This window comes from Megascapheus bottae, chromosome 14, assembly GCF_031878675.1.
Source record: "Megascapheus bottae isolate mThoBot1 chromosome 14, mThoBot2.hap1, whole genome shotgun sequence".
In the NCBI taxonomy this organism is placed as follows: Eukaryota; Metazoa; Chordata; class Mammalia; order Rodentia; family Geomyidae; genus Megascapheus; species Megascapheus bottae.
In genome coordinates, this window is record NC_143522.1 from 12,062,891 (window position 1) to 12,189,485 (window position 126,595).

General features: G+C 47.1%; 1 protein-coding gene and 1 non-coding gene across 3 annotated transcripts; one reads left to right on the forward strand and one right to left on the reverse strand.

Moving 5' to 3' along the window:
- Positions 1–769: 769 nt before the first annotated feature.
- Positions 770–93,647, reverse strand: Ltbp2 (latent transforming growth factor beta binding protein 2). Of its 2 annotated transcripts, none has more exons than XM_090344478.1 (36): positions 92,868–93,647; positions 86,687–86,757; positions 75,478–75,724; positions 52,977–53,167; positions 50,722–50,892; positions 50,000–50,206; positions 48,923–49,209; positions 47,873–47,975; positions 36,088–36,162; positions 33,931–34,053; positions 30,423–30,587; positions 29,964–30,167; positions 28,729–28,748; positions 27,955–27,994; positions 27,080–27,193; positions 25,360–25,488; positions 24,546–24,674; positions 19,560–19,679; positions 15,255–15,374; positions 14,192–14,314; positions 13,832–13,957; positions 13,290–13,415; positions 11,973–12,095; positions 11,769–11,894; positions 11,202–11,324; positions 10,318–10,449; positions 9,907–10,032; positions 9,241–9,384; positions 8,219–8,410; positions 7,669–7,752; positions 6,886–7,014; positions 6,439–6,576; positions 6,193–6,360; positions 5,661–5,933; positions 1,815–1,964; positions 770–1,537 (listed from the first exon to the last, which is right to left on the reverse strand). In XM_090344478.1, the coding sequence occupies exons 1-36, from the start codon at positions 93,638–93,640 to the stop codon at positions 1,392–1,394; spliced, it is 5,718 nt and encodes a 1,905-aa protein (XP_090200604.1). In that variant the 5' UTR covers positions 93,641–93,647; the 3' UTR covers positions 770–1,391. The 2 variants fall into 2 exon arrangements, with proteins under 2 accessions (XP_090200604.1, XP_090200603.1); XM_090344477.1 differs by having other exon boundaries at positions 1,815–1,967.
- On the forward strand, positions 51,346–51,447 carry LOC150054696 (U6 spliceosomal RNA). The gene has a single exon (XR_016537757.1). It is a non-coding gene; the product is annotated as a U6 spliceosomal RNA (small nuclear RNA).
- Positions 93,648–126,595: the final 32,948 nt, after the last annotated feature.

Below are 126,595 nucleotides of genomic sequence, written 5' to 3' on the forward strand. Positions count from 1 at the left end.
TTCCTGGTATGTAGGAAGTATTTAATAGTTATTTGATGGCTGACAACCAGAGCAGCAGGTAGGACAAATCAGATTAAATTAAGAAAGTAGTGTTCATCTCCATATCTTCAGTCACTTGTGGCCTTCTTTTACATTGCCATGCAACAAAGAAATGAGGTCAAAGTTTGCCTTTTATTAAATAACTTTTTCCCAACTGAGCATAGTCATAGGTTACTGACGGAGCTGGACACGGGCTAGGTACAGTCTCATCTGTAATGTTAAGGCTTAGCCAACATTGCAAAGAAATTTGGTCTAATTGGAAATAAAAGCCAGAAGAGCCACAATGTACATTTCTCTATTCCATTGTGATTCTGAACTCCAAGTTAGCATGAGTTGAAGTGAGTCTCGGCTTGGATACTCAGAGGGGTTCTAGACTGCCATTTTCTAGAGGGGAAGAGGTAGGGGGTTCTGAGTACAGAGAATCACATTGGAAATCTGCCTTTGAGTAAGACCACACTAGAAAGTAGATCGTTTTATTGTTAGCATACCAGTTTAGCTTTCATAGAGGGAGCCTGGGAGAGATTTGATTGTTGTAAGCACACATTTAACAGAGGGCTTCGGAGACAGGCTCTTCTCTTGTAGCAGCCCTTGCTGTTGGTGCTGCACAGGGGCCATAACTGCATGGATGGATTTTGATTATTTACTTACCCACAAGTACTAAATGCTTTCTTTGAACTTGTCACCCCCTTTCATACTAACTGCTCATAATTTTAGATTGCCCTCTTGTGCTTTACATTCAGCAAGCCAGTATCAGTCTTGCTTCTCTGAGATGAGGGGCTCTTCTGTCCCTCATGTGGGACCACCGAAGAGGCTACAGGACAGAGACTTAACAAAATCAGCACCCATGCCAGATAGATTGGGCAGCAGTGATAGTTCTGAGAGGTGATATGGAAATCACCCCCCCCCCCAATCCTCCCAAACTCTTCCTTGCTCCATAGTCTGAAGGATCCCCCCCAGGGGATGTAGCCTCTGCCTGGGTTGTGGAATCATCCTGGATCAAGGTTGGAAAGGGGTTTCTGCAGTGTGAGGCCACAGCACCTTGCATATTGGAACAGCCTGAGGGATGGGTGATGGCTGTCTTTGGTAAGCATCTCATGGGAAGACCAGGACAGGTGGTGGGCTGGGCCTCATGGCCAGTGGCTGAAGCATTAAAGCATGTGATCATGTCTGAGCCAAGCAAGGGCATGGAGGCAGTGAGGAAGCTCACAGCCAGAGGTGAAAGCACATAAAGCTTGACTGCAGTGTCCCGGCCTGATGTCATCATGGTGTTTTCCCTGCGAGGAAAGCATTCTCCAGGCCCCTGCCTGTGATGAAGGCTGTTTCCAGGTAACTGGCCACACCAACCTCTCACACTAGTCCTGGGCAGCACAGTGTGGGGGGCCTGCCTCAGCCACATAACCTGGGGAGCAGTGGCAGCGGTAGGAGCCCTCTGTGTTCTCGCAATGACCATTGGCACAGAGTGCAGCAGGCCCGTTCAGGTCATCACATTCATTCACATCTAAAAGAAAAGAGAGGGGAAAGTTGAAGGGTGCCCTGGCCTCTGTCCTGCAAGTGGAACCCCGAGTGTGACAGCCACTTCCCCAAGCTATTGCAACTCAATGACGGAAAGCAAGGGCAGCGACCTCATAGTATGCCCAAGACCATGCACTCAGCCTTTCCTAGCCCAGTGTTAGACCTTGCTTTGGCTTGCTCATCACCTGGATTCACACAGACATGCCCACTAGGGGGCAGCAGCACATTTCCCATTTCCCTGCCCTACCATGTTCTAAGCTTACCAACACATGCCATGTGGGCTGTGTCCAGCTGGAAGCCCTCAAAGCAGTCGCAGGTGTAGCCTTCTTGTACGCGTACACAGCGGCCATTCTCGCAACCATTCAAGATGCCACACTCCTCTGCCTGAAGTCCTTCAAATGCAACGGGCAGCTCTGCTAGGAGAGAAGTTAGAAAGAGGATGAAACTTGTGCTCAGATCTCAGCCTCCCCAGAACTCTTTGGTGGATTGTGTACCTTCATGGACAAGGGAAAGTAATAAAATTTGCACAGAAAGATGCTAAAATAATCTATACTCTTATGTTGTTTTAGGTGAAAAGTTTAAGGTGGAAGATGTGCCATATTTATTGAGTATTTTGTTTTGATTTTTTGGTTTTCACTACTGAGGTTTGAACTCAGGGCTTGCTAGGCAGGCACTTTTATTTTTTTCTTTATTTTTAAGGTACATATACTTTTGCCCAGTGTTTCTCTATAGCCTCCAGTGGGATCTATAGATCCATGTAGCTGGGATCACAAGTATATACAACGACTCCTGGTTTATGCACTGAAATGGGGGTTGTCTTATTAACTTTTTGTCCAGGCTTGACTTGAACTTTAACCTTCCCAAATTGCCTTTCTAGTTGCTGGGTTATCTCAGATTGTTTTTTTGTTTGTTTGTTTGGTGTGTGTATGTTGCATGCAGGTCCTGGGACTTGAACTCAGGGCCTGAAAAATGTTCCTTAGCTTTTTCCACTCAACGCTGATACTCATCACTTGAACTACCCTTCTATTTCCAGGTTTTTGGGGTTAATTGGAGATAAGAGTTTCAAGGATTTTTCCTGCTCAGGCTGGCTTTGAGCTGCTATCCTTGGATCTCAGATTCCTGAGTAGCTAGGATTATAAGTGTGAGCCACCAGTGCCCAACTTATTTCATGATTTATTTTTCTTGCAGTTCTGGGGCTTGAACTTAGGGCCTGAGCCTCATCACTGTCTCTGAGCTGTTTTGCTCAAAGCTAGAACTCCACCACTTGAGTCATAGTTCCATTTCCAGCTACTTATTTATTTATTAAAGATATCAGCAATCTTTTATTTAACTAAGTGCTGCCCTTCATTCTGAAGGAAATGATACAATTTCAAATTGGAACATCCTTATCAAGAAGCAGTATTAAGAACATACTGTTGATTAAACATACAACCTTCAACAAAAATAAAGTTCATCTACTTCATTGGGAAACAAAATGAACATGGATTTGTCCTTTGAGTCAATGTAATTCTCTGTGGGTCACAAGTTCATAGATAAGAACAAAAACAATGAAAGGTGAAATAAACTAGTCAAGTTTATGGTTATCCTGATTTAAAAAAAGAAATTCACAAACTCTTAACTTTCCAGACAAATCTATTTGATGTCCGTGATCATATTAGATTTCATTTATCTATTTCTTTTTGGTGCTTAATTACAGATAAGAGTCTCATGGACTTTCCTGGCTGGCCTGGCTTTGAACCTCAATACCCAAATCTCAGTCTCCTGAGTAGCTGGAATTATAGGCATGAGCCACTAGTGTCTGGCTTTGAGTTGCTTTTTCCTGGGGCTTGAACTCTGGGCCTAGTACCCTACCGCTTGAACCACAGTGCCCAGAGTAGCTAGGATTATAGGCATGAGCCACAGGTGCCCAGCTCAGTTATTGGGCTTGAGCTCAGGGACTAGGCTGTCCTTGAGCTCTTTTGCTTAAGGCTGGTGCTGTACCACTTTGAGCCATAGCTCCACATCTGTTTTTTGAGTAGATAATTGGAGGTAGAGTCTCATGGGGAATATTGCCTGACCTGTCATCAAACCACAATCTTTAGATCTCAAATTCCTGAGTAGCTGGGGTTATAGGTATGAGCCATTGGCACCCCGAATGAGTACCATTCTTTTTAGACCTCTTCCTTTGCTTTTCCCCAGTTTTACCTCCCATCTGTGACTATAAGCTCAGTTACTTTCTTAATGTAGCTATTAATTCAAGCAACAGTTCCTTTAAAACACTGGTGTTAAACCTATATTCTTTATTTTGGTGGTACTGGAATTTGAACTCAGGTCCTGTTGCTTGCTGTGCAGGTATTCTACTTCTGAGCTATGCCTCCAGGCCTACATTTTCATTTTTTGAGAGAGGCTATTACTATGTAGCCCTGGTTAGCCTTGAACTCAGAATCTTCCTGCCTCAGTCTCCAGAGTGCTAGAATATATAACAAATGTGTGCCACTATGCCTAGGCAAATGCTATATGTTGTTTATCATACCAATACTGGGCTTGAATTCCAGACCTCATAATTTCTCTTGGCTTTTCTGCTCAAGGCTGGTACTCTACCACTCGAGCGACATTTCTACTTCCTGCAAGTACTATACTTTAAACAAGAGTTTTTTAAAAAAATGATATTTAATAATGTCAGGCTTCTGACCAGTTGAGCATTTTTATTACACTTTTTGGGGTTTGGTGTTGAGAGTGGAAGCCTCATTCGACCAAAACTGCTACCTATTGATATCCTGCAGATATGACATATTGTCTTCTTCTTTTTTTTTTTTTTTGCCAGTCCTGGGCTTGAGCTCAGGGCCTGAGCACTGGCCTTGGACTTTCTCAAGGCTAGAGCTCTACCACTTGAGCCTCAGCACCACTTCCGGCTTTTTTTTCTATATATGTGGTACCAAGGAATCGAACCCCGGTCTTCATGCATGCTAGGCAAGCACTTTAACCACTAGGCCAAACTCCTGGCCCCGACATATTGTCTTCTATTTCTAAACACCCTCCTATGCAGCTTGACAGGTTGATCCTAATCAGTCCCATATGGTGGTAAAGGGTCCATGTAGGGGGGGGTCATGCCTGAGGTCACCACAATGAGAGGGTGTGTGTGTGTGCTAGTCTTGGGACTTGAACTTGGAGTCTGGGCTCTGTCCCTGAGCTTTTATACTCAGGTTGGCATTTTATTTGCTAGTCATGAGGCTTGAACTCAGGGCCTGAGAACTGTCCTTGGACTTTTCTCAAGGCTAGCACTCTGCCACTTGAGCCACAGCTCTACTTCCAGCTTTTTCTATGTATGTACCTAGAAATTGTACGTGGGTCTTCATGCATGCTAGGCAAGCACTCTACCACTAGGCCAAACTCCCAGCCCGGCACTCTACTATTTAAGCCACAGCTCTACTTCTTACTTTTTGATGATTAATTGGTGATAAAATTTTCATTGACTTTTTTGCCTAGGCTGGCTTTGAACTGTGATTCTCAGATCTCAGCTTTCTGAGTAGCTAGGATTACAGGCGTGAGTCACTAGTGCTTGTCCATAGTGAGCTTCTAAAGTCACTATAAACCCTTATTTCATGTTTCAGACAATGAATGCAGGGTTTTCTTAGAGCAGGCCATCTAGCATCCTCAACCAAGCATGCTGCTCTAGCTGTCAACTCCCACAAGAACTGGCTGAGCCAGTGCTGACAGCTCACGTGAGATCTGAGGATCATGGCTCAAAGCCAGCCTGGGCACGAATGTCTGTGAGACTCTTAGCTGCAAGTAACCACCAGAAAACTGAAAGTGGCACTGTGGCTCAAGTGGTAGAGTGCTAGCCTTGAGCTAAAGAGCTCAGGGACAGTGCCCAGGGTGAGAGTTCAAGCTCTAGGACTGGAAAACAAAAACAAAAACTATTTGAGGTTCTGTGTCCCTGTGTGAGTTCATCACAGGGACTGGGTGTGGTCTGAATGGGCATTTAGAGTCCTGAGGGACTGTATTGAGCTGACTTGGGCATCTTTCCCCCTCCCCATCCTCACCCCGTGAGCAACATGACTGATGGATGGAATAGGTAAAAGAGGCATAGCTTCAGTGCCCACCTCTTCCTAAGTTCTGCAACAACACACCTGGATGAATGGCCACATAGTGGGGCTCGAGCTCAGAGGGCTGCAGAGGCGACTCAAGGACTGGTGTGGTGTCCCCCCGCTGGCTGACTATGTTGGGGAAAGGGGGCTCAGCAGCAGTGTCCTCAGGGCCCAGATAGTTGTAGAAGGGTGGGCCATACAGGCTGTAGTGAAGATCATCTGGGACGGGACCATACTCATAGCCTGGCTGGAAGTGGACCCCAGCCTCCCGCTCTGCCTCAATCCGGGCCACGTTGCAAAGCTGAGCATAGACTTCTGTCAGGGAGGAGAGAAGAGGGAGAAAGTGATCTGGGCTTCTGCTCTTGCTAGCTATGCCTGGCAGGACAGTCACTGGGCTGTCTTCCCCAGGAGAAAAGGAACATGCAGACTTACATGTGCCTTTTGGAATTATTGGCAGTACTTCCAACCCATACCTTGTCCCCCAGCAACAGGGACAGAAGATATCTCCCTTTTTCCCTTACAAGGTGATACCTCTCCTTCTGGACTCAAGTCCCACCCTTCAGGTATGCCTCACCAGAGTCCCTGGGGGGACACAAGGCACACTGCTGGCTCCAGGCTTCGCCATCCTGGCAACAGCATTCTGTGTAGGTGGTACGGTGCCTGCGCAAGGGTTGGCTACACACATCATTGGTGACTTGTTTCCAGCAGATGTCCATGTGGATGTCATGGTCAGGGAGGTCCTCTAGTGGCACAAGCCAGAGAGAACATGAGCCCTACCCAAGGCTTATACCTTCTGCTGCCCAGGCCCTAGGCTACGTACCTGTGCTAGTGCTGGTATTCACACAGCGCTGTCCACTGAGGTCCAGAGTGAGGGGTGGAGTACAGAAGCAGTAGAAGGAGCCCTCTGTGTTCACGCACTCACCGTTCTCACAGGCCATGTCCTGGCACTCATTGTGATCTATGGTGGCAGGAAGAGTGGCTTAGTGTCTAGGTAGCCTGTTCACACACTGTGTTCTTGGAAGGTTTTGACTAGGTAAATGGCACCAAGGAAATAGGCATTGTATTTGTGAGTGATCAAGAAGATTCCCCTTCCCCAATTTAGCCCAGCTTGGAAGACTCCCCTTGGGGATAAACCCTGGTGGTCTTGGGCTGCCCTCACCTTATACCTGATTGCCTCAGCAGGCATCCTCCCCCAAAAGGAAGATTCCCAGAAAGGGTGAGACTGGCTGGCAAGGCTGGAGGTGGGAGGAGTTTTGTGTGACCTCACCCTGGCACTGTCTTTGGGAGGCATCGTAGTGGTAACCAAGATTACACAGGCAGATGTAACCAGGCACTGTGTTGAGGCAACGACCATTCTGGCAAAGAGTAGGCCCAAACAGCACACACTCATCGGCATCTGCAGAAGGGCACAGCAGGAGGCGGGGAGTACATATGACCAACACTCTCAAACATAACTGTCTTTTATGTGTTAGATAACTTGAAACAAGTTGCTTAAGTGCACCTTGCCTTAGTTTCCTATCCAAAAAGTAGATAAAAACCACTTAAAATCTTACAGTTATCCCGAGTATTAAGAGGCACTAATATGTATAAGGAGGCAGAAATAGTGCTTAGTATATAGCAAGTGTTCAAGAAAAGCTACTTCTGGGTCTAGCTTCAGGAAAAGGGCACTGAGAGACTCAGTACCTGAAATGACCCAATGGGAACATGGGCCTCCCAAAGTTAATGGTTTGGTATATGGCACCAAGGAAATGGGTGTGGTATCCTGCCTTGTGCTACAGCGCCCTCACTCTGTCTTTGTGCCCAAATGTTGGGGGATGAGGGTACCACAGTCAGTTAGGGTGCACCCTGAGGGAACAAGAAATGGAGTGTGGGACACTGTAGCAGAAGTTCCACCTAAAACTCTGCAGGGAGTTACCTCTGGGGCAAAAAGATAGAAGCCATATATGAAGGTTCAGGGTTGGATTCAGGGCTTCTAAGGACCACTGGAGGATTTGTCCATGGCCCACTCTGGCAAGTGGAATTTTGGGGAGGAAGATGTCAGCAAGGTTACCTGTGTACATGGTCTGTCCAAATGTCCAAGCTCCTTCCACAGGAATGTAGCCTTTACCACTGGGGCAGAGCTCACTGAATTCAACTGTATAGGAAGGCATCCTAGCTCAGACAGGGAAGGCTATGTGCCTTCTCCCATTCTTTGCTTTCTTATTTACTTTTGAGATTAACTTTTTTTTTTTTTTTTTTTTTTTGTGGGACATGGGGCTTGAACTCGGCCTGGGCACTGTTCCTGAGCTCTTCAGTTCAAGACTACCACCCTACCCTTGAGCCAAGCCCCACTTCCCGTTTTCTAGTGGGATAAGAGTCTCAGGTCTTTTTGTGCCCGGGCTGGCTTTGAAGCTTGATCCTCAGATCTCAGCCTGCTGAGCAGCTAGGATTACAGGCGTGAGCCACTGCACTGGCTTGAGATAAACTTTCAATCCTCATGCCTCTGCCTCCCAAGTTCAAAAATTACAGGCATGTACTACCATACCTGACTCCTTCCCACCATTTTAAATTGTCACTACAGAGCTGATTCTTAAGAGGATCTGGGGCCCTTGAGGCCTTACCTGAGTCCTCAGATGGGCAAAGATCACAGGCATCTCCCCACCTGGCACCCTGAGTGCAGCAGCACTCAGCCTGTGTGGAGTTCTGGCCCAGGATGCTAGAGCAGGATGGATCACCACTGTGCCCAGAGTAGCAGTCCATGCGGATGGGACCTGGGGTGTGATCTCCTGTTGCAGCCTCAGAGATCCTTTGAGCTGTATATGATAGATAGTCCTCATTACTGACTGTTCATGGCCCTTAGAGGCATCCAGCCCTTGAATTTATCTTTTAAATTTAATATTTATATAAGGTTATAGTGTGCAAAATGCTGCCTCCTGTGTCATCTCTCTTGGAATTCTCAGCATCTCTACAAGTGACTGCTGTTATCATTTCCCTTCTACAAATGGAGAAATTGACTCTGAAAACACTATTAACCACAATGCCTCTGATGCCAAGCCTCTTTCTTTCCTAGTATGCTACCTTTCTTCCTCTCTTGTGGGCTGCCCTCACCCCTGATGGGTGATATAGGCATCCCTTTGCCTCACAGGGACTCTGAGCTTCTCCCACCCTTCCTTGTTCCTTGCAAGGTTCTCCCCTTGCATTTTCCCAAGTCAGCTAAGCAGGTGAGTCCTAGTCAAGCCTGGGGTGAGGGACTGAGCCTGCAGAATGAGAGATGGGAAGGGAATATTTTGGCCTAGAACAGATATAAGTTCCCTCTTACCATGAAGACTTAATTGGGCTTAGATGGATTTAAGTTTCCCCTCAGATATAACCTAAGGTCTCTGGGGCCACTCTAAGTCAGCATTCAAATTTCCTGGGCCTGTATAGGCCATCATAGCCCTGCAACCTGGACTCTGCCGGGCCTTATGTAGGCCCACTAAGTCCTGGCTCAGACTCCTCAGTCTTCCACATTCCTTTCCTAACCTGAATCTAGTCCTTGGGCCCAGTCAACTCTTACTGGCTAGAAGGTAGAGGGGTGGGTACCTTTTGTAAGCCTTAGAAACATCAGAAGGGGAGGGCATTGTGGGAGTTTGCCAGGTCTCACCTCCAGACACCCGAGGACGACAGTGTCCCTCTTGTGCATCATACTCCTCTAGGTCACTGGTACAGAGGCACAGGAAGGAGCCTTCCACATTCTCACAGAGTGCAGCCCCACACACAGCTAGCATGAGCTCACACTCATTCACATCTGCCAGGAGTGAGGACAGGCTTGTGAATAGGCATCCCACATCTCCTATCTCCTGCTCCTAGCCACAGCCCAGCCAGGCAGGTCCTCCTGCTCCCAGGAGACCATGCCAGGCCTTGGATTAAAAAAAATAGACAAAAGATTGTGGAAAGAAGAGGGGAGTTGCAGGAAAGGGTCAATTCTTCCCCCTTGGCACACTGGTTCCTCCATGGGAGGTGTGCTGGGGTGTAGAAGTAGGTGCTTTCCTTCATGTACTTGCTCCCTCTGCTGGTGGGACTTGACCATATCTCTATCTATCAGGCCAGCAAAGATAGGTGCCAGCTGGATGGAGCATTGAAATCTCTTCCTTAAAACTTTCTTACCCACTTTTTTTTTTGGCGGGGGGGTATGTTGGAATTATGTGACTAGAAATATTTTGAGAGGAGGTCCACAGATTTCCATCCAGGACAGTCAGGATCTGAGGAGGTGACAGGATGCCAAGGGCTATCCTTAGCTCAGACCATGTGTGGTCCACAGACTTCTTACCAACACAGTCCCAGCCTGATGGTGATGTCTCGAAGCCCTGATCACAGAGGCAGCGGAAGGAGCCATCTGTGTTGTCACAGAAGCCGTGGTTCCCACACACCGTTTCGTTGGCACATTCATCTATGTCTGTGAGGAAGAGAGTGCATATGATCTCCCTATTTGCTGGAAATACTTATTGACTGGATTATTAACATAAACATCAGTAAAAAGCAACTTCAACACAGGACAAGAATGTTCAAACAGTTACATTTCTCTTTAGTTTTTCTTAAGCTGTGTTGTTTGGGAAATACACAAACTTCAAACAGTTACATGGGCAGTGTCCTCAAAGAAAACTATTTCTAGCTCAATATAGGGGAAAGAAAACAGTTGTCCCCAGCTCTCTCTTCCTCCTCCCCTCTCCCTTTTACTCACCAATGCAGTCTCCAGTTGGAGCCATGTAAAAGCCAGGCTGGCAGCCCAGAACACAGCGATAGGAGCCAGGGCTGTTCTCACACTTCCAGGCCCCACACACTGGGTCTTGGTAGTCCCCACACTCATCAATATCTGTCCCCAGGGAGAGGAGACTGATGTAGTTAGGTCACTATTCTAGCCCTATGTAGCTATCATTATAAGGTCATGTCTAATAATTTCTGCAGTCTTTAGTTCCAAATTACTATGCTAAGTTCAATCTCAACACATCAATGCAGGATAGTTTCCTCTGACTCAACAGGGCTGGATATCTTAGCAAGGGAACTGTGTGTTATTTAGGAAACACTGAACTCTTAGCCTACTGTAACACCCCTTTTCCTCCATCTTCACCTGTTCCCATCAGCAGATAACTTTCTCTTTATATGAAATAAGCTTACAATAGTAGTTTCTGGGATCTATCTGCAAATATGTCTCCAATTAACCACTAAGAAACAAGTAGTATAAGTGGCTTAAGTGGTAGAGCATCAGACTTAGAGAGAGGAAAAAAAAACAACTAAGTGATAATGCCCAGGCCCTCAGTTCAAGCCATAACCAGCACACATACACACACAAAGACGTTGACTAATATATTGACTAATTTTGGCCTTCAAAGTTATATTGTGTGTTGTGCTAGTAGAGAGTAGACTTGTCTTTATTTTGTCAGCCTTGGATGGTCCCCGAGCCAGCAGAGGCTCAATGAATATACTGTCTGTCCTTTGGATGATTAATCTATGAAAGCAGTGTTTCCCAGGAAGCTACAGTTCCTCATTTTAGGGAGCTGAGGCTAGACAGAGGTGGAAGTGGACAGATGTGGGACAGATCCCTGTATACCCCCTTGGAGGGCTTACCTACACACTCTCCACTTTCTGGGGAGGGCTGGAAACCAGTCTGACACAGACAGTTGAAAGAACCCTCGGTGTTGACACAGTGTCCTCCAAGACAGGGGTCTGTGGTCGCACACTCATCCACATCTAGGACAGAGATGCCTGACTGTAAGCACACGCAGCCTTGGGTTCCTTCCCTGTCAGAGCCCTGTGCCGTTTCCTCTAAAATTCAAGTATCCCAAAAGAGGGCAGAAAGTGGGACTTGGTGTAGGAAAGGGCTAGACAATCTGAAGGAAGAGTCCAACTGGAAACCAGAGACCATATTGTGAGAAGGATCCATGCTGTCAACAGGGCAAAGGTGACCTTCAGAAGGTCTGGAGAGGATGCATCCCTGTGAATACATCTCAGGCCCTGCTGAAGGACTCTGAGTTTCTCTGAGACTCCCTCAAGTTGCTCCTGTCCTTACATCTTATCTTCCCTAGTGGCACCATGTTTGGTTTGATGTCAGCACTGGCATATAAAGGGAGTCTACTCTAGACATAGCCTCTGTTCTGCTTTTGGCTCCTAGATATGGCCATGCTGGCCACTCACCTTGGCAGCTGGTACCCTGCTCTGTGCTGGCAAAGCCAGGAGCACAGAGACAGAAGAAGGAGCCATGGCTGTTGAGACATTCTCCATGAGGGGCACAGTGTTCCTCCCCCACGCACTCATCCACATCTGCAGGGGCAAGAGGGCAGAGTGTCTCCTGTGTGTCCCCACCACCCCAGAGCCCCAGTGGGGAGACTGGCCACTCACCCTCACATATGGTGCCATTGGCCAGATGGAAGCCTGGGGGACAGAAGCACTGGTAGGAGCCTGGTGTATTCTTGCATTCACCTCCCAGACAGGTGCTCAGGGAGTCCTTACATTCGTCCACATCTGCAGGGCCACATAAGGAAGGAGGTAGCTAATGGTGGTACCTTCCAAGGACAGGACTAAGGGTCCATGGGCCATCTTTTCCTTATAGAGCAACACAGCTGAAGGAGCAGGATGATGATGGCTCCTTCCTCATTTCCCTGCTCTCCCGGGTCTGCATCTCCCTGCAGCCCTGGTCTATAGCTACAGCCCTATGTCCCTATTCTGGCGGGAAGGGCTCCAGTTTCACTGAGAATTGGGAAACCAAGGAAGCAGATACAGTGAGCTTGATATAGTAACAAAAGTTCTTTTGTTTAATGACACATTGTCATATTATGTAGCCCAGACTAGGCTTCAATTCATGATACTTGTCCCTCAGCTTCCTCTGTGCTGGGACTGCAGGCATAAACCACTGTACCCAGCTGAAACTTGATTGTTAAAGTTGCCTACAGGCAGGTTGGGGAGTTTGGCCTAGTGTCAGAGTGCTTGCCTAGCATACATGAAGACCCGGGTTCAATTCCTTGGTACCCCATACATAGAAAAGCTAGAAGTGGTGCTGTGGCTCAAGTGGTAGAGTGCTAGCTTGAGGAAAGCCCAAGGACAGTGCTCAGGCCCTGAGTTCAAGCCCCAGGACTGGCAAAAAAAAAAAGTTGGCCTATAGGCAGTCTGGTATAGGATAGAATTGTTCGAAGGCTGCTATTGTTGTTGTTGTTATTATTATTATTAGTTTCATGGCTATAACTCAGGGCTCAGATGCGGTCTCTGAGCTCTTTTGCTCAAGGATAGCACTCTATCACTCTGAAGCACAGCACCACTTCTGCTTTTCTGGTGGTTAATTGGAGATAAGAATCTCATAGACTTTTCTGCCTAGGCTGGCTTTGAACTGCGATCCTCAGATCTCAGCCTCCTGAGCAGCTAGAATTACAGCCACCAGCACCTGGCTCCAGGGATATTCTTGTGAGGCATGCTTGTAATAACAGATTCTAAGGCTCCTCTAGAGTTCATATAGTGAGTCTACAGAAGGCCTAGGAAACCACATGCTAAAGAGTCTAAGTGAACATTATAATCCATGACCCAGAAGCTCACTGTCCTCTACCTCCACTGAGTCTTTCTCACTTTCATTCAGGGAGGTGAGAATGGGTGTCCCCAGGGAGCTCATCATCCTAGTGGAGGAGTTCATGTTCCTTCCTGCTCCCGCACACTAGGGAGTGCTCTTACCTTCACAGGTGTGGCTCAGGGGGCTGGGCCAGTAGCCCCTGTCACAGTCCTTGCAGGAGAAGGAGCCCATGGTGTTAGCGCATACTCCTGTGGGGCACACTCCAGGGAAGGTGCACTCATCCAGATCTGGGCAGACAGACACAGCCAGGGACCAGGAAGGTTACCCCACCTGAAGAGGCCCTCACAATACCTCTAGCCCCCCAGTGGAGCTTTGATGACACCCTGAACCCATAAAGGGTTCTAGATATGGGTCTTCTATGCATGTATCTCTTCTGTAGAAAACTCTCTAGGCACCTCTACCCCCAGATCCTCTCCTGACTCTGTACCTTCTATTCTTCCTGTCCTTACCTCTGAGCAGGGAGATTATGGCAACAGAAACTCTCTTTGGGGCCAAGTGCCCTTAGGGCCGTTAGGGCCCTGTAGCATATCCCAGAGCCCCTTGGGAGTTGCCCATGGTTGGGGGGAAGGGAGGACAAACTGGTACTTTTGAGGATCCCGTAAGTCTTGTATCTGAACCCTCTTCCACTGCTCCCCAAGGTTACCTTCACAGGCAGTGCCATCTTCATTTATCCAGTACCCACTCTCACAGACCGAGCAGGTAAAGGACCCTTCGGTGTTGAGGCATAGGCCCGTGGGACATGAGACCCGGCTGGCACACTCATCCACATCTGAAACCAGCCATTGAGCTCTGTGTAGGGCTCTGCCAAGCAGGCATGGCAGAGCAGCAGGAGACTGACAGGGGGACGGTGAGGGGGAAAGCATGAAGTCTTGGTAGGGATGTGCTGGGTAAGCATGGGGAGTGACATGTGATGACCAGGACGGGGTGTGGGTTATGTGGGAAGGGGAAGGGAGCCACGGGCTGGACTAGCCCATGGAGGGAGATTGCTTCAGTATCTTCGTACCTTGGCAGCCCTTCTCATCTGGAGTGATTTCATAGCCTGGCTCACAAGAACATCTAAAGGAACCTTCCAGGTTGACGCACCTTCCATGGGCACAGACCCCAGGGGTCAGACACTCGTTCACATCTGTAAAGAGAAGTCCAATATGCTCTGGCCTCCTTTCCTTCATGCAGCCCCCTTTAGGGCTGGCTTAGAGTATCAATGGTAGGCTGGGGAATTAGCTTTCAGAAGGGCTGTAGCTTACTTTGCGGAGGACCTGAGCCATATTCCCCCATTCTACTCAGATAGGACAAAGTCCTTCCCTCATGAGCTTCCCTTGGCACCATGTAATAATACAGAGCACCCTGTATATATCCTTAAAAAAGGAGGGGCATGTCCTTCAGTCTTAGGACTGGTTTAGTTCAGCCAAAGGCCCTTGTATCCCCTCATTGTGGTCTGATTCTAGTCTCCCACCTGCCACCAACACGTTTCCAGTCCAACAACCAGCTTCAATAGGTGAGCACATAGTACAAAGAGAGGCCAGACCATGCACGGGTGGCTGTGGCCATCTCAAGGGCTTGGGAACCATCTGCCCTCTCCAGAGTCTCAAAGCATCTATTCAAAGCACAGCCCCGCCTGGCATCTGGACCCTGAGCCCTTCTTCCTGTGGGGGCTGAGGGGAAGAAGTGCTCCTCCTTCTACTGATCTGTAGCCCTCTTTGGAGTGAGAAACACAACTACTGTTCAGTGAGTGGTACTGTTCTGCCGAAGAGTAGAAGGCCTGACTGCCAACTCCCACTAGCACTCAGTCTCTACTTAAGACCACTCCAGAGGAGTCAGCCACTGAAGCCTCTGGAAATTTGGGCTGTCATTACAGAATGGCCCCCACCCTGGCTGATTCAGAAGGCAGAACCCCATAACTGAACCACACCCATGTCATACCCAGTGTCATGTGGGAACCCAGTTCACAGAGGACAACAGCCTGCAAACCACTTCCTCTGCCCATGTCTGTCTCTCCCTGTGGGTGGGCTCAGCCAGCAGTCCCAAGGCTGAACAGCCCTCTCAGCGCCTTGGCAAGCAGCCCTCACCTATACAGTTCCCGTTCTGGCCCCTGTAGCCATCTTCACAGGTCAGGCAAGTGTAGGAGCCAGGGGAGTTGATACATCTCCCTTCAGGGCAGGTGCCAGGATGACGGCATTCATTGATATCTGTAAAACAACAACCTCTCCTCTCCAGTCATCCCTGAGAGCCACAGCCCATACGTAGCTGTGACACAGCAAATTCTTGACTCTGCCCTTTGGGTAGGGGTGGAGGAGAAAGATGTTCATTTTTACATAAACAAAAACCTAGGAAAAAATGAGAATTGCCCTGTGTTCCCAACTTGACCTCCCACCCACTGGACAAAAGAGAAATGGAAGAATTTAAAAGTGAGGACGGTTGACTCCCTGGGTGGGTATCGTAGGATGTGGTTAGTGGTAGGAGGTCAGAGCTCTGTTTGGTGAGTTGGACTGTTTGTGTTAGGCCTTTGCATCTCTCTTGGTGAAATCCTTTATAAATTGTGCTTGTCACTACAACCAGTTGGTCTGTTGCCTTAGGCCACAGAGTAGATAACCCAGGGACTCTGAAGGCAAAAAGAACTTTCCTTGCCCCAAGAAACAAGGACCAAGGCCAAGCCCCCAATTTTGACACAAACTTGTCTTGAGACTGACACTGGAGAGGTGTCAGACCTTGCCTCTGATCAAGAGGTATAGGGACATCAGACAGACAAGATAAGTCTGGCCCAATCAGACAGGCTGGGGAAGAGGAGCCCCAGGAGGGAGCGGGGAAGCAAGAGAGAGAGATTTGCCTCAAGAGCTGAGTACAGGGTTCTTCTTCAATGATCTGACATATTGGAGAGAACAGCATCCAAGTTACATGGGCAGACTGGACTAGTTGGAGAGGTTATCTATCCTTCAGAGGCTGAATTCTGGGTCAGAACTGGAGGAAAACGCATGTTCCTCTGCCCCAGTGTAAAGCCTTCTGGTCATTTGCAGTAGGTTAACCAGGATGCAAAGAAAGCAAAAGGGTTTATTCTTCCCAGATGGGTAATGGTCATTCTTCTGGATGAAGTCCATCAACATATCAGGCTCAGAGGATCTGCCCAGAAGGAAGACCTACTCAGCACCCATGGAGGACAGGCCAAGGGCTGTACACAAGTAGTCTGTAAAGAGACCAAACCAGCAGTTGGTACTGAAGAGCTGGGCATGGACCCTAAGATAGAGGGTGAAAATGAGTCCTCCCTGAGGTTGTTTGGTCTATAGAAGTCAGGACACAACAAAAGTCTCTGCTCCAAAGGGCTGTGACTTCTCAAGCTCAAAGCTTTACCTTTCCTCCAGAAGAGGAAGACATATCTACAGGGTAATGGTTATTCAGAATAGATGCGTATCTGCAAGGATGCCCACAATTTCTAGGTAATGTTGGGGACACTTAACATAAGGCTCATCTCTGAAAACAGAACAACCACAACCCCTTTGTTGGGTTCTAGTGACACAGATCAAACTATTCTAAAGGTCTCTGTAAAGATAAGATAGATGAAGAGCATGAAAAATCCAGGACCTCCAATTTTGGCCACCCAAAAGACAGCATCGGCACTATGGCCTGCTGGTCCCAAAAGGACCCTAAAGAAAGTGGGAAAAATCATTGGAAATGATAACTGCTCCTCCCTGCCTCAGGGCTACAAGAGTTCGAGGATGACTTGGAAAGAAACTGAAGCAAGTACATTCTGGAAAATAAAACTTTGAATGGTCTTTGAACCCCTTTCTCACAGGATAAGGCAATGAAGGAAGATTCTATTTGCTAAGAAAAAAGGTTGTTTCCCCCCACAATGTGCCAGACCCATCAGTGGGAGGTGGTATACGTGACACCAAATGCTGGGCCTTTAGGATATGTGGCACTCAAAAAGACTTCTTACGAAAGTTCTCCATTTCTGACATTCAGGCTTGTGCTTCCTCGTGTGGTTGGGTGGAGCTGTGAAACTTGGTGGCCAATGAGTTGTAAGTGTACAATTTATAGAAGCATTTAATTATGTGTAGTCTTCTAAAGTTCTCTTCCTTTCCCCCGCTCCTCCCCATGGAGGCAAGCCATGCTCTACAGTCTATTTCTTAAGCACAGTTCTAGATTAAGGAAATATGGGGCAGGGCCCTCAGATGACCCATGAGAGTCAAACAGCTCTGAGGAACTTATCTGTCTTGTCTGCCATTAATGGCTAGGGTCCTTTGTTAAGACAATATAACCCAGTCTATCCTTGAATATTCTTGGTTTCTCTTTTAGACCAGAGCCCCAGGAAGCAATGATTGTGACAGGTCTGGCAATAAGCAAGGGAGATATACTAGTAGCCTTTCAGTTTCCAATTGTTAGGGAAGGGCTCTCCTGTTTGGGATTAGATATAACTGAGCCATACACCAAGCTTGTAAAGGAGCCAGATAAAGACTGTAGACAGTGATGATTTTAAGATATCCTAAAACTGTTCTATCAAGTTCTTGGTACCTGGGTGGAGATTCTGTGTCCCGCTGAGAGTCTGAATTTTAACCCAAGGCTATTGTTTGTTTCATTAGTTTCAATATGGTAGTTGGTGGCAGAAACAGTCTATTTCTGTATTCCTAGCCCATGGCTGGTACACAGCTGGCACTCAGCAAATGTTTGCTCACCAAAGAATGGGGAAATGTGTCTAAAACCTTTCCCTATTATCCTCTTGGCATAGGCTGCAGAAGAGACCCTCATGTTTCCATGGAAACACTTATGCTAATGTTTAGCTCAGCTTACCATTCTACTGTCCCTCTACTGGGAACACCCTGAAGTTTCTCTGCCAGGGGTCAGTTAGCCTCTGAGTGAGAAAATGTTCCTTTGTTCCTTATGAGGGCATGGAGTGGGGGTGGCCAAGAAGTCCAGACAGAAGTCAGAAGCTCAGGGGACCTTGTGTATATGTGGGTGGGGACAATGAAAGCTCTGGCAGTGTACAGAATTTGCTCCCTGTTCATGGGAACCTAGAGTCGTGGTTGATGGAAATGCCATTGAGCCCACTACATGGGCTGCTGTCCAGACCACTTAGCCTTTCACCAGAGATTTCAGGTTTCAGTGGGGAGGGCGGTTTCTTCATTGGAGAAAGAAGAAAGAGGGAGAGGAAATTGACTGGGCTCCTGGTGATGGGTCTGTGGTTACTGATGGAAACCTGGAGAAGTGTACAGACGACATCATTCTTTCAACAGTCTTGGTGTGTCTGCCAGGGCTAGGAACTCAGCCTGACCTCCCAGATAAGGTATCGGTCTAGAATCTTTCTTTTGATAGAATAGAGAAGATCCAGAAAAAGACACTGGGGCTATGAGGAATCTGGGCATGGGAAAGGAGAGTGCTCTCTGACAGTGGCATGTCCTCTTAGTTATGTCCAGAGGTACTGCTGAGCACCTTGGATAGGATCGCTTGTCTAGTCTTCCTCCTAAAGATTGAGATGGGCATGACAGTTTCTAATTTCAGACATGAGACAAGAGCCAAACCCAGGCCTGTCTGCACCAGAGCCTGTGCCCTTAACATTAACAGGTTAGTATAAATCTGATATTTTTTTAATGTTCTGGCTTTTTCTTTTCTTTAAAAAATAAACTCTGATGTCAAATCCAAACTATTGTGGTACTGCTTACAGGAAGTTATCTACCAAGTATGTAACATGGCGAGGTGGAACACAGAAGGCACCATGGAGTGGTGGGGGTTTTCATCCTGCATACTCCTAGGAAAAGATCCGGCTGTCTTATCTCTAAGGACCTAATGATGACAAGGGGAGTAGCATTCAGCTTTAGTCATCTATAGGCTTAAATTTTATAGATTGGGGGGTCACCAAGAGAGGGTGACACACTAAGAGTAAAGACATTTGTCTGTCCTGTATCTACAGCCATCTTTGCCCTTTGCTGAGGCCTCCTGGGACTCTGGTCCTTGTTTCCATGGAAGTCAGATTGGGAAGAAAGAACTCTTCTAAACAAAGGAACACAGCTTACTCCTTTCCTCTAGGACCCTTGGCAACCACACAAGTCCTAATTGGGAAACCCTTGGAAGCTGCAGAAAATCCAGTCCTAGTTTAAGATTCTTTCCTCTGCCACATGAGGAAAGTGTATTTTTAGAGTGAAGGGGAAGAAGTGTACTGGAGGAATGTTTTTGAAGTGTCCTATAGATTTGCATTTCTACTTTAAAAGGGTGACAAGATGCCAAATTATCACCAAGAGGATGGAAATGCTCAGGAGTTTGTCATCATGTCTCTGTCCACTGGAGTAGGCTCAGTGTTAAGGGACTCAGTCAGGACAAGCTAGAAGGGAAGCTAGTAGTGGGCAGTATTAGGGGGAGCAGGCTGGTTCTTTATACCCACTCCTTACCTTGGCAGTATCCTTTCCTGACCATGATGTAGCCCTGATCACACTCGCAGTGGTATGAGCCCTCGGTGTTGCTGCATCGCCCCCCACTGCACACGTCTGGCTGCTCACACTCATTTACATCTGGGAACACACAGGACAGTCCTGAGTAAAACTCCATCCAGAAGGGAATCCTAACACATCTTTTCCAGAAGACAAGAACAAGGACCACTGCTAAGGTCCAGAAAAGTAAGGCATACTATAGCCATGACAGGCTAGAAAGGCTCCTTGACCAAGTCTGAGACGGATTAGATTTTGCTTTTCTTCGAGGTATGAGTATTTTTTTTTGCCAGTCCTGGGCTTGAGCTCAGGGCCTGAGCACTGTCCTTGGACTTTCTCAAGACTAGAGCTCTACCATTTGAGCCTCAGCACCATTTCCGGCTTTTTTCTATGTATGTGGTACCAAGGAATCGAACTCAGGTCTTCATGCATGCTAGGCAAGCACGCTACCACTAGGCCAAACTCCTGGCCCAAGGGGTGAGTATTTTGAGGGTCCAAGGAGGTCCTTATAGCTACCACCTCATCCAGATGTGAAGGCTGGTCATACAGTCAGGTGGCAGTCCATATGATATTATGTGAGGAGGCCAGCTCAGTCTCTTTCCTGCCTCTCCTCCCAAGTATAAGCAGACACTGAGTTGCTTCTAAGGTTCTTTTAAGGATCTCCTTAGAAGCTGGTAAAAATCAAACAGCCAGAGTCAGAAAGATCAGTAACCAGAGATCTGCAAGACTGCAAGTATCCAAAGCATACTGTTGCCCTATGATGGCTCTAAATCCCAGCATTGATCACATTCCCCTGCTCAGGATTCTCCCTGGGCTCCCTAATGCTATTAAATTCTACCTACAGTCTCGTGCACAACCCTGGCCTCAGCTTTTTGCTGCATTGCTAATTTGAAATGGCTTTAATATAACCTTAGTTACATCAGTCTTCCATTGGTATAACCTCCAAGTGCTTGTTCACACATGTCTCTGCTGGACATGTCTTTCCTCACATTGTTAGCAGATGCCTACCACAATTTCAAGCAGGAGCTCTAGGTTTTTGTGGCCACTTCCCCATTTTATACATCCACCATCAAATTCATCTTGGCCTCTTTCCAGTACTGGTTCAAACACTCTACAGAGTCCTTATGCAGATTATGAGAAGATCTTAGCATGGTGCCTGCTTGGCAATAGTAGGCAGTGAAGAAATGTGAGCTATTATTATTCTGGCATTATACTAACTCTGCAGAATCCAAGCTCCTGAGCCTGGCATGTAAGATTTTTCATGACCTGGTGGTTCCTGTCCATTTCTTTTAACTTGTTTACTGTCTCCCATACACCTCCTGACCTTGGCCACAGAGGACCTGCCTCTGAGCCTCTGCCTGTGCCATGCACAGGCTTGGAATGCCCTTCTATCCACCAGCTTGACCATCTTCAATTCAGTAAGTGCTTACTGAAGAAGTTGGGTAATAAGCATTTGTGTATGGGCAGAGTTTTCACCTGAACAATCCTTCCTAAAACTTCAGTGCAGTGTAGTTGCTGGCACAGGTGTTGTATGCTTCTGGCTGGAGATCCTGACCCTCACTCAGTACAGACCAGGTCCAGGTTACCTGCACTGCAACAACTGTTCAGATATTTCAGAAATAGTTGTTTTCACTTTGAGAAGTTCTGATACCAATGGAAGGGAATTCATAGGTGTCTACCATATGGGGGAAGCTGATCTAGAACCTCCAAATGAGTGGACCCAGGGCTGCTTTCTGATAGATGGTGCTGCGAAAACAGACTTCACAGAGAAAAATGGAAATGGGAACCCCCCCTCATATTTTCAAACCTGTGTAAACGTGGACCTCAGATAGATTAGTGCATCCCATAAAAAGTGATGACTTACAACTGGGCATGGTAGCTCATGCCTGTAATCCTAGCTACTCATGAGGCTAAGATCTGAGGATCACGGTTCAAAGCTAGCCTGGCACTAAAGTCCGTGAGACTCTTTTTTTTTTCTCCCCCTGTGAGACTTTTATCTCCAATTAATCACCAGAAAATTGGAAGTGGTGCTGTGGCTCAAGGGGTAGGGCGGTAACCTTGAGTTGAAGAGCTCAGGAATACACCTGGGTCCAGAGTTCAAGTCCCACAACCAACAGCAACAACAACAAAAAGGTGACAACACAGTAAGAGAAAGAGTAGGTGAATATTGTTGTGACTCAAGGGAAGGGAAACATTTCTTAAGTAAAATACCCAAAGCATTAAAACTATGAGAAGAAGGCAAAATTCCTAGCATCAAAATGAAGGATTTTTGTTCCAAGAACGACATGAGAATAAGGTCAATACACACAGGACAAAATGGAAAGAGGCAAATAGACTTTACAAGGTACTTAAAAAAAAAGGCATGAGAAAAAATAACTACCCTCAGAAAACTGAACAAGACAGAAACAATTGAAAGATGAGGAAATGTGAAATCCAACATATAAGAGATCAGTAATGTAAAAATAGTAAAATAGCTTAGCTGTTTAAAGCTACTCAACAACTTAAAACATAACATTTAAGTACTTGATATTTCAACAGTTTATATTGCTTATATTAACTTAAATTTGCCTAGTAATTATCTAAATTGATAATTAATTCATATAAATCACTACTAAATTGAATCAGTGGAGTAATGAGACATCAATTTTTGAGACTGATGAGATTTAGGAAGCTGATGCTATCCTGGATAAGAACTCTTTAAGCCCCACTTGGAGAAGTACTTCAGCTGACCTCAAGTTCCTCTCATTTTCCCAGCTGATGGGGCCGGCAAAGACATCTGGACACCTGAGTTGGCACAAAGACCTTGTCTGGGCAATCCTGACAATGCCATTCACAGTAGTAAATAAGGCTTGTTCTGGTCCAGCTCCCTAGCCTGGCTCTGCAACCTGCAATACCGTAAGCCAAAATACTTCTGCCGAGGCTGCAGAGTGTAGAGAAGCCCACTGTCTCTTGCCTTTCTCCTGGTCTGCCAGTCTGCTCTGAATAGAGCTGCCTGACTCACCTCCCTGACAGGCAGCTGACCAAATCACCACCCTTACCAAGTCTGCAAGCTGCCACTGCTCCAGAAATGACGTTCAAATACTTCTGCCTTGCCCTTAAGACACTTCTCAAACTGACCACAACTCCTGCTACTTCCTCCACGGACCTCACACTCCATTAACACTGACCACCATTATCTCCAGGGCCTTCCAGGCCTGTTCACAACACTGGTTGCTGTTAAAAAGGTTCCCTTTTCTTGTAATACCTTCTGCTCCCTCCATTGCTTTTCATGCTTCATAGTGGTCTGACTGTGTGGAAGGGAGTACACTATTGGAAATAAACCATGCTTTGGAGTTAGAATGACTGTTCTATTACCAGTTCTGCTATAAAAAGGTAGAAGGCCCTGAATATTTCAACTCATTTCTCTGGGTCTCAATTTACTAAACTATAAGTGAGCATAAGAACTGTATGGATTGGAATAATGAATTTTATATACAAAGTGCTTAAGTTAGGTGTTAGTGACTCATATCTGTAATCCTAGCTACTTAGAGGTTGAGATAATAGGATACCAGCTCAAAGCCATCTCAGGCAGAAAAGTCTGTGAGTCTCTTAGCTCTAATTAACCAACAAAAAGCCGTAAGTAAAAGTGTGGCTCAAGTGGGAGTGACAGCCTCAAGCAGAAGGAGAGCTAAAGGAGAGCAAGAGGGCCCCAGTTTAAGCTGTAGTACTGGTATAAATAAGGTACCAGGACACATAAAAAGTACTCACTAGATGGCACCTGTTATTCTATCCCAGCTCAAGCACTCCCCCACCCCGAAAACCTTCCCAAATTCCTTCCTTCAAAGAGAGCCAGTGGCTTTCTCATCTGGACTATCACACTCACAATTCATCTAAATAGACAGATTATTAGCACAGTACCTAGCTCCTACATCCTCAATGCTTGAGTGCTCACTAAACAGTATGCACAGTCTTCTCCTCGCCTATTTCATATAGTGCTTTGTCTCTTCTACACTACTCCTCATAATCAAATGATAGGATTGTTTTGAAATCTGCAGATCAGATTTTTTTTTGCCAGTCCTGGGCTTGGGCTCAGGGCCAGAGCACTGTCCCTGGATTTTCTCAAGGCTAGGGCTCTACCACTTGAGCCACAGCACCACTTCTGGCTTTTTGCTATGTATGTGGTACCGAGGAATCAAACCCGGATCTTCATGCTTGCTAGGCAAGCACTCTACCACTAGGCCAAACTCCTGGCCCCTGCAGATCAGATTTTTAATGACCAGAACCCGTGGACCCCTGGCCATGGGAGGATACACAGCTCCCCTGGCCACTCTGGGAGGGGCATATCTGTGATGACTATGAGGATGTCCTGATCAGAGCTAGCAGCAGGAGCCCCAAGAATAGGCAGTGCCATTTTCAAGGTAAAGGCTTCACATCAGCTTATGAGTTGTAGGGCACTGGCCCTTACGTTCTTTGTGAATTCATTCATTAAAAAAAATGTATGAGGAGTGCTCTGTGAGTTAGATGCATGTTTATCAAAGATCCCCTAACAGGGGGTGAGCATTGTAAGGGAAGTTCAAAGCCTGTGAGTGTCTGTGAAGCAGTTGGGGACCTGAGGTCTCGTGAGCACACCTGCTCCAGGCAGCCAGAAGTTTCAGCTCCACATCTTTATGGGTCACCCTCTTTCCCTGGAAGGAAAACTTCCTGGTCACTCAAGAGTTTAGAGACATGACTTTCGGTCTCCTTTACCAGTCAAGTTCTCTAATCTCTTTCTGGCTCTAGTTACAATTCCTTGATCTTCTGGGTAAGGCCAGCTTCCTCCTAGGTCTAGGCCAGATCCTATCTTTTCCTATGGCTTCTATACTTCCCACACTGTAGCACTGTGCCTGGGGGCTGTGAATACCTGGTTCTTCTGTGGGACCAGGCCAACACATTCTCTCTTATATCCACCCGGCCAGGGTGGGCTTGGCTTACCTTGGCACTCCTGCGTGGTCCCTGAGGTGGCCAGTGTATACCCAGGATAGCAGATACAGGAGTAGGAGCCCACACTGTTGACACAACGCCCTCTTCCTGTGCAGGGGTCCCTGAGACACTCATTGTCATCTGACCAGAGGGAGTCAGGAAGAGAGGTCAAAGAGGCCAACATGCCTTTCTTTCAATAGGCATCTGTCAATAAGCTGCCCATACTATTGGTGCTATGTGGCATGGAAAGGGAGAAGGAACAGAGGAGGCAGGAAGATTAAAGTCTTAAAGATGAAAGCCACAGAGTGGGCACATGGTACCAACTCAGGCACTAGAGGCCCCAGATGACTATGAATTCCTCCTCCCTGCCCCTTGGCCTGTTCCCTCAGGGATCCTGGGATAGCATTTCTCCTTCAAGAACACAATGGACAGCTCTCCTTCACACAAAAATATTTCAGGAAAGGAATGAGGTTCATACTAGATGACTTATTTTGGCCTCAAACCTCTCCTCCAGGGATGGCCCTGGTAGAAGCCTTCATCAGTTCTGTGGGTAACAACATAGTCAGTGAGAGGGGTAGGCTGATGTGAGTGGCGAGAGACATAGAACTAGCAGAGGTGCCCATTCTCCTGTAGTTTGGAGCTCATCAGATGGGCCTCATGATGGGTATTCTCCCAGAGGTCAAGTTAGCTTTGTCCCCAGGGATGAGGCTCCCAAGCTTCTTATTGCACTGCCTGCACCTTCTGCAGCCTGTTTCTTGACTCAGTCTCCAGCCCCTCATGCCATTTATCCCACCCTTGCAGCAGTCCAGAATGCCCACATGAATACCTGTGCAGAAAGCCTGGCTGGGGTGCAGCTGGTAGCCAGGGCTGCAGACACATCTGTATCCATCTGGGAGGCTCTCACAGATGCCAGGACCACAGATGTTGGTGGGTTCAGCAGCACATCTATCAATGCCTATGGGAGAGAGAGCAAGAAGTTAAATTAGAGTATGTAGATGTGGGGAACAAAGGAAGTGGAGCAGAGTGCACAGAGAATGGGAGCTGGGATTCAGGGGCTTCAGACAACCAAAAGAGGTCTGCACCTTTGCCAGACTCTCCTACATCCCTGTATACCATAACCTCTTGTACCCATAGGACCTGTTGAGGCAGTAAGCCTGACTCAGGATGGAGCTCACAGTAGGTAGTTTATCTTCCTAGTAACTGTTCCTGCCAAGGACTTTCCTCACCCTTTCTCTCTCAATATGGACACATCTCTCATCCATAGAGCTTAGCTGGCAACCCTTGGCTAGCTTCTCTAGACTAAGATCTGGAGAGTAGGGGACACAATGGGAGAGACTAACTTATTTGACTAAAAAAGTCCTTGAAACTTTCAATAAGCATAAATGAACAATAGATGATGAACTAACCAATAAAAGAATGCTTTCAGCCTGTGTCACCCTGAGGCCTTAGCCTAGAGCCCGCATACTCAGGGCTCTTCTTCATGCTCCCACCAGAATGGGCTAGAAGTGGGTGGCCTGTGTTGGTCATAGAAAGGGTTCATGGCATTGGATAAGAGGGATACACTCTGCACATACTGCCCTGTTTGCACGACTGAGGGTTTCTTCTAGACCCATTTAATTGCCAGAGATTCAGCACTCACTATCTGAGCCCCCTCACCCAACTATCTTGTCTGCTGGGAAGGATGTTCCCTGGAGCATCAGGGGCCTAACTCTGAGCCCATGGGGCAGACATCCCTGGACAGGTCAGTGGGGACTCCATGGAAAAGCCAGAAACCCATCCTACTTCCTGTTTTCTGGATTTGGGCCTACAGGGCTTCTCCTTTTTCTGGAAGAATTCCAGAACTTCACCCTTGCCTCTTGTTCAAGGTGATTTGGGTCTCTGGCTAAAAGTACAGGCAGCCCCTCAAAGGGGGAGGTAGGAGGGCACACTTATGCACAGGGAACAGCTGTGACGATGCCAGCTTTGCTTCTCTTGAACCAACTCTTCAGACAATAAGCCTTTGAGGAGAGCACATTCCAGAATGGGGTGGGCTGCCAGGGACCTCCCCCACACCCATCCTCAGCCTTCATCTTTGTAGTTGAGCAAAGGGAATGGAACACAGACTCTCAGGCACTTAGTCAACCTTGGGTAAGAGAATTATGTTCTTTCCCAAAAGCAGCCCTTCCTGTGGGCAGGAGGCTGTCGCTGCCAGGGTTGTGCTGACTCAGAGGAAGCAGTCTGGAGGAGCTCTGCTTCTACTCTGCATCCCTCAGGAGAGGTCCCCATGGAAGACCCCTGGCTTCCTGGTGGCCATTGAGTAAGACCCTCCCCCAAAGCATTGCCTCTCCTCTTTTAGGGCTTGATGATCACTCCAGGCAGGGTTCCTGTTTTTACTAGGTAGACCTGGGTCACCATGATCCAGAGCCACAGAGCCTGGACAGAGTCAGCTGGAGACGCTGCTTGGAGAGGCAAGGGAGGGATCCCGCTCCCAGCCGTGGCCTAGAGTTAGCTGTGAACAGCTCCCCTCCCCTTGTTCAGAAGTGTTGTGCATAGATTGCAGCAGCTACCTGAGGGGCCCAGGGTCACCAGCATATCAGTGGAGGGGGTCACTTGCTCTTCTTCCTGAGTTCCTGAAATCCCCTGTTCAGGCATTGGTGGTGTGGGTCTTCTGATGGCATCTCCTACAGGGGGCAGTGAAACGGCAGGTGGGGCCATGCCTCTTGGCTGGCAATAACCTTTTTCCTCCTCCTCATTGTTTAGACTCCCAAGAAGAAAGGGGAAGTAGAAGTGCCTAGGTGGGTCCCCTCCATGCCTCCTCTTTTGAAACTTGACCTAGCCTTACAGAGGCAGAGAATGCATCCCCTGCTTCTTCTCATAGGAAAGAAGGTGAGAGGTCTGTGCAGAAAAGACTACTTGTCTAAGGCAAACCAGCTTACTGGAGGTACAACCATAGCCCTGGTCTCCTGATTCCCACTTCAGCACTTTTTTTTCCCTTCTGTGTGTAACACATCTCCCAGTTTACAGAACTCTGCCCATAATAACAGCTTATTCCCTTGGGAGACAGCAGGGGAGGTACCACATCCATGCCATGGGCAGAGGACGCTAAGGCTCAGCCTCCTGGCATCAGAGAAGCAAGCTCAGTTTTCAAGAGGTAAGAGGATGCCCCTGGAGGAAAGAGCTGTGTAAAAACTAAGCAAGCCTTTGCTTCAGCTGCTGGCTCTGGGCTGATGTGCAAGCTGAGTGGTTCTATAAGATTCAGAAGAGTTCCGTGGTTAGGGACATTTCCCTAATCATAGCAACATGGGGGCTCTCACCAACCTCACAACCACTTATATTGCCCAGAACAGAGTTCACATGCCATGTCATTCATGATTGCCTCCTATGTAAACTCTATTACTCAGCTTACATAAAGCAACTCTGGGATCTGCTAAGAGAGACTTACCTGGAACCCAGGCAGGTATGTGGGTAACACCAGTTGTTACCTGAACAGAAATTGAAGAACATCACTTGGGATTCTATGACATATTTCCTTATCCCCACATTCATTCTACTTCCAGGAATCCTGTCCCACTCTCATTCACTTTTCATTCATTTCAGATATTATTAGTGAGTTCTAAATGCTGGGCATTCTGTTCAGACACCTTATACCCATGGTGGTCTGTGCTGGCTCCATACTGAGCACATGTGGGGCATTAGCACATATGGTACCAAGGCTGTCTGCCCCTTGTCACAGAGTAACAGATACTCTAGATGTTAACCAGGACATCCAGAGCACAGGGTTAGTGAACTGAAGTTGGAACATCACAGCTGGTGTCTCATCACAGCTACAGAAGAGACAGATGCCCCTTTCTCAGTGAAATCATTTGAGGCTATTTATAGCTGTGCTAAGACTTTCCCATGAGCTACTGAGAGGAGACATTTTAAACAGCTCATAACATGCTGGATCCAAAATGCATACCATTCAAATTGGAGAGACAGTTTGGACTAATAGGCCAGTCTCTTTTCTTTCCTGAAGGACATGATTGTCTTCATGAGAGGATGCTATCCCAATAGCTGTACCTTAATCAGGGCTATTGTTCCCAGTTAATTGGGCCAAAAGAGGTCTTTGGATCAAACCATCTCTTTTTTATCCTCTCTCCAAGTAAACCTCAACATATAATTCATCCAAGGGCCCTAGTTACCCTTGCCCAGTTTCCTGATGGTAAAGCTTACTCACCTGGCCAGGCTGAGAGTCACCTAGGAAGGGAAAGCAGAAAACATGAGCTTGAGGCAGAGAGGTGGTAGCTTGCCCTCCACTCATGGCCTGACTGCTTCACAGTCTCATCCTCAATATACACCTCTATTCCTTTTTTTTTTTTTTTGGTTGGTCATGGGACTCGAACTCTGGGCCTGGGCATTGTCCTTGAGCTCTTCAGCTCCAGGTTAGTGTTCTACCACTTGAGCCATAGTGCCACTTCTGGTTTTCTTACACTTTAATTGCAGATAAGAGTCTCACAGACTTTCATGCTGGGCTGGCTTTGATCCTGGTGTAAGCTACCAGCGCCCAGCTCAGACAGCTCTGTTCTTTCTGTCTTTGCCTGTCATCGTGTTATTGGGACTAACCCCCCAGAAGACCAGGTCTAGAGGGACTGAAAGTAACTCAACTCACTGCTTTCCTTCAAGGTCTTCAGTGACAAGTGTGCCCCACTTTGGGACAAACTATTACACTGGTCCTGTAACACATCTCCTTGCACAGCCACTTCCTTCTTTCATACCCCTCAGCCACTTCTGTCACAGCCCCTCCCCTGAGTCATGGGTCTAGGAACAGTGTTAAGAAAGAAATTTCCCTTGGCTTGGCCAATGTCCAACATTCATGACAAGTGGGATTCTGTCCTCACTATTCTGACCCAGATTTCAGGAGTGATCACCTATTTTGTCTAGCCCTAAGTTGTTTCTGGCTTCCTGAACTTGAGGACCTGTATATGACCTCACAGTTTTCCAGAGCACCTGCCAGGGAGCTCAAGCACAAGTGCTTTTTGGCACATACCTCCTGGGTCTAAGGTAGCTGGACTGGAGTTATTGCCTTGATCTTAATGCCAGGGAAGAGAACCAAAAGCTCAGATTCCCAGGATCCATTTGTCAGCTTTATAGGCCTTGAAGGGAGCATCAACCCTAGAAGTTGCAGGTCTGGCTAGTGATGGAGAGGTCTGATCCACTGGATAGAGCAACAGATGACCTCTCCCAACACCTCAAACAACCCTTGGGATGGAGACACCTCCTAATCCCATATAAGAGAGGAAAAGAGAAAGATCTTTTCCTGTCAAGTCATGAGAGGGGATTTCCAGGGCTGGGTGTTGCTGCTCCAAGCTTTCTCTACTATGCTGCAGAGAGGGAACCCAAGGGACCCAGGATATTAATGTGAGTATCTGAATGCTACAACCTTTGGGGAAAGGGGAAAGCCAGCTTAGATACCCTTGTCAGCCTCAAGCCAGGTGTTGATGGCTTCCTGGAGTGGCTGCCTCTCAGATGGCCTGAGAAGAGGCTCACTGTTCTTCTCTGTTTGTTCCCTAGAGGGTCTGTCCAGGTCGTCCTCCTCAGCTTTCCTCATGGATAGGCGGATATCTGAGCTTGAGTAGGTATAGCCATGTCCAGCGGGGCAGATCTCTCTGAAGGCCTCTGTAAAGTCAACAGCCGGAAGACAAGCTGAGCAATGTCACTTCTGCAGGAAACCAAGTCCTCCCCACCCCATTTTGTCCTTCTAGGGTCAAGACAATTATGGCAAAGAGGGAGGGAGCATCAAGTTGAGATAAAGACTAGAGTGGGAAGACTTGGTCTTCTGGCTTGAGGGCAATCTACTTAAGGCTGGGGAAATGGCACTAGTTATGAGCAAGTACCTCAATGGCCAGAGCTAAGATAGGAGGCGGGGCTTACCTGTGCCAGGTGGGGGGCATTTCTCACACTGGTTGCCCCAGGCTTTGCCCACACGGCTGCAGCAACATATCTGCTTAGTGATTCTCTGGGCTAAAGGCAGAGTACAGGTGCCAGGCCCCAATGACCGGTAGCATAGTCCCTGATGCATGGAGACAGCTTTGTCAGCTACAAAAGATAAGAGATGTGGAAATGGGCAGTAGGCCACCAGAAAGGAAAAGTGCAGTCAGGGATCTGTGGATGGAGGTGTAGCCATTGCTTACACTCAGACTAGCCTGGCCCACCTTTCAGTCTCTAAGTTTGGGTCCTAGAAAATATGTACAGGAACTTCAGGAGAAAAGCCAGATAGGTGGCACATGCCTGTAGTTTCAGAACTCAGGAAGCTAAGGAAAGAAGATTACAAGTTCTTGGCTAGCCTCCAGTAATAATATGACTCATTAAAGAAAAAGAACAGTAGGAGGAATGACTGAATGGGGTATTTTCATATCTCCTTACATTGCCTGCCTAAATGAGGAGATCCTCAGCACTCTACTCCTTCGGTGGAGACCCTGAGAGAAAAATGTGGGATTGGAGACATTTGCCTCTAGGTGCTGTAAAGTGCTCACTGATGACTAAGGGTGTGCCTTAGTGGGGAACAGTATGGTTTGGGAGCCATAGATAGCCTCACTAGGAAGAGGCCTAATGGGGAGCCATGAGGATAGAGACTCTGTCTCTGGTCATCTTTGTCCCCATCCACCATGTCTAGAGCTTGTGGACACTCAGTAGTCAATGGATGGATGACTAAATCAATGAACCAGCCAAACACTGAATGTAGGATTAGGGGTGTGGCTCCTAAGTAGAGGGCTTGTCTAGGGTGCTCAAGACTCAGGGTCTCAGCATTGAAAGAAAAATCCATTGAATCCATGAATTGAAATCCTATGGGTCCCCATGAGTTCGAGCTATACCAGGCTTACCTCATAACAATACCACTCTGATGATAAAAATTAAAAAGCAGCTTCTTGGAATATTTCTATGGGAGAACAGGTTGGAAGAGACTAAAGTCCTTAGAGAGAAACTAAACTATCAGTGGATAAGGAATGGGATTAGGAAGACAACAATCAAAGATGAGGAATTAATGATGCTCGAGAATCTTGGTCAGAACAAGGATTTAATATATCAAGTTCAAACTACCTAGATTTACCTGACTCTCTAGGCCTTGATTTCTTTAGGTATAAAGTAAGGATGATATTGACATTCCATGGTAAATACTTGTATTTCTTCCTGCCTGGCATCTATGCCCCCAAATCTGGTATAAACTGACACAGCAAGAGATTCCCAAGGATGTTGAGAGTGCCTGAAGAGAAGAGAGTTCATACCTCTAGTATCCCAGGGAAAGTGGTTAAGTGGTTGCTAGAGGCAGAGATGTACCTGAAGATCTGGAGTTCAAGGAATGTCTGGTGAGTTAGCTGGGTATAACATGTGGGATTTTTTTGTTTTTAACCAGTCCTGGGCTTGAGCTCAGGGCCTGGGCACTGTCCTTGGACTTTCTTGAGGCTAGAGCTCTATCACTTGAGCTTTAGCACTACTTCTGGCTTTCTATATATGTGGTACCGAGGAATTGAACCGGATCTTCGTGCATGCTAGGCAAGCACTGTACCACTAGGCCAAACTCCTGGCCTAGCATGTGAGCTGTAACAGGGCTCTTTCATCCCTCACTGTATTTCATTCTCATGAAATACACTGTGAGGAGGGCTTACTGTCAGAAGGGTTTGGCTTGCAAACACTTATTTGCCTTAAGCAAATAAGAATAATGGATCTGTACAACTAGGAAATATGAGAGTAGGTATAACCTCTGTTGAGATAATCCAAGTTAGACTTTCAGAAAGGTAGACAAAGCTTCCATAGATGGCTCTCCTAGTCATGGTCAGGGGGCAGGGAGACAGTAATGCTCAGAAACATAGCTGCAGGTTATCACCTATAGAGAAGCCAATCTATGGGAAGGGCTGAATGGAATAACACTGAAAACCAACCAGAGCCATTTCTGCTGCCCTGTGTTAAAAGTCTCTTCCTGGGCCTAATAAAGGGGCTAAAGGTTAAATATGCCTGCCTGATAAAGGAATCTTATCTGACCCTGAGGAGAAGGGTTATATGCCCCTCAGAGCCTTGATAGACTAATCTCACTAACACAATAAGGTCTCTCCTCCAGTTCTTCCTCTCTCCTTTCTTCTTCTCTTTATTCCTCCTCCTCTCCTTATTCTCCCTTTTATGCTTCCTCCTCTTCCTTCTTTTTGTGTCAGTACTAACGCTTGATCATACATAGAGCTGTGTGTTCTTGCTTAGCTTTTTCTTTTCTTTTTAAATTTTATTTTAAATTGTATAGAGGAGTTACAGTTACATTGCTTACCTTTTTTCCCCCTCAAGATTTGTACTCTACCTCATGAGCCACACACCTACTTACAGCTTTTCGTTGGTTAAGTGGAGATAAGAATCTCTCAGATTTTTTTTTCTGCCCAGGTTGGCTTCTAACCAGGATCTTCAGATTTCAGACTCTTGAGTAGCTAGGACTACAGAACTACTAGTGCCTAGCTAGTCCTATGTATCAGTTAGATCATATGGTTTTTTTGAGAACATACTGAGAAATTCTCTCCCTCTGGATCATTCACTATCAGTAGCTCTTAATAAAGATCTCTCTGTCCATTCTCCTAGGACAGACCAGATTCAGCTTACATCAGTGCTCCCTCTGGGTGGCACCAAAGTCTTGTTCCTCCTGATGATCTTCCAAGAGCTAGTGCCAGGCAGTTTGTATACTCAGGACACGGCCAGCCATAGGGAGCTCTTCTGAGCCGGAGGAGACCTGGTCCCTGAAGCCAGTTAGGACTGGATTTATTCAGTTCTGGTCAGGCTTTCCTGGACAGGAAAGCCCCATCTGGACTGTGTTGTCAGCTCTGCTGTCTAGGGGAACTGGCATCCTGGGCCTCTTTCAGCTGAAAGCCACAGAGGTCACTGGGAAACAGTTGCTGGGGTACATAGTCAGGCACATACAATCACAGTTCTGAGTCTCACAAGTTGTGACAAGTATGTGTTTGTGGATGTGGAAACACATTCCTAAAGGATCCTAAGCTTATGGAAAGCCCTGGGATGGGGCAGTGACACCACTAATCTTTAAGAAAGGACACTTGTCAGTCACATGACCAGGCTGCTATGCTCAGGAGCTAAGACACAGCCACACAATATAGCAGAAGTAATACATGCTCCCTAAGATCAATGGGGCAGCAAAGGAGACAGAGATGACCAGAGAGGAAGAAACAGGAAACCAGAATCTTAAACTGCCATGATGACCTAGAAAAGAAGTCAAGAGTACAAAGTGAGGACTGTCCCTTGCGGATGTGCTGATCAGTATTGTACCTTAGCCCAAATCCAGAATGAGTAGCACACACAAGCCTGAGTCATGGGGAGCTGAGGCCTGGGGAAACTGTCATGCTGGCCTGTGTGCCTGGAGGGTGCCCCACCCCTGCTCCCCACCACCACTCACAGACACAGCGGCTTCGAGATGGGTCCAGCATGAGTCCAGGTCTACACGTGCACAGGTAGCTGCCCCTTGTGTTTACGCACTCCGAGTCCTTGCACAGGCCCAGGATCAAGCATTCATTGATATCTGTAGGAGCGGAGGAGGTGACCAAGTGCCTGCCCCAAGGTCCAGTGGTGGGTAGGATCTGTGCAGAGACTTTTGAATACTTTCTCCAAATCAAACAAGAAAAAGAGAGAGCTGCTATCTATTAAATGTGGTCACTCACTCTGTAACTCAGTTTCTTCATCTGTGAGGCTAATGACAGTGATTTCCAGACAGTGTTGTTAGAAAAATTGCAAACTATTTGGTTCAGTAACCGGCACTAATAACAATCTTAGTGGGAAGAACTAATATTTTAGGGGTGCCTATTCTATTCCTAGAACTGTGAATGTAACTCTCTACTCCTCAACTCTGTGAGAATCGCAAGAGGGACAGGAAATAGATAGGAGGGATAGTATGCACAGTTATAGAGGCAGGCAGGCCCTTCCCAGACATGGAGACCATGGCCCACAGCCACCACACAGGAGTGGGGAGATTTTAGCAGTGGTCCCTCAGGGGTATGGCTTAGTATCCTCTATCCCAAAGGCTCTGTGGAGGGAGGGTGGGAAGCTCATTCAGATCTTGACAATAGCCTTAATGCTCTAGATGGAAAAACCTGCCAGGAGAAGAAGGCTGGGACAAGGCAGACATGAACAGCCCTATATGCCAACAAGGCAGTAATAGCGTTTTCTCTATACTCACTCTTCTTCAGTACACTCTCCTAAGGTGTATGACTGCAGGGTAGGCTTCCTTGTATTGACCTTTTGTCCGGTTAAATACCTTTTCTTATCCACAGACTAGAAATTACTTCTGGAAGTCTGGTATTCCCACAGGTAGACAATAGCCAACTTCCATCAGTCTCCTCACTACAAAATAAACTTCTGAGGGGGAGGGCACTCTGGTGTCATCTGGGGCAATGCCTGGTCTCTCACCCAGCTTCATTCAAGGTAAAACTTACAGACAAGTATCAGTCTAGTTCCTGAAACTCTCAAAAGAGAAGGTCAAAGCTGGGCATTGGTGGCTCATGCTTGTAATCCTAACTACTCAGGAAGTTGAGATCCGAGAAACTCCATTTGAAGCCAGTCCAGGCAGGAAAGGCTATAAGGCTCTTATTTCCAATTAACTACCAGAGGAAAACAAAAACAAAACCATAAAAAACGGAAATGAAGCTATGGCTCAAAGTGGTAGAACAGTAGCCTTGAGCAGAAAAGCCCAGAAACAGTGACAGGCCCTGAGTTCAAGCCTTACAACTGACAAGAGAGAGGGGGCAGGAGGCAGCATCTTGCTAATGTTGTAGCTCTAGAAGACCCTCAGTGGCAGAAATCCCTTGGCTACATCGTAGGCCCACACTCAGCAGGGCATGGAACAGCTCAGGGGAAGACACTGTCCTTCAGCAAAGGCTTCTGATCCACTGGCCAACCAGGCTCTACTCGTTACCCCTTCTGAGACCCCAGTAGTGACACCACAATTAAGCTCTCCTCAGTGGTGGGCTCAGCTAAGCTGACCTACAGAATTCTCAGCCAGGCCAGCAAGGCCAGAGCAGGACCAAGATTCAGTGTCCCTCCATCTCTCTATACTTGTTTACCTCCCTCCTGTCCCTTTTTGCCTTCCTGTCTGTGGGTTGAGGCTGGTGGGAGGTGGGCTAGAGGGCTGAGCAAGCTGTTGAAACAATCCCAGAGGTTTCTACCAGTTCAGGCTGACCTAATAGAAAGCGCTTCAGGAAGACCAGCATCGGAAGTGAATGGATGTGTGGAGCGGGAAAGGTACCTTTAGATTACACACAGCCCCCAGGACATCTGAGGAAATTCTGAGTGTGTATATGTGAGGTGGAGATTGGGAGGAGGAGGCTCAATTGCCTTGGCTCTTTCTCTCTTGTACTCTCTTGCAAGTTTCCAATGTCCTCCAGCCTCTGGAACCAGCAGACCTAACTGTTCTCTGAGGTGGGGCTTATAGATGCCTAGCAGAGGCCACCCAGGGAGCAATAGGTGCTTTTCTTAGCTAGGAATGAATGGTGTTGCTTCTGTATCAGTAGGCTTCATTATTTCCCTCCCATAGTTCAAATCTGGTCTGGATTGTGCTTACCTTGGCAGTGAGTGAAGTTCAGTCTTTTGTACCCTTGGGGGCACTCCAGCTGACCATTTTCAATCACTGGGGAGGCTGGAGAATAAAGACATGGACAAGCATTATTGTAGAGCCCTTGGGTTCCTCTGTTGCCCATGCTGGAAAGTGGGTACAATCTGGAGATCTAGTCCACTCAGCAGCCCTGGGTCCCGCCCCCACCCAAGTCATCACCCTGGATGGCTATGCTACCTGACTCTTGCCAGGCTCCTTCTGGTCCACCTTGATTTTTCTTTTTGTCGGTTGTGGGACTTGAACTCTGGGCCTGGGTGCTGTCCCTGAGCTCTTCAACTCAAGGCTACTACCCTACCCCTTGAGCCACAGCACCACTTCCTCCACCTTGATTTTATGAATAGTGATAGTAGGAGAAATAAGCCAGACACTTGTTTGTGGAATCTGCAAAAGGTAAGTCCACAGAGGCAGACAATGGAACACAGGGTACAGAGAGGTTGAGGTGGGGTAGAAGTAGTTTGAGCAGTTGTTGATAAAAACTTCAGGTAGACAGGAGGAATAAGTCCGAGAAACTTGTTATACAACATGGTGACTATAATTAATAACAATGTATTCGGCACTTGAAAGTCACTAAGAAGGCAGATTTCAATAAACTAACAACAGAAACATAAGCACCAAAATCAACTGAGTAAATGAACACATGCCATCGTGTTAATGCAAACTGTAAATGTTTCTGTAATCTTCGTAGCTTTTTAAAATTTGTGCCAGTCCTGGGACTTGAACTTGGGGCCTAGGCACTGTCCCTGAGCTGTTTTTGCTCAAGGCTAACCCTCTAACACTTGAGCCATAGCTCCCCTTCCAGCTTTTTGGTGGCTAATTGGAGCTAAGAGTCTCACAGACTTTCCTGCCTTGGCTGGCTTTGAACCATGATCCTCAAATCTCAGACTCTTGAGTGGCTAGGATTATAGGTGTAAACCACCCATCCCTAGCTCACAATTATTCATCAATAGCTGCTCTCACCAGGCACATTATATTCTTTAGCAGATACAATTCTCTCTATATTATAGGTTTTTTTTTATCATTTTGGGTAATATATGATAGGTAATTTTTTACTGATCCGGCATGTTATCATGAGAAGTATCAATTGACTTCTATGATTGCTTATACTTATGCCATTAGTAGTAGTTTTTTTTTTTGCCAGTCCTGGGCTTGAGTTCAGGGCCTAAGCACTGTCCTTGGACTTTCTCAAGGCTAGAGCTCTACCACTTGAGCCTCAGCACTACTTCCAGCATTTTTGTATGTATGTGGTACCAAGGAATTGAACCCAGGTCTTCGCGCATGCTAGGCAAGCACTTTAACCACTAGGCCAAACTCCCGGCCCTATTAGTAGTATTTTGAACCCACTGTTTTTCTACAGGAATTTTCTAGTTACATAGCTTTGCAAGACTTGAATAAGTAACACCACACATTATAAAAGTCCTATAAATAAAGCACTGTAATCTATACTCTGCTATAATAAGATAATGATAAGGCAGTATCATAGTCTCTTGGAAAGCTCCTTAACCTGAGGACATTATCACATGCCAACCCAGACATGTGATTATCTGACAGATATATATGCAGGCAGACCAGGCGAGGACATATCCTAGTAAAGTCTAATGATTTTGTTTAATATTAAAAATATTAGAGCCGAGTGCCAGTCATTCACATCTATAATCCTAGCTACTCAGGAGGTTGAGATCTAAGGACTGTGGTTCAAAGCCAGCGAGGGCACAAAAGGCCATGAGATTCTTATCTCCAATTAACCACCAGAAAAACAGAAGTGATGCTGTGGCTCAAGAGGTAGAACACTAGCCTTGAGCTGCAGAGCTCAAAGACAACACCCAGAGTTCAAGCCTCACGACTGACAAAAAAAGTAATAATAATAAATAAAAATACATATAATTTGAAGCTCTAGTTTATACTGGGTCCTACTGTATAACCCAGAATGCCTTAAACTTTTGCTCTTCCTGACTCAGACTCCTGAGTGCTAGGATTATAGGCATGGCCCACCATTCCTGGCACTAAAGTTCCACTGTTTTTCCTGCTATGGCCTGTTTTACTCTGGGTTTGCATGCTTGCTATGGGGACAAGTGTCTGGCCTTAGCAAGCCACTCTCATGGAGATAAATGTGGATGAGACTATGCTGGGACTGAGACAGAAGATGGGAGTGAGGCTGGGAAACATGCATGTCCCTGGCATGGGGCCTGGCAGTATGAGCTGAGGACAGAGAGGAGGGAAGAAAAAAAAAAAAACAGACATTGTTTGGAGAAAGTCAGAAAACAGGCTGATTAGATGCAGTCCATGGGCATTATGAAGAACAATGCAAGGCAATTGCCAGGGGGCTGAGGAGTAACTTCACCCACTGCTGTTGCAAGGATACTGTGTCCTTTGTATTTTGTTGTTTCTCACAACAGTTGCTCTGCAAGGCACAGTCCTTGCTCTGCTTTACAGATTAGGAGAACAAGGTATAGAAGATGATTGAAGCTGATTCAGGCACAAAAGTCATGTCTTTTCAGAAAAAGGGAGAGAGGAGTAGTGGAGAGAGAGTGGAACAGAGACAGACAGATACAGCGACAGACAGACACAAAGACACAGAGAGACAGAAGCAAGGAGATCTGTTAGGGGAATATGAATGGGCCAGAAGGCCAATGCAGCATTGCTACTGCTGTTCAGATGAGAGTTAGGAAGTGTCTTTCTTTCCTCAGTTGTCACAAAAGGAATGGCAGACAGGATGGCTGGAGCTGGGGGCGAGAGGGGAACCAGCTGCTGGCATCTGAAGAAATCCCTGGGAACCCAAGTAACACAGTAAGCTGAGAGGAGCTGGCTGTGTTCACTAGGCTGGAAACATGCTCTTTCTAATAGTGATTTTTCTCTCTTGGTGAGGGGGCTCTGCAGTCTCACTGGGCTGGAGACAAAGTATTGTATAGTCAATCAATGCTTAATGAAGGTAGGATCCAGAAAGAAATAACTGCCATGCCACTGTCTCCCAATTTTGCTAATAATTTCCACCCCAAACCCTCATCCTAGAGCTCTCCTCACCCTTCCTCACACCTCTTCCAGACAATCTATGAGGGGCTAGTTTCCAGAATCTGTGAGACTGAGTTCAGCATCCAGTCCAGAAAAACCAGCCTCCATCTCTTTAGGTTAAAAGGAGAAGGTTAGCCAGCCATATGGCCTGGGTGAGAATTCAACAGCCAGTGAGCTGGGCAGTTCACAGTGATCAATGTGTTCTCAATATATCTGCCTTCTCTGGTCATTTCCTTTCCTAGATAAGTATCTTGAATACTCAGATGCTTGACAAGTGTTCCTCAATGTATCTAATGATTCTGTCCTGCAGAGTTGACAAAGGACAGTGTGAAAAGCCTATCCTCTAATTCTCCAGGCCTCATACCAGACCAAGGTTGTAACAAGGGTTCAGAGGAGAGAGGAGAGAATGTACCATCAGAGATCTGGAGATAAAATGGTTAAGGTGTGATTCTCACTTGTCCTTCAAGTCCATACTTGGTGAGCTTTTATTGGGGGGGGAGATACTTTTTAAAAATTATTATCTATAAGCAGTTGTCCTTGAATTTAGTATTCTGAGTCCTGACAAAGCCAAAGCAACCACCAGGGGCCCAATTTGTATCAACTTGAACTCCAGGGTCTGAACACTACAAAATTCCTTGATGAGTAACTTTCTTGGTAAGACAATGGGGCCATGTGATTCTGAACCTTGACTTCAGTTCTTCTGGTTCCTGAGTTCAGCCTCTGCTCCCACTCTGTAGCATCCTTGTTGTCTGTAGACCAGGGCAAGGTAGAGAGAGACCTTGGCTGCAGCCTGCTCAATGTGCTAAAGCCTCCTTTGGGCTGCTGGGACCCTACAAAGGCCTCTGCAGAGGCAAACTAATTACTGAAGACAGTTTTGGCTCTGATTCTATGGGCAGAGCTAAGAGGAGATGGTGAAGACATGTGTTTGGCCACAGGGCTGTTTACAGCCTGCCAATTCCGGCCTGTGATGACAGGTGTCTACAGCAGGGAGATGTGTAGGTCTTCTCCTCTTTACCCAGCAAACAGACTCACATGGCTGATGAGGCTAAACTTGGTGCCACAGAGGCATGTGAGCAGGCAAGAGCCAGGGCCTCTTAACTTATGAAGCTTGGTCAGGTATGCTGGAGAGAAATTCCTGCTCACTTAGTACAGGGTTGTGTGTGCTGGGGCAACTAGACCCATATCTAACTTCTGACTCTACTCAGACTTGTCTTGTGACACATGTTTTTTTACCCTTTTTTAGCCTGAAATTTTTCATCTGTAGAAGTGGGGACAGAAACTCAATTTTGTGTGGTTGAGAATTTATTTTTGCATCCCCCCATCCCCGCAAGAATGTAAAACAGAACTACAGACTCATCTACAATCTGAGTAGATATTTTCCTAGTGTTATTCATTCCTTCCTTCATTCTTTCCTCCCTTCCTTCTTCTCCCTCCCTTCCTCTCTTTTCCTTCCATCCCTCTCCCTCCCTTCTTCTCTTTCTCCCTTCTTTTTCTTCTCTCACCCTTCCTTCCTTCCTTCTAGAAACAATCTCAAGGATAGTATGCTGGTCTATTACACTGTGCTAGATGGATTTGGGCAAATCATTCAACCTCTCTAAGCCTGGGTTTTCTTTTTAGTAAACACTAAATAAGCATCTAAACATTTGAGCACACCAGTCATCACACTGTAGTAATAATCATTTCTCAGATTTGTTTTGGCAGCACTAGGATTTGAACTCAGGACCTAGCACTTGTTTGGCTCGCACTCTACTACTTGAGTCATGCCTCTAGTCCTTGTACAAATAGTCATAATGTCCATTATCCAGACTTTCCTCCTTTGTGAAACACCAGTGGTTCCACTGTCCATCATCAGTAATGATGGACATTACACCTAAAGATGTCTACCTGAAGAAATTTCCTCTGAGAAGCACTAAGGTCAACATCACTATAAACAGTGAGGCAGAGAGAAATCTGGGCAGAACTGTGCTTAGACAGGAGCCACCCAGCAGTCACTCCACCAGCCTTAGCCTTCCTGGAGCTCCACAGGCTAGAGATGCCACGTGTCATATGTGCCCACCCCTGGGAGGAGTGGGTGTGACAGGGGGGAGCTAGTTGAGTCTGGGACACAATTCCCAGGAGGCTTCAAGTCCCTTGGAGGAAGCTTTCAGAACACTGCCCAGCCAAAGGGACACTGGATTTTTTTGAAGCCCAACAATGGGAATTTTGTCCATTTCAATTCTCTAAGACTGGGTGTCTCCCCCAGACTCCCAGAGAACAGGAGCCCCACCCCAGCATAGCTCTTCCCCAAACTGGAGTCCTCCAGTTAAGCAAATGCCTGAGCCAATACTGCAGAAACTGCAAATCATGGTGTGGCTGGAAGCAGGGGTCTGGAGTGGATGGACCTTCTTAAGGTACAGGGTAGCCCTTACACCTGGAAACATCATTAGAATGCAGTCTAATGAGAAAACACTTAGTGTGGTACCTGGCACTCACAAGTGCTCTAAATAAGCAGTTGCTAATGATGACAACTGCTGTGACTTCCCCTTGGACCCACATCATCCTCAAATTGCCAAACCTCCATAGTACCTCTGTGATATGTCTAATGGGCCAGAGTAAGGACCAAAGAAAGGAAAACATTCTTCTATTGAGTTTCATAGAAATCCTCAAACCCTCATCCCCTCAAAGGATAAGTTTCTTCCTCACCACCTTTGGGAAGCTTGTTTTGGCAGGTATACCACTCGCCATGAGAGCTCAGGACTTCTAGGCACAACCTATTTTCTTGCTGGCTATCTGCAGCTTTTATATGTCTCTTAGGCTGTTTCAAAAGTTAAACTCAGTTTACTAGAAATATTCATGCTTCTATGTTTTTCCTCTCTAGAACCATATTGAATAAACCTACTAACTTTGATCTCCGACAATTCTTTTTTTGGTGGCAGTACTGGGATTTGAACTCAGGGCTTCATGATTACTTGGTTTACTTGCTTAACTGACATTCTAACACTTGAGCCCTAATTATTATATTCCTAATTATTTTGGAGATGGAATCTCATGTTTTCTGCTTGGGTTGACCTTAGACCTTGATTCTTAGGATCCCAGTCTCTTGAGCAGCTAAAATTGTAGATGTGAAACTGGTTTAGGGCAATTCTTTGAACAACTCTTAATTGTTAGGCTGGGTTACACAGACTGCTAATCTGTCTGTGTATTGGATCCAGTCTTAACAGGAATTGTCCTTTATGCACGAGTAATTTATGAAATGCATCTGACATGCATCCTCTTAGCCACAAAATTCAAATCTAGTCCCCTAGTTGTTCTCCTTCAAGCAGGCCCAGCTCTCCCTATAATAGCTTCATCCATCCTCACTGTGTGACCTTGTACAAGTTCCTAAGCCTTCTCTGAGCTGCATTTTCTTAATTAAGACCCTTAGATTGGAGTTGGAGAAGGAGTCCAAGTGGTAGAGCACCAGCCAATAAGTAAAAGTGTCCAATATCAAGTTTGAGAGTTCATGTTAGAAAAAACAAAACAAAACAAAAAAAGCCTTTGTTTTACAGGTTGTATAAATCAAATGAAACAATGCAAGTGAATGTCAAGCTAAATGTAAAAGTTCAGCAGAAAATTGGCAGTCATTCTTATTTTAAGGAGGGGAAGATTCAGAATTCTGTGAAGGAGCAGAGTAAGAGAATCAACTTTCCCTTAAGATACAGGGAGGGGCCTGGGTTCTGAAGTGAACTCATTCTAGGCCAGACAGACAGAAAGAAGATCTTGTGGCAAACAGCTGGATGCCACCACCATAGGCCTTGAGCCACGTGCCAGCTCCATCCATTCCAGCAAAGGAGCCTTGGGGTTGACACAGCTAGTGCCAAGCTTGATGGGACACTTGCCAAGTTTCCAGTCAACCCAGATGCCTGTCTTATATGGAAACTCAAATGTGGCCTCAATTAATGTGACTCTTGAGCTCGGTGCATTCCCAGACACTGATAGGGGCACTAGAGATGCTTGGAGTTAGGCTAGGCCTTTGATAATAACTCCTAACTTCCTTCCAGGAAGAAGTCCGGAAGGCCAGTAGGGGACATACTGCAGCTCTTGCTCAGAGGAAGAAGAGGGGAGAGAACCACAAGTGGGTCTAGAATGATCCCACAGCCATCTCCATGAGGAAGGGTGTTCTGGAATTCTTATGGAAGAAAAGGGATATTCCTCTGCCATGAGACTAAGACCTCAAGGCAGTCTTTTCCCATGATAGAAACAGTTGTGTTCTGCAGGGATCTTCTTCAACTGTCTGATACAGAGCCTAAAAAGACTAAGACAACTGGGGGATGTCATGAGGCCATATAGCTCCCAGCTGCCCACTCTACTGCACTCATCATGACCTCACTCTGCTAGATCACTTTGCTGGACAAGACAACACCTTCCCTGAGAGGCACGGTCCCATTTCACCAGATGAGAAACTGAGGCAAAGTCGCAAGAGTGGAGAATGTTCTAGAATTCAGAAGTTCTGCTTCTTGCCAAGTATCCCCCAAACTCACCTCAGAAGTTCATCCTTGCAGCACCTGATACATGCATAGTAGCTTGCTTGTCATGCTTAAAGAAACACCCCCTGCCAGCTCTAGGCATGGGTGTAGAGCTAGGTGTCTGGCACATGGTCAATACAAATAAGGCCCGCTTACATCTTGCCCTTCCCTCAGCAGTACCCAGCTGCACTTTCATGTTTTAAATGTTTATATTGAACTGCTCAGGATGCTGGGATGCTTGATATTCCAGAGTCTGTGCTCTGGTGCCCATCTTGCTGAGCTGTGTTGAACACAGTGGAACACAGGGATTGTAGATAAGGAGGCTACTACCTGGGCTGAGACTTGAGGGATGTCCAGAGGCACATGTGGTATTCTGCACTCGCATATGCAGGTGGGGTACCCTGATTCATGGAGCTCTGCTCCCATGCCTGTTACCACGGGGTGCTAGGCCCTACTTGGACAGAGCTGGTCAGTTGTATTAGGAGCAAGTTCCCTGATTATCCACAGAGCTGAGCTTATGAGGCTGACCCAGCCTGGATCAGGAATGGGCCACCGAGCTGGCATGAAGCCTTTGAAGTATAAATGCTGATCTTTTCTTCTGTTCTCATTTTGTGAATGAGGATTCTCCCATGCTCAAAACCAGTTCCCTATGCTAAGCCTTGGACAAGGGGACCAGGCCCAGCAACATTCACTGCTAGTAGCTGTCATTGCTGCATCCCTACATCCCTGATTAGCCATCTGTCCTGAACAGACAGAACCTCATGTTTCCTTCTGAATGCCATAAGCAGAAGATGTGATATTTAAATGAAGACTCCAGGTTGGCTTTGATTTTCATCATCACCAGATGCTCACTGGAGAAGAGAGACTGACAACCCCACTCCCCAAGGTCCCTGCAGGACTTTACATGCTACCTTCCCTCTTGCATATGCCAACAGCTCTGGATCATGCTTTGTAGCCAAACTTCAGACAACTCAGGGCCTGAACCCTAGGTGGGAGGTGGAACCTAGCACTGAAGCAAGATTTTGCTTCTCAGCCAGAGTTCATACTTCATGCCTTGACCACAGCTGAGCTCAGTCTTGCCCTCCATTGTTTCCCAGACTCCAGAGGCAACATCATGATAACACCCAGGCCCCAAGACAAGGAGAGAAACTCCTAAGGATGCTGTGGAATTGCATTTTGGATGAACCCCTGTGGTTTCTTCTGAGAATAGCCCTGCTAGGTGACGAGTCCTGAGGCAAGTCAGCAGCAGTAAGTCCTTGATACTCCCAGGAGGGCATACAATGGACTTGGGAGCCCTGACCCTACCTAATGCTTCTGACCTGCCCACCTTTCTTTAGGAGAGCCTGAGTTGGGGAGGACTCAGTAACAGATATTACACAACAGAACTGTTGCTCACTTTCCTGGCTGCACCTGCAAGTGCTTCCTTGTACATGCAAGTAGCTCTCCAGCAGCTCTCCTTGAGAACACGTTGACTGTCCTCCTCACCATGCCTTCATATCTCATCCTGGATGTCCTCTCCTATGGGAAGCCTTCTCAGGCCTGCTAGATGAGGAAGCGTCCTATTCCTCACAATGTACAGAAGCACTACATCTAAGGGAAGCACTCACATTTTAGATCATCTATGTACTTATCAACATGGTTCTAGATAAATAGAAGGAATCATTTTTTTCTAATTTGCACACAGGTGCTCCATGACTCAAAAGTGCCTCATCCTACCATCTGTGTCTCCACAGCACTCAGCATCTGTCCAGTCACCATACTAGCCTCTTTATTTCTAATGTCCACCAAATGTCTATGCTCTTCTTCCGTTGCCTCCTCCTGTGTCTACTCAGGCAGTGAACACCATGGGTACTTTTTTTTTGGTCAATGTAAATATTCGTGGGCTAAACAGAATGTGGGATAAAACAGTGCCAAGAATTAGCCTGACAAGAAGAAGGAAAAAAAAGGAAAGAAAAAAATGATTAAAAAAAGTCTGTAGGGGATGGAGTTTGGCCTAGTGGTAGAGTGCTTGTCTAACATGGAAGACTCAGGTTCGATTCCTCAGTACCATACACATAGAAAAAGCCAGAAGTGGCGCTGTGGCTCAAGTGGTAGAGCTCTAGCCTTGAGAAAGTCCAAGGACAGGGCTCAGGCCCTGAGCTCAAGTCCCAGGACTGGCAAAAAAAAAAAAGTCTGTGACCTGCAAGGGAAATATTGAGTAGAATGATATGTTGGTCCCTTTTCCTTTCTTGAGAACAACTTTAACAAGCAAGCCGTATGCATAGTATAGGTATAGTCTTCACAGGCCCAAACACCAAGTACTCAAGAGAGGTAAGAGGTGAGCAATTCAAATGTGAATGCTAGAGAAAGATGGAAGATTTGTACAATGGCAGGAGTCTGTACGAGCTGTGACCACACATCACTTCCTTGTGGATTCAGTGTAGTGTTCAATGTGAGGTAAATTCAAGTTTTACTTTTTGGAGCTTTAAGAATTTTTTTCCAAATACTTTGGATCCACTGTTGGTTGAATGAGCAGATACAGTACTGCAGATACAGAAGACCAGCTGTAATAGCTACCATACAGAGCTTCCATTTAAGTTCTGCAGCAACCTGTGAGGTCTCACAGATGAGAGGCTAGAGGGCAGAATGGAGTCTGGTTCCTAGTACATGCCAGATGCTCAAGCCTGGGTGCTGAATACTATCCTTTACCACTTTACTAAAACCCTATTACCCTGCAAAACCATCTGCACTTTATTTTCTGTTTGGAAAATGTAGTCACAGCTCCACTGCTGAGTCTGATGATGGGAACAGCCCTGTTCCTCCCACCTTTGGGCTCTGCTCCAGGCACCCTTCCCCAAATTGGCTCACTGAGCTGACTACTGACAGGCAAGAGGAATCCAAGCCAGGCCCAGGAACAAAGCCTGAAGGGGAAACCAGGTTGTGTGGGCAGAAGCCATATTCAGGCACAGGCACCTAGCCATCCCTCCTAGATGTAAGACTAACACCTCTGAGAACAGTATGAGTGAACCCTTTTTTTCTGCAATAAGTGTTTTATTTAGTAAATATATTTGAGAGAACACTAAGGGATACTTTAGCCTGAGTTGCTTCAGATTTAAAGCTACAATCATGCTTAAGCACTATGATCCATCTCCAAGTGACCTTGGACTCAATTTGTATTCAGATAAATGACTCTATAACAATAAAATTGACTTTCACAATAAAATAGGTAGCACTGTTTTTCTAAGTGAGATACTAATATTTATGGTGAGAAATTATATTCCCAACAATTAATATTTCTTGAATAAGTAATGTGTTCTCTACTTTGTTGTGAATATATTCTTTTGCTTTGTCAGCACTAAGCCAGATGACATAGTTTGAACCAGGTGATGAACATGAATGAAACATGGATGAAGTGAACAAATGTGTTCCTGAATAGACCTTTTCTGCTCCCCCATAAATCCTCAGTGATTGACATCTATGAGGCACTTGATAAGGACTTGCTGAATGAATGAATGAATGGATTTTCCCCCTACTCTCCAAAAGAAGGCAGGGGCTGGGGATCTCACATCTCAAAACCTGAGGATATTCTAGAACACTCAATCCCAAATCAGAGAACAAGGAATAGGAAAGGAGATGAAAAGTTCACCTGATTGACCACCACTCCACCCCACCCACTCAAAGGAGAGAAGGAAAAAAAAACACTGGGTCACTAAATCAAGACTGTTGGACTGCTGAGTTGGATATTAATGGTATGAGCCACTAGTGATTTGAGGATCACTGAGATCTGAGATTTGAGGGTCTAAGGATCTAAGATCTAAGGATCCCATAGCAAAGTCCATGAGACTCTAACTTCCAGTTAGAGTCAGGCTGTGGATCAAAGTGATAGATTGCTAGCCTTGAGCAAAAAAGCTCAGGGACAGTGCCCAAACTCACAACCAAAGTTCAAGGCTTACAACCAAAAAATAAGACAAAATTCAAAACAGAAACCCCTGGGTGCCTGAGGCCTGGGCAGGAGTATGAGAGGGTGGAGGAGGTTCATCAGCAGGCAGCAGCCCCTCACAGACAGTCAAGCAGAACAGACGCCCAGACGGCTAAACACAGGAGCTTCATAGAGGTTCCCTCAGAGCAACACATAGGTGGTTTACCAGTCTATTCCACCTAGCTGGTCTTAGAAACCTCGATGGGGAATGAAGGGCATGCACTATAACAGAGGCCAGACCCAGGAGGGCTTCCTCCTAATCTTCCACCTTGATGAGAGAACTTACCTGGTCTAGGAGGACATGGGGCACATGAGGTTACCCCCCAGAAGGCTCCCACACTGCCACAGCAGTCTTCCTGTGTAGTTAGCTCCAGCAGAGGGTCAGCACACTGGAAAAGAGACCATGGACACTGGTGACACTTCACTCCCACAATTTTCTCTCTTGTTTTACATAAAGATGTCCCAGATGTCATAGAACTCAAATCTCCTACACAGACACATATTCTGCCAAAGGATGCCCACCCCAAGCCTGGGGAGAAATGTTTGACCAATGTCCTAGAAGGAAGCAGAGAAGGCTGCATCCACTCTCTCACACCCTGTGAGTTGGGGGTTCAGTTGAGACATATGATCTGCTCTGGGTAAACTGCCACCTTCTGTAGCCATTACTAGCTCATAGACAGAGGCTCCCAAATGGCAGGATTTCCTCCATCAACCTCCAGATAACTATGTGGTCACCCCAGTGAGAGCCCTCTAAATGAATGGGGTCCCCGGCCAAAGCTGGGAGTGATCTGGGACTCGGCTGTCCACCTCGCTCCGGTTCCCATAACCTCAAAAACACCAAACTGAAACAAGTAAAGCCCTCATGGATCTGGTCTAGATCCTATTCTTGGGAACCTGGCCTGGCCTCCCAACATGAGCTGAAGCTACCCCTGGAGGAAACAGAGCACCTCTGGTCTTTGGACTACCTGAGCTTTGGGATCTCATTCCACATCTTGTGGCACCCGTTGAGAGGCTAGAAATTAAACTCTTAGGTCCTAGGCCCATTTCTCAGGTAGCCAGAATTTTTTTTGAGACCAAATCCAGGCTGGTGACAGCTCCTGCGGCAGGTGATTTCCTTGATCCTTTCCAGTATGCCTGGTACTGACAGGTACTATGCTCACCAACCCAGATAGGAGGCCCCGCCTCTCCACACTCAGCCATTTTCATTCCCTGTTTTTTCCTATCTGGGAGATGAGAGAATCTGAAGTCATACTATGTAACAACAACAAAGGAGAGAGAAGAGCAGAGTGGAGGGTGATCACTGTTGGGGAAGCCCCAAGGACAGAGGCATTCTCACCTGTCCATTCATAGTATTCAGGTAACACCGGCCCAGCAGTCCCCGATGCTTGGGTGCCACTGGGGGAGGTGGCTGAGGGGGCTCTCCCGCCTGAGTAGGAATGCTGTTGCTGTCCCAGTGGCTGTGGCTGTTGCTGGCAGGAAGTCGGTATGGGGGTCTAGTTTCCACACTGTTCTCCTCTGGGGCCCTGTCAGCCTCTCCTCGCACCCGTGCCACCTGATGGATCTGCACAGAGGCCTCAGGTGGGTGGTTAATGTGTACCTTCACCAAGGATGGGTTCACGGAGGCTGTACACAAGGGCTGGGGTCAGAGCTGGGAAATAGGCTCCACCCTCACTCTCCCATACCCCAGAGTGCTAGGCCAGGTAGTCATGAGCTATGTGTGTCCTCCAGACTTCCCTGGCACTTCTTTGTTGTGTAGTTGGAGTTATCCCCCATGGGGGACAAGATGAGGTTCAAATTCCTTCAGTGGAGGCCCTTAAGTATAAAGTTCCAATGGTGTTGTGAGTTGTTACTCAAAGCCTTGAGTGATAGCCCTGGTCCTCCTCAATGGCTTTGCACACACCAGTCCTTCCCTCTGCTGAGCCATATTCATGGTCAAGAGCTCACTGCAGGTTACCTAGCCACAGGAGCTTTCCCAGAACACTACAGGCTTGGGGGTCCCTCCATCTCCCGACTCCTAAAGATTTGTGGCTTTTGTTTGGTTGCTTGCTTTTTTTCATCTTTAATTTGGGAGTTATTAACAGAAGCTAGGGAAAATGAAATGTTGCATGTTGAAATGCAACTTCCTATCCACCCTTCCTCTTTCTACTGCCCAGGGCTGTGGGTTCCCTGAAGGCAGGATGCTGCCTTTTTCCTGCTTTACTTCCCCAACATAGGAGAAGGACAAAAACTTGGAGAGAAACTCAGATGGAAGGGGGCAAAGAAGTTTAGGAAACAAAATGGAGCCCTGTGGGTAGAGGAACAAGAAGAGTCTGACAGTAAAGGAGGAGCTGGAGATTTCTCTGCTCCTGTCCAGCACAGCAAGGCTGACAGCCATTCTACCTGGCTCTGCCCAGGTTCATGATTGAGCACTCACCCAGCTGATTGGAGAGAGGCAACGTGAAGGTGGACTGATACAGGGAGCTTTCCAGTAGGGTCCTATGGTGAGATCTGCTCCCTGGAGACTCCCTGTCCTGCTGTGAGGCAGGAAGGTGGCAGAACTTCCCAGTAGAGTTGGCAGGGCACCAGCACTCATCCCGGCCAATGCAGCGGCCTCCATTCAGGCAGGGGATCTGACAGAAATCTACAATATCAATCCCCAAAGGTGATCAATGATGGAAGAACAGTGCCATCAATCTTGTGGCCAGCTAGTTACAACGGGGAAGCAGGGAGAGCAGGGACATCAAACCTAGATGGCTCAGGGAGTCCAGCACCCTCTGAAATGCAGGGACTTTCCAGGAGGCCACACAGTGAGGAAGGGGCAGATAACAACCAGCCATGGCCTTTCTAAAAAGCCCTTTCCTGTTTCTTCCTTCAGTCACCCAAGACACAGAACATTGGAATTAATTCCCTGTCTTCTTTGTTGACAGCTATATGACATGCCTAGAGTCACACAGCCATGTTGGGCCAAGGCTGAAGATTCAACTCCATATAATTTGGAACACCTGATGGAGTCTGCTCCCTTACCCCAATCTATACAAGAGCAGTGGCTTCCTACCTAGAAAGAATTTGGGCTCCAGTCCAAAGTAAGCCTGTCCCTGTGCCCAACCCAACTCCTCAGGACCAGATGGAAACCACCACAGCTGGAAAGGCACTCACAGATACGGAAGCCAGATTTGGGGTCATGGCCATGGCCACCCTGGCTGTACAGGGTAGTGGTGTCGCCCCGCTCACAGCTGTTGGCACAGTGCCCATGGGCACAGGTCTGCTTACAGATGGTAGGAGTGAAGACAATCTTGATCTTCTTTATTTTCTCTGTGAGGTTCAGTCCTGTAGAGAGAGGACTTGTGTCCAGGGGGCAGGGATGAAAGACACTGCCGTGACCTCCAGAGCCTAGTTAGGAAGGTCCATGGGACAAGGGATAAATCCAGGACATTCACTGAACACCTTTTGGATGCCATGACTATGATGGGACATAATCATACCTTCGAGAAGCCCACAAATGGTTGGCTTTCAAGGTCACACTTGGTACATGTTAATTCTTAATCTTCTTGATGAGTATTACTTAGCTGGAGCCATTCAAAATGAACACTTTCATGATTAACATAGTTGATTATTTGGCAACTTTCATATGTTCCAACCTAACATTGCCATTTTACAATTGGAGTGAAGGTCAGCGATATTTAGGATGCCTCATGGCATAGCCAGCAAAGGGTCATACCTGGGATTTGAACCCAAGAGCAGGAAATGAGATAAAGCTCAGGCTGGCTAAAGAGGATAATAGTGCTTGCTTCAACAACACATATACTACAATTGGAACAATACAGAGAAGCACTGCCCTTGAGCAAGGATGACACACAAATTCATGAAGCAGTCATTATTCTTTTTTTTTTTTTGCCAGTCCTGGGCTTGAGCTCAGGGCCTGAGCCCTGTCCTTGGACTTTCTCAAGGCTAGAGCTCTACCACTTGAGCCTCAGCACCACTTCTGGCTTTTTTCTATGTATATGGTACTGAGGAATCGAACCCGGGTCTTCGTGCATGCTAGGCAAGCACTCAACCACTAGGCCAAACTCCCAGCCCCTCTTTTTCTTTTTCTTTTTTTTTTTTTTTTTTTTAAGAGAGCTAGAATGATACTACCCGATTAAGGGCAGGTTAGGGGTCTGATTACCAGAACAAGAATCAGGCACTTTCTTTGGTGGGGGAAACCATTAAAAACTTTCCAGCAAGATATCAGAGAGGAAGTGTGGGAGGACTACTGATAGGAAGAGTAGATTGGGCACAGGTGAGGTCACTTCATTAAGTAAGGATAATGGCAATGGAAACACAGAGATTTATTAATTCCGTATGGGAGCCCAGGAGGAGAACAGAGCCAGAAGATTGAGGAGGGAATCAAAAGTTAGAAGTGGAAAAAGTATATGTGGATCAAGATGAGCAGGAGGAAGGGTGGGAGGGAAATGGGGACCATGTCATGAGAAAGGGTATCACTGTTTGTGAAGTTATGCACCTTCTATCTGGTGACTATAATGTAACCCTTCTATTAATCACAATAAAAGATTATTAAATAAAAAAGTATATGTGGACTGTGGGTCCAAGAAGCTTGTCTGTGTAGGGAGGAGGTGGCAGGAGCTAGTTCCCAGTATCTGTAAGCAGATTAAGTAGGGGAGGCCTGTAGGAGATGCTCTGAGAAACAATACAGAGTGGATGCTCCAACAAAGAGAGGGGATGTGAATAACAACATTGTGTGTCATGCTGAGAGTCCAGAAATGATGATCTTTTCCTAGCAGGATAAGTCAGTGTTTCTGAAGCAGCTGGCAGTGTTGGACCAAGAGGGTTGGAGTTTAAAGAAGAATGAGGAAGGAGTATTTGGGTTGGAAGTTTAAGCTCATTCTTACTTATAAAGAAGCAAAGGCATAATAGGACAACAGATAGGCTGAGATAGAATATCTAAGGTTCTAGAGTCCTCACTTATTTTGGTACCCCTGAAGTTTGGCACAAAGCAAATGCTCAAATATTATTGCCATAGCTCCACTCCCAGCTTTTTGGAAGTTAATTGGAGAAAAGAGTTTCACAGATTTTCTTGCCCATGGCTTTAAACCATGATCCTCAGATCTTAGCTTCCGAGTACTTAGGATTATAGGTGTCAGTCACCAGTACCTGTTTGCTATTATTTTGACTTATTTTCTTTCTTGTGTGCTGGGAGTTGAATCCAGGGTCTTGAACAATTAGGCATGTGCTCTCCTACTTACTTATCTATACCCCCAACCCTTTCAGAATCTATTTGTTGATTGGCTGAATGAGGGACAAAATGACAACTCTGTTCCTTCCAGAGTGTGGAGGGAAAGTAGAGGTGGATTGTAGAGTGGGCAGAGATTTAGACACTCCTCTCCTCTAGGCTCTGAGGCAGGGCACCTTACCCCAGGGGGATGAGTGACTGTCCAGAAGTACTGCCTGCGGAGTGCCACCTCTTTGTTCAAGACCCAGTCCTGTGGGCAGAGCATTGGAAGTCAGCTGGCCATTGGCAGCCATGGCTGGGTAACGTTGGATGGTTCGAGACAGCCCCATATGCTGCTGGGGAGGGCGAGTCTGGCTGAGCCCACTCAGGGTCCTGTGGAGACAACCATGGCACCAGAATTTACATCCCAGGAGCAATGTCTCTGTGGCTTCCTTCATCTGGCTGCCCGTCTCCCCACTCTTTCATTGGATGAATGCTTTTTGGCTGCCTTCTCATGTGTAGTGGACTCCTGGACTTGGAGGTGCCTCAAGAAAGGAGAATGATCAGCCATCTGTAGAGGGAAGGCTTCTATGTGGAATAGTCAAGCCTTTGCTGTATTATTATGGACAAGTAACTCAGCCTTCAGGGCCTCAGGACTTTTGACTTTCTAAATGAAGACTGTCCTGTGTAGCTTTAGCATTCTGAAAGTCTTTGACAAAGCACTGATAGACAAACCAAAGCCCAGGACCACTTTGTCATTTATCCCCCACCCCTTTGAAACTTTTGCTTACTGGCTAATGCTCTATCACCTGAGCTATGCCTCCACCCTCAAGTCATTTTTTTGTTTTGCCAATCTGGGGCTTAAACTCAGAGCCTAGGCACTGTCCTGGAGCTTTCTCAAGGCTAGAGCTCTACCATTTGAGCCACAGCACTACTTCTGGCTTGTTCTGTATATGTGGTACAGAGAAAATGAACCCAGGTCTTTGAGCATGCCAGGCAAATGCTCTACCAGTAGTCCACACTCCTGGGCCTACTACATGTCATTTCTTAATATAATCCCTTATGCATTCCTTGTGGAATAGATGCTCACAACAAATACCTATTCATAGATCATTCAAAAATCTCCCTTTCATTTAGTTTTATGGTAGATTCAATAATCATGAATTCACTATCCATGAGCCCAATCCAGAAATACTTTTGTCTATTTTTTCTACCTTTATTCACACACATGATTTTATACTATTATCATCACTTATAGATACAGTTTTAAATGGATTTTTTCCCCTCCATTTAACATTAGGTCACGCTTTATACAATTCCTATGAGGGTCAATCTATAGATTACTCACAACTCAGATGTTCTCCTGCTGCAAGTTTATATTGCTTTAAAATTTTAACTGTGGACTTGTGTGTGTGTGTGTGTGTGTGTGTGTGTGTGTGTGTGTGAGAGAGAGAGAGAGAGAGAGAGAGAGAGACAGAGAGAGAGAGACAGAGACAGAGAGAGACAGAGACAGAGACAGAGAGAAAGAGAGAGAGAGAGAGACAGAGAGAGAGAGATAGAGAGAGACAGAGAGAGAGAGACAGAGAGAGAGAGAGAGTGTGTGTGTATGTGTTTCAGTGATGGGACCTGAACTTAGGGCCTCACATTCTTGCTTAGCTTTTTCACTAGAGCTGGTGCTCTACTACTTCAGCAACTATTTCCAGCCTTTTGCTATGTAATTGAAGATGACTTGCTCAGATTTGTCTGCCTGCTCCAGCTTGAAACTGGGATCCTCAGATCTCAGCTTCCTACATAGCTAGAATAATACATGTGAGCCATCCACACCAGTTTATGTTTTAAGAAAATCTTCTCCCTGCTGTCATGGACATAAGGAAACCACTCAGACATAAATAGTAACTAGTCCTTGGAAATAACAGTGCCTGTGTATATTTATGTATAAACATGTCTAATGACAGTTTAAAACTTTATGGATGTCTAGATTTGGAGTTTTTAAAACAATAGATATGTACCATGTAAAAATAAATCATAAAATCAAAATAAATCTTTACTCTTCCCAGAAATTCCATTACATAGATAAGGGAACTGAGGCTCAGCCAAAGCATGGAAGAAACAGATCACTAGGGACTCGCGGTGATGGTGAAGAGAGATATAGAAATTCTAGAAAGCTAGACTTCAGCTGGTACTTAAGGGATGAATAGGATTTCAAGAGCCCAAAGTGAAAAGGAAGAAGACTTCCAGATAAGAAAATGCCTGCAAGAAATGCACAGAAACACTGGCCACATTTAGGGAAGAATATAGGGCACAGTTTGAATAGGACACCAAATAGAGAAGAGGAAGGGAAGGAAACACTAGCTGTTAAGTATGCACCAGCTTGGAGGCATCATCATGCTAAGTGCTTATGTATCTTTTACTTGATCAAATAATTGGCTGATCAAAAACCTCTGTTTGGCCTAAACCAGCTTAAACAAAGTAAAGAGACAAATGATCCAACAGGAAAAATATGTGCAATCATATCACAGACAAAAAATAAATCTTAAGAAATAGAAAAAACAGCTCTAAAAGGAAAACCCCAGCCAGGCTCTATGCCTATAATCATAGCTACTCAGGAGGATGAGATCTGAGTACTATGTTCTAAACCAGTCTTGGTAGAAACTCTTATCTCCAATTCACCGGCAAAAGGCCAGAAGTGGCCAGGGTGGCCAGTACTAGCCTTGAATAAAAAGCTCAAGGGCTTGAGTGCAGTACTGGCACAAGAAACAAAAATAAAATAAAATAAATCTCAAAGGATATGAATAAATGGCTTACAGAAAATGAGTATTTCTTCAACATAGGGAAATATGTGCATTCTTTTTCCTCATAAGAGATATACAGATGAGAACTATGAGATAGCAGGTTTTATTCCATCTGACTAGGAAAATTCTCAGTGAAACTGTGCAGAAACAGGCCCTCTCAGACATTGCTGGCAGGAGTGTAAGTTGACAACTCTTACAGAAAGTAACTGGGCAATGTATGCTCTCAGCATGATGCATGGATTCCATCTTTAAAACTACAGATAGGGGCCAGGAGTTTGGCCTAGTGGTAGAGTGCTTGCCTAGCATACACAAAGATCTGGGTTCAATTCTTTGGTACCACATACATAGAAAAAAAGCTGGAAGTGGTGCTCTGGCTCAAATGGTATTGCACTAGCCTTGAGAAAAGTCCAAGGACAGTGCTCAAGCCCTGAGTTCAAACCCCATGACTGGCAAAAAACAAACAAAAAAAACAAAACAAAAAAAACTACAGATAGGGGTGGGGGGAGGGAGATGGGGACAAAAACATGAGAAGGGGTATCAATGTATGAGAAGTAATGCACCTACTACCTGACGAATGTAACTGTAACCCCTCTATACATTATCCTAACAATCAAATAATAATTTTAAAAAAACTACAGATAGACCTACTATAGTGGGCGTTGGCCCCTGCCCAGGTCCATTTTACTGCTGGTATATCCCCAGCAGCTGCAAGGACAGTGGCCAAAGCTTATATTTGTGACTTGAGTCCTGCTCTTGTCCAATGGGAACCACATGCCAAGAGCCTCCTATCACCATAGCCATATTACCAATGGCTATCTCAAAAGGGAAGATCAATTGCCACAGATTCCCATATCAAGGTGAAACAACTTCAGAAACTCTGAATTCAATCAGCACAAAGCTTGATTTCCTGGGAAGTCCACCCTTGCTTGTCTTTCTCCAGTATTATATTCTACGGCCTTTCTCCCTAGTGCTTCCCTAATTAACCACATCTACCCACATTCCACCTCTACGGGACTCCAACTAAGACAAAGACATGTGGTCAAACTGATGCATAAACTGAGTATTCATTGCAGCATCATTTTGAAATAGAATATTTTGTACAGAATAGAAACAAGCCAGTGTTCTTGAATAAAGGGTTGGTTAAACTAGGATCTGAGCACAGAACAAGAGGAACGGTGGCTGGAAGCAGAAGTAGCTCTTCATTTCAGGAAGGAATGATCTTCAAGACACAACGAAATATAAAAACACAACAGTCTACATCTCAACCCACTGCCTGTTTTTATCTAGGCTATGAGCTAACATATTCTTTTCTAACCATTTTTTAATGGTTGGGAAAAAAATCAAAAGAAAAATCATATTTCTTGACATGAGAAAATGATATAAAATTCAAATGAAAGTTTCCATAAATAAAATTTTGTTGGAACACAACCATGCTCATTGTCTGTGACTGTTTTTACTCTCAACCATACAGTTGAGTAGTTGCAGAAGCCATTTGTCACAGGAAGTCAAAAATATTTACTATCTGGCCTCTTCTAGAAGAAGCTTGCTGACTCCTGGTGTCGAGCATGTAAACTTTTGTGTAAATATACAGAAAATAAGGATTCATGTTGTGTTTATTTGACATACAGAAAATAAGAATAAACACAATATGGATTGTGTTTATTTGCATATTCATGAAGTAACCTTGGAAGGATACCCTGGAAAATTAATAACAGTGGTTACTTATGTGGGAGAGGCAAGAAATAGGAAGTGGGAGGGGGTTCAGCCAGTGTAACAATTTAATGAACAGTTATTCTGGGCTGGATTTTGTGCCAATAATACAAATCACATACATTACAGAGTGGTCTATGTGAAGGAATGCAAGAGTAAGATACTCACTTATCCCCATTTAACAGTTGGACAAACAGAATGTATGGAGGTTCTAGACCTTGTTGAAGAACAAACCTAAGTGCAGAAGCCAGTTTACTACACCAGGTCAACATCATCCTAAATGCACCCACTTTTGTCATTTTGTTTATTATCATTTTACAGTTGAGGATTCTGAGGCTAAGGAATATAACAGAACACCAGATTTGGGTATTTGCGTGTGGGGGGGAGCAGTGCTGGTACTGGAGCTTGAACTCAGGGCCTAATGCTTATGCTTGGTTTTTTTCACTCAATGCTGGAACTATACCATTTGAGCCTTGCTTCCTCATCTGGTTTTTTGTTGGTTAATTGAAGATAAGAGTCTCCTTGACTTTTCTCTCTGGGCTGGCTTTGAATCTTGACCCTCAGATTTCCGTCTCCACAGTAGCTTGGATTATGAGCCATCAGCACCCAACAGGTTTGGGCTTTTATGGTGGGGGGCCTGAAATGATTGGGGAAATATCTGTGCTGCATGGGCTGCGTAAGTGGGGTTCCTGGAGATTTTAAAACAGGAAAATAACATGGTCCAAGGAACAGTCTCTCCTTCACTCATTCAAGAAGTGTTTATGAATGAATGTGATATGTCCAAAAATAGCAAAACCCTCTTCCTATCTCCAGTCCAATTGCTAGAGAGTAGGCAAGGGAAAGAGAAAAACACTGTGAAGGAACCAAGGAATGGTCAGCACTGAATCCTGGTACATTTTGCTAAATGTCCTAATTTAACGTTGCCCTGGAGTAACAGCAAATTATGATTGAGGCTACTGCGTGGTGCGGTCCCGGCAATGACCCCAGCAGGAACTTTCCAAACTGTAGAGGTTAGCCAGAGGCCTCACTTACATCTCATATAGTTATGGTTTCGTGCATGCACCTCCTCACAAATCACCACCTTGGCTCAGAGGATACCTTATTAGGTAAATCACTCCTTGCTCCCCAATTCTTAGAAATGCCCTCCCATTTCTTAGAAAACACCACAGTTATGGGCATATCCTTAACACAATCATCATTAAACTCTACCCATAAAAGTGTCTAAGACTGGTATCTCAGAGCACTTGAATGCTTGGTTGAACTGCTTGCCTTCAGTCTCCTTTTGGGAAAGTACTGTTGCTTTATGGTCATTTCTGCTTTAATAAAATCTTGCTTTTGCTTAAATAAATCTGCTCTGTTAAAGAATCCTTTGTGTGTCAACCCCTGAATTCTTTCTTCAGTGAGGCCAAGAACTTGCCATCTGTCTCCCCTGACACAATGGAAGCCACATAAAAGGAGCAGGGCTCAGCAAAGGTGAGGGGCCCGGAAGGAGCCAATATTAGCACTGAGACACTTGTGGTCTCAGGGTTAGGAAGAATGGGACAAACTTTCCTAAATGATAACTATTCTGGAAGATAATTATGAAGAAGACAGTAGTGAGCAGAGGGCTGCAAGCCAGAAAGAAGGCTTTGGCTGTGGTCTGGGCAAGCAGTGACCAAAAGTGGGTCCAAGAAGAAGATGTGGGTTCAGGGATACTGAAGACAGATTATTCCCAGCAATGGCTTGGACAAGTGGGTGGACGTATTCCAGGACCCCAGTGAGAGATCCAAGAAATGAATGGTGGGCTTGGTTTTGGGATATGATGAGTGTTCTGTACCTCAAGATGAACCTTAGGATAGAAACATCTAGGAGTCAATCTCAAGAAAGAGTTCCAGACTGTCCACTGTGGTGGGAGCTGTCCTAACTCTGTCCTACAGAGTTAAAGGGGAGATCTGAGTTAAAGGAGAGGCCTGATGCCACTCAGGGAGCAAATGCAGACCCAGCCCAGACTAGGAAGCTCCTGTATAGGCTGAAGCCGGAACTCTGCGAACACCCCTTGATTAAGGGGGAAATTTTTCTTAATAAACATCACGGTCTTGGTTTTAAGTTTTAGTCCTATAAATCTTTCTCCAACCTTTGGCGCTTGCTACCACTTGTCTACTAGTGCATGATTAAACAAATGAACAAGCAATAAAATATTATTAATGGAAAAATGTGGCAACAGCCCACCACATGTCACTCAACAGTTTGCTCTTTTCATGGGCACGTGTATGTGCCCAGAGCCAGGGTGGTATTTTTCCTTTTCTTTTACATATGTAGACGATCGTCATAGTTTCTGCTAATAAAACTGTGCCCAGCTAATTCTAATCATGGAATTAACTGCATTGATGGTCCATGTATTCTTTATGACTTCCAGGTGCTTGGATACCTAACTACTTTAAAATATATACATATATATATATATATATATATATATATATGAATAAAGAAGGTTTGGAGGACTGAGGACCAGGGAGTCTTAGGAGCAAATAAAGAAAGAGGCTGTGTGCGTGATTGGGAACTAGCAGCTATAGAAGCTGAAAGGAAAAGGAGACTCAACAGAGAAGGGAGCCTAGAACTCAGAGGAATTCCTAGAGCCCAAGTTCTCCTGGCTCAGGTGGAGGTAGTCGTGTCTTCCTGTGAACTAAAGGCCCATTCTTGCTGCAGGTTAACTTGTTTTGATGCTTCCTTAGTGGCTCAGTTTCTGAGGACTTAGGTGCAAAGCAAGGCAAAGAGCTAGCTCAGCCCCAGCAGAGCATTTCCCCTTCTCTTCTGGCTGGCCAGGCAAGCCTCATGTCCAAGCTAGGCCAGGACTGAGTAGTTCTGGGCTGCTACATCCCCAGGAACCAAAGATAGAAAGACACCTGGGGGCAGTATGCTCAGAGGGCAGTGCCTGGTGAGAACAAGTACCTTTCCATTGCCTGGTACAGTGATGTGACATCATCTATGCTCTGCTGTCCAGCTAGAAGAGCTGAGAGCCAATCCTCTCCCAGGTGTCTCAGATCACCCTTGTTGCTGTACCTGTGTCTAGCTATGTGTGTCTACCTACCCAATCTTTCAGCCTCATTGGTTAGCTCAAGGCCTCCACTCAACCCCACCTGGTTGACTGTGGGTCACATTCCTTGTTTTGAGGCTCTAGGCCTCTAGCTTCTTCCTTGGCCATACCTAGATATAAGAGTACTGGATGCCTGTCCCTCTGGGTTGCTAAGAGGACCCTAGGATCCTTCCAGGATGGAAGAATTACAAGGGAGGAGAACTTGGGAGAGTCTCTCCTGCCCAGAATGAGACTATTCTGCTTCCCAGCCAGCTAGGCAAAGAACACACCTCTTTTCCAGGCAGGTAAATAAGTGACAAAGGGAGGGTCTAGATCCCCACCTAGAGGCTTTGCCCTTGCTTTATGAGCAATACTGAAGTAGATGCTTCCTCAATTGCCAAAGGGTCCACACTCAAGTTTCATCCCTCTCTATCCTCCTGCTGTCAACTGCCAGTGTTTCCCACCAACAGCCTTCCAAGCACCCCCACATGCTGTGTTATCTTTGTTTTCTCCTGGCTTAGCAAGGGAGCTGGGCAGAACAATTAGTTCAAGATGTCCAAGAATTACTCATACCTGGGGCACACCAAGGGCAGAGGGAAGAAGAAAAACAATCCCTGGGAGGCTATCTAGGGCTTAGGCAGCATCTCTCATTTGTATTTAGTTCTCCCAAGTATTAAATTCCTGGGGCAATAGCCCTGTCTCTCCTACAAAGAGGAAACTTTCCAAGAGTTCTCTGTCTCTTTCTGGGCCCAGCAAGGTCAAGGTCATGGATCCCAGGAGGGGAAGAGTCTAGGTCTTACCTTTTTTAATATTCTTGATGGAGTCACCATAGTACTAAGCACCCAATACTGGTCACACTGAACTTCAAACTTTTCCATTATTTTTCCTAGCTCTCCTACTTCCATGGAATCATCTCCCCAGCCTGGCTGCAGTTAATAGGAAGCAGTCTGAAGTCTTTGGCTACAAGGTCCTGGGAAGTTTTGTCAGCACATAAGAAAACTAAATTTCATGAATTCATCATTCAGTCACTACCAAGGTGCATTCAGGCATCATGGAAACGGCATCTCACCTATCCACCAAGAGCTTACAATTCACTCAGGGGAGATCTAGCACACCTGTTGCCTTTGTATGAATTAGAAATGGGGCCCTCAGAGTGGCCAATGACATCACCTTCAGTCTGATTACAAGCATTATGCCAAGAAGAGGACCAGAACACAAGTTAGATTTAACCTCATTCATCCCAACCAGGAGCTTTGGTGCAGGGAGTCCCACATACACACTCAGACACAGCAGCCTAGGGCCAAGGTCCTGCATGTGAACCTTTCATAGCAGAGAGGAAAAGCTTGGAGACTGTAGGACTAAGAGCTGCCCAGCTCACATGCTCCAGGCTTCTTAGGCAGAAGCAGCCTTGGGAATGGATAGTTAGAGAAGGCTTCACTTAGGAGATGTGAGCTAGAGGATGGGATGAGGACAGTAAAAAACCTTTACTCTAAGGAGCAAATTCAAAACTATGCTGACAGCTGGGTAGCCAGGCACTGTTGGTTCATGCCTGTAATCCTAGATAGACCTCAGAAGGCTGAGACTAAGGATCTAAGTTCCAGTTAAGAAAGTCTGTGAGACTCTGACCTTTAATTAGCTATCAAAATGTCAGAATTGGAACTTTGGCTCAAGTGGTAGAATGCCAGCCTTGAGCAAAAACTTTAAAGGATAGTACTCAGGCCTTGAGCTCAAGTACTAGTACCAGGGCAAAACAAAACTATGCTGATAATAATGTTCAGGGGATAATGAGGCTTGCCTTGTTAAAGAGAAAGCAAGAGAAGACAAGGATGATTATAATAATAGTAAATGATGACATAGTTCATTAGTCACTGGTAACTCATGCCTGTAATCCTAGCTACTCAGGAGGCTGAGATTTAGGCTCTTGAAGCCAGCCAAGGCAGTAAAGTCCATGAGAATTTTTTTTTTCAGTAATGGGGCTTGAACTCTGGGCCTGGGTACTATCCTTGAGCTCTTTAACTCAAGGCTACTGTCCTACCCCCTGGGCCTGGGTCTGTCCCTACTCCTAGAGCCACAACCCCACTTCCCTTTTTTTTAGTGACTAATTAGAGATGAGAGTCTCATGGACTTTAATGCCCAGGCTGGCTTTTAACCTCGATCCTCAGATCTCAGTCTCTTGACTAGCTAGGATTACAGGCATGAGCCACCTAACTCAGCCCCAAGAGACTCTTATCTCCAACTAACCACCAAAAAGCCATGAAGTAGAACTGTAGCTCAAGTGGTAGCATGTTGGCCTTGAGAAAACAAAACAAAAATCCCTCCAGGATAGCACTCAGGCTCTGAGTTCAAGACTCAGAATGGATGGGCACAGAAACACACACAGTTTTTATTATGTGCTAGGCACTATACTTATACTTCACATATACTAATTCATCTAATAATCATTAAAATTATGAAGTAGGTATTTTTCCATCCACTTTATCGAGGGGAAACAAGAGCTAGGTAAGCTGCCTAAGGTCCAAAGATCATAACTAACAGAGCTAAGAATCAAATCCAGATACCAGAGACATGAAGCAGGAAAGTAATGGCCTGGCTTACATGTCTTATGAATACTACAGCCCCAAAGCTTAGGCCTGCTGGGCTGTGAAGTGCAACCTGTTCTTTTTATCATTGCAACCAAATTGACAACTTTTAGACTATGAGCATAAGCTGCCATGGTGGCGGCTGCCTGAATTATGAAAGAAGTGAAACATGGATGTGGTTGGAGAGCTGAAGCCATTTTAAGGGAATGAAAACCAGGACCTGGCAGGTACTACTAGAGATTAGAGATAGGAAGAGAAAGAACTGTGGGGATTGAGAGAGGGTTGTCTCCCAAAGCCACAGAGAACCTGATATATGAGCGTATCACCACACCATCTTGGCCCTCACGTACCCCTCACACAGTGCTTAGCAAGCCTGACCTAGTATACAATTTAGCAACCTAGTTCTCAACCACTGTGCCATAGTGTCCCAAGTATTAAATTAAATGGAGCTGGTAAGGTGCTGGGTGGCTTCATAAGGCCAGTCTGTGACTTCAGATGAGCTGTTCCTAGTCCTGGGCATGCCCAGACAAGCCCACTGTAAGAAAAAGGTATCTGAGAGTTTAAAGGCTACACTCTTCAGAGGCTTGGCCAATCCTGGAAGCAAGAAGCCAGCTTGCCCTTCTTGCTCTGCCAATTGTAACACCATAAACAAGCAAACAAAAGCTATAAAAATTAGGACACAAACCTGAGGTCTTCATTTTGACAATATACTTCTCAAATTTTCTAATCTATTGTTATCAATGCATTGGGAATGTTATATTTTGTTTCTGCTAGACTCTTAACTTTTTTTTTTTTTTGCCATTCCTGGGCCTTGGACTCAGGGCCTGGGCACTATCCTAGGGCATTCTCAAGGCTAGAGCTCTACCACTTGAGCCACAGCACCACTTCCAGCCTTTTTCTATGTATATAGTACCAAGGAATCGAACCCGGGTCTTTGTGCATGCTAGGCAAGCACTCTACCACTAGGCCAAACTCCCAGCCCCAAGAGCCGATGTCTTTTTTTTTTTTTTTTTTGGCCAGTCCTGAGGACTGAACTCAGGGCCTGAGCACTGTCCTTGGGCTTTTCCTCAGGGCTAGTGCTCTACCACTTGAGCCATACCACTTCCAGCTTTTTTTTTTATGTACGTGGTACCAAGGAATTGAACCCGGGTCTCTGTACATGTTTGACAAGCACTCTAATCACTAGACAAAACTCCCAGCCCCAAGCATTTTTACAAAAACAAAAACAGTTGGGCAGCTAAGCCTGCCAGATTATTACAGATGGCATTCACAGAGGACTGAGAAGGTTCCAGGTACTTAAGAATGCTTCTGACAATTCTACAAAGTAATGATGCTCATTCTCCTAAAGGTTAAAACAACAACAACAACAAAATAGCTGAGGTGCTTGATTCAATCACTTGCTTTAGGGCACAGCTAAGAATGAACCCAGGCTTCTCTGTGAAACATAAATATCTCATAGTTCTTACCTTACATGCCTCAGCATTTGATAGGTTCCTAGTGCAAATCCTAGTGCAAGAATGTCAAAAGAGAAAATGAATTTTATTTTCTGGTTCTAGGGCTTAACCTTAGGATCTGGATGCTGTCCCTGAACTTTTTTGTGGTCTCCCACTTGAACCACGCCCCACTTTCAACCTTTTGTGGCAAACTGGAAATAAAAATCTCACAGACTTTTCTGCCTGGGTTGGCTTTGTGATCCTCAGATATCAGCTTTCTAAATAGCTAAGATTATAAGGATGAGCCATTGATATCTGTGGAACCTATTTTTTCCCCTAAGGAAAGGACTGTAGTAGAGGGTGGCCTAAGTGGAGACAGGTAAGAATACCGTTTCATCCATAGTCCTAGGATCACACAAGAAGCTCTGATATAACCCTCACCCTGACAGTCCATGTGGTGGACAAGTGAGGGTCAGAGTCTGAGGCCCCAGTAGGAAAATGCTGTGTGGGCGATCGGTTATGAATAGGAATGTAGTAGTTCCAGGGTTTTGATTTGTAATCTTTGTTTTACAAAGAGCATGGATTTTTCTCTTCAAAAAGTACTCAACTTCTTTGAATTATATACTTTTCATAAATATTTTTTTAGGAGAAAGAAGAAGAAGGAAAAAAAAAACCCCTACAGAATGCCTGTTTCAGCTACTCATTTCCACAGTGAATCACGGACACAAAACCACAGCTATGTGGCTAACAAAGGAACTATGTGTTTCCACATTTCATTATTGGAAATCATTTAGCAATCTTTACTATGTCATCTGTAGACAGATGCATGGCAAACAGACAAACAGACCCACCCCTCTGGGTCCTAGACACAGCCAGTTTATAATAAGTCATCAAATGAATACATGCCACCCATTTTCTTCTTCTAATCCATTTTTAGGAAATTATCCTGCAAAATTTAAAATCTCTTAGATACTTCCCAGAATGGGGTGAGTGGGTGCACTTAATGATAGGGAAGGTAAGGAAGAAAGTTGGTTTGTTGATTTCCACAAAAGAAAACAGGCTCATGAGTGTGTGTTCGTTCGTTCTCTTGTTCTCTCTCTCTCTCCCTCTCCTTCCCCTCCCCCTCTTCATTTCTTCCTTCCTTCCTTATCCCTGACCAGTTTTTCTCAAGGCCAGCACTCCACCACTTGAGCCAGAGCTCCACTCTTGGTTTTTTTGGTAGTGAACTGTTTCATGGACTTTCCTGCCTGAGCTGGCTTTGAACTATGATCCTTAGATCTCAGTATCCTGGGATAGCTAGGATTACAGGCATGAACAACTGGTGCCTGGCCTAGAATATTTTCTTCTTTAATTATTGTTACCATAACATCCCTTGACTTTGCTGAAGCAATTTCTACCTGGCTTTTCTGACTAATGGTCTAATCAATGGCAGATGTCCAGATTGAATAACTGGGAAAGCTATGGATGGAGTCTATAAATCAGAAACTTCATCTATCTTCCCTCACGAACAGTGAAATCTAATATAGACTTGAAAATCTTGAGCTCAAAAAAGAATTCCCGGGGGCTTGCAAAATCTCCATCAGAATTCTGGAAGAACTTTCTCCCTCAGGTCCTGTGTCACACATGCACCTACCCCAGTGGAGACGCTGAGGTCACAGTGTAATGTTCTAATATGCCACTTCATTTGACAGGCCTACTTTGGCATCTGAAAAGGAGCTTTCATCATCTTTGATTTTCTTTTGCTTCACTGCTCCCTAACCTATTCCATCCAGACAAAAATCCTGGAGGATTTAAGTCAGTCAAGTACAATGAGTTTTTCTCTACTCATTGTTTTTCAAGTCAGATGCTGGAATCCGCAGACATGCAGAAACTACTGACACTGGAGCTTCCTCAACTCCCCACACATGGCTGTGAAGAGTGCTGCCCCAGGCCCTCACCACTTTCTGGATTTGTCTGAAAACATTCTGGACATCGGGCCGGGAGTTTGACCTAGTGGTAGCGCGCTTGCCTAGCATGCACTAAGACCCGGGATCGATTTCCTGGTACCACAAATATAGAAAAAGCTGGAAATGGTGCTATGGCTCAATTAGTAGAGCACTGGGCCTTGAGAAAGCCCAAGGTCAGTGCTCAGGCCGTGAGTTCAATCCCTGGGACTGGCAAAAAAAAAAAGACTCTGCTATCCCATCTGCTCCCATGCTCGGCAGTGTGGGCGCCCAGCGGGTGGGCACTGGTCCTGCTCACTTCCCAACTGTGGTGAGGTCCTAAACCTGGTGCTCTCAGTCACCTCTTCGTGGAGTGGTAACCGGCACAGTTCTGTCACGAGAGACGCCGTGACAAATCCTCCATGTGGGTGCTGCCATTCCCTCCAGCCCACACGGGGCCCTGCCAGGCTCCTTTACTCCCAGCCAATGGGGAAACCCAGTGGGGAGTCTGAGGGCATGAGAGGAAATGGGAGGTGCCACCCTCCGGCGCCTTGTGACAGACACTCCTGGGGATGGCCCTGAACGTGGCCCTCACCTTTCCAGGGATGGCGAGAGTTAAGTGAGGCCTCCTTGTCTGGGTGGAAGATGGCGGCCAAGCCAGGCTCCACGGCTCCACCGCTGCGAGCGGGAATGACTCAGCAAGATCCACAAGGGGTTCTGGGGCGTGGTGACTCAGCAAAACCCACAAGGCTTTCAGGGGGCGTGGTGACCCAGCAAGAGGACTATGGGGAACCAATCACAAGACTCCTCACAGCACAGGTCCACTCATCAACCAATGGGATCAGGGACACACCCTAAGGGGGCAGAGTCAAGGGATCGTATATATAGCAGGACCTGGACTCCTTCCCTAAGGAGTCGCTTTGGGTCTTCTCTCATTGTTCCTTTTTTTTTCCTTCAAATAAGCTGTCTCTGTTGGCTTTAAATATCGACCTGCTCTTTAATTCTTCAACTGGTGGGCAAAAGAAACCCAAATCCCAGATTGTCTCAAAGGGTCCCAAGTAACTGCTGGCCTCTTGTCTCTTTACACTAGGGGACTTAAGGACTTTCCTATACTATACGTCTGGCCTGGCTAGTCTTTTGTGCTTTCCTTTCACCCTGACGGTGCTTTTGGAAAAGGCCCTTTATTAAAGTGTATCCACCAAGTGAGCCCTCTCTTTCCTGCCAGGAACTCTGATCCAGACCAGAAACCCTATTAGATACCAAGTGCTGAGCACTGAGTGGTGTGACCCAGCACTTCCTCTGCATTCTTTGCTTATTTGGCCCCAGGCCTCTGGGCAGTCGATATTAGCAGTCACAGCATTTTGCACTGACACTCAGGAAAGTGAAAAACCCACAATATCCTACCAACAGAATTGGATGAAACTGAAATCTGTCTGACTCATGCCCCTACTCTCACCCCCTGGTTCTGAAGTTCCCAGTTAGGTGGAGTTGGTAAAGAGCTGGCTTCCTCACTAAGGCTCCACAGCATAGGTTAAAACAACAACCACACCACACTTTTAAAAAGCCCATAGTCTCTTAAGGGGCCAGTAGTAGCTCACTCCTGTAATCCTAGCTACTTAGGCTGAGATCTGAGGATCACTGTTTGAATCCAGGCTGGGCAGGAAAGTCCATGAGACTTTTATCTCCAATTAACCACCCAAAAAAAAAAATAAATGCAGAAATGGGGCTGTGGCTCAAGTGGCAGAACACTAAGCATATAAGCTTAGGGATGGCTTCCTGGCCTTAACTTGAAGCCCCAGGACACACACACACACACACACACTCACACCCTCACACCAGTTCTAAATTCTACTTTACCATAACCTTCCCTAACCACTCACTCTAATGCCACACTAATGTTGTAGCTCTAATCTCTAACCACCAACCCACTATTGAAATCAAGCGTCACCCTAACCACTAACCACAGCCCCAGTCCTTCCCAATCCTAGCCCAAACATCCATCCCTGTAACCAGTCATTTAGACTCACCACTAAGGTGCCAGGTTAAATTTCTGCCTAACTTTGAAGCCTCCTCACACTTATACTGAGATGCTTTGTGACACTTACTCCTGCCCTTCCTCCAACCACCAGACCTCCATCCACAGGGCTCAGCATTGCCTGAGCCAGGAACCAGCCTGCGTTCCCCTATACCAATGCCACATGGCCTCCTGACTGCCAGCCTAGATCTGTAACCTAATCAAGAGAGCAGGTCACAGAGGCCCCATGGGAGACCCTGTCCCTAACTCTCCCCACCTGTGTCTAGGGCTGGTGAACAGCATGTAATTCACAAGATACTAATGCAGGCCCTCCATGCTGGGCATGTGTTCTAGCTGGCCTCTTCTCTGATATCTCTCACTGTGGGCTGTCAGCCTTCTATCAGAAGGATGCTGGGTTTCTTACACTTTATCCTAGGTCAGGAGGCCTGGGTCTTCCCTGTGGTGACTTCTGAGGCAGTGGGCTACTGCAAGGTTGCTCAGCCTTCTTCAGATTTACATAGACCATCTGTTTTGGGGGGGGCAGAGTCTCTGTGTCCCCCACAGAAAGCCTGAGCTTTCCCTAGGAGGAGGGAGGCAACTTCCTCTGGAAGCTTCCACCTCTCAACAACAGGAGGCTAAAGGTCAAGTACCAGAGATGGCAAGAAGCCATGGGGACACATAGGCCTGAACAATGCTGGGGTCCTACTCTAAAGAAGGGAATCCCCAGCCCCTGCCCAGGCAGCCATCACATGCAGTGTACAGCAGGATCTCTAACACTAAATCCTACTTCATCCTTTCATAGGCAAAAATACAGCACAGGCCACACTGGCCTGAGGGAAAAGGAATAAACCACCTTGCCTGCCCAAGCCTATCCTGTACACTGGGCCTGCAGTCATTGGGGGTTATGAGAAGCATGGAGATGATGGACATACAGAACCCAACATGTATTCACTGGGTTCCATTCTGGGCTGAGTGGAGACCATCAGCAGACAGACAAATCCTTTTCTCCTGGGCCTGGCCATTTCCCAGGGCAAGAAAACCAGTAAATCAAAGAAACAGAATAGGTAGGACATTAAAATGTCCTAAAGAAAAAGAGCTGGATGGTAACAGGGGTATTTGGGGTGTGGTTTCAGGTGGGCAGGGAGGATCCTGCCCACAGAGAAGAAGGGAGAAAGGCAGCCATTGTAGAATATTTTGAGGTGGGATGAATTATTTCCTCCACAAAAGGCAATGTCCAAGTCCTAACTCCTTGACCTGTGAACGTGACCTTATTTGGAAATATGGCTTTTGCAGGTCTAGATGAGGCCATACTAGACGAGGGAAGACTCCAAATTCAGCAACTTTCAGTCTGTATAAGAATAGTTGACAGGCGCTGGTAGTTTAGCCTACTGGTAGAATGCTTGCCTAGCATGCACAAAAACTCGAGTTCAATTCCTTGGCATCACATACATAGAAAAAGCCTAAGTGGTGCTGTGGTTCAAGTGGTAGAGCTCTAGCCTTGAGAAAGCTCAAGCCCTGAGTTCAAGCCCCACAAATGCTTGACAGGCACATCCATATAGGGAAAAGGTCCATGTGATGACAGAAGTACAAACCAAAGTATGCCAAGGATGGCTGGGAACCACCCGTGTTCACAAAAGCCACAGAACAAATCCTCCTACAGAGCCTCCAACCACACTTTGATTTTGGACTTCTAATTTTCAGGACTGAGAGAGAATAAGCATCTGCTGTTTTAAGTCACCTACTAGTGCAACTTTGTTATGGAAACTGTCAGTGTTCGAGCAAAAGAGACTGTCAAGTGCAAAGGCCCTGAGGTAAGACTATGTCTGGCAGGTGTATGAAAAATCTATTGGCCAGTGTGGCAGCTTCTGCCACAGCAGGTAAGCACAGCCCTCAAGGGAGCCCATCGGAAATACAGACTTAAGTCTACAAGGAGCTTCAGTCTGCTGACAACCTGAATAGGCGAGGGTGGGTTCTCTCTCCCCCAGAGAGAGAACCATATATCTGATCTATAGACGTAAATGCTAATGAATGCATGTTGCTTGAACCTGCTAGTATTGTGATAATTTGTTCTAGCAGCTATAGAGAAGGAATATAATGGATGCGTTCGGATGCAACACGTACAAAGCAAAGGTCTAGAAGAGAGGAAGAGATAGTGTAAAGAAAAGATTGTAGCCAGGCACTGATGGCTCATGCCTATAATCCTACCTACTGAGGAGGCTGAGATGTGAAGAATATGGATTGAAGATCACCCAGGAAAAGAAAGTCTATGAGTTTCTTATCTCCAATTGAACTACCAAAACCTGGAGCCGTGGCTCAAGTGATAGCGTACTAACCTTAAACAAAAGAAGCTCAAAGAGGGTGCCTAGGCCCTGAATTCAAGGCCTTGGACCTACACACACACACATACACACAATAGCTGGCCAAAGCCAGCTATTTCTGGTGCTCTACCACCAGAGGGCTGTAATATCCCAGATACTCCCTACCCCTGAGCATCCCAGCTCAGCAGTGTTCTTAAGGCCTCTGTTGCCTTCTTAAAATAGCCCCAGACTCAGTCTCTAAGGCCTCAAGTCTGGCAGAGAAGGAAACCTGGTGTGAGTTTTCTCTCATCCCTGATACCTCTCTGAATACTCACTGGACTAGATACAGAGATCCTGATATAACAGTAGCCCAAGTCACCTAAAAGGCCTCCATCGGTGTTACTACTGCATTGGCTAGTCATACCTCCCAGAGGCTGGAGTTGGGGTTCTGACTTCTCCCCAGGTCTGCATGAGTGCATGTGCGTGTGCGCGCGCGCACACACACACGGGGGGGGGGGGGGAGAGAGATTTCCTCTGTGTCCATTCTTTTTGCTACCACTTTCCATCCACCCAAGTCTTCACAACAGAAAGAAGCTGTCCTGCCAGGCATGGTGGCTCATGCCTGTAATCCTAGCTACTCAGGAGGCTGAGATCTGCAGATTGTGGTTCAAAGCCAGCCCCGGCACAAAAGTCCATAGACTCTTATCTCCAATTAACCTCCAGAAAAACTGGGAGTGGCACTCTGGCTCAAGGGGTAGAACAATAGCCTTGAGCTGAAGAGCTCAGAGACAGTGTCCAGATCCAGACTTTAAGCCTCATGACCGAGGTCGGGCGGGGAGGCGAGAAGAAAGAAAGAAAGAAAAAAGAAAAGAAACAAGCTGTTCTCTGATGGATAGCAGGTACAGAACACTAACTTGGATCAGACACCATCCTGAGTGGGCAACTCACATCAAACTCATTTCATTCTTGCTGGAATTCTATCTGGTGGAGGCTCTTGGCTGGGAGAGATTAGGATGTATAACTAATGTCACACAGCTGGTGGGTGGTAAATTCAGAGATTATCTAAGTTCAAAGATTATCTGACCCTTGGTAATGAAAATGTGGTCCATAAACCAGCAGTATTAGCATCACCTGTGGCCACGTAAAAGAGGCTGTATGTTGACAAGTTCCCAGGAGACTCACATGGTGGTACATATGTATCTAAAGCAATTTTCCAGAGCTTACAGATTCTTGTATAGAACCATGATTCTTTTTTGCCAGTACCAGGGCTTGAACTCAGGGCCTAAGCACTGTCCTTGGGCTTTCTTAAGGTTAGCACTCTACCACTTGAGCCACAGACCATTTCTGGCTTTTCTATGTATGTGGTACCAAGGAATCGAACCCTGGTCTTCGGGCATACTAGACAAGCACTCTACCACTAGGCCAAACACCCGGCCCCAGAACCATGATTCTTCTAATCAGCCCCATCCCTCATGGCCCTTGCCCAGCTGCTACCTGTTACTTCCCCAGTAGAGAAGAAGTCTGGACCTGGGGTTTGGAGGGGGTCTCCATGGCCCCCTGCAGCCAGCCCAGGTTGCAGCTGGTTAGTATCAGTGCACATCTGGACTTCATCAGTGTCCTGCCTGCTGCCTGTCACTCTGCTGGCCTCTCCCTCTCATCTGCCTCTGGGACATATCTCCTGGCTTCTGCCTAGTGCTCTTCTGAAACAGCCTCTGGCCATCTGCAACCCCACAATGCCTCACTTCCCTAGACATCTTTGCCTACAATATCCCCTGCATCCTGTCACTCCTCTGTCTGGACACACAGGGCCTATCCAAGTTGCCATCAGGAGAGAGGCCAGCAGCTGCCTGGGAAACCTGGCCAGGCTCACAGGAAATGTCTGACACCACCAGGCATTCAAGATTTGGCCTCTCAAAGCAAAACACAGCTGCACCCACAGTGGCCTACAGCAGGACAAGCTCGGACTTTCCCAGATTCCATGGCACAGAGGCTTGAGGGCAGGGAGAACTGGGGCCGGCCTGGAGGCTCCAGTTCATTGAGAAATCACAGTAGCCCTGGCAAAGAAGCCTATCAAAGTGTAGGAGGACGTCCCTCCATGGGCCAGAGACCTCACTCATGTTGGCCCTCCAGTACCTCTTATACATAGGATAATATCGCTGGAGGATTGAAGGCACGGGCTTAGACTTATTTACAGTCACTCATTTACATATTCAATTTATATTGATTGAGTGCCTACAGTGTGTGCTACACAGTGTTTTGTACCAAGACACATTCATGAACTAGCAGAACTGTCTCAGCTTCTGGTCCAGAGAGAGACTGAACAGCTCAACCCAAGATGGTGAGAAATGGAAAGGACAGAAGTGTAGAGAACTTGCCTGGGCATCAGTAAAGACTAGCTTTCTGCCCTCTCAGTGGTTCTCAGGGGCAATGTGCACAGTTTCGGGTACAGGTGAGATTCAAGGCCATGTAAGTTCCTTTTATTAGGCCAACTGAACTTTGCAGCAAGCCTCAGAGACCAAATATTGCTTGAGCACTTTCTGCAAACCAAGCACTATAGGAGTCCCTAGACAGTTGTTGCCTTCCAGGGTATAGCCCAGCACAATCCAAGCACAATTACAGGGGTCAGTCCAGTGGAAAGTGCTACAGGACAGACAAGATGTGGTATCACACACCTCTAATCTCAGCTACACAGAAGCTGAAAGTAGGGAGATCTCCATCTGAGGGTGACCCTCAGCAAAAGCATGAAACCCTTGTTCATAAAATAACTAATGCAAAAGGAACTACATGGGGGCGGGAGTTTGGCCTAGTGGTACAATGCTTGCCTAGCATGCATGAAGACCCGATTTGATTCCTTGATACCATATACATAGAAAAAAGCTGAAAGTGGTGCTGTGGCTCAAGTGGTAGAGCTTTAGCTTTGAGAAAGCCCAAGAACAGTGCTCAGGCCCTGAGTTCAAGGCCCGGGACTGGCAAAAAAATAATAATTTTTTTTAAAAAAAGGAACTAAGAGCATAGAACAAGTGGGCTGGAAGATGGGGCAAAGGTGTTAAATGGCTCTGACTTCGGTACCAGAGCAGGACTTTCCAAGGGTCAATGTATTACACATGAATTCTATAAGCCACGCAGAGACTTGTAGGGAGAAATGGCATCTGGAAAGACACTGTGGCCATCTGTCCTTATTGGCTTCTGGGCTGGAAGCTCTCATAGGCCTTCAAGTACCTTTTCACCAAGACAATCTAACTGGGACCAGAATAAGGACCAAGCTCTGGGACCAGTTTACAGCTAATTCCAGGTCCTCTGTGTTGTCCTTTAGCTTGGTTTCATACAGGCCGTATACCCTGGTTATTTGGTTTTGAAGTTGGGAGTTCCCTAAGCTTTGACTTGAGTCTATCTACTCTTCTTTTTTGGTTGTGGTGCTCAGAGCCCTGGAATTTCACCATACTACAATCCTGGTGTGCATGTTCCAGCCTTTTCAAAAGAGACTTTCAGAGAGCAAATCCTTTCCATTCTGTCCCTCCAACTCAGCAGGTACTCTTGACCTGCCCTGCTGGGGACCTGACCTGTAGGCCAGCCGCCTCTTTGGTTCTCTTGGCTCTGAGGGGGCAAATCATTTTTCCCCTTAGTTCAGCAAGACAAGGTTTGTAGCATTTCAGAAAGAACTTCCTAAGAAGAGGCAAATGGAAAAACCAATCTTAAAAAAAAAAAAGCAAAACACAGCCCCCTAGAAATAGACCAGCTTTAAAAAATTGAGATTTCCTGTCCTGAGCTAGAAAACAAGTCTAGCCAAACTGGCGGGCAAGCAAGCTAGGCACTGCTCTCTGCGACATTTCCCTTGGCCACTCACTTTTATTCTCCTCTTGCCCCCCCCCACCTGCCCCTTTGCTTCCTCTGTGGAGTAGTGGATCGCAGGTGTCTAGAAGGGGCTGCTTCTGGTAGGAGCCCTTCCAACCTCATAGAGAACACAGGAACTGAGAGGAGGAGAAGGAGGAGGAGAAGGAAGAGGAAAGGGAGGAAGAAGAACAGCTACAGAGAACATGTACCAGGTACTACTCCAGGCACTTTTCCCCTCTTAATTCTGGAGTTTGAATTCAGGGCCTCACTCTTGCCAGGCAGACAACTCTGCTGCTTGAGCCACATACCCAATCCTTTTTTTTTTTGGCCAGTCCTGGGGCTTGAACTGGGCACTGTTCTGGGCTTTCTCAAAGCTAGCGCTCTACCACTTGAGCCATAGCACCACTTCTGGCTTTTTCTAGGTATGTAGTACCAAGGAATCAAACCCAGGGCTTTGTGCACACTAGGCATGCTAGGGGGGGCCTCACACTCCCAGCCCCCCCCAATCATTTTTGCTTTTAGCTATTTTTCAAACAGGGTCATGCTTTTTTACCCCAGTCTGGACAGTGATCCTCCTATTTATCCTTCCTGGGTTGCTAGAGAACTAGGTATGTACCACCATGCCCAGCTTTTTTTATTCACTGAGGAGAAGAGGTTGGTCTTTTGATCTTGAGCGATCTCCTGAGTAGCTAGAATTAGAGGTAGGACCCTTCAAATTGGCTCTGTTTTACTTGTATTAACTAGTTTAATCCTCACAAATCCATGGTATCGGTCTTAGACTTGTCTTAGACTTGATGAGGAGAAATCAGAGAAACAGAGTTACCTAAGGAAGATACAAAGCCAGAACTATAACCAAGAAGCTCTGATGTAGAACCCCACCTCCTGAGCCTTTCCCCTGGTATTGTAGGGGACAGGCTGCACCTCCACAACTCATACTGACCTGAAAGGCTGAGAAAGGGGTGGATAATGGGGAGATGGGACAGGAAGAAAACAGCAGCCTTTTCCACCCAGCTCCTCTCCAGACAAAGAGAACCAAGCCTGGACTATGAGGACAGGCTGAGGGGGAAACTTACCTGGCTGGTGGTAGCTGAGGTGGCCGGGGTTGTGCTCTGTCCACGAGGCTGTCTCTAATGGTGCTGCTTCTGTGTAGGTTGGGCACCCCCTCTGCTGAGCGTCGGGGTGCCAGCCTGGAATTCTGGGGATCAAACTCCTCATCAGGAATGACCTCCTCACAGCGGGGGCCCCGGAAACCAGAGCGGCAGATGCAGAGCTGAGGCCGGCTACAGGAACCCCGGTTTTGGCAGGGTGGCTGGCACACGGCTGAGGAGACAGGGAAGGAGTGATGACAGGGGAGGGGGGGGTGACAGGAAGTACCCTCTTACCAGTAGAGGAGAAAACCGGGGTACAGTTGCTGAGTTCCTCCCACAGGAAGCCCAGCTCCCAGCCTCACAAGGCTCCCGGGCCCATTTCTTTTCCTGAGATCCACAGACCTCTAGAGTGAGTTTGGCTTTCATTTGTGGATGAGCCAAAGACCAAAATGGAGTGGGCTTTCACCAGCACTGCCAGAGAATATTCTGACATGGCAGTGAGGCTCAGATGACCTCACAGCTTAGAACAGAGGGGATCACAGGAGATTCTCAATACACAGGAAATAAACAAAGGTCATTTAGTAGAAAGAATTCCACATTGGCCCAAAGCCTGAATGTCAGGTCTGAGTTGTTGGACTATTCCTTCCTTGACAGAACTTCATGAGCTATGGCGACGACCTCACACAGCCTCCATTTACTCATGACTCGTGAGGGCTGGAATGAGATGGGAGACTCTGAGGGTGTCTCAAGGCATCATCTTCCCACCCCTCAGCAAGGTGAAGCTCCTGCCTCAGGGCTGAGATGATTGACTCCTCCAGCCCCCCCTCCCCCAGCCTCTTATCCCTGTCTCCTGTCCTGCTCCAACCTGTAGACAGACAGGTGGGGCTGATACTGGATGGCTTTCTCTGAGCCAGAACTATGGACAGCCACCAGCCTCTAGGTCATGATTTCCCCTCTTCACTACCCCTCATTGGTAATTCTAGAGCCGTATTCATCGGCCAGCAGCCAAGAGACCTCATGGTCCAGATCTACATCGGAATGCAGGGCCCTGCCTCTCTTCCCAGGACTTCCGGGGGAATGCGTGTGAGAAGGCCTCACGCATACTGGGCCTTCTAAACCCACCATCTCATCTACCCTGTCATCCACACACTCAACAAATAGTCACTGAGCCCTATTAAGGGCTGAACACTGAGGACCAAGTCCTTACATGAGACTTGCACACAAGAGGCTTGCTTCCAACAGGAAGAAAGACCAAAAGAATAGCCTGACAGGCTAACATGCACAAAGACCCAAGTTCAATTCCTTAGTACGACATACATAGAAAAAAGCCAGAAGTGGTGCTGAGGCTCAAGTGGTAGAGCTCTGGCCTTGAGAAAGCCCACAGTGCTCAGGCCCTGAGTTCAAGCCCCAGGACTGGCAAAAAAAACCAAAATAGACTAACAAAGGATACATGTTTTCCTTTATATGTGGAAGCTAGATTTACCTTACAAACTCATAAGTAAATACCTTGGGTGGTATGCAAGTGTATGCAAATGATTAACAGAAATAGAGTAGATTCAAGGAACATTTCAAATAAAGTAATTCCTTAGTCAAAATAAAAGTTTAGCAGAATATAACACCAGGTAGGTCAAAGGGAATGGGATAGATGAATGAGGAGAAGTAGGGGAGAATGCAGATAAGAATACAACGTATATCCTACAAAATTAAGAAGGAGGAGGAATAGGTGGAGTCAAATAGGAATACAAAGGAGGTGAAGGGGCAGATCTAGTCAGGGACTGCCAGACAGAGGGCTAGGCCAGTGCAAAGCCCTGAAGGCTGGAAGGAACTAGCATGCTGGGAAAGACCTACAGAAGCTGAGGGGGGGGGGGGGGAACAGAAGAGAGGGGAGTAAGCAAGCCCATCCGAGATTATCAAGGTAGTGAAGGCCGATATGCAGGACCTTGTTAACTCCATTATTCTAAGTTTTGTTATGAAACCACTAGGCACCTTTTCCCAGATCACATGCTTGGATTCTATGGGCTAAATTCTCCTTTCTGAGAGAAGCACCAGAGATCCCAGCTAAGGGCTGGTCTGGATAAATCTTGCCAAATTCTACCTCGTACATGTCATCTACTTCTTGGAAACTCGATGCCTTCAAGATTCCACTCAGTGAACGAAACCAAAGACCCACCGTGCTACCATTCCATCTGCCCAAGCAGACAGCCACCATCTGACTACCTTCTAGGCCTAGAAGGCTCTTGTTATGGCCACCAGAGGCAAGGTCAGCTGAGGCCCGCACAGTAGCCAATTCAGGGCCAGGAACACTAAGAAGGACAGTACACAAAACAGGTCTCAGTCTGGGTTTTCTTTTGAGGAAGGGAGATGCCAGGAAAGGTGAGTGGTTCCCATATGGTCCCAGTTTTTGCTGCCAACAGAGCCCCAAAGCTCAAGGAGAGGAGGGGCTTGCAGCTGCCTTGGTGGAGAGAATGATCTCTGCCGGAGGTGAGCCTTTGCCAGTCTAGCCTCCACCCTACCCACCCAAACCTCAAGGAAGTCTCATCCTTGCCTTGAATAGTTAGATTTTTCACTTTCTAGAGGCCCGAACTTCCAACCCTGTGAGCTTTGGCTGGCTCAATGCTGGTGCTGCGTCATCCTTTTGCTAATGCCTTGTGCTGACTTAATCTTAGACTAGGGGCAAGGGGCACAGAGCAGGCCTCATTGGAAGGGGCTTTGCCCTGTGCTGGGTCCCTGCACAAATGGAGAGCCTTTGCCCCACAGGGAATTCTTTTTTTTTTTTTTTTGCCAATCCCAGGGTTTGTGTTTAGGGCCTGAGCCATTGACCTTGGGCTTTCTCAAGGCTAGAGCTCTACCACTTGATCCACAGCACCACTCTGGCTTTTTCTATGTATGTGGTACTGAGGAATTGAACCTGGATCTTTGTGCATGCTAGGCAAGCACTCTACCACTAGGCCAAACTCCTGGCCAACCTCGCCTCTGCCCCGCACATGGAATTCTTATCAAGGACTTGGTTCCTGTCACTACCAGGTCATAGCAAATGGTTAGGGAGAAAATAGATGATACAAATGACCTTGTAAAAGAATTTTAGTGTTTGGTGGTACTGGGGTTTGAACTCAGGGCCTTGCTTTTGCTAGGCAGGCACCCTCTACTTGAGCCATACACCCAATCCTTTTTATGCATTAGTTATTTTAGGTAGACTTTTGTGTTTTTGCCCAGGGCTGTTCTAAGTCAGAAATTCTCCTACCTGTGCTTCCCTGGGACTACAGGTACATACCACCATGCCCAGCTTATTGATTGAGATGGGGGGGTATGTCATTAACTTTTTGCATCTGCTGGCCTCAAACCAAAATCTTTCTGCTCCCTACTTTCTGAGTAGTTGAGATTACAGGCATGCGCCAGCATTCCCAGTTGGAAATTGTATTTTATCTATATGTACCCTATCATAATAAATAAAAGTTTTAAAGACCACCAAACAAGCCAATTTGTGGTAGAAAACCACTTACTTTGGTCTTAGCCATTTAGGAGAGGACACAGAGGCCCTATTTGCAGAGGCAGATTTTCTAGGTTTGAGAGTTTCAGAGGTTGTGAACCAGCTCGCCCCAGTTTCTATGTACTGGTCTTGGTTGGTTTTCACAGGTCTCAGCAAGATGTGAGGGACCTGACTTCCTTACCACAGGCTTCAGCGTTTTATTCTGAGCCAAGCATGTGCATATTATGAAACTGGTGCATAAACTCAGTCCTCACTCAATTCTCCCCCCAATGACACTCCCAAATGACCTACAATGGTAGCTCTATCTGCCTAAGGAGCATTCTGACCATTTTTACTAATTTCCATAGCATAAGAAAATCAAACTGGTGCTGGTGGCTCACACCTGTAATCCTAGCTACTAGAGGCTGAGATCTGAGGACTGACATTCAAAGCCAGCCCAGGCAGGAAAATCCATGAGACTCTTATCCCCAGAGACTCCCTCATCCACTAGAAAACCAGAAGTGATGCTGTGGCTCCAGATAGTAGAGTGCTATCCTTGAACAAAAGAGCTTAAGGATAGCACTCAGGCTCCAAGTTCAAGGCCAAGACCAATGAGAAAAACTAAAAGCAGCCAAGAAAATCAATAATTGGTTGAGCTTTTTTTTTTTTTGCCAGTCATGGGGCTTGAACTCTGCTTCTGGGCACTGTCCTTGGACACCTTTTGCTCAAGGTTAGTGCTCTGCCACTTGAGCCACAGCACCACTTCTGGCTTTTTCTGTGTATGTGGTACTGAGGAATCGAACCACTAGGCCACGTGCCCTGTCCTAATGATCTTTTTTGTAATGCTATTTTTCCCATTTAGTCTGTGGGGGTGTGAATGTTCTTTTAAATGGAAGGTGATGGCACATGGTAGCTGTTTTGGTGGGTTTTTTTTCCTTCCCCTAATATCCACATTTGGAAAAATGAAAAGCTGGCCAATGCAATTGGTACTTAAGCAATTGTTGGCTATTTTACTGGTGCATGAAAGCCAGAGATACTCTAGAAGAGAGAGAAAAGAACAATTGTGTGCCCTCGTGTTGAAAGGCAGGCCAGGCAAAGCAAACATGCACAGAGTAAGAAACCTAAGTATCAAAAGGAAATTAGTCCATGGCTGGGCTTAGAACACAGGAGGAAACTTAGAACACAGGAAGAAACACTGAGAGCCCGAGAAAGACAGACATTCCATGCAGTGCTGTAAGATTTTAAGAAAAGACACCCTCGCCCAACCACAATGGGTCAAGAAGTCTTCCTGTTTCACCCCCGGATGTTCATATTCCTGCTTCACTTCTTGTTTTTCTTAAAGAGAGTAAAGAACTTGCCTTATAGTCTTAACTGTGTGCGTGTGTGTGTGTGTGTGAGTGTGTGTTGTACTAGGGCTTGAACTCAGAACTTGGGCTCTGTCCTTTAGCTTCTCCCACTAAAGGAGGATACTCTACTACTTGATCCACAGCTCTACTTTCAGTTTTTGGATGGTTAATTGGAGGTAAGAGTCTCCAAACTTTCCTGCCTAGACTGGCTTTGAACTATAAACCTCAGATCTCAGTTCCTCCTTCCGGCCCCCATCTGAAACTTCACTTTAGTTAGCCTGTGGAATTTGCTGAGTGGGGTCTTCATCCATGGCGCTGCTGTTTCTTCACAAACTGGACCTTTAGTTTCCATAGAGACCTTAGAGACCAAGGAATCCTGCCTGATTCACCCACTGGGGACTCATCTTTTCTATACCTAACCCTGTCTAGGTTCTATGGCCCTTTGGTCCTTATCTGGGGCCTGAGCCTCAGGCTGGAGAGGCCTCAGCTCCCACCACAGCTGTACTGGGCCGCTGCTTAGACCTGTTGGAAACAGCACCGGGGCTCAGAGGCCGGCCAAACGCCTGGCTCCAAAATAGCAGTTGTGTTCACATAAAAGCCTCTAATGAGAGAAAGATGCCATTCTTGGCCCCTCATGAGCTCTCTGCAGACGCCCGTCTGGCAGGCCAAGTGGGCCTCTACCGTTTGGCGGCCTGAGGGGAGGAAGGGGAGGTGTGAGTCAGACCTTGGCCCTAGCCTCTCAGCCTGCACCGCCCTGCTAATTGCATTAGCAAATGCTGGGATATTGGGCCAGCTGGGGGCCAAGGGCTAGGGGCTGGGGCAGAGAGCAGCCCCACTTCCCACTGGCTCCAGGAGGTCTAAAGAGGGAGGCCAATGGGCACACCACCCATCCTCTGGGGCTTGAGGACTTGCCTGGGAGGAGGCAGGCTTCTGGAGGCTTCTGCAGGGAGACCTCTGGAGATGAGAGAAGATGGGATGGGAACCTGAGATGACTATCATCAGAGGTGCACAGCAGGAGCTGTTTCCTGGGGTGCAGCTCCAGGGTATAGAAGATGGTTCTGCAATTCTCACAGATCTAGCCACAGATACTGCACCCACTCCAAGCATAAACTCCAGGATGACTACTCAGCTATGGCTGGGCAGAGGCACGGAAGGGAGCACGCCTTGCCACCACAGACCGTGTCTGAACTCCAACTGTGTGATCGAAGCCTCTAGAAGCCTTGGGTCCTCGTCTAGGAAAAGATGATGTACTTGTCAAGATGGTAATCAAGAAGACATTGTCCTTTATTTATGGAACCTTCAATTTAGTTAGAGAGATTGTTATTAAACAACTAAAGAAGCAGAAGAATAAATTAAGATATGAGGTGAGAGTCAAGGGGCTGAGATCCAGAGAAACAATGCTGGTGTCAGGGTGGCTGAAGAGGGGCACAGGAAATAATGCCCCTGGAAAGATGACAAATGGCCAGCCACATACAGAGATGGGGAAAGCAGACAAGGAGAGAATGTGCTGTAGCCTAGAGGTGGCTCATTCCAAGAACCCAGGCTGAGTTTAATGAGTAAAGGTGAGGGCTGAGGGTCCAGGCTGGGACCCCACTGCACAGGAAGCATGGCATGGTGAGGGATAATGGCAAGAAGAGTCAACCAGCTATTACAGGCACCCAGGATCACCGAGGCAGCAGGGTGCAGATAGGTTAATACATAACAAACAGGACTTGGCAGAGATGAGGGATAGGAAGGTGTCCTAGATGGTTCCTGGGTATTTGAGGGTGCCATATCATCAAGTAGGAGACCTGGGTTCCGAGGGAGAGAAATCACTGGTTCCCTTGGGGATCAGGCTGTCTGGGAAATACCAGAGCAGATATTAAGGAAGCAGGAAATTCCTGATGGCTGAAGAGAAAAGAGATAGATAAGTAAATTTGGGCTTCAGTGGACCAGAGATAATATTTGCACCTGTGAGAAAGCAGGATTTCATTCTAGGAGGAAAGTAGGAGAAAAAAAAGAAAACAAGAAAAAGAAAGTGAGAGAAGAAGGAAGGAAGGGAGAAAGGGAGGGAGGGAGGCGGGGAGGGAGGGAAGAAGGGAGGGAGAGAAAGAGAAAGGCAGGCAGGCAGGCAAGCAGGCAGGCAAAACCAGGCCTAAGTCCCAAGAAACCCAGTAGTGGGCAGAGGAGAAGCCACAGTAGAGAGCATGTGGCACACAGGGATGTAGAGGGGGCCGAGTGCTCTCCTCAGTAGGCCTCTGGCCAATGACATTTCTACAATATTCCATTGGTCAGAGATTTGATACCATGCTACATGGTATCTTGGTGAGACTGTCTCCTTCTTGTTATCTGGGTCTTCACTGAGGTCATAGAGTTATTGTTTTAGCAGCCACCTTCTATTCTCCCTGCCAACTCCTGTGTTCCATGGAACCATCCTCCAGACCTGACCACCCATAGGCTCAAGCTCTGGCTCTTGGAAAATCTAACAAGCCAGTGAAGAACAGGAAAATCCCAGCCGTGCTCTCACCAGTTTTCTCAAGGTTCTGGGCTAAGTGCTCCAGGTTATCACCTCATGTAATTGCCTCATTCTAGTACTGCTGGGGAGCAGGGAAACACAGTCCCCACTCTTAGGCACCAGTAGCTCATGTCTGGAATCCTAGTTACTCAGAAGGCTGGGATCTGAGGATCAGGGTTCAAAAGCCAGCCTGCACTGGAAAGTCTGTGAGACTTATATCCAACTAACCAGAAAACATCTGGAAGTGAAGCTGTGGCTCAAGTGATCAAGCAACAGAAAAGGACAGGGACAGCACCCAGGCCCTGAGTTCAAGCCCCAGAACTGGCTCATGTATGCGTGCAGGGTGTGTGTGTGTGTGCGCGCACACACCCCAAGGCCTAACATGTAAAGAGCACATGGAACATGCTGCGCCTGTATTCAGCCCTAACCCACATATGGGAGAAACTAAGGCTTACAGTGGTCAAGATCAATGGGCTAGTTACTGATGGAAGGCTTGAAGCCAGGGATTCTGGCTTCAAAGCTGGGATTTCTATTCATTTGTTCCGGTCTTACCCTTTGGAATGGGGTCCTTACAGGGTTAGCAAGGGAAGGGGATGATAAGGTGTTTCAGGAACTACATAAGAAATAGGATCCTTATAGAACTGCGATTAGGACCAGCAAGAATTCTGTTCCAACATCCAACACATATGCAGAGGCTCTGGACCAAAACAGCAGGAAAAAAGGCCTAGGTCATCTGAGCTTAATGGGAAGTCTCTGGAAGGGCTGATAGAACTTGGGCCGCAGAAAGGGACCTGTCTGTTTAGCCTGGGATGGATCCTGGTCTCATTCAATACTTTCTTCTTGGGCATTTTTACCTTGTGCCTGGGATGTTCCATGCCAATGGCAATGAGACACAAAAATCAAGGCCACACGTGGAGACAGCACCCTTCCCAGAGCAGCCCTAAGCCTTCTAGCTGTGATAAAATGAGGCTGAGGAGGCTTCATAGCCGCTTTCCCAGCTGGGGTGGGGACAGGGTAAACCCATCTGAGAAGACTGATGGTTTCCAAAGGCAGCAGTTATAAACAAGACACTGTCACCTCACGCCCTACTGTCCTTCCCATCCACTGAACGGGCTGGGCAGGCCTCTGTCAGCTGCCTTGACAAATACATAAACACATAAATTACAAGAGAGAGTTGGCAAGGCCATAGAAAGAAAGGCAGATGCCAAGATCAGAGGAGAAGGGGATAGCCCAGCTCCTGACCCTGTCAAGGTGGAGGGAGAAGAAGCTGAGGACAAAGTGCTAGGTACCTGAAAGTACAGTAGCTCCCTGTGTTCCCACGGATTGGGAGGGAGAAAGTAGCAGATTGGCCTGGGATGGGCTAGTATATTAGAACCTCCTGGGATTGCTCCTGTGAGTGGAGGATGGGCAAGGGCTGGGGGACCAGCATTGCTGGGCTTGGCTGCTTGGCTGAGGTTTAGAGGATAAACTGAGTCTCCATATAATTCTGACCCAAGACCACATTGTGGACAGTGAGTGGAGAAATGTCACACACACATGTACACACACACACACCCCTCCTAGAATGTTCTCACCTCCCGCTGGCCTCCTAGGCACCCCCTACACATGTGATACTGCTAGAACATTCCCCAGATGGCAATCTCCCCCCAGCTAGGAGGGCAGCTGTGGAGAAGGGAGAGGCAAAGCCCCTTGGGAAGCTGTGAGAGCTAGCTGCCAGCGTGTAGAGCCAAAAGGCCCATATTCTGCAGAGCCATGTATCCAGCTATCTAAGGCCAACACCCCACTGCTCAAGTGGTTCTCATTAGGCTCATTAAGCAGCAAACTTGCAACAAGCAAACAGTCCCAAGGGACTGACTAATTAGCAACCTGCCCCTCAGTGGACAAGATGACCCCCAGGCAATGCCCTCATGAGAGCTGCCAGGAAGGGTCTGCATGAGAGGGCAGAGAAAGAATAGGAGGCCAGGAGTGGCCTCTTGAAGCAGACACCTTGACAGTCTGCAGGCTCACCAGTCTTGGGTTTCCAGTGTTGAAACTACAGTTCAGTGTAGAGGAATGCTAGACAATCATAAATGATTTAGGAAACAGAGCCTCTGGGCCTGGAGGGCTCCATGTGGCTAGGCCAAGACCCTTCAGGGAGCCGGGGAGAAGCTGGGAAGCTGCCTGTTCCAGCTTTAAACCATTCAGCAATATTCTCCACCAGCCAATGCCTCCCTGGAAGAGCTGAATCCCCCAAAACATAGCACTCCCCCAACTCCAAAGCCTTGTGTCTCAAAGGCTGGTCCATGGCCTGGCACTCCCGGCAGCCCTGAGAGCTTTCTAGAAATCATCTGGACCTCCCTCACAGCTGCTGCCTTAGACTTTGATGCCTGAGGATCCATGAAAACAGCGGGCATGAGTAGAATCCTCAAGGCAGGTCCAGACTGGGTTCAGGGCTCCTCAGTCATACCGCTTTGAAAAATATCTGTGCCTGGCTTAGATCCTAGAAGTTCTGAATAGCTTAAATCACTGGACTACCCACAGCTCTGCTTTCTCTGCCCAGATATGTATCCAGAATGGTCCAGAGCTGGTTTTGTCTGCTTCTTGTCCAGTGATCTGTGTGACCTTGAACAAGTCACCATCTCTCTGAGGCTCATTTTCTTCTCTCATTTCCTCCTCCTCCTCCTCTTCCTTCTCCTCTTCCTCCTCCTCTTCCTCATCCTCTTCTTCTCCTCTGCTCCTCTCCTCCTCTCCCTCCCCTTTTCCTCCTCTTCTTCTCCTCCTTCTTGCTTCTCCTCTTTTTCCCCTCCTCCTCCTCTTCTTCTCCTCTTCTTCCACCTCTCTGAGGCTCACTTTCTTCTCTCATTTCCTCCTCCTCCTCTTCATCCTCCTCCTCTTCATTTTCCTCCTCCTCTTCCTCCTTATTCTCCTTCTGTGCTGGTTCTAGAGCTTAAACTCAGAACCTGGGTGCTGTCTGAGCTTTTACTACTCAAGTCCAGAGTTCAAAGCTTGAGCCATAGCTCTACTTCTGGCTTTTTTGGTGGATAACTATAGATAAGAGTCTCATAGACTTTCCTACTCAGGCTGTCTTCAAGCTACAGTCCTAGATCTCAGCCTCCTGGGTAGCTAGCATTATAGGTGTGAGCCATGGGTACCTGGCAATATTTCACAGATTGTTGAGAGGCTTACCTATGTCTGTGCATGTGCTATCCTAGTCCCACAATGAGGAACCATAATGACAGCTGTTAGAGAGTAGCCACAGAACAGTCATCCCCAGATCACAAGGTACAGTCAGGTTATCAACTTTTAAGTTTTGCCATGACTTAGACATGTATGCCTTAGCTGAGGCTGTTATCACTACCTCTGAAACTATTAATGATGACTCAAGTACAAGGATCATGGCTCAGTGGAAGACTTGGTGTGGGGGTCAGGACTCTTCCTGCTTCCCTCCTTGGTTTTCACAGAGCTAAGAAGATCCTTCTCATTTGAATCAGCCTGCCAGACTTTGAAACAGTCCAAGGGAAGGCTGTCCAGACATAGGATCAGAGATTCATCTGATTATGGACCTCTGGGCCTAGGGTCAGAGCAGCACACAGCATGAATAATTCCCTGACGATGTGGGCTGGTGTGGCTTTGGGGTCAAAGATGCTCTGTTGACCACAAGCTGGTCTGGGTGCCTAAGGGACCCTGAGATCAGGAAAAGTGGGTGCTGACAATGGGATAGCAGGCAGGAACACAGCCAATTTTCCAGGAGAAGGCCTTATAATCTCCCTTCCATTGCACATAGCTCCCTGTGACCACAGGCAGCAGGCTAGAGAAGAGCCTTCTGCTCCAGGCCCTAGAACTTGTGGCCTGGATTACGTTAGGTGAGGGGGCTAGGGGTGGAGGAAGGATGGGGCAGGAGGCACTTACGTTTGATGCAGTGATTGGTGCTATTCGAGGTTGTCCATCCAGGGCAGCACTGTCCCCCACAGACATTTCTCCTGCAAGATCAGCAAAACAAGATCAGCACGAGAATGTGCAGAGCTGGAGAAAAGGGACTATTCTTGGGGCCCTCGGATGGTTCTGATGATCGAAAACACAACAAACAGGAAGATGTAACATCTGATGCACAGGCCAGTGACTATAATGATGACAACAAGACCAGCAAGGTTTGATCACTTACCAAAGCCACACAGCAGCTAAGTTCCAGAACCCATCAAAGCCAGGTTGGTGGGCTAGAGACCGTAGCTCAATGGTACCACCCTGCATGCTTGAGGCCCCAATTTCACCCCCAGCACAGTAGTGGTGGTGGATACAACCATGGATTGGCTCAACCCTAAGCCAGGTTCCAACTCTTCAAACATACACACCACGCAGATGTGGTCTCTGGAATGCACATGTGCCACCTGCCAACAAAAGGGTGGCCAGAAGAAACCACAGGGTTCAGCAGGCCTGTTCCTGATCAGACAAGAACTGAATGGACAACTGAAACAAAAGGGTGTCTCTGGCCCAAGAGGGGCCTCTGGGTGGCAAGCTGGAAGGAAGGTGGGGCTGGAGACACAGATGAGCTGACTTTGCCTCTTGACTTCACTTTTCTTTTGGGGGACACTTAAGTACACCTCCCATGTATTTTATGGGAGAGGCAGTCATTTCTTCAACTTCTTTCTTGGGGCTGGCTCTGAGGGCCCCTTCGTGATACCATGTTCTTTGGTCCTGAATGCAGTGCACATTTGTTCACATTTTTCCCTCAGATATGTGGCAAGTACTGGAAGCACCCACAGGTTCCCAGCTCTGGCTTTCTCTCTCCAAACCCAAATTCCCAGACCGGGGTAATGCCCAGTAGAGCCCCTTATTCTGGGGTGACGGTCTCAGCCCAGCCAGCCTATAACAGAGAGTGGAGATGAATGGGAAGGAGCGACTTGAAGGCCAAAGGCCAGAGCAGTGGCCATTCCTGAGATCTCTATAGCCAGCGTGGGGAGCATCTGCTCCCACTTAAGACACTGACATTTGAGTGGACCCCAAAGCTTCTGTGGTTTGGGGAGCCTTACAAAGAATTCAAAATAAATTCCTGTAGTTGAAAGTAGGGCTGAGGCTTATTCTTGGCCCTTTGGCCTAAAGTTGTGCGGCGCTGCCCCCTAGGGAGCTCCCTAAACATACTGCTAATTAAGAGCTCTACCTCTTAGGGCAACATCTTCAGCAGCTTCCTAGCTCCAAGAAGTTTTTCTCCTTATCACAGCCCAAGTCACCTGGCCCTGGGAAAATGGCTGCCCTTCAGACCCAGGGTTTCTGAGAACGCTGGTGCAAGGGGAAAACTGTCCATCCATTTGGAAGTCAATAGCCCTTGTGGTGATGCCAAGGAAGCCAGGAAGTTGTTGAAACAGCATGCCCTGGGAGTTCCCTAAGAATCAGGGTCTGGGGGACCCAGACAGTAGAATTGAGGAGCCTGTTTGGCTGTCAGATCATGGCATGAGCTAGCTGTCACCTCAGATGCCCTCAGGACAGCTCTTCAGATGACTTTAGAGTCACCTGCCTTCCCTGCCTATCCTAGAGCCCCGAGGGGCATGAGGGGCATAGTAAAAGACTTGCCAAAATCAAAGGATACCAGCAAGGATCTAGGCTGGGGCTAGGAGACCACGCAATAGAGACTCACACCTGTAATCATAAGTACTCAGGAGGCTGAGATCTGAGGATCATGGTTCAAAAACATCCCAGGCATGAAAGTCTGTGAGACTTATCTCCAATTAACCACCAGAAAACTGGAAGTGGCACTGTGACTCAAGTTGATAGATCACTAGCCTTAAGCTGAAAAGCTCAGAGACAGTGCTCAGGCCAAGAGTTCAAGCCGCCCCCCTCCTCCCCCGCCGCCTGCCAGAGTCAGATACCCAGTACTCAAATGCTTAGTAGGAGAGATTCCTAGGTTATTAGAAAAACCTTGAGTAGAGGACCAGCAATGAGCCTGGCAGGGTGCTGGCCAGGCAGTGAGTGCTCTACTGAATTCAAACTAAGCTGATGAGCCTGATGAACGGGGGCTCAGATGCTTCCCCCGGAAGTCAGCTCTCCTACCACTCAGAGATCACAGGAGCCCAATGTAGTCAGCAAACACTAGCCTAAGGATCACTGTTGGGGCCATATCTGCCTAACAGCTTGGTACAGCTGCTCTTCTCCCTGGGACAAGTGTTGAAAACTTCCCACAGCAATCTGCTGGTCCCAGTCGGGTCCCCACCCGCCTGTGTAGTCTAATTGTCCCATCACCTTTTCCTGGCCTCTGTGACCATCTGCAGCAAAGGCTGATCTCCTTCAAGGATACAAGCTGGTCACGATCAGATGCCTTTCCTGAAGCTACTTCCTCTCTGCCTGGAAAATCTTTCTTCTCTGATTCCATGAAATCCTCTGCATACTCCCAGATCTCCAAATCAGATATTACCTCCTCCTTGTGAACCCTTTTCTGTAGGGAGAACATGACGTGGGCTTGAGCTCCTAAGATACCCAATGGCATTTGACTAGAACTGAACATCATTTTGTTTTCTTTTCAATTTTCCTACAATTACTTTCTCTTTTAAACAAGCAATGCTATATTCAACTGATGGTAGTGATGTTAAGTTTCCTTTTAACCATAGAGTTAATTTATGTAGAACAACTGGTCAAGTCCTGCTTGTAATGGCAAAAAAAAAATGTAATTCATCTGATTGTCCAAAAAACAGGAAGATGAATAAACAAACTGTGAGTATGTTTAGACAAAGGAACCACAAGTTAAAATGAATAAACTTGGGTTAATTCTATTTTGTGGTTAAATCTCAAAAATCTAATGGTGAAGGGGAAAAAATACCAAAATACAGAAGAAAAATACAATATGCTATTACTTACACTTAAAACATGCAAAGCAACATTGTGTATTTTGTGGATACATGCATCTGTAGAAATAGTAGAAAAGCATGCATTGGCATTCCTTAAAATCAGAGTGGCAGTTTATTCTAGGGAGAGTGAGTAGGGAATTTGTAGTAGAAATTTCAACCAAAAACATTGGAAGCAAAGTATATCAAAATATTAAGGTTTGCTGGGTTGCGAGTTCCATTGTTTCCAATACCTTTTTGTAGGCTTGTAAAATTTTGTAATGTGCTAAACTAAGACATGAAATTCTGTTATTTGAGCAATATATTAATTTAAAGAAAATAACAGAATAAGAGGGAAATATTATGATAGTGGTATGCTGTGAGGCTGGTTTAAGAAATACTGGAGACTTCCAGGAGTGGTGGCTTATGCCTGTAATCCTAGCTACTCAGGAGGCTGAGATCAAGGTTCAAAGCCAGCCTGGGCACAAAAGGACCTGAGACTCTTATCTTCAATTAACCTCTAGAAGACAGGAAATGGGACTTGGCTCAAGGGGAGAGTGGTAGCCTTGAGCTGAAGAGCTCAGGGACAATGCCCAGGCTCAGGGGTAGGGTGGTAGCCTTGAGCTGAAGAGCTCAGGGACAGTGTCCAGGCCCAGAGTTCAAGCCCCATGACCCACAAAAAAATTTTAATTAAAAAATGAAAAGGAAATATTGAAGACTGAGAAGCAGTGGTTTAATAAAGTCCCTTCTAGACTGCAAATTGCATGAGTGCGAGAATGGTATGAACACAGGTGTTCTAGATACTGGGTCTGGCATATACTTTAAAAATATTCATTGTGTACAACTAAATCCTCAGTACATTAAAAATTCCATAAAGACAAAAGGTGTCTTGACCACTGTTATATAGGAAATAGGAATAGTCCAGCAAATAGGAAATCTTTCACAACTTGTTGAATGAGGCATGGGGGTGGGGGTGGGGAAATCCCCTGCTAACAGAGATGAAGTTCAATGTTTCACCTGCAGGTGGCACTTAATCCTTGGCTTTGAGCAGCCCATCAGCCAACAGCCAAAGAAAGTGACTGGCTTGGCTAAATGCCATAGCTGGAAAGGACCTGCATTGAAGAAGTCAATGGACAAGACTGTCACTCAGCCTCTCCCTAGCGGCCATAAAGAGGCTGAGTGAGTGCCAGAGAAACCTGTTATTTGTCAAATCTGCAGGAGCCAACTCCAAGTTCACAGCATGGCTGCAATTATGTGTATAGCAGGTGACTGGGTGGTACAGAGCCCAAACAACTTACACACCTGTGCACATCTCCTAGCTTCTCTGTGGTGGTAGTGCCCTCTGACCATCACATTTCACTTTATGAGGGGTCACAGGGCACCTCTCAACTCTTACTCCCATCCCTGCCCCCACAGATGCACACATCTAAATTTCTACGTTATAATAAAACCTCCTCTATGACCAGCCCAAATTCCATCTCTGGCTGATTATCTCTGGCTCCCAGCTCCCCTACACCAGGGCTATAGTTCTGTCCTTGGACCAGGACCAACAGTAAACACCTTTGTCCTTGGGCAGTGCTACAATCGCCTGCCACCTTCACTTTCAGGTGACACTTTGGCTATCTCCCAGCTACTTCCTTACCTGCTGCATGTTGAACCCGGGACTCCTCCCCTCTCCTGAGTTCCACAGTTATACTGTTGCATTCTTTTGTACTTCATATGAAATTTCCGATACAGAAAAGTACAGTGACCATAACAAATTTGATTTTAAGAAATTAAGTTGCTGTCCAAGAAGGAACAATGCATTGCTTATGCTTTTTCTTGTTTGGTACTCATGCTTTTAGGAAGCATGGAGGTTAGGGAAGGACAAAATAGAAACACAGCAGGTGCGCCATTAACACTTGTTGAGTGATTCTATGTGTAGGCTACTGGCAGAACTTGGTCTCTACTCTGCCTGGTTTAGGCCAGGCCTCCCAGGGGCAGCAGAGGGCTCATTCACTCATTCAAGGACTAAGGAAACACAAACTATGTATACAGACACTGATCTAAGACACTGGAACTCAGAAACGAAACAAAGCCCCTGCTTTTGTACACATCAAAAGCCAGACCCCAGACACCTAAACAGAAATAGCAATGGAATATGTCAGATAGCCATGGCATTTCTCCAGTGGCATGGAGAAATACAGTGGAGGGTGAAGGGAGAGAGGACGACATAGGAGTGGTCAGAGGCTTTTCTAAGTGGAGCTCTGAAGGCAGCTGAGTGAATCCTGCAAGGAAAAAAAAATAGAAGTAGAGTTTTCCAGCCAAGGTAAACAGTGGGTAAAAAGGACAAGAGGCAGGAGGTCCTCAGAAGGAGAATTGGGGGTACCAGGGCCCATGCTGTACCCAGGAACTAAAAACAACTAGTAAATGGAGCCCAGGACAGGGAACCCTTCCAAGAATTCCTATGGCAGTCAGCCCAGCCGTGTCGTGGGGGCAGGGGCTCCAGATACACCTGTAATCCTGCAGCCATGCTGATGCCAGATTTGGGGGACTAATGTTACTCAGGGGTCTCCTCACTATGTGGTGGCTCCATAGGGTAAGCAGCAGTTGGTACTCAGGTGAACCCTGCTCCCCTCTCCCCCCGCCCCCGCCCAAAAAGGCAGAATTGAAGGAAAGCTGAACAATGCGAAAGCATGTTAAAGCTCTGACACCTAGCTACTCCAGCATGCCACAGAGCCATTTCCCCACGTAACACAGAAGACAGGTTTCCTGCCCAAGATGCCTATGCCTGCATGCCAGGGTCTACTGCAGCCCCCGTCCCTACACTTGTCTTCGCGCCGGCCCGATTGCCAGCTCCCTTGCTGGAGACATAACAGGGGCGCCCTCCATCACCTCCCTGGAGCTCAGCCTTCGCCGGAACCCCAGCGGGGAGCGCGCACCCCACCGCCCCCACCCTGCTCCCTCTGGAGGGACGGCGCAGCCAGTGTCTGCAGGACCCGGGGAGTTAGTAGAGGGAGGGCGGGAGGAGCTGGGCGCCCGCCCAGGCGACTGGGGAAAGGATTTAACGTCGAGGTACGTGCTGCGCAGCTACCCAAAGAGTAAGGGTGGTGGATCTATGCCCTAAACTCTTGCGAAGGCCCGATCTGCTCTTCCGGCTTGGGAAACCTCGGGTTTGTTTCTTTCCATTACTGAGGACCAAGGGACGCGTCGCTCTCCGCTCCCGGGCACATCCCTCCACGAGTGAACGCACGCGCGCCCATCCCCGCAGCCGCGCCTGTCCCCTTCCTCCCCGTTCTCACCCGGTGAGCCGCCCGCGCGAAGCAGCCCTGGGCCGCGGCTGGGTCCCGAGGCGCGGGGGGACTGGCGCGACCCCGGCCCGGGCTGCGGGCTGCTGCGGGCCCAGGACGCTGCTTCTCCGCGTGTGCACAGGTGGCGGACCTCGGCGCAGCTGCTGCGCGCGCGTTGGCCTCCTGGCCTCCGCCTCCGCGGGCCTCCGGGGGCTCCCCGAGCCCGGCTGGGCCCGCTGTGGGGACGGCAGGCCCGGGACGGGTGGGTCCGGCTCCCGGAACAGGCTGTACACCTTGGCCGAGGCCGCTGCGGGGTGGCTGCCCCCGGGGCGCCGAAGCCGATTCGAGTCCCTGCTCGCCGGCTCGTATCTCGCCATGCCCAGATGGTTCCTTTGGGCATGACCTAGGTCCAGTAAGAGAGCCAGGGTGAGGGGCAGGAAGATCCTCCGGGGACTCCGGAGGGCGCCCCCCGAGCAGCGGGCGCCGATCGGTGGCTTCATGGTGCCGGGGCAGCTGGAGCACGGCGGGTACCTGGGGGGACCGCGATCGGATGCCCGACCGTCCCCAGGCTGCTCTGCCGATCGCCCCTGCTGGAGGCCGACTTCTTCTCGTCTAGGGGGCCCGGGGTCTCCCCGGGGCGCGGGGCTGCGCCCGGAGCCTCGAGTCGGTGCGCGCAGCCGGGCACCCGCGCCCGCTCCCCAGTGCCGCAGCGATCTGCAGGGGAACCGGGCGGGTTTATTTTTGGAAGCCTCTCCCCGCTTGTTCGTCGCTTTTATCCACGGCATGCCCCCTCCTCGCAGGGACAGCTCGGCCCCCTCATTACCGGAGAGTGAGAGAGGCATTCCAGCAACACCCACTTTGGCACCGGGAAGCGGGCGGCAGGCGGCGGGCGGCGGGCGGCGGGCGGCGAGGGGGATTAACCCGTGAGGAGCTGGGGGCGTGCAGGGCTGACCCTGGCGGGGCGCCCGCCAGAGCCAGTCACTTCTGCCGGGACAGAGACTCCTGCGCCATCTGTCTCCTGCCCACCTGTCTCGAATGGATCGTTGTCCCCAAACTTCCCAGACAAACTTGGACTGGATGACGTTTGCCAGCCTCCCAGGTACGGAGACCCGAACGACAGGGACAAGGTCCAAACAAGCGCCTGGTCCCTTCGCCTCCTGCCCTGGCCGCCAGGGGCGCTGGCAGCCCGGGGGCTGACTTTCCCCGCCTTCCTGGGCTGCAGTTGGAGGCCCAGCGCGCCAAGGTGACCTGGAAGCGCGCGCCCCCTCGTGGACATGAGCGCGCCCTGGAAATCCTGCGGTAAAGACCCGCGCTGGGGGCTGGCCGCCTTAGCTCCTTGATCTTAAGGGTTCTAGGGAGGTGATGGCAACTGCTAGAAAGCGATACCTTCTCTTCACAAAGACTAGAAGCACGGACGTGGAGTCTCATGGAGAAGAGCTTTCAAAGAGACAGCATACGCCAAGGGAAAGTGAAATCAAGTCCTCCTTGCCAATAGGCCAGCGTTTACTCCCTGGACCTGGCCCACCCCCTGGCTTCCTGGATCATTTACCCCAAGGGAATCTCATGAGGCTCTGATTGATCCCAGGCCTGCCTCTTGTGCTGAATGCTGACTGCCTCCCCGCTAAGTGCCCCCAATCCTGTCCCCATTCATCATGCTCACCCAGGCCCCTGGCAAGAAAGCTTAAAGGCCTTGGCAAATGTGACTGCCCTAGGCACATTTGTTTCTCCAAGATGTAGAGTGAGTGATCAGGCAGAAAGCACCAGCTTACAACACCCAACACGATGCAAAGAACCACCACAGCTAATACTGAAAACCTCAACTGTCCACCTAATGCTTACAAAGGCCAACATGCTTGGCTGGCTCTCTAACTGTTCAGCCATCTTCTTGCCCAGTAGCCACATCTGCTCTCTCTGCCCCTTAAACAAGCCAGGTTAGTACCCTTTTCCGGCATGCTCATCTCTAAGATGTCTACCAAATGATTCTCCCTCACATCCCCCTTGGTTCAAACATCACCTCCTGGGATGACTCTGTGTGCTGTTCCATAGTCCTGCCATTGGAACAAAATGTCTTAGGTAATCACGTGATAAGGAGGCTCAATTGCTTGGGACTCCATTGTTTGGGGGCCTGTGGTAAGGGAAGGCTGCTTGATAGAGGAAGGCTGTTCAGCAAAGAGAAAGGAGCTGAGGTACCAGTAGTCCATTCAAAGGTGCACCAAACTTCTTCCCACTCAGCCTCACCTTAGAAAGGTTTCTTTACCTCTCGAAGCGCCACCATCTGATAACTAAGCCTTCAACACAGGACCTTGTAGGACTTCAGAATCCAAACCATATTATCATCCTTGGCCTCCAACTCTAGAACAGCCCCAAGTCATTCTCCCAGGGCACTCGGCTTTATCTTCATTGCTCACGTAACAAGTCAAAATAATCTTAGTATTTATTTCTTTACTTGTACAAGTGGCTACTTCAATGATCTGTACTTGAAGATAGAAAATCAGTTGTATTTTTCTCCATTACTGCCTTAAACTATAGTACAGTGAATTTCCCTCCCCAGTCCTTAAGATACCTGGCACAGTCCTTGGCTTGCCTATCCCTACAGATACAAGAACAATTCCATTTCTCTAAACATGAATCAGTGGCTCGTGCTTATAATCCTAGCTGCTCAGGAAGCTGAGATCTGAGGGTCGCAGTTTGAAGCTAGCCCAGACAGGAAGGTCTGTGAGATTCTTAGCTCCAATTAACCAGCAAAAAGCCAGAAGTAGAACTGTGGCTCAAGTGGTAGAGTGCTAACCTTGAGGGAAAAAAAGCTCAAGGACAGTTCCTCAGCCCTGAATTTAAGCTCCAAGACTGGCACGCGCGTGTGCACACACACACACACACACACACACATACACAACTTTCAGGCATTGAAAAATCTGCTCCTATTTAAGTGAAAACCTTATCCAATTTAATCAGTATAATATTCAGTAATCCTCTTTCTCCCCTAAGTCTTTGGCTGCAGACCAAGGGGGAGTAAGGGCTATGTGGTTCTGTCTTTCTCATCCTCCTTTTGTACTGTGGCTCCTCTCTGTCAAGGTTGGGCTAAAGGTATTTGAGAAAAAGGAGCAACATTTTATGTAGTGGATGCCCTTGGCTCTTTCCTGGGCACCTTTCTATGTTCTTGTGGGGCTCCACCCTGCACTGCCATCACAAAACATCCCCTGGCCAGCCTCTTTAATATCCTGCATCTCCTGCCACCAGAAGATGTTCTAGGCAAAGCAATGGTGAGGTGGCCGCTCCTTATCCTGCTGTTGAGGTCAGTCAGCTCCGAAGTCATCGTTCCCCACACAGGAAGTACACAGAAGTCTCTTTATTCGTGCAGACCCGCAGGTCCTAAAGATGCACACTGAGTTCTCCCAAGGACTTTCAGTGGTGCTTTGGTACTTTAGGATATCTGCAATGGCCAGTCACATACTACATCAGGGAGGCATGACAGTCTATTGCAAACGACAGGGAGGCCCTGGGGCCCCTTGACTCCATTTGTATTGAGGAGTACCCTTGGGGAAAAAAATCTCAAGTCTACTTACCAACACCATCAGTACGCCCTGTACCCCAGGAACCAGAAGTAGAGCTGTGTCTCAAGTGGTAGAGCATCACCTTTGAGGGAAACAACTAAGGGACAGTGCCCAGGCCTTGAGTTCAGGACCTAGTATCCTCCCCCACCCCCCAACACAAAATAAGTGTCCATGTGTGGCTTGCTACTTCCAGGACTGGCTCTAAAGATTCCTTCCTCAATTTTGCATTTGGCGATGAATGCTGCCTCGATGTTCTCAATTTCCAGAATGTTTTGTCCTCAGCCTTCACAGATTAGAAGAGCCTTAGCTCTGCACTGACTTCCTGGCTTGTATATCTGCTCAGTACTACAGCTGCAATCTCCCTTCCTTACCCTGCTATCCGCTCAGTGCCTTCAGGAGTTTCCCTCTTGTCCCCTCAACGCTCACCTCACATCCCCAAGAGTCTATCAAGGCCAGAAACCTTGGCGTCATCTTCGTCCCTGAGCTATTTTTTTCCTCCTGTGTGTCCAAGTCATTATTACCGCTCAGTCTCCTCCATCTGCATTTCTGGAAGTCTGCCTTCCATTCAGCCTCTCACCGCTGGCTTCAGCCAGAACCCTCAGCAGACACTCTGCCCTCTCCACCCGGCGCCCCTCCCACTGCTCCGGGAGTACAAGTGGTCCTTGGAAATTCCCAATCCACTCCCCTGCGGGCCCACAGCCCCAGCAATCGACTCCAAAGCCTGGCACCTACTACACCATCCCAGCGCCATCCTCCCGTCTGGCCTCCTCAGTACTGGCCAAACTGCCTCCTTCCTGTGACTGTTGAACTTCATGAACTTGTTCTTTACTATCTCCTCTCCCATAAACATCTGAGTTTTGGGTGTTTTGATTTTAAGCTGCCAAAGTTTATGAAGCCTAGTGATGTTCTAAGCACTGGGCTAAGTGTGCTATATAAATGGCTTGTTTGTCCCACCAAAGTCCATATGTACAAAGAACACTGAGGCAGGAGATGGCTCCCGGGCTTGTCCAAGATCACACAACTGGCTGATGAGTAGCAGACCTGGGCCGTTTCCTTCACCTTTTCTGCCCAGTAGGAGAGAGGAAAGGGCCTAAGTGTTCCCAAAATGCCCCCTGACTCACCATGTGTCACTCCCCACGCCCCTGGTGAGGCCAGAGGATGCTGCTGAGTTGGTCACCCATCTCTGGGGTCTATGGCTGGAAGTCATGTCTGGAGAGCCCTGTAGAGGGATGTAAAGAGCCCATAGGGTCCATAAAGACTGGACAGGGCCAGGTTTGCTCAGATACGCATCACGCCAGAGGTGGAAGTCTGCTGGCAACCTAATTACTTTCCCATGTCTTGTGGAATAATGCTGGCAGCCAGAGAGCTACGAGAACTTGAACTAATTTGGTAAATAAGGACCAAAAACAAGGACTGCATTTCTATTCCCTTTACTGAGACCCAGACTCCCGACAGAATTCCAAGGATTTTTCTTCTTTGGAAGTGAGTGGACCTCCAGCCCCAAATTCCTCTCCCCAGGAGAGCTTATTCCCCTTGCTCAAAACAAATAACATATTTCCTGGTTAATCAGGGGTCAGACCTGCTGGAGGAAGGGTGAGGGGGCCTCCAGCCTTCCAGATGGGAACAGTTCACAGGCTCACTGCCCTTTTCTAACAACACAATTCAGCTTCCGCCTCCAATTGGGATGGTACAGCCAATACCGGGAGCTCTTGAGTCTCCAATAGAGGGAAGTCCTGTGTCCCTTCTGTACACTCGTCCACAGGATCGCTCTGCCTCAGACACCACAGCCTGGTATCCCTCAGACCTCTTATTCACCCTGCCTTGGCCACCCATGCCTGCCCCCTCTAGGTGAGCACCACATGTTGGCTGGGTGGTGGCAGTCCATGTAGGGTTCAGGAGAACTGATTTTTCACTGTGGAATGTTCTACATGGGATCCTCTAACAGCTCTGGAGAAACTTGTCATCTGGGAATGGAACTCGTTTTAGATTTTTCCTTGGCCTCGATTTTCTCATCAGAAAATGGAGATGATGGTGTTGTTTCCTGCTCTTCCTCCTTCAGGGAAATGTAGATGGCTGGCCTATGTACGCTGTCATAGGAGGGGACCAATACTGTCCAAGTACCCTGATCCAGTACTGCCATTCCCTTTGCTAGTACTTGAAGGGGACTGGATACTAGGCTGAGTTTCTCTCTTATTCTCTCACAGAAGTCTCACAATAATCTTATGAAGGAAGTACCATTTCACTGCACAGCAGGTGGGAAAATGAAGACTTGAGGTGGAATGACTTACACTCACAGCCTAGTAAGGAACTAGACTGTTGTCCCAGACATTCAGCCAATGCCAGCTTGAGAGGAAGGGATACCAGCTCTCCCAGGCCCATTTTTCTGGAAGCCAGTGTAGTAAGTGAATATGGCCCTATAGAAACACTGTTACAAGCTAGTCCCCACCAAGCATACCCACCTCCACGCAGGCCTCCTTTACCACCTAGGGATGTAAGCTAGCTAGCTAGGGCTGCTCGCACCCACCCATTCAGGAGAAGGAAGGAAGTCAAGTTCACACGCCATCAAGACAATCATTTACCCCTGCTGAATAAGCTCAGCCCTACTGTCAGCCTTTCTCTATAGAGAACGGAGGGGAACATCAGGTCCCCAGCAAGTACTAGCAAAGGGAATAGCAGTACTAGGGCCATCAGAGGACCCCATCTAGAACATTCCATAGTGAAAGATCAGTTCTCCTGAACCCTACATGGACTGCCACCGCCCAGCCAACATATGGTGCTCACCTAGAGGGGGCAGGCATTGGTAGGGGAGGGAGAAGAAAGAGGAGAGGGCAGCGGAGTTTGGGGAAGGGAGGGAAGGGACATAAATAGAATGTCTATGCAGTGCTATGTGACAGCTATTGCGGTTCTTACCCCATAAACCCTGAGGGATGAAATCTCATGCATAAATTCATCTAAAACAATCTGAACTGCTCCTAAGTCCTTGCTTTCTCTGCTGTGGCATGTTGCATTCACTCCAGGATGCCCTGTAATAATGCCGGATGGGGATTTCACTCTTTCTCTTCATTTCTAGGCTCTGGTTCAAGGGTGAGCTGGTCTGCAAGCTCTGTGCATTTAGTTATAAGTTGCAATGTTCTTTTTCCACTTCCTTGTATAAATTTCCGGTGTCTGGCTGGAACAGAATCTTGTAGAACTCCTGGAGATGGAAGCATACCTTCTCAAGCAAAGTTTCCAAAGACCTGAGCAGCACGAGACGCCTCCTTTTCTTTTCTTTGCTTGTTTGTTTTAGATCCAAGACCAGGACTTGAACTTGGTACATGATGCTTGCACTCACTGGCTAGTGCTCTAAAGGAGCCATGCCTCCAACCCCTGAGATGCCTCTTCTCATCCCTCCCTGAAAAGCACAGGGACTTTGTGTACTCAGCTAGTGGGGGAGGGAGTGCATACTGGATGGTTCCCCACTCCCAAATTTCTAGGAAGAAATCCTTGGCCTAGGAGACCATGCAGGATTCTGCAATGGCTACATAGGAATGTTAAAGACAAGGTGAACAGGAAATAAGTGCCATCATTGATGTCTCCCAACCCATTACCAATGTGCCTTCCTACTGAGACACAACACTCGCCACAACCCTGAGGGACAAGGGTTGCGAGGAGAGAAGAGGAGATGCTGGGGATCTTTTCTAGAACAATTGAGAGGAAGAAGATGGCATCTGCTGCTGCCTCCCCTAGTCTGCTGACCCTCCGTCACATGTCAAGTAGGAGGACATGAAATGAGCTTTTCCCTGAGGTCCCCAAACTCATAGTGATAGGCCTGGACCTTGAAAGGCTACAGACACCTGGCTAAGTAAGGAGGAATTGGGGGTGGGGGGTGTAGCCAGGGCCCTCAGGTCCCAGCCAATCCACATGACTCATTCCTATTTCCGTCCACTCTGGTCTAAGTGCCTTGGCCCAGAGGCCTCAGGGAGGTTGTAACTCAGGCTGGCCCCTCGCCCACTGGGACTCAGCAGACAAAAATTAAAGATCTCACCCTTCAGGAACTCACACAGACAGCAGAGGCATGCTCTGTACTCTGCCTTGCAGACCAGACTCGGGGCCAGCAGAGGCCGGTAGCCAAGGACTCATTAGCTCCTCCCCCTCCTTTTAACCCTCACTTTCAACCTGGAGCCCCAAACACTGTTCACTCTCTCCTTACACCTCCTCTGGTCCCTGCCTGAAGAGGATGATGCTAGCTAGCTATCCCCAGTCCTTCCCCATCTCTGTCCAAAGACAGCAGTGAAATGAAACCGCTTGTGCCTTCCAGAAGAAATGCACTTGTAATTAACTGTCCACACATTTTTCTGGCAGCACAATTCTGATTAGATCACTTCTGCTCAACAACTTTCAATGGCTCCCCATTAGTTCAGTAATCAAACCCAAGTTTCTTAAAACTGGGTCTGGCCTACAAGCTTTCCTTCTTGTATTATGAAACTCAGCATACCCGATTCTCCCATTTTTCTCTCTCCCTCCTCACTCATATCTACCTCACTCCCATTCTTTCTGGAATGTTCTTCACTGCCTTTACCTTTAACTCCTATCTCGAATGTCACCTCCTCCAAAAAGAAAAGAAAAGAAAAGAAAAAGATCTCCAGGACTCTTCTCTCCATCTGGAAAGTTCACTGCCTCCACAGAATCCCTGAAGCTCTTAGTATTCACTTTGTCCTGTGTGATTGTCAAGCTGTCAGTCCCAGGGCAGTGGGGAAGAAACACAGGGAATTGTAGTTGGACCTCAGTTGGTTATTTGCTAATGTCAGGGCCTAGGCTAGTGATAGTTGGAGCCAATTTCCTAACCATCAGATATGCATCTTTGTAGACACAGCATCTAGAAAGAGCAACTGCATTTGCTAATAATATAGTACTTCAGACGCTAAGTGATTGGATCAGTTGTGAGTTCCTGGCTCTGGGGTAGCTCTTTCATTGGCTGGGGACCCACAACTTCTGTGGTCTGACTCAAATATAGACATCATCAGTTGTTGGATGAATCAGATCCTCTCTGCAAAGCTGGACTACAAAACATGACTTGGAAAGCCAACGCCTAGAATTAGAACAGGCAAGCCTGATTCCTTCACAGTCCAGTGGGATTCATACAACCACAAGATGGTAAAATCAGAGAAGTAAAGAGACTTACCCAGGATCACATAACTAAGTGAAGGACACGGAGAAGGCTAGAACTCAGATGTCTGGGCATGAGGGCTCAATCTAGATGAATTAGATTGTGTTATGTCCCTGATTGGATTGCCTGAAGAAGACTTCAAGAGTCCCCGTGCAACCTTCTGGGAGCTCTTGAACAGCCTTGAATCAAAACACTCTTCCATTCAAAGCACCATAAAGGCAAAAGTCACATGATAAGGAGTGAGACACTGGCTCTCAACCTTATCTGCCCTTAGTGTGTCTTCTGGCTTCCATCCTGCTCTTCTCTGGGCCTCATTTCTCATCTATATAATAATAGGATGCTTCTGGATGAAATAAAATTCTCTGTCAACACAGAGATTTGATTGAAGGAGCAGACAGATAGCAGACAAGGAAAAAGTACAGATCCAGGTGCTATGGGAATCACAGCATGTGAATGCTAGAAGGAATCACCATCAGAGGCCAGCTAGTCCATCCCTTTAATGTGCAGCAGAGAAACTGAGGCCCAGAGAGGGAGAGATCCTTGGCTAGGGTCACATGACTGGTTACTGGCAGCACCCAGCACTTTAATCAGGATCTCTGACTCCTGGGCCTTTCAGTTCTTTCTCTTTCAACTCCGGAAGAAAGCTGGGAGCTATTCGACTGTCTGAGTCAGGGAAGCCAAGAGACACTGTGTGTCAAAGTGGGGCCTTAGGGCCTGGGAACCTCTCTGCTGGGGAGGGCAAGTGCCAAAGCTGCTAGGGGAGAGGGGCAGGGAGTGAGGAGGGCCCTGGAGGACATAGGGAGATAAGCTGTCACCGTCTCCCCTCTTCTAGCTGGCAGGAAGAGACAGGGAAGGCCCCATGATGATTGAAGGGAAACAACCCCACTTCTGGCAGGGCTATTGCTCTGTAAGGAGCCCACACTCATCCACTGCCCATCGAGGAGACCTGCCACCTTCAGCCTATGCATGCTGGGCCTGGATTTGCCAGTACTGCCCAAGATGCCTCGAGTACCTGCTTCTGAGGCTAAGCCTGTTGGGCTGGGATTACAATGTCCTTCCATGTCACCAACATTTTTTTTGAGCACCTAATACATGCCAGGCACTGGATAGATAGAGCATCCTCAATGCTTTCACGATGAGAATTGCTAGTCTTTCTAGCCACTGGTAGGTGGCTTGATCCAGGGCACATTAAGCCACACAAATCCAGGGTTCTTGCTATTGTCACCAAGCCTCAGCCCTGCTTCCAGCCACACAACTTCTTTCTCAGAGAAACCGTGGAACTGCTAACGGCAACAGTTGGGCCTGGTCCCTGAACTCCTGTAGCCATGGCCCATCAGCCCTTCCTTCCTGACCCTTTCCCAAGATGTTGCCACTTTTCTAAACCTTGTCTGAATCCCCACTCCCATGGCTTTGTCCCCTGGCTTCCTTTGGGTCTCAGGATCCAGTCAGGCTCCTGTCTCCAAGACTTGTTTTGTTTAGCCTCCGGTTCCTCTGTGATGCCCTGAGTTCATTGTGGGAATCACAATGCCTATCACTAAGCCCCCACTCTGGCATTTCTCCCCATCTTTGCTCCATCAAGAGACAAAACCACATACACGCAATCACAAAGAGCCAAGGAGTACCTAGTGCATTTCAGCCATCATTTACTGAGTAATCTTTGACAGGCAGGGTTGCTAGGAGGTGGAAGACAGTACCTACCCACCAGGAGCTTTCTGGACCAGGGTTAGTGCTAACTACAGAGTGAGTACAAGGACAGATGCTCACTCAATCCTAGCTGCACATATGGGATGACTGTAGGGGAAGACCAGAGAAGCTGCTCCCAGAGTGGGGTGAAAGAAGACACTTCCTGAGTGGAGCAGGAGAAGGTGGAAAGATACTGGGGAGGAAGAAAAGTGGGGATGGCTAGAACCCTATCCCATTTCTCTCTTGTTTCTTTTTTAGATTATTTTTATTAGCATACATTAGTTGTACAAGCAGAGTTTTTATTGTAACATCACCATACGATGTGTCCCAATAAAACTCACCCCTCGAGCACTGTCCTTAACCCCTTTCTTAAAACAATCTCAACAGGCATCATTATTCTATTTCATACAGGCAAATAAACAAGCTCAACCAGATTCATCCTCCTTGGCCCTCATCATTAGCCTTCCCCTCTCCCACTGGTTCCCACCCCAAAGGAGCTTTGTTTGTTTGTTCATTTGTTTTCAAATCTAGTGTGTATTCATTGAAGGGTTTCACCATGTTCAGATGTACAAAAATTGTATTTTAATAAAAATAACACTATTGCTTCCTTCCCCCATTCATTCCCTTTTTCTCAGTGAATTTTAGAAAAGTCTAGAAAGATTTTAAAGGCCCTAAGCTGAGAAGGAAGCGAGGAAAAGAGACCATTGAGCAGGTCTTTAGGTATATCGAGTTGTTTCCTTCACCTAATGTAGAGTGTCAGCGGACCCTTGGTGTCACTGGGGACAGCATGAAGGCAAACTGGCTACCACTATGCAGTAGAAAGGACAGTAGCTCAAGCTGGGCACTGGTGACTCACGCCTATAACTCTAGCTACTCAGGAGGCTGAGCTCTGAGGATCGCAGTTCAAAGCCAGCCTGGGCACCAAAAATCTGTGACACTCTTATCGCCAATGAACCACAGAAGTGGTGCTGCGGCTCAAATGGTAGAGACTATCCTTAAGCTGAAGAGCTCAGGGACAGCACCCAGGTCCAGAGTTCAAGCCCCACGACCGACACCCCCCCAAAAAGAATTTATTTTGCATTCAATTTTAATAGATGCAGTGATAAGAAAGGCTAAGAATGAGAAAAATAAAAGGGCCAATGCCAAATACCCAATAGACTAAGGGGTCAGTGATTCTATTTGCCAAATACAGGAAAAGAGAAATTTTTTCACTCTGAAATTAGGTAAATAGTTCACTTTAAAAAATATGTAATTTGGGGCCAGGAGTTTGGCCTAGTGGTAGAGTGCTTGCCTAGCATGCACAAAGACCCAGGTTCAATTCCTCGGTACTACAAGCATAGAAAAAAGCTGGAAGTGATGCTGAGGCTCAAGTGGTAGAGCTCCAGCCTTGAGAAAGTCCAAGGACAGGGCTCAGGCCCTGATCCCAAGCCCAGGACTGGCAAAAAAAAATGTAATTTTATTGTTAAGGTGTTGTACAGAGAGATTAGAGACTATACATGTATTATTGATTTACTTACTTTTGTTAGTCATAGGACTTGAACTTGGGATCTGGGTGGTATCCTTGAGCTCTTTTGTTCAAGGTTGGTGCTCTACCAGGTTGATCCACAGTGCCACTTCTGATTTTCTGGTGGTTAACTAGAGATAAGAGTCTTGCTGATTTTGTGCCTGGGCTGGCTTGGAACTACAATTCTGGGATCTTATCCTTTTGAGTAGAGTTACAGGTGTGAGCCGTCAGTGTATGGCAATTGTACACATTTAAAAAGGCTCAGGCACCATTCCCTCTGTTACAGGTGAGGGGAAGGCAAAAAAACTGATTCAAGTCTAACAATTCAGGATGATTTCAATGGTTTCCTAGAAGGCAGAGGAAAGGCAAGATGGCCTGAGGAAGTCCTGTTCAACTCTAGGGGTTCAGGACCCCCCAGATCACCCCCACAAAATTTGGTCAGGTGCCAGTGGCTTACATCTATAATCCAAGCTACTCACGAGGCTGAGATCTGAGGACCGTGGTTCAAAGCCAGGGGGAACAGTAAAGTCCATGAGACTGCTATTTCCAATTAACCACCAGAAAACTGGAAGTGGAGCTATGGCTCAAACTGGTAGAATGCTAGCTAGCCTTGAGCAAAAGAGCTCAAGGACTGTACCCAGGCCCTGAGTTCAAGCCCCATTATCAACAAACAAGTTGATTAGCGACATCTACTCTAGCTTCATGTAGACAGAGGGAATTGGTTAAACTCCCACAACCCCTACTTCTATATCTTAGATAGTCAAACTAGGGAGAGAAAAGAGGAGAGGGGAGCGGAGGGAATGAAGGAGTGGGGAAGGAAACGTTGTGAGGGGGGAGGAGAACCAGCACAGTGGGCAAGGGGAGGAGGCTATGTACTGAGAGTCAAGTGTCCTAGACTGGGTGGGAAGCACAGGGGCTGTGCAGGCAGCAGGCAGAGCAGAGCCATGAGCTCAGCCTTGGGCAGGAGACAGGTCTGGCTCCTGTCATACCTGCACTAATGATCTGGAAGCAGCGGAAATAGCCCAGCATGTGAAAGTCTTCATGCCAGCTGGACAGGAGAGGGTTGAGCAGGGTGGAAGCAGAGCTTGTCTCCTCCCCCTATTTCTCAAACTAGAGACTGGAATGCCTAGGACAGGGGCCTGGTTCGATGAAGATGAAGCAGACCTCCTAGGGGGAAGGGGATTAGGAAGATGCCATGGGGCCATGACACTGGAGGGGAGAGCCCACGGGCTGCAGAGGGCCCTGCCAACCCTGGGGCTGGAAGAGGCCCCAGGGGAGCTGTCAGCTGCAACCACAGACAGGCCATGCTGAGAGAAACTGAGCAGAGGCAAAGGCTGGACTCAATAAAACAGAAGGGATGGGTCCCCCAGCCCTGCCAGGGAGGCAGAAATGGTCTCAAGTATTTGCAGACTATAAACATGAAGAAGGACAGGTCTTGTCTGGGTCTGCAAAGATCTGGGCAAAGCCTGGCAGAGTAGGGTCCGGGTGGGAAGGAGGCCAGAGCCTGTTCTCTGGTATAGTGACTGCCTGAGACCTGGAGGTCTCCGGGACAACCCAGAAAGCCTCACAGAGCCATGAATGGGGCCCAGACCCATATGGAGATCTGAGACTATCTTTTGTGTGTCAGGGAAAGTTATCCTAGCAGGTTTTTTTTTCTTCTTCCAGCCAAGGATCCAGGTACTCAAGAGCAATGTTTCTGTGTGGTGGTAGAATGAAAGGATGTTCACTAGGGCTCCTAGCACCAGGGCAAAGCCAAGGCAATTGGATAAATAATTATGGAGCATCCCACTAGCCTTTCACATGCAGGCTTCCATATGGATCTTCATCCCCATTACATTCTTCTTTGGAAAATTCCTAACAGAAACGGAGCCGGGCACTGGTGGCTCACATTTGTAATCCTAGCTACTCACGAGGCTGAGATCTAAGGATCCCAGTTCAAAGCCAGCCTGGGGAAAAACCCCACAAAAATCTAGGCAAGCTTCAGATTATAACCACACTGTGATCAAAGGCACACATACCTTGGGCTAGGACTGCCTCACTTCCATGGCTCCTTTCGTTTATCTACCTGTAACAGGAGGGGACTGAGTTCTCCCATACCCTAAGACTTTCATTAGTTATAGCTCTTGATTCAATGTATGGTTACTATGGGAACAGCCTCAGTCATCTGAGGGATGGCCAATTGTACTACTTGTCGTGAGGCATGTGACCCAAGCTCTTCCAGTCATTCTCTGCAATGATATGAGCCTGATGCAGAGGCACTAATTGGGCCATCCGATTTCAGTAACCCAGAAAAGTCATAGCCCACGGAGTGCCTGTGAGGTCGAGTGACTTTGGTGCCTAGATTCCTGACTGTCTTTGCATTTCTGTTTTGCTTTGCTTTGTGTGAACTCTGGGCCTGGGTGCTGTCCCTGAGCTCTTCAGCTCAATGCTAGCACTCTACCACGTGAGCCAAACACCATTCCCAGTTTTCCGGTGGTTAATTGGAGAGAGAGTCTCACAGACTTTCCTGTCCTGGCTGGCTTTGAACTGCAATCCTCAGATCTCAGCCTCCTAAGTTGCTAGGATTACACGCATGAGCCACCAGTGCCTGGCACATTTGTTTTGTTTTTGTTTTTTAATCAAACTTGCTGTGTAGCTCAAAATGGCCTCAAACTCATGATCCCTCTGCTTCAGCCCCTAAGTGCTGGGATGATAGGCATGTACTATCACACATGGCTGATTTCTGGCCTTCTTGATGTCTACTCTTTCAGTTCATAGTTCTGTTTGTTCCTAAAATCTTCCTGATAGTCATATTCTTCTTTTTTAAGGTATAAATTACAGTCTTTCTTGTTGCTTGCAACCGAAGGACTCTAATTTAATTACAGAGCAAGAGAGACAGACCCTAATTTAAATACAGAGCAAGAACACTGCAGCCTTCTTTTCTTTGCGGTCTACGGGCAATTTGTTCAGTTTTCAACATCACTCAGCTCATGCAGGAGACATCAGAGTCTGCTCAACTGAACTGTGAACAACAGCTCAGAGTAGATGGTAGAATGTGTGCTTAACAAACACAAGACTGTGAGTTTAACATCCAGCACCGCCTCCAAAGGAATGAATACCCTGGATATTAACTGTTAAGCACAATTGTACCTCAGACACCTGGCCCCAGTATCTTACACCCCGAGGTAGTCAGTTGCATTGAGTCAATATCATATAGCTAGTGCCAGGTAACCCTCTGAGAGACAAAATGTAGTGAATATCACAGGGTAGTACTTGAGTTCAGACATAAGACAGCTGCTAAGCAATTGGTACTGCATAAAAGTGGCTGCTGAACACAGGGAGAAGTGATTGGGATTTGTTTGAGTATTTGAGGGTAATCCTGCTCCATGCCTTGCAATATCTCTTCCATCTCTTCATGAATATGATCCTCGAGACAAAAAGAGTTCATTGGGCACTAGTTGCTGATGCCTGTAATCCTAGCGTAGGCCTTGAGTTCAAATCCCAGGACCTACACCAAAAAAAAAAAAGTAAATAAAAAAGTTGGGGATTGAGGGATAGGCTAAGATCTGAGGGTCTTGATTGAAAGCCAGCCTGGACAGGCAAGTCACTAAGACTCTTATCTCCAGTTAACCAGCCAAAAGCTTCAAGGGGAAAGAGGTAGAACAGCAGCCTGAGCAAAAGATCTCAGGGAGAGCTCCATGGCCCTGAGTTTGAGCCCCAATATCAATACCCCACATGCACACGAGAAAAATAAAGACAGCATTTTCATTTACTCTGCGAGAGAAAGGAAGGATGTAGAATCTTTCCAGAGAGCAATACTTGAGAGGGGAAAAAAGTGTTGGGAGCACAAAGGTCTTCAGAGTGAAAAAAATGAAATTTTGAATGTTTAGATAGGTGGAGAAATATAAAGGCTGAAAGAGGAGGCTGAGATACAAATGAATGAGAGTTGCATCTGTATTAGCTATTAATTGTAGAACTGACACTAACCAACTAAGTGAAGAGAAAGATTTTTTTATACCAGTATTGAGACTTGAACTCAGGGCTTGGGCTCTGTCCCTTAGCTTTTTTTTGCTCAAGGCTGATGATCTGTTACTTTCACACTTTTCACTTCTGGCTTTCTGCTGGTTAATTGAAGATAAGAATCTCATGGACTTTTATGCTTGGACTGGCTTTGAACCATGATCTTTAGCCTCCTGAATAGCTAGCATTCGAGGCATGAGTCACTGCCACCTGAGTTGAATAGGAAGAATTGGTTAGAAAGATAGGAGATTCAAGTAAACCAACAACTTGGGAAAGCCAGAGACCAGCATTTTGGAGGCTCTGGTGGCAGGAATTTATAAGCCATCTGGCATTGGATGCTTCTGATCCTCCATTGTAGGTAGTGACTGACTCCTAGGCAGGTTCAAAGCCTCCAGGAGAGTCTGAGGGACCATGAGTCTAGTACCCCACCTTTGGGAGTGGAGGGACAGGAGTATTCTATGGCTGGCAGCCACACTGGGAATGTGTAGAATTGTGGAGGTGCATTTCCCCAAAGAGAGGGAAGGAATACTGGGCATATGCACACAGCAGATGTTCACTGCACATGGGATGTCAATTGAGAGGAGGGAGATGAAAGGGGTGGGGTATGGGAATTTCCAGGACACTCCAGAATCTGCCACAGGGGCCAAGGCTCTTACTCCAGCCCTGGATTGCTTCTTTCTCTCCCTCTATAAAAGCAAGCTCAGAAAAAAAAAAAGAACAGTTTTTGTTCTTGACAGCTTGATAGAATTGTCTCTTTAGCTTCCAGTCATGCTCGGCTCCTGCTAGAATAATTACCACCCACCTGTTCTCCATGCAAGAATTCACAGCCAGTGGACACACATCTGGCCTGTAAAAGGAGTGTTTGGAAGTCTCCCAGGCTCTTTGGAACAGGCTGGGGACAACACAGGGTCAGCCATGATTTGAAAGCAAGGAAACAGCTGGCTTAGGAACCCAGGTCACTGTGGCCTGAGCAGCTGCCCACCCCTTGCCTGACAGGCAGCGCAAGAGATAGGAAACAAGTGTGCCCTGAGACCAGCAAAACCCCTGGGATTCAGAAGAGTGTCAAAAAGTGGGTCCTGCCCTTCTCCCCAGCACTTGGCTGTCTGCCTGCCTCACCTACATCTTCAGCAGTGGAACGGGCTACAGTCCCGTCTTTCTAAGGATGCCCTCGATTGTTTTTCTCATCACTGACCACATCTCTTCTTTGTAAGCACCCCAGGAATTAAGGAAAGACCAGGTAAGACTGTAATGGGGAGGAGAAGAAAGTGGTTGGTGGTAGAAGACCCAAATCTTTGTTCTGTTTTGTTTATGCTGGTGCTGGTGTGAGGGCTTGAGCTCAAGGCATGGGTGTTGTCCCTTAGCTTTATTCACTTAATGTTAGCACTGTATCACTTGAGCCACAGTTCTACTTTTCTGGGTTTTCGGTGGTTAATTGGAAATAAGAGTCTTACAGACTTTCTTTCTTGGGCTAGCTCTGAAGCTCAATCCTCAGATCACAGACTCCTGAGTAGCTAGGATGATAGATGTGAGCCGCTGGTGCCCAGTTCAGAAGACCCCATATTTTGGTTATACATATTTTATTGTTACTATTAAGGAACTGTACGGATGGCTCACCACTTCATAGGTCAGATTCTCCCTTCAATCTCTCCTAGTTTTGCTCTCTCATCCTGCCCACAAGTTGCATCATTTTCCGCACAGCGTACACTGAATACCATGGTTGAATTTATTCGCCCTTCTTCCCTCCCTTTCTGCACCCCTTCTTTTGGAAGATTCAAGTGTTAAGGGTGTGAAGGTAGAGCTAGCAGGAGCCTGAAAGCTTCTCAGTAAACGGTTTCCAATCTTCACACTGGATCACGCCTGTAAGCCTAGCTACTCGGGAGGCTGAGGACTGTGGTTCAAAGCCAGCCCAGGCACTAAAGTCAGTGAGACTCTTATCTCCAATTAACCACGAGAAAACTGGAAGTGACACTGTGGCTCCTAGAGTAGGGTGGTAGCCTTGAGCTGAGGAGCTCAGGGACAGTGCCCAGGCCCAGAGTTCAAGCCCCATGACTGACAAAAAAAACCAAAACCCCACAACTTTGTGTAGTGTTTCCATATTCAACACACATTTATTGAATGCCAACTACAGGCCAGGTACTGTGCTAGAGGACATAGCAGTGTAGTGGATTAACCTGTTCTCTTGTTCTCTGCTCAGTCTAGTGAGGGAGACAGATGAGGAGCCAATAATCAGGAAGACAGCACAGTAATGGATTTCAGTCTATGAAAAGAGATGCATGGGGTGTGTAGATTTGGGGACTAGATGCCGAATGTAGACTTGAGCAGCATGTAGACTTGAGAAGTGGTGTGTCTGATCTGAGAGTGATTAGAAAATTGAAAAAAAAAAAAAAGACCTTAGGAGGGAGAGGAGCCAGGCAGGAGGCAGCAGGAGAGAATCCAGAGGCCAGATGAGGAAGGGCTTGTCGCATCGGGGGCTGTAGTGAGGCAAGCAAGTGGTGTGGGATACAGATGTAGGATACAAGGACCCTAAACCTGGGCCTCAGGGCCCAGATCAAAGCCATACAGGAGAAACTGGGGAGCTGATGTGGCTGAAAAAGGACCCATCCCTGATATCTCTCTCTCTCTCCTCTCTCTCTCCTCTCTCTCTCCTCTCTCCTCTCCCTCTCTCTCTCCTCTCTGTCTCCTCTGTCTCCCTCTCTCTCTCTCTCTCTCTCTCTCTCTCTCTCTCTCTCTCTCTCTCTCTCTCTCTCTCTCTCTCTCTCTCTCTCTCTCTCTCTCCTCTCTCCTCTCTCCTCCCCCCCCCTCTCTCTCTCCACAAGCCTTTCTTGGAAGTATCTAAGGTTATCTTGGCAGAAGCAAAGTCTTACCCACTGTTCAAAGCTGGGTGTAATTGTGCATGCCTATATTACCAGCACTCTGGATATTGAAGCCAAAGGATCGTGAGTTCCAGGCCACTGAGATTCTAGTTCAAAACACAAAGAAGGAAAATGACATGGCAAAACAACAACAAAAACCATAGTCCCAGCCTTTCTTGTTATTTTTAGGTGGAGAGGAGGTGATGTGGGAACAGGATCCCAAGACACTGCACATCCCAACAGTTCACCTCACAGCAGGAGACAAGTCTCAAGAGCTGCCTGGAATCGTGGCACCCATGGGGGACAGACACTAGGATGAAATGCTGCAACTTGTTTGTCTGACTTTCCCCTTGGGCTGAGAGACTCGTTGAGTCCCTTGGCTTATCCCCATCATTTACTCGGAGGCATGGACAGGCTGCTTGCCAGGACAGCAAACCCCACTCAAGCTCCAGCCTCTACATTCCTCTCCCCGACAGGGGTCAGGCTCAGGGTCAGGCACAGGGTACTTTCCCAAGCCCTGGGAAATGGTGTTGCCTCCTGTTGTCTATAGCTACTAGCCATCTAGGAGGACTGCTACCAAGACAGACAGGCTGGAGAACAGAGCGATCAAAGCTGGGGGTAAAAGGCATGGGGAAGAGGACCTGGAATATATCAACAACTTCAGTCCTAGGAAGTAGAAATAGAAAACAGTGATGGGGAAAGGGCTAGCATGGCGGGAGTGTGTGCCTGAGGCTCTGTCGGCTTCAATAAAAGGCTAGAATCTTCCTGTTCCAGCCCAGCTGGTCCTCATCTATCTCACCCTCAGGTCTGACCTCTTTGAACATCCCTTCACACATGGATCTGTCTGTAGCTCCTGGGGCAGAAGCCAAAGACAATGCCTAGCTTGGAGACAGCAGGTGTAGGCATTGCAGTCCTCCTTGCAGCCTGCAAGGGGTCAAGAGTCAAGCAGAGCAGGCTGGGGGAAAAGTTCCAAAGATCTAGAAGGATGCTGATGCAATTGCTAGATCAGGAGGAGCTGCAGCATGAGAGGTCTCTTGGGTTCTAGAAGGCTGTTTCATCAGCCAGAGCTGGCCTGGGGCATAGTTGTGTAACTATGGTATGAGAGTACATTTGTGCAATGTTTCAGCATTCAACACACACACACACACACACACACACACACACACACACACACACACTTTTTTTGCTGGCTAATTGGAAATAAGAATCTCATGGATGATTCTGCCCAGGATGGCTTTGAATGGTGACCCTCATGGCTCAAGTTTCCTGAATAACTAGAATTACAGCGTGAGCTGGCTCAACAAATTTATTGAATGCCAACTACAGGCCAAGTACTATGCTAGAAGATCATAGCAGTGTGTGATCCTGCCCTGGTCCCTGCCCTCCTGAGTGCACAGTCTAGAGAGGGAGCCAGGCAGGGAGCAAGCAGTCAGGTACAACTCTTTACAGCAGAAGAAAATATAACTACATGCTCTGATTTCCTAGTGCACAAGCAATGCACAAAGGTACGGTGCACCCTACCTCTCTTCCCATTTTTCTCTTCTGCCTTCATCTGCCACATAGCTCTGTGACCACAAGATACCTCCATCCTCTCCAGGGAAAGTAGATAGAGAGACACAAAGGAGCTGGTGTCAAAAGACTTGCATTAAGCCTACTCTGCACTCCTTTCCAGCTGTGACATCTTCAACAAAGTGCTTAACCTCTCTAAGATAGCTTCCCCTTCTGTAAAATGACACAGAGAAGAGCTGCCCTGGGCCCTCAGAGTCCATGGGCTTCATTCTGCAATTCAACCAATCACGGATTGGAAGTTGCATCGGTACTAAGTATGTCTAGACTTTTCCCCTGGCCATTGTTTCTTAAGCAACACACTGGGACAACTGTGCATGCAGCAGCTACATCGTATTGGACATGGGGTGATTTAAGGGACAAGGAGGATTTCATAGGTTATAAGCCAGTACTACACAACCTGATGTAAAGGATGTGAATGTCCCTGGATTTTGGTGTCTGTGTGGGTCCTGGAACCAATCTCTGGCAGATTCAGAAAGCAGCTACACTTCTTAGATGTGTAAACACAATTGGGTATGAAGACAGAGAACCTAGAGCTCTTGCTCATGGTTCTCTTTCTATGAATAGCTACTCCTAACAGGACAAGAAGGAGAATTGGAGAAGTGTTGGGAGACAGTTGAATTTTTTAAAAAATAGGATGTTTGATGGATGAGGGAAACTTCCAAAAGTTTCAATCCTATTTCCAAGTTTGAAAGTGGGTTAGATAGTGGATGAGGGCCTGCAATGGAGAAAGCCATATTCTATCACAAAGAAAAAAGGAGTCTGGAGTTGGTAGCTCAGGACTAGGATCCTGGCTACTCAGAAGGCTGAGGGTCACAGTTTGATGTCAGCACAGGCAGGATAGCTTGTGAAACACTGATCTCCAATTAACCACCAAAAAGCTGAAAATAGAACTGTGGCTCAAGTGGCAGAGTTCCAGCCTTGAGAAAAAGAGCTAAGAGATAGTTCTCAGGCCCTGAGTTCAAGCCTTAGTACCAGCACAATAAATATAAACACATAAGTGCATGCATAAATAAATAAATAAGAGGAAGAAAGACAAGAAAGAATAATATAGAGGCTGTGAACTTGATCAAAGCATATTATATGCATGCATATAAATATTGCAGTGGAACCCCTTAGTACAATTAATTGATGTTAGTAAATGGAAGAGGAAATTGGATTTCACAGTGTTTCAGCCAAGGACCCGGCAGACAGCTTCTCCTCAGGCAGACACCTTCTCCTCCAGAGGGCAGCTGATGTTCTCAGGCTCCTTACTGCTCTAGTAGATGTTTAGTTGCTGTTTTCCTCATCAGGCATGCCTTTAGCTTAGTCCTCCACACTGCTCGTAAAGGCCAGAAGCAATTCAGAGTCCCCATTCAACAACACTGAGACACTATAAGAGAAAATACTGTACTGAAGCCTGGCTGGAGAGGAGATGCCACAGGCACATTTAGTGGGACTCGGGATGTAGCTTTTGTGTGGCTTATTTTATTAGGAAAATGTTAGCTTGGACCGGCACTTTCGTGAGCATATTTGCACAAACAAACATGTCAAAGAAAAGTGCCTTTCTGGATTGCCTGGCTGTGTCCAGATCTTGGTAGATCCCAGAGAGGGAGCAATTGTCACCACATCACTGCTGGGCTGGATGCTACTCAGAGGCTGAGCTCCAGAGAAAGCGGGGCTGGTACTGGCTCACTGAGGTCGGAAGGAAAACATGTGTGCTTCCAGGCCCAGATGTCCTGTTCTGCTCACAGTGCACTGGTTGACTTTCACTGTGGCATGATTTGTAATTCTACCAGACACCAGGCCATCATTATTCGTGGTGTGGCCTGTGGACCAGCAGTAACAGTTCCTGGGTACTTACTAGAATGCAGAATCTCAGGTCCTGGGGCGTGAACTGAGAATAAAGCCAGATTGCTAAAGCAGAGCTAAGAGTGAAGGGAAGAGTCTTGACAACTTAGTTGAAGTCTTAAATCAAGTATATGCTTGAAGGGGCTGGGAATGTGACTTAGTGGTAGAGTGCTTGCCTAGCATGCATGAAGCCCTGGGTTCAATTCCTCAGTACCACATAAACAGAAAAGGCTGGAAGTAGTGCTGTGGCTCAAGTGATAGAGTGCTAACCTTGAACAAAAGAAGCTTAGGGACAATGTCCAGGCCCTGAGTTTAAGCCCCAGAACTGGCAAACAACCAAACAAAAAAAAAAGAGGAGGAAGAAGCTTGAAGTCCATCCTAATATGAGATTTCTAGTTATGCAGACAATAAATTCCCTTTTACTGAGGGAGTTCTGAGCTTACCTAGGCCTCCCAGAACTTTTCTGCCCAACCGCCCCTCCACTATTTTTTGCTGATCCCCAGCCTTCAGTCTGGCCTTTCATAGCTCTATCTCCTCCTCTCCAGATGGTTGGGGCGAGTGGATACCCGTGGTCACAGCCAGTAGGGTAAATGCTGCCCCCAAATTCAGGAGTCATATCAGTGCTTCCACCTTGTAAGAGTCCCCACTGTGATGTCTCTTATAACTCTAGGCCTAGAGCCTAGATGTCTCCTACAACATCTGGACTCAAGGATTTTGCTACCATCCCAACTCCATGCCCAGTTAGAAGAACCATACCTTAAAGGCAGTGCAGAACAGTCTAAATTCCTCCTTTCTGTAGGGAATTCAGCGTCTAAATCACTGAGGTACATCGACTTACATTCCCTGTGCTGTTCTAACTCCTCTCCTCTGGTCCCTTTAGACCAAAAGCCCAACACAGTACCCAGTAAACATGGAATGAAGAAATGAGTGGTTGAATAAATGACTTGGTGAATGTATGGTGAAATGAGTGAGTGAACACATGAACATACTAAAGAGGAAAGGCAGGAGGAGGACTGGGAAATGGAGGAAGGGTCAAAAAGCCCAAGAAGGGGCAGCGTTAGGAAACAACAGAATAAGGTAGCCACCTTGGCAGACAATAGAAGGGAGACAGATGACCCAGGTCTCTTAGTCTTGCATTTTTATTGAAAAATGAACTTGATCTTAGCCCATTCACATATCATTTATAAGCTTCCCCCTCCCCCACTTCTTAAGTACTATCTGTCAGTCATTGGGCATATTGCTGAAAAGCAGTGACCAGGTGTGTTGTCTGGGGCAGAACTTGGAACAATCCAGTGAGCCTGGGGTGCCTTCCAGAGCCCTTCATCAAGAACTCTTAAGTCTTCTACAGGTCAAGGCCACAGGGCCTCAGTCTTTTCCCAAAGACTCCCCTTCTCCTCTCTCTGTCACTAACTCCCATCCCTAGACCCACATCGGCACTGCAGGGAGCCCTGTGGGGCCTCAGGCAAGCAAGAGAGCTGTGGATGACTGCATGGATTTGCAGCTACAAATGAAAAGCCACGTTTTGTTTTTGAATGGATTGTGCTCTGGCAGGAAGGCCTGGCGATGCGAATCCACCAAGGGAAGATGCAGATGGGAAGCAGATGTGAGGATGTTGCAAGTCCCTGCTCCACTGTCCAAGGCCCACCTTGGAGAACACAGGCCTTGTGCTGCTGAGAGCCGATGGGAGGCTGTGCCCAACACCGGGGCCCCACAGCCAAAAGCTTTTGCTCTCTCCTTCTTGCCCTTCCTCTCATTCCTTCTTGCACTCTTGGAGAAATATGTCTGTCTCTTTCTCTCACTCTCTTTGTCCTCACATCACTTGTCTGTCTTATTCGGCTTCTTCCCCTCAGACATTCTCTTACTCCATGTCTGTCCTCAGCCTCTGCCTCTCCCCCTCTTCCTTTTTCTGGCTACTTCCCAACGCCAATGCCCCTACCCTCCATGCTTGGATAAGTCTGCCAATCAGCTTGAGCCCCTGGGGTGAAGAACAGGAAGAATAGGCCAAGGGCAGACAGCAGCCCTGGTTCCACGAAGAAAGGCATTTCAAGCCAGAGAGGCCAAGGCGGGCAGAGGCCAAGAATTTCTCACTTACCCACAGGCCTGGATATTTAGTCTGAGCTGGGGAGGGCAGGTGGCAACCAGCCTGCTGCTCTGCGGGCTCTGCCTGTCTCCTCAGCTTCAGACGCATTCTGTGTGACATTATTCTCTCTTCCTGGCTTGTGTCCAGTCCTCGTCAGTTCCAGGGAATGGCAGCACGAGGGAGCGCCATGGCCACTATTTCCCTCCAGGACACAGATCTAGGTGAAGGCAGACGAGACAGGAAAGAACCTATTTTGTATCCTCCACTGCTCTCCGGAGAGCTGAGTTTCTTCCCTTTCCTCCACAGCAGTGTCCCAGCAGCCGCCAAAGGCAATGGCTTTTCTTTGGCTTGTATTAGGTCTAAATACTCTCTCCAATTGGTGTGGGCTCCCTAGCCAGTCGTCTTCTTCAGCCCTCTGAGCTCTCAGGCCGGACCTCTGGACTTCTGGAGGCACATTCCAGAGGTCTCTAGCCATCGTACAAGCTGATTGTGAATGCTATGCAGCTTTTAGGAGAACTTGCGGGACACATTGAGAGCCATCCAGAAATAGGATTCCCAAGAGACTGAAGTCCTACAGAGAGCCATTTCCCAAAGGCTCCTGGGGATCTGAATGAAGATGCTGTCACAAGACAGCTGCGATCCTCTCCCGGCACTCTCCAAAGTACCCGGGGACAGTTCCCTTCCAGCAGGCATTCATTTGAGGATCCATTGGGCATTTTTTTGGTCTGTTTCTCTGGGCCTTATAAGGGACATATCTGCAGAATCCCATCATAAGGAACGATAGCTAGAGGCTTGATATGTAGCATGGCACCTAAGCTCTCTTAGAACTCTTCCTGCACTGAGCACACCCACTGCTCATGTGTTGGGCTGGGGTTGTGCGTGGTGTTGAGACCTGGATTAACAGGGAAACTGCCGAGAGTCACCTGCAGTTGAGGACAACTTCAGGCAGTCTTTGCGTTTCAGTGGGATCGGGACTATGTGAACCACCCATGGGAACACTGCAACTAAAGTGGTGAGGAACAGAGAGGGTACAGAGATGGTAGATTATCAAGCGCTCGAGTCTTTGGAACCCCATGCCATTTCAGGACACAAGATTGTCTCCCATCCATCAGCACCTGCACTTCTTTGTTAATGGGCTGCCATAAGCTCTTGGAACCTGTTTTGGCATAGCCAGAGAAGGCATGTAAGTATCCAGGACTTCCTTCCCTCAGCCAGCCACAGCTCCTAGCCAGTGATTCTGGGAGCAGAAGGATAATCCCAGTTCTGTTTCCACAGCTCCCCACAATTGAAACTAGCTAGCTAGCCCTTTTCAGGAATTCTTTTCTCTGATCCTTCTATCCTCTGCACACCCCTTTGCTTGAGATAATGTCCTTGCTTGACCTCCTCCTCCCAGTCTTTCCTTCCTTCTTCTTCTCCTGGGAAGATTCCTCAGAACTCATCAATGTCATACAAATGCTTATTGCTCAGTCTGCTTCCGGGGAACACAACTTAAGATAGTTGGAAAAGCCAAATAAACAGTAGGAGGTGTCTCCTAAGCTGTGTGACCCAGCCTTCCTAAAAAGCTGCCCTTTAGCCAAGAAAGGCAAATCTTCCCATTTCTAATAGATTCCATCTAACTCTGAGGACATCTCTGCTCCTTGTATTTGAACATGAAGTTCTCAGCTCCTAGTTGTCTGAGCTGCTGGCCTCAGGACTCTCGTGTCCTCCCTCTAGAGAACTGCACAAAGGTGTCAGCAGATGGCAAAGAATGCACATGAAATCACCACAGATCAGTCGTTAATTATGGGAACCAGATCACCCCAAAGTTATTCTTTTGTCCCTCATTGGAGGGGAAGCAAGCTATGTCCAAGGCAGAGACACATAGCAGCTAACAGAGACAAATCCAGATGTTTGGGCCAGGTATGGTAGTGCATACCTATAATCCCAGCACTCTGAAGGCAGAGTGCCAGCCTAGACTACATGGTAAGACTATCTGTAAATAACAACAAAAACCCAAACACACACACACACACACACGTATGTATATCCTTTAGAGCTGCTCATATAAATGAGTTTTTTTTTTTTTTTTTTTTTTTTTTTTTTTTTTGCCAGTCCTGGGCTTGAGCTCAGGGCCTGAGCACTGTCCTTGGACTTTCTCAAGGCTAGAGCTCTACCACTTGAGCCTCAGCACCACTTCTGGCTTTTTTTTTTTCTATGTATGTGGTACCGAGGAATCGAACCCCGGTCTTCATGCATGCTAGGCAAGCACTTTAACCACTAGGCCAAACTCCCAGCCCTAAATGAGCTCTCTTATGTATAAAGGCTCAGCTCAGAAAATGGGGCTTCTAGGCCTTGGACATGTTAATATTTTAAAGACTGTGTTTAAGGCACATCCTGAGTACATGAAATGGAAGGATGTGTCTTAATTATGTTTGGGCCTCTCCCCTTCCTAGTGCTCCTCCACCGTGGTGGGAAGATCATGAAGTACCACCCAGATAGGGTTGAGGAGTGACAGGAGATGATGATGATGATGATGATGATGATGATGATGATGATGATGATGGTGATTGTGATGATGGTGATGATCATACTAATAGTGAACGTAGCCTGTGAGCTTGGGCCAGAATAGGTGAAGGCATCTGTAGTCCACAAGCAAGCCTCTTAAAACAGTCAAACAAACAAATCCATGAAATCATGTTATTTTAGGTGACCTTTTCATTTATTTATTTATTTGTTTGTTTGTTTATTTATTTATTTATTGTGGGTCATGGGGCTTGAATTCGTGCTGGGCATTATCCCTGCACTCTTCAGCTCAAGGCTACCACCCTACTCTTGAGCCACAGCCGCACTTCCTGTTTTCTAGAGGTTCTCAAGTACTTTTGTGCCCGGGCTGGCTTTGAACCTTGATCCTCAGGTCTCAGCCTCCTGAGTAGCTAGGATTACAGGTGTGAACCACCATGCCCGGCTTGACCCTTTCATTAATATATCAAAGTTTCTTCTGAAATAATTCCAGTTTGTCTTCACTGACTGGAAGGGAAAAGGGATTTAGCTATGCCCAGAGCAGCCCATTGTGAAGCAGCAAAAGCTAGAATGGCAATTCCAGCATTTGCAGGATGTCTTGTGATCTGTAGAACATTTTTCACAATTCTTTTTTTTTTTTTTTTTTTTTTTTGCCAGTCCTGGGCTTGAGCTCAGGGCCTGAGCACTGTCCTTGGACTTTCTCAAGGCTAGAGCTCTACCACTTGAGCCTCAGCACCACTTCCGGCTTTTTTCTATGTATGTGGTACCGAGGAATCGAACCTGGGTCTTCATGCATGCTAGGCAAGCACTTTAACCACTAGGCCAAACTCCCGGCCCCCATTTTTCACAATTCTTACTTCATTTGAACGTCCCACTCCTCTGCGAGGTACATTCATATATGTGTTGGGTTCGATATTTTCTATCTATCTGTGCTGGAATATTCAACTAATGAGAGACAAAATTGGGGTTAAATTCAGAACTTCCAAATTAAAATCCATGACATAGTCTAAGACAGCTGTGGATATTGTCTCATCATGGCTGATTATAATAAAAATGAGGGTATATGTAGCTTAGCTCAGTAGGCAAGCACTTACATGGTATGTGCAAGGCCCTGGGTTTGATGCCCAGCACCAATTTATTAAAAAAGGTTATAATAGGCATAATAATGCCTTGTACTTTAAAATTTAGTATGCCGGGCACAGCACTAACTAGCTCTTTTCAGGAATTCTTTCCTCTGATCCTTCTCTCTCTGACACGCGCTGCGTTTGGAGGCTGACCGGGTTAGACAAGCCAGGAAAGGCAGCATTCCTCACGGACAGCACAATGTAAACAAGGGAACCAGGCAGACATGAACTGAGCTCCTGCAGATCACATTCACTGACACCTGGCCATGCTGGCAGAGCCACTCCACTGTCCTTGAGACTCTGGCCCTGTCAGGAGGGCCTCTGCTCCCACCCTATGGGGCTCCTAGGATACCTGTTCTCCTAGTGGAAAGCATTTGCTCCCCTTAAAGACAGATCTGGCACAGCCCAAGGCAACAGCTGGAAGAGGCCTGTGGCCTGTCAGTACCTATACAGCTGCTTCTCCTCAAGACAAAGGTCTGACAGGGTGAGTTGGTATGTCACAGAGGCTCCCAATTTTCCAACAAAGTGATGGCCTTGGCAGTCACCCCTCAGCTTTGAAGTACAGTTTGGCCAGATATATAGTTCTTAGCTCCTCTTCCATTTCTCATCATGGGCCTGGAGCTGGGCAAAGGCCTAAGGCTCCTCTTTTAGTCTGTTAGGAGATGGGAGATGGAAAGGGGCCCTGGTGGGGGGAGCTGCAAAGTGCAAGTTGTGCCCTGAATGAGCAGCAGAAACCTCAAAAAGCACCAAGGAGCAGGACTGGCTGGGAAAGTGTCTACTAAACTGGCTCCCTGGGGTCTCGGGAGTCAGAGACCCATACAATCAGATTATCTATCTGGCTTGCAGGATGAGAAGAACACTAGCCATTGTCTTACTGTTGTCTTACCAGTGCTCTCTGGACTTGACCATGCTGGTCCTAGGCCATCTCCTTTGAGCTCCTGTGAGATAAGATGTCTGGCCAACTAGACATCTATATTCATCCTTTGGATATGTAACCTTGAGCAAATTACTTCTTTGTGTTTTAGTCTTATCATCTGTAAAATAGAACCCTTGATTACTTAGCTTATAAATGGATGTGAAAATGAAATGAGTCAACAAAGGGCTTATTAGCTATTGGCTGTATATTAGCTATCGGCTATAATGATCAGTTACACGGCCTCTAAAATTAATTATTCCCTTATGATTGCCAGTATTTTCTCTTGTTTTCTGTTAAGAATCATGGAAGTGATGGAAAAGCTTCTGGGTTTCTCTTAGTGGGTATTCTTGCTGCTTCCTTCTTGGCCATCTCTTAAGCAAGCCCTCACTCACTGTGTCTGCTTCAGCTCGTGTGCAGCTGCTAGCTGGGGAAGAGGTATTTAATAACTCATTAGCACTTCAAATGCTCATTGTGGGCACTAATCACTCAGCTAGCTCCACGTGGACTGGCTCTGAGCTGCCTCCCACAAGGCACTTCATGAGAGGGCTCAGAGACTTCCCCAGCTGGTCCTAATTCCTTCCTTTGGGTTGTACCCTTTATCCAAGAAGTGCACCAACTCACTGGCTAGATTTGGATAATATATAACGTACATTTAAAAAGTCGTTCTGGGGTCTGCCTAGTGGTAGAGTGCTTGCCTAGCATGCATGAAGACCCAGGTTCGATTCCTTGGTTCCATGTACATAGAAAATAGCTGGAAGTGCTTCTGTGGCTCAAGTGGTAGAGCTCTAGCCTTAAGAAATCCCAAGGACAGTGCTCAAACCCTGAGTTTAAGGCCCAGGACTGGCAAAAAAAAAAAAAAAAGTCAGCTATCTTTTTGTAGCATCTGAAATTCAGCTTGTAAGCAGTTCCACCTGGAGCCTTTCTCCTCTTTATTTCCCAAGCCCACACCTGCAGCCCTGCCCTTACCCTTGCCATTCGTGGTTTGGTACACAATCAGGCAGCAAGGCAAGAGCCCAAATTTGAAGCAGATGTTTGGGATGGTGAGTGAGATTGGGGTGGAGACAATAGGAAGGATGTGGACCCTGCTAGAACTGCTTGTTTCTCTGACCTACTGCCAAGGTTGGGAAAAATAGGGCGAGTGTTCTTGGTTAAATACCCAGCTGCTCTTCTTGCCAGACTTTCCTGGGCCTCAGTCTTCAGGGACGCTGGCTCTGCTTCCAGAGTTCTCCGTATTCTTATGCCAACCACTATCTTGGCCCCCTCTTTTTACTGCAGTGAGCCCCTAAGCTCAACCTTACCCTCTAAAGTCAAGACTGGAGTTTTGCTTCCTTTTTTCCCTTCATAGCTAATCCACAGTGACATTTTTAAAGCCAAAACTTAAGATATGGTCTGACAAAGGAGACTTGTGCTGATTCAGGTGTGATAGGCCATCTGGAAGACACAGTGTGGAAGCCAAGACAAAAGAGTAGTCAAAAAAAAATTTTTAAGGGGGGGGTGGGGTTTGTTTGTTTTGATTGAGGGATAATAAGTTAGATAACAGATAACAGGTTGAAATCAGAACCTTTGTAGATCTGCGGATGGATAGCTGCAACTTCAGCCCCTTATCTGAATCTGTCTGGACCACAAACTTGCCAGGATCCAACAGGTTTTTCTACCCTGTTGGAATAGGCATGGGGTCTGAAGGAGAGGAGTCATTTCATTGCTGTGAATTTTTGAGGAGACCTGAGTTGGCATGAGGGACAAGCTTTCCGAGAACCTCCCTTTGGGAAAGGGAGTATAAAGAGCTGGCTATTCCAAGGCAGTGCCTACCTGAAAGTACAGCCAGATGTGATCCAGTTCAGAAACGTGGAGCATCGATTGTCCCCTCTGCCCAAAGCCTAGAGGAACAGGCATCAGTCAGCTGCAGGGCACAGCAGAAAGACAACCAGGCGCTTGTTTCCTGGGTTTGATTAACAAGAAGAGAAAGACGAGTGCAGCTCAGTGTTTCCACGGTGGTCACAAACCAACTTCATGGCTGTGTGTAAAGTTGATTTGCTTCTTCATGTCTTTGGGATAACTGGAAATGGCATTAGTCTATGCTTAGCCATCTCCTGATTTCTCTAACACAGTACAGAGCCTTCTGACTGCTATTCATGTTGAAGATAATTCCTTTTCTCCATCTGTCCAAGATGTTAATTTCATCCACTGAGCTGTAGGCTACTGGCCATTCCCCCTCTGCCAAAATCAATACCTGGTTTTGTCTGGAGAGCAGGTTAAAGGAAGATTGGCCCTAAGTTCACCGCATTCCTTTTCCCAGCCTGTCCCAGGACCTGCTTGGTTGATTGCCTATTTATGGCACCACCAGGGACTTGCACTTTGAATCTCCTTGGTCTGGAAACTATCTTTACAAGCGTTCTTTATTCTGTGAAAGGCAACAAGGAGAGTAGTTTCCCTTCTTTTGTGAAAAAAGGCTAGACATATTTTACTTGTAGCTGTTACTCTATAGTACAAAAAGTCTCTGAATACATAGAAATTCCGACCCTAAAAGTAAACAAGAGAGAGAAACTGGGTCAGGTAGTGATGGGTTTGGGTGCAGAAGTCTTGAGAAAAGAAACTGACTTTGTTGTTTTTTGTCAGCTGTGGGGCTTGAACTCAGGGCATGGGCACTGTCCCTGCACTCTTTCACTCAAGGCTAACACTACCACTTTAAGCACAGCTCTAATTCTGGATTCCTGCTTGTTAGAGATGATTCTCAAGGACTTCCCTGCCTAGGCTGGCTTTGAGCCTTGATTCTCTGATCTCAGCCTCCTGAGTAGCTAGGATTACAGGTGTGAACCAGCTGGCTAGAAATTGAGGTTTATGTCTATTTCCTTGCATGAGACTATGAGATACTGGGGCAGGGGCCACATTTTTATCTTGTGCCTCTTTAGCTCCACACACAGTGCTTCATACATAAGAGTGTTGAAATGTAATGACTTGCAGTAAATCCTAGAACCTAGGACTTAGGAGATCTTACAAAATGATGACATGCACATACTCTTCCTCTTACATAGTAACATAACATTTTGTTTACAACATAGCATAAAAGATATCAAAGGCTCTCCAGCTGGCTTGCAAATTCTGATATCCCTGACTCTGCTAATGGGAAAGCAGAGGAATGCCTTGGCAACTCCTCTGAGTGGGAGTTCAGAGAAGGAACAGTTCCTTCCCAGAAGGTGGGAAGGCTCAGATTTCTTTTCTTGTGAAAGCTCCTACTACAGGTGAGGTGGAGATTGGAGGAACTGACAGTATGGATCCTGGAAGGACACAGGAATCTTTCACAATGGGGAAGATTCCATGCTTGCTGCTTCAATAGAATCAGCCTTGTTTATGGTAGTAGTGGCTCCCTTTAGTTCTGGCATTCTTGAAAGTATGGGCTTTCTCAGTGAGTTGCCTAGCAGAGTTTTGGCCTATACCAAATGATATTATTTCACATAAAGAAAGTAGAGAGAAATGTTAACTTAGTTACCAGACCTTGGGGTACTGTGTCTAACCTCATCTGAATTCATTCTATTTGCATGAAACATATGGATTTTCCACCAAAGTGAGGATATTAAAACTTCAGTATTTCCTCCCCATCAGCTATATCCACAAGGATATCTTATATTCTTTATGCAGAATTAATTTAAAAGTTGGAAATGTCTTCACTCAAGTTATTAGCTGATGTTCTACAAAATTATCCATGCAGAAAATGGTAAAGTCACTGCTAATAGCTGCACCTCTTAAAAGCTCTCTACTCCCCCATCAATCGCAAATCTCCAAGTGATCGGTAGGTAAACCAAAGTGTAAAGTGTTCATCTGTTCCACACAGCACAACCAAGTGAGTGTGCAGTCAGCGAGCCCTGGTGGCCCAGTGCCTGGGCTCACTTCGTCTAAACTAATCTGTAAGAGACAAACCAGAAATGTGGTGTTTGGGATTTGACAAGAAACAGAGCCCTATTCAAAACCAGTGCTACCACTTACTAGCTAAGGAAACTTTGCAGTTACTTATCCTCTGTGGGCCTCAACGGTGTCTTTTGTAGAATGGAGAAAACAAGAAAACAGTGACCCTGAAAAATTGAGACTATATTAAAATCCCTGATGTACAGAAGGAGCTAGAAAAATGAAAACTAGCATTACAATCCAGTGAGGTTGCCTACCACACAGCAGGTTTGTGATTATCTCTTTTGGCTTTTGGAGAATCATATGAAGCTGGGAAAAGCCTCTTCAGACTGGATCTTCTTTGTAGATATTTGGACTATGTGTCTCAAATACCCATATCTTCCATGGTTTTCTTATACGTGTCAAGGTGGGAAAAGAGCACCATCCACTGAGAATTTCCATACCATTCATGCTAAGCAAATCAAACAGCCCCTAGCTGTATAGTTTCCTGCAGTGAAAATAACTAAAGCTGTAAGCCATGCTCAACATTAAATCAAAACTACAATATAAAGGAAGATTTTTTTAAAGAGTTTCACATGACTTTTTTATTTAAAAACATGAACATTCAAACATGCCTCCTCATGGCTTCCTATCTTTCAAGGGCAGGAGATGCCTATGCTATAGCAGGAGGCCCAGGAGCTCTATCTAGTCAGAAATAAGACAAGTAGATTCTTGTCATTAGGATGGGTCCACTGGTATACAATAAGGGGTGTAACAAGGTTTATGGAAGAGACTTGTCTCCCCTCCTATGTCTTGTTCAGTTTAAGACTGACATCATCTCTGAAAGGCCTTATTCATTCAGATATGTGCTTGGCCTGCCAGATAAAGCTAATTTGAAGTATTCATGACTCTGGAAGGCTACAAAGGCCATGGCAGCCAGCTTATTGGCTACTCCAAGAGAGTGGCAACCATACCAATTTCCTAGGGAAGTGGTCATCTCTCTAAAAGAAGGCTACAAGGAAAACAATGATTGGATGCTAGAATTCTGTATCTCCCTAAAGATACTAGAACAATCATACCCCATATTGAAATAGCTCCCAATGGCTTGTAT

Bases quoted from the DNA above. Each gene is read 5' to 3' on its own strand.
- Ltbp2 (XM_090344477.1), bottom strand. From the start codon at position 93,640: ATGCCGTGGATAAAAGCGACGAACAAGCGGGGAGAGGCTTCCAAAAAT. The intron at 7,753-8,218 runs GTAAGGCCTCAA...CTTCCTATACAG, and splicing joins TTGCCCATCTGAGGACTCAG to TTGAATTCAGTGAGCTCTGC. The intron at 7,015-7,668 runs GTAACCTTGCTG...GCCCTTCTGCAG, and splicing joins TGGACAGACCATGTACACAG to ATGCCGATGAGTGTGTGCTG.